Source organism: Cynocephalus volans, chromosome 5 (assembly GCF_027409185.1).
Source record: "Cynocephalus volans isolate mCynVol1 chromosome 5, mCynVol1.pri, whole genome shotgun sequence".
Lineage (NCBI taxonomy): Eukaryota > Metazoa > Chordata > Mammalia > Dermoptera > Cynocephalidae > Cynocephalus > Cynocephalus volans.
This window is the reverse complement of record NC_084464.1, coordinates 86,997,403-87,141,581: the sequence shown is the minus strand read 5'-3', so window position 1 is coordinate 87,141,581 and position 144,179 is coordinate 86,997,403. Positions and strand designations below refer to the sequence as shown.

Sequence of the window (144,179 nt, the reverse complement as noted above, 5' to 3'; positions counted from 1 at the left end):
CTCCTGAATCTCTAAAGATAGCATGATCATATTCACTTACTTCTCACTAATAAATATAGAATGAAAATTAAGCACTCTCCATCTGTAATGTACACTTGGAGCCAGTTTTCCAAACTCCTGCTTTCTTCATGTGTGGTATTATTACTGTCCAAGTCAAAAACCTCTACCCCTAGATTAGACTGAGTCAAATGAAATGGAATGTGAAGCCAGATTTCTCTATGACACTTATAAGCTGTGACTTTGGACAGTTATTTAATCTCTATGAGCTTTAGTTTTCTCCTTCATAAAATGGGAATAATTCAAACCTCAACAGGTTTGTTGAAGATTACATAAAATAGTGAATGCAGAGCGCTTACGAAGTTTATCTGCATTGTTATTATGAATATCTCCTCCTTAAATTTAGCTCCTCTCATTTCTGTATCTTGTGAATAATTTCCCTGTGCTTTCAACATTTTCTTTTATCTCTTTATCAAGCACCTATTATGGACCAGGCAAAGGGTAGCTTCTGGTAATCTAACAATGAATGAAATACAGATAGTTCAAGATGCTGTCAAAGTAGCAGAGAAGATTACAGTATCAGACTAGCAGAGAAATGGTATAGACACTCACAATGGGAAGCAACTGACTGTCCAGAGTGGGACTAGGGTAAAAGAAACCTTCTTAAAAGACAAAACACTTGAGTTGCATAAAATAGAGAGAGTGAGTTGCTTGTGGTATGCTCCTCAGTCCTCTTCTTCATGAAGAGGGTGCCAAAGTTATCCATGAACCTCTGGACTGCAGTTGAAATCCTGCTTTCTTCAGATGGCCCTATTTCTCTGAAAATACTCTACAACAGAATTGAGACACAGAAAGGATGTTTTTCCTCCTTGTGGAGAAATAAAGAGGGAAATTGTCATTGCTCCCACTTCTTCTTTATGCCTATATTCCTCCATCATTTATGCATTCAATAAACATTTATAGAATACTAATTAAGTACCAGACACAGTTCTAGACTGAGACAAATGGTCACCCTAACTCTGGGACACAAAGCAAGCTCTCCTAACGCAGCCTTAATAGGGGGTGTGAATATAATCATGTAAGAAATGATGCCCAGCATAAACTTAATGAAATACTGGATGGATGAGGACATTAGGAACATTCGTTAAGTGAAGGAATTTAGCGCATGGGAACTAGATTACATTGAATGATTCGGAAAATCCCAACAATGTGCCCACAGTTCATGTAAAACAATATTCCTAGGGCTGTATGAAGATTAAGTGATTTAAATATATTTGAGCACCTGTTACCTGCAAAGATAATTCTGACAAAGTCATTGCCTACAAGGAGATTCTATTTCAATAAAGGACAAAGCTGTATAGGCAAATCATTACAAAGTAACCTACAAAACAACCCCAAAGCAATTCAGATAGAGGGCAGTGGGATTCAGAGAAGGATGTTATTATTCTGGCCCAGGGTGGGAAGTGTCTTTGAGGGCCCAGGGATGACTTTGTGGGATAAGAGTGCGGGAGAACAAACAAGGGAGAATCACAGAGGTGGTGGGAGAGTAGGTGCTCAGGTGGAGAAGCAAGAGCTCTGCCACAGATGCAAAGGAAAAAATACACCTGGCATTCGGGCTGTGGCAGAACAGTTGAAGTTGTGGGATAGAGTGACTCATTCCACACTCTCCTCCAATCGTGGCTTTTTCTCCCTCAAAATTTCACTCCTGCAAAATATTTCCCAGGAACTCTGCATACATGTGCTCATTTGAAGGGAGCTGGACTGTGGTTGTACTTTTTTAGTAATTAGAGTTGACATATCAATCTTTTTATCCAACAGCCTTCTTTCTTCACAGTGCTAACAGGTGTGTAGTTGAGCAGGCTGTGAATGCTTTAGTAACCATCTCCAGCGTGTTTACTCACCACAGAGTTTATTTTTCAAGCTGAAGCTGAATGAGAATTGATAGCAAAATCTAAGGTCATGATTTCTTTTTCCAATTTCTGGTGCCTCCTAGTTTCTCACTCTGAACTCCCATATATTCACCCACACTGTTCATCCTTGTTTCTCTCCTGCCTCCCCTCCTCCATATCTTCTTGCTACTGTAAAATGCAGTGTTCACAGATCATTTCTTAGCAAAATTATGAGATGTGTTGAGTGATTTCACATTAATAACATTTTAGCTAACAACACTTTGAAGAGTCTACAGACCATTTACCAAAGAAACTAAATTATTTCAAACACTTGTGTCAAAATTAATGAACCAAGGCTTTTCTGATATAGTGGCCTAGCATTTTATGTGGGTATAAACACAACTCCCTGATCTCCAAAATTCAGCAATTCTTATTAAATTCTTCCTTCATTAGGGAGAGAGAAAATGTTTCACTATAGATTTTTCCATAACTTTTAGTAGTGGAATAGGGCATTTCTTTCCTAAAGTAATTCAAACTGATATGAAACTCTTTTCTAATATAAAAATGTCTTTAGAACACCTTAGAAATATTGCAAACGATAAATAGAATTTATTAAGGTTATGAATCAAAGAGAAATATTGTGTTCTTCTTGTCATTAAAAAATATGTAGAGGTTAATCTTTTTCTCATTCTTTTTGGCTTAGCAATGACTGTTGTTTTTTTCTCCTAAAAAGTTCTCTCTGGTTCCAAGTTATTCCTGGCTGCTGAGAGTCACAAATTCTGTCTGTTATAGCAGGGTGACATTTTCAGACAGGAACACAAGTTTGTGAGCTAAAATACAAAAGGAGAGGGGGAAAGTTTACTGAATGACTGTGTTCTGGAAGAAGAAATCTCATTTAAACCACTTCTCTTTCACCCTCTTTCCCCTCAAGTATTCCAACTCCTTTGTCTCTTCACGGCTCCCTGACCTTCCTTCCTGGACTAGTAGGACTGCCAGCTACAGGGACATGATCATCTACTCAGGCTCTCTGATGTTTTTAAATCCTCCCTTAATAACTTCTCATTTCCTGGGGGAAGAAAGCAGCACATGACACCTCAGTTCTGTAAAACATGGCCCACTGCTCGTGGGAAGGGGAGTCAAGAAGCAGTCCACCTGCCTTAGGAAGGAAGGTGACTTGTGTTGGTCCTACCCAATACCAGGAGCACAGATAACATATTCTCTAGACAGGACCTGATGTCCTTTATTCCCCAGGCCTGAATACACATAACCTTACTTCTACAAACTGCTTTGTATTCCTTGCCCACCCCCCTCATCCCCTCCATTCTTAGCTCCTGAAAAAATATCACAGACGCTGCAGTTATCATCCATCTTCTGACTTTTCATCATAGCTTTGCATATCCCTATCGAATATTCTCTTCCTTTCTCCCTTTTCTTGTTAACTTCACAATTTTGCTTTTCAGAGACCAACCAAAGATTTCTATGTGTGATTTAAAAGACATACTACAAGACAACTCCTCTTCTGATACAAGAGCTATAGAATTATTTGCATACATAATCTTGTCTTGTACCTCCTGCTAGTATAGGCCTTTTCATCTCCAATCTTCATGGTATAACAAAAGAATAAATTATGGTACTCCTGATAGAACATTAAACTGACAATCTTCTGAGGCACTGGTAGTTTTAATGGAAACCAAAGAAAATTCAAGATTACACATTTTCTTGTAAATGTACTTCTTTTTTCTGTCTTTCCTCTCACATATTATCAATTTTCTTAGCTTTTTATTATCCAATTTCCTATCTATCAAATAACAAACCTGAAACTGCATTTGAGCCAATCGCCTGTCAATGGAACTGTACTTACTGATAGAGGCTTAAGGTATTGGTAAATCGGTTACAAGGTGTTTAGACTGATTATTAAAGATTTAGTTAAATTAACAAACTGTAGCAATTTCAAAAAGACTAAATGGATTGCCTTACCTAATATTTTGCCTCCCTCCTGCCTGCTTCTTTGGGAAGACTGGAAAAGTGAAAATAAAGGTGTTTATATAGTGCCATCTAGTGACATACATTAAAAAGCTCTGTGTCATCTAGGTATTAAATGAGGACAGAAATGCTTGGAATCTCCAGGTTTAATTCTAGTTTTGTTTTACCTCCTATGGGGATGATCCAATCCTGGGGTCTCTTTTTGGTGTCATTGGGAGTTTTAAACTTTAATCTGCTTTGTGGAAAGCCAAGAAAGATGAAAACTCTTTCAATATCCAGAAGAATTACTGCCTTGATATTTGAACTTTGGACTTTTCCTTGCTATACCACTTCTGTCTGTCATGCTATGATAAAATACTGATTCTGCCAAAATTAGGAAAATGTTAATAATTTAAGAAAAGGGAAATGATCACGCAACAAACTGCTCCACTCTTCCAACTTTTATCACTTAAATCTATCATTCTTAAATTTTAAATATATGAATAGAACAAAACGAGTGTCTTCAACTACACTTTTTAAAAAGATATACATCCATGAGGGCAATAACCAAACTTTTAGAAGTTGGCCCACTGTCAGCAAAGTTCAAAATCAATAAACAACCCTCCCCCACTACACATATGGAAAGAAAACAAAAATTTTAAAAATTATAGCCATATCAGAAACTGCTGTGTACTTTAAATGATTCATATTTCCCAGAATCAGCTTGCCCTTTCCAAAGCTGTTCTCTAACTTGTAGTTGAGGCTGACTTGGCTTTGATTGTGATACACTTCTGGGATCAGGTCTGTTTCCTAACCCCTAGTTACCAGCCGCTCTGTTTTCCAAAGCACTTCTGCCTTTCCTAGTGGTGCTCTCCTCCTGTACAGACACTGATAGGCTGATCAGATCTGCTGCCTGCTTCCCAGCTGGTGACAGAAGTGGATTCTTATCATGTTTAACTCAGAGGCCTTGAGTGTCTCAGGACCTCTTCTGTAGTGCATTCTTTCATTTTATCATGATTTTGTACATAAACTAAGAGATTTAAAAAGCGGATGGAAATGAAAAACATGTGGGGCAAGTCTAAAATGTTTTGAATAATCAGAGGTAATTAAATGAGTGAATGTCAGACCACATATGATATATAAGATAATATATTTGCTGAGTTAAAGGGTCTAATTTCTAATTTCCTCCTTCAGTAAATTTAATCTTCCTCTCATGGTTCCCTGATACTTAGGAAAGGGTTTCTTTGGTCTTAATCTTATCATCATTAAGATACGAAAATGAACATAATTTATTAGGATGGCAGATTTAAAAATACTATACCTTACCATATTAATTAGAATGAGAGTAACTGAGTGAGGCACAACTGGTTAAAGCGGTTTCAGTTTATTTATTTATTTTTTTTTTATAAATTTTATTTTGTCGATATACATTGTGGCTGATTATTGCTCCCCATCACCAAAACCTCCCTCCCTACTCCCTCCCCCCCTCCCCCCCAACAATGTCCTTTCTGTTTGCTTGTCATATCAACTTCAAATAATTGTGGTTGTTATATCTTCTTCCCCCCCCCCGGTTTCTGTGCGTGTGTGTGTGTGTGTGTGTGTGTCTGTGTGTGTGTGTGTGTGTGTGTGAATTTATATATTAATTTTTAGCTCCCACCAATAAGTGAGAACATGTGGTATTTCTCTTTCTGTGCCTGACTTGTTTCACTTAATATAATTCTCTCAAGGTCCATCCATGTTGTTGCAAATGGCAGTATTTCATTCATTTTTATAGCTGAGTAGTATTCCATTGTGTAGATGTACCACATTTTCCGTATCCATTCATCCGATGATGGGCATTTGGGCTGGTTCCAACTCTTGGCTATTGTAAAGAGGGCTGCGATGAACATTGGGAAACAGGTATACCTTCGACTTGATGATTTCCATTCTTCTGGGTATATTCCCAACAGTGGGATAGCTGGGTCGTATGGTAGATCTATCTGCAATTGTTTGAGGAACCTCCATACCATTTTCCATAGAGGCTGCACCATTTTGCAGTCCCACCAACAATGTATGAGAGTTCCTTTTTCCCCGCAGCCTCGCCAGCATTTATCGTTCATAGTCTTTTGGATTTTAGCCATCCTAACTGGGGTTAGATGGTATCTCAATGTGGTTTTGATTTGCATTTCCCGGATGCTGAGTGATGTTGAGCATTTTTTCATATGTCTGTTGGCCATTTGTATATCTTCCTTAGAGAAATGCCTACTTAGCTCTTTTGCCCATTTTTTAATTGGGTTGCTTGTTTTCTTCTTGTACAGTTGTTTGAGTTCCTTATATATTCTGGATATTAATCCTTTGTCAGATGTATATTTTGCAAATATTTTCTCCCACTCTGTTGGTTGTCTTTTAACTCTTTTAATTGTTTCTTTTGCTGTGCAGAAGCTTTTTAGTTTGATATAATCCCATTTGTTTATTTTTCCTTTGGTTGCCCGTGCTTTTGGGGTCGTATTCATGAAGTCTGTGCCCAGTCCTATTTCCTGAAGTGTTTCTCCTATGTTTTCTTTAAGAAGTTTTATTGTTTCAGGGTGTATATTTAAATCCTTAATCCATTTTGAGTTGATTTTAGTATATGGCGAGAGGTATGGATCAAGTTTCATTCTCCTGCATATGGATATCCAGTTGTCCCAGCACCATTTGCTGAAGAGGCAGTCCCTTCGCCACTGAATAGGCTTGATGCCTTTGTCAAAGATCAGCTGACAGTAAGTGTGTGGGTTGATTTCTGGATTCTCTATTCTATTCCATTGGTCAGTGTGTCTGTTTTTATGCCAGTACCATACTGTTTTGGTTATTATAGCTTTGTAGTATAGCTTAAAGTCAGGTAGTGTTATGCCTCCAGCTTTATTTTTTTTGCTCAGCATTGCTTTGGCTATGCGTGGTCTTTTATTGTTCCATATAAATGTCTGGATAGTTTTTTCCATTTCTGAGAAAAATGTCTTTGGAATTTTGATGGGGATTGCATTGAATTTGTATATCACTTTGGGTAGTATGGACATTTTCACTATGTTGATTCTTCCAATCCAAGAGCATGGGATATCTTTCCATCTTCTTGTATCCTCTCTAATTTCTCTCAGCAGTGTTTTGTAGTTCTCATTATAGAGATTTTTCACCTCCTTGGTTAACTCAATTCCTAAGTATTTTATTTTTTTGGTGGCTATTGTAAATGGGCAGGCTTTCTTGATTTCTCTTTCTGCATGTTCACTATTGGAGAAAAGAAATGCTACTGATTTTTGAGTGTTGATTTTGTATCCTGCTACTGTGCTGAAATCATTTATCAATTCTAGCAGTTTTTTTGTAGAGGTTTTAGGCTGTTCGATATATAGGATCATGTCATCTGCAAACAGGGACAGTTTGACTTCATCTTTTCCAATCTGGATGCCCTTTATTTCCTTCTCTTCTCTGATTGCTCTGGCTAGTACTTCCAACACGATGTTGAATAGGAGTGGTGAGAGTGGGCATCCTTGTCTAGTTCCTGTTCTTAAAGGAAAAGCTTTCAGCTTTTCCCCATTCAGGATGATATTGGCAGTGGGTTTGGCATATATGGCTTTAATTATGTTGAGATACTTTCCCTCTATACCTAACTTATAGAGGGTCTTTGTCATGAATGAGTGCTGAACTTTATCAAATGCTTTTTCAGCATCTATAGAGATGATCATATGGTCCTTGTGTTTGAGTTTATTAATATGGTGTATCACATTTATTGATTTGCGTATGTTGAACCAACCTTGCATCCCTGGGATGAATCCCACTTGATCGTGATGAATAATTTTTCGTATGTGTTGCTGTATTCTGTTTGCTAGTAATTTAGTGAGGATTTTTGCATCTATATTCATCAGGGATATTGGCCTGTAGTTTTCTTTTTTGGTTATATCTTTACCTGGTTTTGGTATCAGGATGATGTTTGCTTCGTAGAATGAGTTTGGGAGATTTGCGTCCGTTTCAATCTTTTGGAATAGTTTGTAAAGAATCGGTGTCAATTCCTGTTTGAATATTTGGTAAAATTCTGCTGTGAATCCATCTGGTCCTGGGCTTTTCTTTGTTGGGAGCCTTCTGATAACAGCTTCAATCTCCTTTATTGTTATTGGTCTGTTCAAATTTTCTACGTCTTCACGGTTCACTTTTGGGAGCTTGTGTGTGTCCAGAAATTTATCCATTTCCGTATGCACCCAATGTTGGAGCAGCCAGATTTATAAAACAAACTCTATTAGACCTAAAGAAGGAAATAGACACTAATACCATAATAGCAGGGGACCTGAACACCCCACTGTCAATATTAGACAGATCATCTAGGCAAAGAATCAGTAGAGAAACACAAGATCTAAACAAGACTCTAGACCAATTGGAATTGGCAGATATCTACAGAACATTCCACCCAACAACCTCAGAATATTCATTCTTCTCATCAGCACATGGATCATTCTCCAGGATAGATCACATATTAGGTCACAAATCAAGTCTCAATAAATTCAAAAAAATTGGAATTATCCCATGTATCTTCTCAGACCACAATGGATTAAAACTAGAAATTAATAACAAACAAAACTCTGGAAACTATACAAACACATGGAAATTAAACAGCATTCTACTTAATGACATATGGGTCCAAGAAGAAATCAAGCAGGAAATCAAAAAATTTATTGAAACTAATGAAAACAATGATACATCATACCAAAACCTGTGGGATACTGCAAAAGCAGTATTGAGGGGAAAATTTATTGCATTAAACGCTCACTTCAGAAGAATAGAAAGATGGCAAGTGAACAACCTAACACTTCACCTTAAAGAACTAGAAAAACAAGAACAATCCAAACCTAAAGTTAGCAGACGGAAAGAAATCATTAAGATCCGAGCAGAACTGAATGAAATTGAAAACCAAAAAACAATTCAAAAGATCAACGAATCAAAAAGTTGGTTTTTTGAAAAGATAAATAAAATTGACAAACCATTAGCATGGCTAACAAAAAAAAGAAGAGAGAAGACTCAAATAACAAAAATTAGAAATGAAAAAGGCGATATTACAACTGATTCATCTGAAATACAAGGAATCATTCGAGACTACTACAAACAACTATATGCCAACAAATTTGAAAATCTGGAGGAAATGGATAAATTTCCGGTTTCAGTTTAAAAAGGACTCAATGCCTTTGTTCTTAATTTTAGCTCAACTACAACAGAATTTTCCTTTCAGAAACAGGTTTATAATCTCTTCATCTCTATGGTTTCAGTACCCTCCACCCATCCCCAATTGAAAGGCTCCTCTTTTATTGATGGCATTAGCAGCAATTTCATAATTGGTAGTTAGAATTGACATGCAGAGAAGTTTAAGTGGTTGTTCGGATCTTTGTTGATTAAAGATTTTTAGAATAAATACTAGTTTAGTACTTGGTGTTATTTGAAAGGGCCAATCTTCCACAGCGGGAATGTTTGTGGAAGAAAGCCAGGCAATGCTGGCTTTTTGTCTCACTTCCAACCTTCTCTAGTGGTACCAACTTTATTATGGGTTAGAAAATGAACAGGATTAAGTGGCCCATTTCTAATATGTAATCATTAAACTTTCATATAGTTCTATAAAGGCAATTTAATTATTTTATAATTATATAACCAGAACATGATATGACTTAGAGTCCTGAAGAATACACTATCTTGCAATTATAAGTAATGAAAAAAACTCAATCAATTATATGCAGAATAATACAATTAAAACAATACATAATTTGTGTTGACATCTCTGTTTTTCTCCTTTATGAGTAGATGTTAACTCAGTCCTCCTGGCAATATAGTAAAAAAATTTAAAAAACAACAAAATCACCTTTCTTCTATGTTATTCTGGTTTCTGTTTAGTTCTTGAGCTTCCTGTCAACCCTTAAGACACTATTTTGTGCTGCTCTTAAAAGTGGAATAATGAGACACAATAGTTCCATTATTAGACAAAAGAGCAGGCATACATGAGAGGACCCTCTGCTTGGAAACTGTCTCCTCATGTCTGGTCTCTGCTCTTGTCAATAGCATGCAGATAGATTCAGCATAGATGTTGGGGGTAGGTTTGTGCTCTTGCCTCTCTACTTTAAAACAACATAAAAACATCGTGATGTCCAAAAACTATACGTAAAATATCTAGATTTCTTATTAAAGTTTCACGGATTTTATGGACATAATTAAGAGACAAAAGGACATTCTATCTTATGAGACAAACTCAAACTCTGAGAACTCTCAGGTATCAATGATCTCTTATATAACAGTTCTTATCCTTATAGGGATTTTTATGCTTTAGGTATTAAATAGAAGGTGACTGATAGAGATGAAAATAAATATATATTTGTATCTTCATGGTCTAGAATCTAGATCTGTAGAGGCAATATAACTGCATATTTAATAAACAAACAAATAAAACCAGAGTGATTCCTGCTAGGGATAGAAATGAGAGGAAGGTGCATTGGCAGGAAATGGGAAGGACAGATATGGGATCCACCAGAAAAGAGATCTGAGCCTACTTAGACATCACGTCTCTTGGAGGAGAGAACTCAGCGTGGAAATGCTGCTGAAAACCTAAGCACTAGGGCTGTGGCACTAGGAGTCTACTTGAACTGTCTGGGCTGCACATAGGCAATGGGTGGGATTAGGCTGTCAGCAGACAGTCCTCTGAGGGAAGATGTATGTGAGGCTTGAGTAGGGGCTGGACCAGAATATTCTGTGACTTTAAAAAGTTTCAATGGCAGAACAGCAGAGAACTAGCACTAACAGCTGGATCATGTGACATCAAGGAACAATGCAGCAGCTGCAACTGTAGACTATAGACTAAAAAGTCAAAGATCTCTGCTCAGGATGTGGCAACCCTCAGCAATGAGAATTCTGGAATAGAGAGGAGGTCTTCAACTGACATATATAAGACTCATACCCTAGTGGGTTGTTTACAAATAAATAGGTAGGTAGATATATAATAGGTAGATATATATGCATTTATCTTTAAATATTCATATAAAGATACTTATAAATATGAAATACTTGTATAAAATATGAATATAAAATATTTATATGTTCTATATATAATATATATTTCAAGTAAAGGCTTCATTTTCATATAGAAACCAAGGACTAAAGAACAGTCTCAAGATTCAAAACTTCTGTCTCAATCCTCCTTTTTTTTTTTTTTTTTTTTTTTTTTTTTAGTTGAAACATAATTGAAACATATTTGTAGGGTTGACTGTCAGTATTTGTGTACAATACCTGATAACTGCAATGGACAAGTAGTTCCAAAAGTTCCTTCTATTTCAGGAAGGTGAGAAGACCATCAAGGTGGCCGGAGAATTCAGTATTCATCATTACAAAACATATTCTTTGTGTCCCTTAACCAATTTCTCCCTAACCCTCCTCCTCCTCTCCTCCCTCCTCCCCTCCCAATTACCACAGTTCCGTTCTCTCTTTCTGTAGGAAATATTCTGGGAGTATCAGAAGTTTTAGAAGAAAAATTCTTAATCTCATCTTTTGCTTCCACCTTAAAATTCCCATATATACTGTAAAAAGATGAAAACAGCTAAATATTTCTGTACTCTATAGCTCTGTGGTCACAAGCTTATGCTTGTGTTAGCAAGGAAAGCACAGGCTGTCAGCTCTCATCTCCCTCTTATGTAGATAGAAAAAGCAGGCTAGCACTCAGCGACCCCTCCTCAAGCAACCCCACTCCCTGCCCTCATACCCAGGTGTGATAAGACCCTTACCCAAAAGCTCCCTTAGAGACATGTTTATGTGGAAAGTTTTATGCTCTGCTGTGGCTGCAGCTTCTGCAAGCCAGCTGTGCTCACAGTTGCAGAACATCCTGTGTATCTAACAGGATGTCACTAGCTGCCAGCTTAAAGTTAGCATAAGTAATGCCATTTTATATAAGTTTTTAAAAGTAATAAGGGGGGAAGGGGGGAAAACGGATAGATAGTCTACTAACCAGCGCAATCTGCTTCTGTGCAACTGGCTTGCTCAAAGTTAGCAATAGTAGAGCCATCTTGGAGTTCTGTGTGCCCCAGGAGATCGCAGAAGGGGCATCCCACCCTGTTCCAGGAAGGGCGCGTACTCTCCCAGTTCCAAGAAAAAGGGAAACAGAACCAGCAGATGGTCAGGTGTTTATCAGTAAGCTAAGAGCAGAAGTGTGCTAACCAATCAGTTTAAAGGTCGCATAAGTTAACCAATGAAACCTGCTCACTGCTATGTCTCCTTGCTGCCAGAAAAACTGCCCCAGAAAATGTATAAAAGACAAGTCCAGGGCCGGCCCCGTGGTGCACTCTGGAGAGTGCCGCGCTGGGAGCGCAGCGGTGCTCCCGCCGCGGGTTCGGATCCTATATAGGAATGGCCGGTGCGCTCACTGGCTGAGCGCGGTGCGGATGACACCAAGCCAAGGGTTGCTATCCCCTTATCGGTCACAAAAAGACAAAAAAAAAAAAAAAAAAGACAAGTCCAAAAGTCTGTCGGGGTCTCACCTCAGCCTTGTGGGGGGACCCCAACGCGTTGGAATTAATAAATCTCTTGCCGATTGAATTGCTCCTGGTCTTGTGGTCTCTTCAAGGCGAGCCTTCCCGTAACATGTAAGATTAGCTCCTTGGAGCAGTCTTGCAATACTATTCAGCTTTAAGTGTGTATTAAAATGCACAAAGAAAGGAAAAAATAGAAAAGATATATTAGGAAATAGTTACTTGAAAATAAGATGTAGATGAGATGTGCTGGTGTTAGAGAATAATTTTAAAAATAGGATATAATCATGATTCTCATACAAATATAAAACTAACACATCAAAGATTTTATAGAGTTCATTAATTAATTAATGAGGGAAGCAGTAAGATGCTACAATTGATTCATAGGAAATCCAAAATATCATACATATTAATAGGAAATAAGAGAATGAATTTATAAAAAAAAAAAAAATACAAAACTTGCCGAGCCCGTGGCGCACTCGGGAGAGTGCGGCGACGCTCCCGCTGCGGGTTCGGATCCTATATAGGAATGGCTGGTGCACTCACTGGCTGAGTGCCGGTCACGAAAAAGACAAGAAAAAAAAAAAAAAATACAAAACTTGCTTATTACAGGAATGGAGGCAGGGAAATCAGTTGTACTTCCACCTGACAAAAGTAATTTACACGGCTGATGAACAAGAGTTATTTGCATTGCTATCAGTTATCTACAATTTGCAGAATTTAAAGACAATGAAAGCCCAATGACCCCATAGAATCAGCTAAACAACCTACTTTTCCATTGAAGTCATTATTTATTTTTTTTGACCCATTTCAAAGTCTTTTCCAATTTTTCTCTACGTTGGCATTCATGGAAATAATAGGTTGCTTTCAGATGCTTCACAAAATCCTCTTCACTCAATTCTATCACAAATAAATCCGTTTAGAAGTTTTTCTGATTCCCCTGAACTGATTGTGATCTCTTTCTTTGGTGGCTCCACATTCCATTCTCTCTCTTTTATGGCAGCATTTCACTTTACCAACAGTGGTAGTTATATGTCAATCTTATTTCCCATACTGGATTTTAAACTGCTTTTTAAAATACTTTGCAGTGGCTCTCAGGATGCCTATGTATGTGACGTGCTCAACAGATATATTTCATTGAATTTAATGTAATTCTTATATTCATTCACCTAGTCCTGATTAGCTTGCTTCTAGGTAAAAATAGCAGCTTCTTGCAAAGAAAGATGTGAAGAGCCAATCTTTATATGGAATTATCTTCTACCGAATTAATATAAATTGAAGAACCCCAGGCAATGCTTGCTTTAAATACAGTCTATTCCCAAATCTCTCTCTCTTGAAATACTATGAGTGCCTGAAAACATTTCCATCATTGGATTTACTAATGAATTTGTTGCTGGAGACGCAGGTTTTTGGATTTCCAGAGGGAGGAATCCAATCGAGAACCCAACAATAACTCCAACTTCATGGGGCAATGTCACATTCACACTCAACATTTATTGCAAAACTAAAGTACTTGCAAGAGAGTGTGCAGGCAACCTCACACGTGAGGAGAGCCTTGTAAATATTCAGGGTCATAGATTTTATATGTCATCTCAGGACAGGGATGGTGGGGGAATATTCAGCTTGGGCAGAGGTTGGGGTAATCCTGGCTGGGGGGGGCGGGCGGGAGGGCTGCTTCTGCTTCCTGTCATGTGCATTGCCAAGTTTGAAGGAAAGGCTCATGCTCAGTGGGCCCAATTTTTCCTTAAGTTTGCTTTTTTTGGCCTAGTATCACTTGTGCAAGGTCACCTAGCAGTCATAGCAGCTCTGTCCTTCTTGGTGGGCATGTGTGGTGGTTTTGGGGGTTTTGTTTCCTGTTCAGAAAACTGCAGAGTTCTGGGGTTCTTCAGTTTGATTGGTCAAGTGGTTTTCCTTTCTCCTCTCATTATGGACTCATTAACTACAAAACAAGGAGGTGGCTAATGTCTGTTTAGCCTGAATATTCATGGTAGCCTTCTTGGGGCTGGTCCCTGCTCTATCCTTCTTCAAACTTAGTGAATTAAGGAATCATCTCTAAAAGTTTGTTTCAGTGCCTCACTAGCCATTAGCTGCCGTTAATAGATCAGTAAGGAGTAGTTTACCATTTTGATAGGTCTCAAAAGAATGGTTAAAAAAAAAAGGGAAAAATTTTTTTTCTTCTTTTAAACAGGAAATGAGGAACTAGAACACTGGAGTTGGGGATGTGCTGGATCTACAACTATTAAAGATGAATAGAAGTCCTTCATAATCATACTTATGAGAAGACTTTACCAGTATATCCTCCAGTGAAATTAGAAGTTTAGAAAAATATTTCCATGAAAAATGTAAATTGTAAAAATTTTAAAACCTTTTTAAAAGGTTTTTATTTGTTGAAATACAGTTTAGGTCATGATCATCAGCTAGTATTTATGGGTTGGTATTATGTTAAGTCTCTTTACAATCTTGGGTATGTGAGCAGACTGAGGAAACATTGCCTTTAAAACTAGAAATGATTGCAGAAACAGTTGGCATCCTTGCATAAAAGACACTTGCTATCAATCACTTATGTGCTAACAGTCTAGAATTCCAAATTAAACTATTCGCAGTTTTGATTCAATTAGCTGTTTTAAATTTTATTTTCAATTAGCTTTTGATTCATTGCCTATGTCTTTAATGACAAAGTAATTCCAGGAAAAGTTGGGACCTGGAAAAGTTTTACCTAGCTCAGATTCCCCTGAAGGGAATATGTGAGTCACACTGTACTTATATTGGCTAATAAAACCACTGTGCATGTCTGCTCCCTGTGGATTTTAATTTGCAGCATCAATAAACTGCAAGTAATACAAGAAGGGTTCTCAGAGGAGGAAATGCTTGAGTCAAATCTTTAAGAAGAAATAAAAGTTAGCTAGATGATGAAGATTTCTAGACATTAGGAGAGGTCCAAAAGATATGCAAAGATTCATAAACATGCTTTGGATGAACTGCAAGCAAATTCATCAAGGCTCATGCATTGAACTGGAGTTAAGGAGGTGATGACTGATAAGACAGGAAGTGTGGTTGGGGAAGTGATCAAGAAGGGTGTCCAAGGCCAGGCTAATACATTTGGATTTTATTCTTAGGAATATGGGAGCATGGAGTGACACAATCAGATATGAGTTTCAGAAAGATCACTCTGGCAAAGAGTTATTGATTGGAACAGTCAATAAGACTGGGGACAGAGAAAACCATTTTGAGGATGTTGGATTAGTTCAGAAGAGAAATGAAGGTTACTTCAATGGATTTCAATGGATACTTCCCTGGATGCAATAAAGACTGACAATACCTCCACCCAAAGATCACCAGGAACCAACCTTTAGTTAAACAAGTTGGTTCTGTCACTCATTGTAAGTAGAGAGAGAGAACACTCATCATGAGGAACTGAGGGGTGTTTCGGTAAAAAGGTGTTAGATGGAATCTGTTTATAGGATTTTTGTTTTGGTTGAGTAATTCTGGGGAGGGGGAGTCAGAGGAAATGGTGTTTACTCACGATTGAAAAGTGAGCGCAATTCTATGGTTCGATATCTGAATAAATCTTATCTACTCTGAGGGCAGATTAAAGGTGGATTGGTAAAGTAGCATTTGCTAGTAGGCATTTCGGGATCATCAGGGCCTAGCCTGAGAATGAAGCCAAGCCTGAGGAAGGCAGAATGAAAAGCCAAAAAGAAACTTGGTCTTGCTCACATCATTTGAGCTGCAAGATCAAGCCTCATTTGAAGCCAGTTTTAACTTTGGACTTTTCGGTTTTTATTATTTAAGCCAGTGTGAGTTAATCTTTCTGTTGCTTGTAACTGTGTCTCTATAACCCATGTAAGCAGCTAAGAAGGCTGACTTTTAGGTTGATCCAGGATTACACTTGAAGTAGGCACGTACAACAAGGACAAGGGAATCAAGCATGTTGGCAAAAGATGGTTAAAATGATGGTGATGGACTCAATAAGCAAGAAAATACCTGGCCTATTTGCAGGTATTTTCCTTTTCTCTATCATCTGTACTTCCCATGCTATCATCTAATCTAATTAAATTCAAATAAAAATGTATTTATTTGTAAGCATGATACTGTGCTAAATTTTGTGAGAATATAAGTCTAATACTATTTCTAATACTGATATAAGTAGGGAGTTACACACACACACACACACACACACACACACACACACACACACAGACCGTTTACCCATTTACTTATTAAACACTTAAAAGCAAGACAAGGGAAATTATGAAGAAGAGCTCAAGTGAATTTTACAGATGGCAAGTGCAAAGGGATTCGAGAAGTGGAAGGCAATCTGTGCTATTTAGTTAATGTGGAGTGATTAGAGACAATTCCCCAGGGCTCTCCTTCCTCTCACTTAATGTGTTGGTATTAGAGCAGGCAGCAGGCTTACTCTGTTTCTGATGTGGGGAGATGAGGGATCTTTTTATTAGCTCCCTGACCTTCAGCAAGTCACTTAAACTCTTTGAGCTCCATCTTTTTCATTTATAATTTAAGTCCCTACTTCCTTCTCAGAGTTGTTATAGAGAATCAAAATCATAATGGGAAACAGAGGATGTTAAAGGAGCTTCCAATCTGGAAAGTGTGAAAGAAAAGCAGGGAATGATAATGGTGGTCCTTGGCAGACCCAGAGACAGAGCACCTTTCCTGGTTTTTTTTTTTTTTTTTTTTTTTTTTTTGTCAAAAATCTAAATATCTAATGGTGGAAATTTTAGAGGATAGGGAAGGAACAATGACAAAGCTATGAAGGAGAAACTCTTATGCAAGTCATAACGTGTGCACTTCTGATAATGCCCTCAACCGTCTCCATTTTGGAGCTGCCCCATTGACCAATTATGTAAAATTTTAGAAAGTGTTTATTCAGGTACATTTTACACAAAGATAAAACTGGGATCAAGAGAAAGATATATAATAAAACCAGCCATTTCTATTTAGGACCAAAATAAAATTCTATTCAAATGAAGTTGTCCATATGGTTCTGCTTTTGTGAACTTCGTAAATTAATTTCTTCATATTATAACCTGAGTATATTAGGCATAAAGTCTCAATACCAATGAGAATCCCCACCCACATACACATATAATACAAAACAATAATAAGGGTAATAGGGAAATATTGACTGTGAGGCCCTTAAAGATTCTGCCCTGGCTGTCTTCTTCCTCCTTTTACTTAGGCCAAAATAATTTCTATAAATTTTATTCTTTTTCTCTGAATGACACCTTTCATTCTTTTCTCTTGGTTTCTTCCCTGATCCTTTGCTTGTCTTCTTGTCCATGCCTGATCTTCTTAAAATATAGAGCAATTAATTCTAAGGCCCTCTTCAACACTCCCCTTTCAGGGCCCTTATGTAAGCTGTACTTAACAGCAGGAGGATTTTCCAGGCATAGTCTTCCTTCCGTCTAAGAACCAGCATGGGCTGCTATTAGAGGACTTCAGGGAGGGCAGTGCTGTGTATTATCACATCAGTGAGGTATAGAAGAAAAAAATCCATCTTCTGGTCACAGAAGCACAGATAAGAGTTTTGGTTTCCTAGTGTTTTCAGAATAATGGAAAACCTGAGAAAGCGAGGGCCATCAATAATCACAAGGCAGTATAGACTCCAGTTCTCTCTGCCTCTAGAGGTAACCAAGCTGCTATAATCAAGTTCATAACAAAGAAATTATTGAGGTGTATTGAATATCCATTTATTAATTTCTAGCTTGATACCAATCTCATTAGCAGCTTTAGTGTGTAGAGATATGTATTAGCTTTTCTTATCACTCCCCCAAATCCTTTAGGAAATAAAGACAATTGAAACTATCAGAATAAAAATCAGCCAGCATTCAAAGCTGCGAACAACAGAACTCCCAGCTGAATTCTGGAGAGTATGCACTAAAGTGGTAAGTGTGAGGAAATGGGACTTGGGGGGCCAACAGCTTCTCCTACACAGGCCTAAAAACAATTAACAGGTGACTAGTCAGTGTTCAAATTTCCCCTAGTGTTTCACAACTTTTTTTTTTTCTTACAGTTTATGTGTCTGAATCATGATCCAAATAAGGACTATACATTGTAATTTATTTGCATGTTTTCTAAGTCTCTTTTTTCCAACTTTTCATTTTGAAATTTTTAAACATACAACAAACTTGGAAGAATATTATTGTGAACAACAATAAATCTGCCAAGATTATATTATTAACATTTTAATATACTTGCTTTATCCATATCTACTCATTTATTCATCCCTTTATCCATCTTATATTTCTTGATGCATTTCATAGTAAATTAGAGGTATCTTTTTACCCCACTGCAGGGGCACGCCTGGGGTCCTCCCGCAGACCCAGAAAGAGAAGGAGCCGACAGGATTACCCCCAGTGTTGGAACCAAGGGATCTCGGGGGAAAGTGAGCCTGCTGCCCACCAACCCAGCCCCGTGAAAGAGACACTCAGACGCGGCAGGGGTTCTGTCAGGCCATTTCCACTTTATTGCCATTACACTGCAATTTATATAAGCAAGCAAGAAGGGGCTGTCCATGAACTAACCAATCAATTAAAGGATCATGTGGGCATGCATTTTGTACTAACATGTTGAGCATAGCGATCACGCTGGGTTCACAAGTGCGGAAATACTGGAGGACCAATAAAAACCTTTTGGAGCTGTCTTGGGTTACGCCTCACCTACTTCCCGTGGGCGCCATCTTCATCCTCCACCCATAGGCACCATGTGGCTCACAGATAATGTTTGCTCCTAAAAATGGGCCCAACATCTCTCTCTATTTTCTTTATAAAAAGAAGAACAACCCTGTAATGGGCAGTTGAAGGCGGCTAACCTCTCAACCTTGTTGGCTTTTTTGTGACTGTGCCTGTCTTAGGTTGTCCCCCTCTGGGGATCTTACCCATCATTGGCTAGCCAGCCACTTGTGGAGAGCCAGCGGAGCCCCTGAAAGATTACTGTGGATTTTTTGAAGGGCCATATTGACCCAAGGGTTTTGGGGTTTTTTTCTTGGGCCCTATTTTCTACCACTTGGGTGAGCATAGTTATGGATCCTAGATTTCGTTGAATGAGAGCCATGATTTTAGTAAAAATTAAAGGACCAAACATTAGCACTAAGAGGAGGATTAAGAGGGGCTCCGCTAAGGCAGCTGTTAAGGTGGTAAGCCAGGGAAAACTGTTAAACCAAGATTGAAACCAGCCCTCATTGACCTCTCTTTCTCTTTTACATCTTTCTAAGCCCTCTCTAAACTTTGTCATAGATTCTTTTATTATTCCAGAATGATCGGCCTAAAAGCAACATTCTTCCCTGAGAGCTGCACATAAACCTCCTGTTGTAAAAATAGGAGGTCTAATCTCCTTCTATTTTGTAATACAACTTCGGAAAGAGAAGTTAATGATTTCTGCAAATGGGTAATTGATGTTTCAAGCCTATCTAGATCTATGTCTATAGCCTCCCTTAAAGCTTGTATATGGGTGTAAGTATATCCTATTCCAGCAGCCCCTGCCCCAGAGCCCACAATCCCCAATAAAGTACTAATGGTAACAGCGGCCCCTAGTGCCCTTTTACTATGGTGAGGAAAGTTACTTGTCCAATATTGAAACATTTCTTCCCCTTATGCCATAATATTCGGGGAACAATATCTACTGATACACAAGTTTCATGAAATAAAGATTGATTAAACACACAAGCAGTAAGCCCTGATTTGGTGCATAACCATCGCCCAAGGCTGGGTTTGTTCCAGGTACTGTTGAGGATAATGGTATTGGAACAAAGGGAGGGGTTGTTTACACCAAAACATAATCCTTTTCCCAATATATGTTGTATTGTTAAACCAGGATGGGTTCTGTTGTAATTAATGGCGCACTGGGTGCTGTTAGTGGGGAGGATGGTTATGTTACTTAATGCCACAGCCTCAAAATACGGGGGATGAACATCATAACATAACCAACAATCTTTTGTCCAGGTTTGTTGCACTGGTAGGTGATTGGTTCCCCATGTGCCAGAGAGCCAGATGGTCCATAGGATGGCCAGGTGATGCATCATGCTGCTGTTGATGGTGTTAAGGACAAAGGCAATCAGGATTGGAGCCAAACTCTCCCATGAGGATTAAGAGGCAGGTTCACCCTGGCTGTCGCATAAGTCTCCTGAAAGAGAAGAATTTGCCTCAGGGTTGATGTTGTCCCTGGGTTGGGTTATTGGTTCAAGATTTTGAGGTACAAATTTAAGGTTTTTGGCCGGTATCCATACGGGGCAGGGTTCGTCAAAGGGGAATACACACCCAAATCCCCTTCCCATAGTTAGGAGTGGGTCAGGTCCTCTCCAGTGTCCGGAAATGGGGTCTTTCCATCTAACTTGTACCTTGGGCTTTATGTCTTGATTAGACCAGTACTTTTGAAAAGGTGTCATTAACTCATTTTTGGAAAAATTTAGAATGTTTAATGTAAATAGTGCTAATCCTAATTGTTGGTGGGGGCTGGTGGTACCCCCTTTTTGTTTTTGTAATTGATTTTTTAAAGTTTGGTGATAACACTCTATTATAGCTTGTCCCTGTGGATTGTATGGAATACCTGAATTCCTTTCAATCTGAATGCGCCAGATTGAAAGGAACTCCTGAAATGCACGGCTAACAGAACAGGGGCCATTATCAGTTTTAATTTGATTGGAGAGTCCAAGTGTTGCAAAACATTGTAAAAGGTGACTTTGGACATGTCTAGCCTTTTGCCCTGAATGAGCAGTAGCCCAGCAGGCATGAGAATAGGTATCAACAGTAACAAAAATATACACAAGCTTTCTAAAAGGAGAAAAATGAGTAACATCTATTTGCCATAATACGTTGGGTTTTAGTCCCCTAGGGTTAACTCCTGGGGATTGTAATGGGGGCACCTGTAAGTAAGGAAGGCAAAACTTACAAGTATGAACAATCTTTTTTAAATCTTTAATAGGGATTTGCGGGAACTGTTTATGTAGGCCCCTCCAATTTATATGAGTTAGGTCATGGAAATTAGATGCATCTTGTAAAGTTAAAACATGGGGGTTAGAAGAGGCTGTTTTGTCTGCTAAAAAGTTTCCTAGTGAAAGTAGACCAAGCAATTTTGATGGCCTCTAAGATGTTGTATATAGATGGGTTGGGCCCGTTTGAATAACAATGATTGGGTCTGTATCATAAGAGGGTTGTTATCTAAACGAATATGGGAATTAAGCAACCCCGGCAGCAAATTAGTGTCATATAAACTGTCAGAAAATAAATTTATGGGTTCTGAGACCTTATTAAGTGCTAAAACTATAGCTAAGAGTTCCTTAAACTGTGCAGATCCTTCACAGGGCTCATAGTACTTTTGAGGGACAATGTTAGATGATGGTTGTTTTCCATGTGGCAAAAAGACAATAACAGCAGCCCCATGTTTACTCCCATCAGTGAACACATTATAGGCATCAGGTATGGGTTTGTGTAGAAATAATTGAGGTGCTCTCCCATTTAAACGGCCAAAAGAAGTGACCCATTTATAAGGCCTGTAGTGACAATCAAGGATGCTGGGGAAACCCTCTAGTGCCAAGGCCATTCTAGGATTGTTTCTGTAGATCCATTCTAGGTCACTCAGTTGGTTTGGAACAATTATTTTGTTAGGTTCCCGTGCATAGCATCAGAGTGCTATGTCCCTTCCCTTTTGCATTAAGTCGGCCATTTGGTCTATATAGGTATAGACTCGAGGGGATCCCCCCAGAGATATATGAATCCATTGTAAGGGGTTTCCCTCTTGAACTAGGACCGCCATGAGGATGGTGGGATTAGGCAGAATCCATAATTGCAAGTCTTTTGAGGGAGATTATCTAGCAAGCTGAGCCTGGTTGGGAGAATTCTGAACCTCTTGTAAGAGCTGTTTATGTGCAACTGAAAGCGAGATTTTATCATGAGGCAGGCTCTCCCTTAATAGGTTAAAAAGAGGTAACAGCTGGCCCGTTGAAATGGGAATCCAGGGCCGTAGCCAATTAATTTCACCTAAAAGACGTTGTAAATCAACCAAAGAACAAGAATCTGGGATACAAAGTTGAGGTTTTAAAGGACTAACGCCTTGCAAGGTTAACTGGATACCTAAAATTTTAAAAGGCAGAACAACTTGGATTTGATCAGCTGCAACATGCAAGTTACCCTTTGTAAGGCACATTTGCAGGACTTAATATGCTTCGGCTAAGTGGGAAGTATTTAGGGCTCCTAAGATAATATCATCCATGTAAATGTACATTTCAACATGGGGGAGCCTTTTGACAGGTTGGAGTAATTCATAAACATAGTTTTGGCAAAAGGATGGACTATTGGCCATACCTTTAGGCAAAACCATCCATTCAAAATGTTTATCTGGCCCCTTAAAGTTAGTTGAGGGGACCGAAAAGGCAAATTTTTCATAATCCTGTGGGTTTAAAGGAATGGAAAAGAAGAAGCCCCTAATATCTATAACCATGAGGCATAAGTTACTAGGGATGGCCAGTACCCAAGGCAACCCCTTAGGGGGGTTCCCTGCAGCAACATTCTTTCATTAATTTTTCTAAGATCCTGAAACAGTCTCCATTTTCCTGAAGAATTTTTAATGACAAAAAGAGGGGTATTCCAAGGGCTAGTGGATGGGCGAATATGTTTTAATTTTAATGGTTCTGCGATAAGTTCCTCAAGTGCTTGCAACTTTTTACCTGGGAGAGGCCACTGCTCCACCCAAATTGGGGCTTCCAATTTCCAACGGATGGAAGGGACCCAGGGGGCAGTGGCCTTTAGGATTGGGGGTGCACCTTCCATCTTGTAAGTGGCTTTCCCTCCCGCATGTTTTGGAATTCGGGGTCCCCTCTATAATTTGGACAAGAAAGGAGGTTGAACTGCTGCTGGTACTCCTCCTCATCTAAAATGTCATCATAAAATTCTTTATAATTAGTGGTGATATAGGCGTCTGCTTGTCCCAGAATGTCTTGGCCTAGGAGGTTTGCATTAAGTCATGCGGCTATAAGAGGTTTGACTTCCCCTCTTGTGCCATCAGCATCTTTCCAGGGGAGCCAGCCGACAGTTTCTTTGGACTGAGTATTTCCTCCGACCCCCATTATTTGTGGTCCTGGGACCATCCTCCAGCTATTAGGAACTTCCTCCTCTCTAAGGACCGTGCGATCAGCTCTGGTGTCAATTAGGCATTGGAAATTTTTCCCCCCGATCATTATATCCATTTTGGGTCTTAACCCAGGCACAATAGGCACCATCCAGTTAGCCCTTGCAGGGTTTTGGGCTTTGTTAACTCCTGTTAGCTCTGTGGGGGGGGGTCAGTGTGAGTTGCATCCAGGTTTAGGTTGACTTAGAGGGTTTCTAACTTGTTGTGGTGGAAAATGGGGTCCCCCTTGGGATGACGGGGCTAGGGGCTGCCCCTTTTCTAATTTAAAGGATTGCCATCCTTATCAAATTTAGATTTACAATCTGCCTTCCAGTGGTAGCCCTTTTGGCATCTTGCGCATGGTGTGGTGGGAGGTTTTTGGCCTTTTGGTTTTGAATTATTTTGGGGACAGCTATTTTTAAAGTATCCCTGTTCCCCACAGCCAAAGCAATGGCCTGTTTTATTACCAGAGAGGCTGTTTCCAGGGGAGGTCATGGTATTAAAGGCCTTAGTCATTGCCTCGGTGAGGGCATCGGTTTGGGTTTGGAGGGCAGTAGCAATGGTGCAGGCCTGATGGCCTTGGGTCCCCACATCCCTAGAGGCGATAATCCACCTTTCTATGGACTGGTCCTTTCGACCTGCGCAGGCCAGTTTGTGATCTGATGTCATTCCCTCCCATACCAGCATTTTAAAAAACTGGTCTCTTAGGGGCCCTGGGGGGAATTTCCTTTTTATGCTTTTTTCTACCCTAGCCATGAAGGAAGGGAGGTCCTCATTGTTTCTCTGGGTGATGCCTGATACGGGGGTCTCTGTAGGGCTCTCCGCAAGTTTTTTCCAAGCCGCTAAGCAGATGGCCCTAACCTGGTCTTGATATGGAGCGGGGATAGCGGCTTGCTGAATTCCTGTGCTGTATTGGTCTGCCATTCCAGATAGCATCCCAAAGGTTATTGGGATAACTGGGTTAGCGGCCTGATGCCTCTCTGCCTGAGCATGGCATTCTTCTTTTAAAAAGGCGCAAAATTTAATATACTGGGGACCTGAGAGTACTGCTCTACACAGCATTTTCCAATCCTGGGTGGTGCAGGATGGTGTGCTAATCCCTGGAGGGTGGTTTCTGCCCATGGGGAATTTGGATCATCTTTGGCCACAGCCTTTTTTAGCTCTTTTAGGTCTGTAGCCTCCCAGGGGTACCAGGGTGCTGGCCTGTTCCCCACAAGGTTGACATTGACAGGAAAAGCCTGGGATTGGTAAGGAAAGGGTGGTGGAGTTTCCCAGAGATTCCCCATTGGTTCACACTGTTTATAGTTAACGTTAATGGGGAAAGCTTGAGGCTGGTGGTGAAAGGGCGGGGGAGCCTCCCAGGGATCATTTAGTTGAAATTTGTGTTGCCAACTGGCTGTTATTTGTTTATTGTTTGTGGCCCCCTCCTGTACATCTTTAGTGAGAAGAGGGAGGGGAGGGTAAAGGCCCTCCCCTGGGGGCTTACGCTGGGAAAAGTCCTGGTCCTCTTGTGACTCCCCACGTTCCTCTGGTGGGTCCCCGGGACTATTTGTTGGCTGAAAGGTATCCTGGGCATGACCTTGTGAAGAGATGGTTAGGCCGCCCTTAAAATGCTCCCTTTCAAGCTTTTCCAATTGCTCTTCTAAGTCTGGGGAGGTAGGGGTATGGCTATCACCTTTGTGGCCTTGCGAGAAGCAAAACTTAAGGGCTGAAATAGTAGGGTAAAGCCCTAGGGGTGGGTCCTCCCTGAAGCGAACCTCACACTGCTGGGCAAGGGTTTATACATGGTCCCACGTGTCCCAAGAAAACAGGTTGGCCAAGACAATCCAGGGAGCCAGGGCTAGAACGGTTTCCCAGGTCTTGGCAGCCATACTGTCAGAAATCTCAAGTCCTCTACTTTTTAACAAATATTTTAGCACCTTAAGGACTGGTTCATCCATTTTGCCAGTGGTATTTCCCATGGTGTTTAGACGTATAGAAACAGAAAGAGAAAGCATCTGAGGGTTATCAACAGAAAAAACCTGACAGGACTGGTGATGGCCAGTATTTTGGGAAAAGGGGATGGCTGGTTCCTCAGCTGGAAGAAGGCAAGGAGGACTTTCACTCGGTCAGGCTTCCACTACTGGAGCCGACTGATATGAGACCTTCAAGGTCTACCAGAGAGTAACCCTGGCCACGACCTGTCAATTGTCCCACTCCCGTCTGCTTGTTTGCTGAAAGTCATGGAATGGAGAGGGAAAGGATAATGGGAAATAAGAATAGGAGGAATAAGAAAAGAGTGAAAACGACTTACCCTATTCACCTGTTGGGAATAAGGAGACTCACCTTGAAAACCGTTACCCCGAGATGGTGTTTTTCCATAGAGAAACTCCGCACTGAGGCTTGTGGCTGCTCGTCGCCTCTCTCTCAAGGCCGCACGGTGGGTCGGTTCTTCTTATGTGGTGGGTCCCTGTTCAGGCGCCAGCTTCTGTGGGGGGCATGCCTGGGGTTTGCCCACAGACCCAGAAGGAGAAGGAGCCAACAGGATTAACCCCAGTGTTGGGACCGAGGGATCTGGGGGAAAGGGGAGCCTGCTGCCTGCCAACCCAGTCCCTGAAAGAGACATTCAGACGCAGCAGGGGTTCTGTCAGGCCAGTTCCACTTTATTGCCATTACACTGCAATTTATATAAGCAAGCAAGTAGGGGCTTTCCATGAACTAACCAATCAATTAAAGGATCACGCGGGCATGCATTTTGTACTAACATGTTGAGCATAGTGATCATGCAGGGTTCATGAGTGTGGAAATACTGGAGGACCAATAAAAACCTTTTGGAGCTATCTTGGGTTACGCCTCCCCTACTTCCCATGGGCGCGCATCTTCATCCTCCACCCATAGGCACCATGTGGCTCACAGATAATGTTTGCTCCTAAAAATGTTTGCCTAACACCCCACAACACATTTACCTCTAAACACTTCAGTATAAAAATCATTACCAAAGTTTATAATGTTTACCATTTCTTTTCCCTTGAGGTAAAATTTACATACAATGAAAGCAGAAATTTTTAGGGTACATTTATGGAGTTTAGACAAATGCATCCACCTAATAAAACCTGCACTCCTATCAAGACATGGACTTACCATCACTTCAAAAAGTTCCCTGACTTTTATGTTTAACTGTTCTACCTATTGCTGAGAAAGGGGTGTTAAAATCTCCTGCTATTATTATTGAATTGCCTATTTCTCCTTTTAGTTCTCTTGAGTTTTGCTTCACATGTTTTGAAGTTTTATTATCAAGCACGTACATATTTATGATTAGACATATACAGGGGATCTTCAAAAAGTTCGTGGAAAATTCTTACTGTGAAAAAATTATCCATGAATTCCAAATTTTTTGCACCAAAATAAATTCATACTAACTTGTTATAACATGTCTGAACAGGATCTAGTTTGAGGTAGTAAGAAGGACAAGACATCAGTTTGAAAAGAGCCCCATCAGAGTAACATGAATTCTACTAAAATTTATTTACATCAAATTTATGGTGAAGCTTGGATGGAAGAATGGTAAAATTATTTATGCTTCATGTAACATTTAAGGGGATAATGCCCCAAAGAAATCAGCACTTTACGAATAACTCATTTTAAGAAGGGATAAGACGGAGTGGGACAGATTGGGTAAACGGCATAAAGAAAAATCATAAGGCTTTTCAAGATGGCGGCGGCTGCGGCAGCTGGCGCGGAGTAACTGAGGTGGAAAAGGTGGCCACTGGGCCTCAGGCAGCCGGGAAACTTGTGGACCTTCCTCTCGCCATCTCTTAAGGGAGGACCACTGCTGCTGGCCGGTCGTGGGGGGTGACCGCCACTTTGCCCCCGGCAGGAGTGGCTGCCTCATTTACAGGCAACAGCTTTGAAGTGTGGAGCAGGAAAAGAACTGATTCTTAGCTGCAAAAGCGAGTCTCGAAATAGGGAACACGGCGCCAGGGCTGCTGTGGATGCAGCCAGGATCCCGGAGGCCGGGGCCGCACTGAAGGCGGCCAGCTGCCCTATTCAGGATTTGAGGTTTCAGGCCGGCATTAAAGAAGATTCCTGGGAGCGCCCAAGCCGCGCCGCGACTGAACAGCCCAAGGCGGCAGCGGCCGAGAACTGGGAAAGGCGGCAAACCAGAGACAGAGAGTGAGCACCCGACCTGTCACAGCACTGTGAGTGATCCCTGGCACAGCTCTGTTTGGGGGGTGGATGCCCACGCGGCTCCCACCTGCACCACCAGGCCACTCACCGCCCGGTGCTGCCTCCATTTTCCCAGGTGCGGGCAGCTCCGCCCTGCTCGGCCATCACTGAACCCTCCCACTTGCTTGGCCTGGCGCCGGGCTTTCCGGAGCCTGCGGACCGGCCTCCGCTCCCACTCCGTCCACAGTTCTCTGGTGGGGCTGGTGGCGGGGGGTGTCCCGGGCCAGTGTTGGGAGGGCAAGGAAGTACGGGCGGGCCGACTGTCACTCCACCATACCCTGGACTCCGGCCCCAGGTAAACTCCCTGTTACTGGGAGGCAGATACCATCTCTGTGGCCACCAGTTTGGAAAAAAGCCTAACGAATTTCTGGTTGGGAATAGTGTGGTAGGAGAGTTCCCAGGTCTGCTTGAACCTGCCGGACACCAGGGTGCAGGTGGGCGCTAGACTCGGTTTATACTGGGGGGATACAAAGGTGAACAAGACCCGAGAAAGATCTACATAGTGCTACAAAGGCACCCAGAGAGACCGGTCGTCTGTGCCCAGCAGAAACCTGGTAGACTTCCTGGGCGAGGCGGTGCCGAGCAGGGTCTTGAAGGCCCAGCTGATAGACGAGGGGTGCAGAAGACACGCCCCAGCCCAGCACAGTGCGCACAGAGTGGGGAGACGTGCGGCCAGGGAGGCAGAGACTCGACAGAAACCACATACGCGGTGGGGTCGCCACTGCACGATCTAACAGCCTGGGACAGAGCACACGGAACAGGGAGAAGTCCTGCACAGGAAGTGAAAGCTCAACAGAGATCACACACCCTGTGGTACGTGATCCACCAGCCCAGCAGAGTCCAAGCTGACCAGAAAGGGGGCTCCCCGGAGAAGCCCAAGACCCGAGGAAACCACACACACAAGGCACTAGAGGCCAACTGAGCAGTCATGGAGGGAGCCATACAAAATTGGCAACCACAGCAACATCCTAGTTAGTCATTAGTCTCAAACCGGTGAACTTTGAAACCCCCGGTCACAATGAATAAACACCATAAAAAAGATACCAGAAATACAAAAAATCAAGAAAGTACACCACCAAAAGTTAATAAATCTCAAACTCTAGATCCTATAGAACAAGAAGCCCTTGAAATGACTGACAAGGAATTTCGAGTGATAATTCTAAGGAAACTGAATGAGATACAAGAAAACTCAGCTAGACATCATGATGAAATGAGGAAAAGTATACAGGATCTGAAAGAGGAAATGTACAAGGAAATCAATGTCCTGAAAAAAAATGTAGCAGAACTTCCTGAACTGAAGAAGTTATTCAGCGAAATAAAAAACACAACGGAGAGTTTAACCAGCAGGCTTGTCGAAGTTGAAGAGAGAACCTCTGAACTTGAAGATGGGCTGTTTGAAATAACACAAGCAGACCAAAAGAAAGAAAAAAGAATCAAGGACATTGAAGAAAATCTGAGAGAGATATCAGACAACCATAAGCGATCAAATATCCGAGTCATGGGTATTCCAGAAGGGGAGGAAAATGGAGATTCCATTGAAAACATATTCAACAAAATAGTGGCAGAAAACTTCCCAGGTATAGGAAAAATCACAGATCTTCAGATCCAGGAAGCTCAACGATCTCCAAATGTATTCAACCCAAAAAGACCTTCTCCAAGACATGTCATAGTCAAATAGGCAAAACTCAGAGACAAAGAGAGAATCTTAAAAGCTGCAAGAGAGAAGCGTCAAATCACCTATAAGGGAGCCCCAATCAGGTTAACATCAGACTTTTCATCACAAACCCTAAAAGCTAGAAAGGAATGGGATGATATTTTCAAAATACTAAAAGACAAAGATTGCCAGCCAAGAATACTCTACCCTGCAAAGCTATCCTTCTGAAATGAGGGGCAAATAGTATATTTCTCAGACAAACAAAAACTGCGGGAGTTCACGACCACAGGACCACCCTTACAAGAAATCCTCAAGGGAGTACTGGGTTTGGTTCCTGAAAAATAACTACCACTGCCATAAAAACCCAAGAAAAATCTAAACCCGCTAGCATAATAAAAATGGCATTCATGAAGAGAAAACAAGCTAACAGAAACACTATCTACAACCTAAGGAACCAACAAACACAGAAAACAAACAGTAAATCAGAAAGCAAGGAACAACGCGGCAACGCTCCCCCCGCGGGTTCGGATCCTATATAAGAATGACCAGTGCACTCCCTGGCTGAGCGCCGGTCACGGAAAAAAAAAAAAAAAAAAAAAAAAAAAGAAAGCTAGGAACAAAAGACACCTAAGACAACCAAACAACCAATAAAATGCTAGGAATAAATCAACACCTTTCAATAACAACTCTTAACGTAAAAGGCTTAAATTCCCCAATTAAAAGACACAGACTGGCTGACTGGATCAAAAAGCAGGACCCAACTATATGCTGCCTACAAGAGACCCACCTCACCCATAAAGATTCACACAGACTAAGAGTGAAAGGATGGAAAAAGATTTACCATGCAAACAGAAAAGAAAAACGAGCTGGAGTAGCTATTCTTATATCTGACAAAATAGACTTTAAACTAAAAACCATAAAAAGAGACAATGAGGGACACTACTTAATGATAAAAGGACTGATCCATCAAGAAGACATGACAATCATAAATATGTATGCACCCAATGTTGGAGCAGCCAGATTTATAAAACAAACTCTATTAGACCTAAAGAAGGAAATAGACACTAATACCATAATAGCAGGGGACCTGAACACCCCACTGTCAATATTAGACAGATCATCTAGGCAAAGAATCAGTAGAGAAACACAAGACCTAAACAAGACTCTAGAACAATTGGAATTGGTAGATATCTACAGAACATTCCACCCAACAACCTCAGAATATTCATTCTTCTCAGCAGCACATGGATCATTCTCCAGGATAGATCACATATTAGGTCACAAATCAAGTCTCAATAAATTCAAAAAAATTGGAATTATCCCATGTATCTTCTCAGACCACAATGGATTAAAACTAGAAATTAATAACAAACGAAACTCTGGAAAATATACAAACACATGGAAATTAAACAGCATTCTACTTAATGACATATGGGTCCAAGAAGAAATCAAGCAGGAAATCAAAAAATTTATTGAAACTAATGAAAACAATGATACATCATACCAAAACCTGTGGGATACTGCAAAAGCAGTATTGAGGGGAAAATTTATTGCATTAAACGCTCACTTCAGAAGAATAGAAAAATGGCAAGTGAACAACCTAACACTTCACCTTAAAGAACTAGAAAAACAAGAACAATCCAAACCTAAGCAGACGGAAAGAAATCATTAAGATCAGAGCAGAACTGAATGAAATTGAAAACCAAAAAACAATTCAAAAGATCAACGAATCAAAAAGTTGGTTTTTTGAAAAGATAAATAAAATTGACAAACCATTAGCATGGCTAACAAAAAAAAGAAGAGAGAAGACTCAAATAACAAAAATTAGAAATGAAAAAGGCGATATTACAACTGATTCATCTGAAATACAAGGAATCATTCGAGACTACTATAAACAACTATACGCCAACAAATTTGAAAATCTGGAGGAAATGGATAAATTTCTGGACACACACAAGCTCCCAAAACTGAACCGTGAAGACGTAGAAAATTTGAACAGACCAATAACAATAAAGGAGATTGAAGCTGTTATCAGAAGGCTCCCAACAAAGAAAAGCCCAGCACCAGATGGATTCACAGCAGAATTTTACCAAACATTCAAAGAGGAATTGACACCGATTCTTTACAAACTATTCCAAAAGATTGAAACGGACGCAAATCTCCCAAACTCATTCTATGAGGCAAACATCATCCTGATACCAAAACCAGGTAAAGATATAACCAAAAAAGAAAACTACAGGCCAATATCCTTGATGAATATAGATGCAAAAAATCTCACTAAATTACTAGCAAACAGAATACAGCAACACATACGTAAAATTATTCATCACGATCAAGTGGGATTCATCCCAGGGATGCAAGGTTGGTTCAACATACGCAAATCAATAAATGTGATACACCATATTAATAAACTCAAACACAAGGACCATATGATCATCTCTATAGATGCTGAAAAAGCATTTGATAAAGTTCAGCACTCATTCATGACAAAGACCCTCTATAAGTTAGGTATAGAGGGAAAGTATTTCAACATAATTAAAGCCATATATGCCAAACCCACAGCCAATATCATCCTGAACGGGGAAAAGCTGAAAGCTTTTCCTTTAAGAACAGGAACTAGACAAGGATGCCCACTCTCACCACTCCTATTCAACATCGTGTTGGAAGTACTAGCCAGAGCAATCAGAGAAGAGAAGGAAATAAAGGGCATCCAGATTGGAAAAGATGAAGTCAAACTGTCCCTGTTTGCAGATGACATGATCCTATATATCGAACAGCCTAAAACCTCTACAAAAAAACTGCTGGAATTGATAAATGATTTCAGCACAGTAGCAGGATACAAAATCAACACACAAAAATCAGTAGCATTTCTTTTCTCCAATAGTGAACATGCAGAAAGAGAAATCAAGAAAGCCTGCCCATTTACAATAGCCACCAAAAAAATAAAATACTTAGGAATTGAGTTAACCAAAGGGGGTGAAAAATCTCTATAATGAGAACTACAAACCACTGCTGAGAGAAATTAGAGAGGATACAAGAAGATGGAAAGATATCCCATGCTCTTGGATTGGAAGAATCAACATAGTGAAAATGTCCATACTACCCAAAGTGATATACAAATTCAATGCAATCCCCATCAACATTCCAAAGACATTTTTCTCAGAAATGGAAAAAACTATCCAGACATTTATATGGAACAATAAAAGACCACGCATAGCCAAAGCAATGCTGAGCAAAAAAAATAAAGCTGGAGGCATAACACTACCTGACTTTAAGCTATACTACAAAGCTATAATAACCAAAACAGTATGGTACTGGCATAAAAACAGACACACTGACCAATGGAATGAATAGAGAATCCAGAAATCAACCCACACACTTACTCTCAGCTGATCTTTGACAAAGGCACCAAGCCTATTCACTGGTGAAGGGACTGTCTCTTCAGCAAATGGTGCTGGGATAACTGGATATCCATATGCAGGAGAATGAAACTAGATCCATACCTCTCGCCGTATACTAAAATCAACTCAAAATGGATTAAGGATTTAAATATACACCCTGAAACAATAAAACTTCTTAAAGAAAACATAGGAGAAACACTTCAGGAAATAGGACTGGGCACAGACTTCATGAATACGACCCCAAAAGCATGGGCAACCAAAGGAAAAATAAACAAATGGGATTATATCAAACTAAAAAGCTTCTGCACAGCAAAAGAAACAATTAAAAGAGTTAAAAGACAACCAACAGAGTGGGAGAAAATATTTGCAAAATATATATCTGACAAAGGATTAATATCCAGAATATATAAGGAACTCAAACAACTTTACAAGAAGAAAACAAGCAACCCGATTAAAAAATGGGCAAAAGAGCTAAGTAGGCATTTTTCTAAGGAAGATATACAAATGGCCAACAGACATATGAAAAAATGCTCAACATCACTCAGCATCCGGGAAATGCAAATCAAAACCACATTGAGATACCATCTAACCCCAGTTAGGATGGCTAAAATCCAAAAGACTATGAACGATAAAGGCTGGCGAGGCTGCGGAGAAAAAGGAACTCTCATACATTGTTGGTGGGACTGCAAAATGGTGCAGCCTCTATGGAAAATGGTATGGAGGTTCCTCAAACAATTGCAGATATATCTACCATACGAACCAGCTATCCCACTGTTGGGAATATACCCAGAGGAATGGAAATCATCAAGTCGAAGGTATCCCTGTTTCCCAATGTTTATCGCAGCACTCTTTACAATAGCCAAGAGTTGGAACCAGCCCAAATGCCCATCATCGGATGAGTGGATACGGAAAATGTGGTACATCTACACAATGGAATACTACTCAGCTATAAAAACGAATGAAATACTGCCATTTGCAACAACATGGATGGACCTTGAGAGAATTATATTAAGTGAAACAAGTCAGGCACAGAAAGAGAAATACCACATGTTCTCACTTATTGGTGGGAGCTAAAAATTAATATATAAATTCACACACACACACACACACACACACACACACACACACACACACAAACCGGGGTGGCGGGGAAGAAGATATAACAACCACAATTATTTGAAGTTGATAAGACAAGCAAACAGAAAGGACATTGTTGGGGGGGAGGGGGGAGGGAGAAGGGAGGGAGGTTTTGGTGATGGGGAGCAATAATCAGCCACAATGTATATCGACAAAATAAAATTAAAAAAAAAAAAAAAAAAAAAAGAAGGGATAAGACAATACTGAAGATGAAGCCTGCAGTGGCAGCCCATCCACATCAATTTGTGAGGAAAAAAATCTTGCTGAGCCTGAAAAGAATTAACAATTAACAGCAGAAATAATAGCCAACACCACAGACATCTTAATTGGTTCAGTTTACACAATTCTTATGAAAAATTATAGTTGAGCAAACCTTCTGCTTGATAGGTGCCAAAAGTGTTGCACCCAGATCAGCTGCAGACAAGAGCAGAGCTTTCCATAAAAATTTTAAACAAGTAGGATCAGATCCTGAAGGATTTCTTTGAAGAATTTTAACAGAAAATGAAACGTCGCTTTACCAGTATGAAGACAAAGATCCTGAAGACAAAGCACAATCAAGGCTGTGGCTACCAGGAGATGGAAGCAGTCCAGTCAAAGCAAAAATGGACCACTCAAGAGCAAAGATCATGTGTTGGGAAAATATAGAGAAAATGGTCAGGGCCCCTCAGATGTTCAGAATCTTGCCTAGCTCCGAGGTGGGTATGCGTGTGTGCACGAGTGTTCCTTGTTTTTGTAATTGTGCATGTGCACCCGGTGTTATGGACTTGAGTATAAAGGACTAATGGCTCTGATACGAGAAGCTTTTGAAGACACTCTGGGAAGCCACTAGGGCGGCTGCTCCTAGCTCTGAATAAAGCCTATTAATTCTTCACCCATGGCTCCCAGGACCTTCTCCTGTTACCTAGCTCGTAGGCCTGCGTGTGGAGGGTTTGTGACCCAGTCTAGACAATGGGCTCGAGGGGTCTGTAAGCCTTAGCCCTACATCATGGCAACAGTTTTTTGAGGTACTCATGGCATTTTGCATGTTGATTTTCTTGAGAGCCAAAGAGTGATAACAGCTGCATATTATGAGAGTGGTTTCAGAAAGTTAGCGAAAGCTTTAGCAGAAAAATGACCGGGAAGTCCTCATGAGAGAGTCCCTCACCACGACAATGTTCCTGTTCATTCCTCTCATCAAACAAGGGCAATTCTGTGAGAGTTTTGATGGGAAATCATTAGGCATCTACCTTTACAGTCCTGACAAGGCTCCTTCTGACTTCCTTTTGTTTCCTAATCTGAAATCTTTAAAGACACCCATTTTTCTTCAGTTAATAATGTAAAAAAGACTGCATTGATATGGCTAAATTCCCAGGACCTTCAGTTCTTTAGGGATGGACTAAATAGCTGTTATCATTGCTTACAAAAGGTGTCTTGAACTTGGAGCTTTTTATTCTTTCCCTCCTTTCCTTTCTCTGCCTCTCTCTCTCTCTCTCTCTCTCTCTCTCTCTCGCCAGATTTACTTATTTATCTAGGTAAAGAAGAAATATAAGCAATTCTAAGTAAGATGGTCCAAGAAAGCAATAGTACACATTCTTAGTCATAGTAAAGGGGAGAGTTTTGGGAATTTAGTATTCTGATTATAATAAAATGCTAAGCAACCTAAGTTCATAAATTTGATTTCTCACAAAGTTTTGCTTGTCTCATGTACGCTTTGAATTTGCCTTGAATTTCTCCAGTATTTGCCTTGAATTTCTAAGATTTGTTGGTGGGCTATGAATTCAAGCTTGTACTGTTCTAAAGTTATATTCAAACACTGCCACCTTGTGGGTCATTCCTTGTGTCTCCCCATCCCACCCTTCACATGCTCACAGGGAAACAGAACCATCCACAAGAACTCAGGTTGTGTCGATTAAGTGCTGTAAAGCTAGGGCTTACAGACCCCTCGAGTCTGTTGCACAGACTGGCTCACAAACCCTCCACACGCAGGTCTGGGAGCTAGTAGTAGGAAAAAAAAAAAAAAAAAAAAAGCCCTGGGAGCCGTGGGTATAGAAAAATGAATGGGTTTTTTCAGACCTAGGAGCAACTGTCCTAGTGCCTTCTCTGAGAGTTCTGAGAAGCGCTGTGGATCAGAGCTTTTAGTCTTTTTTACTTAAGTCCATAACCCTGGATACCTGGGTGCCCATACGCAATTACATTAAGTAGTAACAAGGAACAGCTGAGGATATTTACAGCAAATGCTCGGTGAGATTCTGAACATCTGAGGGGCCCTGACCATTTTCCTATTTTTTCCGAACAAGTGCTAACAGCTGTCCTAAGAGCTTTACATATATCATCTCATTTAAACTTTTAAGAACTTTATGAAGGAAGTTCTATTGACGCCATTTTAGAGATAAGAAAACTAGGCTTAGAGGGGTTATGTAACTTGCTTGAGGTCTCACAGCTAGTAAGAATTAAATTTTTTATCTGAGTATCTCGCCTCCAGAACTCTAGCTTTTACTGCCTCCACGTATATAAAGGTAATAAACATAAAAACAAAACAGTGTGTCACATAATATGAATAAGTTATAGAAAGAGTATAGAGGGAATAACTGTTAGGAAAGGCCATCAGGGAAGGCTTCACAGATTTGTGAGGAGGTGGCTCCTTACAAATATTTGAAGGATAATCACTCTACAAAGAATGCAGCTGGGATGATGTCTCCTGGGATCCAAGAATACAGAAACACCCTATACTGTTTAGATATCCTTGACTCCTCACCTAACACCAGCCAGTATGAGTCCATCAGGCCTCTGGAATTTTTGTGCTTGAGGCAGAGGGTTCAATGCAACCTTCCCTAATGGCAAAGCCTAGGTGTGTGCCAGAAGACTGTAGCCAGCCTGTGTTCTTGTGTGGAGGATGATGTGGAGTAGAAGAGAATAAGGCCAAACAATAAGGTTCCAGTCATCTCTAGGCAGGCTATACTGCTGAACTTCCTGTAATAACAAACATTCTTGTAGAACTTAATTAGGTTTAGGGTTATACCCAAGTTTCTATACAAGTTCTAATATTCTCCTGCCACCAGCTGAAGTAAGGGCAGCACTGTCATTCCTTACCCCAATACAACTTGAAAGACAGCAAAATTCACATAATGATGAGTTAGCATTTTTGATAATGAATTACTAATTTATTTTGGAAAAAATGGCACTTAGGGAATTTATTATAGATGCTGTGTGGCTTAAATACATTTCTACAGTACTCCATTCCTGATGCCTATACTATTCTTCTACTACTCTCCCCCTCTAAATCACTGCAACCTTCTTAAGCCATCTCTAGTTTTATTTCTTCAATTCTCCTTTAGAAATTCTAGTAAATTATTTTTCCAAATTTTGATTTTTTAATCACTCAAGTAACATTTAATTATTGCAATAAAAATTATGAAATTCAAAATGATAGAAATTAATAATTACCCATAATCCTATTACACAGAAATAATCATTATTATTGGTATATTTTTATCTATTCTTTTAGGTGTAAATACAAAATTTTTTTAAAAACCAAACAAAATGTCTAATTTTGAGTTCCTCTAACTGCATCTAAAATGCATTTTTAAAATTTAACCATATTTCATTTGTACTATTTCCTAATTATTTCTATATTGTGTCTTGCAAATAACCAGTACTTTTGAAGGCACCCAATTTTCTAGGGGAAAAGGGGAGTAATTCCATATTCCTTGACCTGTTAATATGTGTTCTTTCCTGCTTTATCTAGTTACTTCCTAATTATTCTCCAGATCTTAGTTCAAGTATCATTTCTTTGAAAAATCAGATTAAATCTATCATAGTGTTCTTTTTAATATGTGTAAAAGTTGCAATTTATTTTTATGATTGGAATTATCTGGGCCTATCTGTATTTTTGTTCACTACTAGATCCCAAGTGCTTACCACAAGTGCAATGAGACCTAGTAATTTCTAAATGAAGCCTGCTTGAACAATTCAGCTGCTAAGGAAAGACATACTATATTTATAAAAAGTAGAACTATTATGAAGTGTTTCTGTGTGCTAGCTACTGTACCAAGTGCTATATATCTCTATCTAATCATTATATTTTCCCAACCCCAAAATGCATAACTGCACCGTATTGCAGATAAGGAAACTGAGGCTTCAGAAAAGCTAATTAACTTGCCCAGATAGAAGAGACATATAAATGATGTGAACTCAGGTCAGTGCATTCATTCCTATTATTAGCTTTATTTGCCATGATTGATTTGTTTTTTCATACATATTAGTCATTATATGTAGCTTATTTTCAAATTCATTCAGTTTTTACATTACAAACCAGTTTTTGTTATATGTTAAAGTAAGAAGTAGGGGACTTAGAATACGGAGCAAAGAAATAGAACATTGTATTGGGGAAGGCAGCAGGAGAGCTGGGTCCTAGTTAGTTTCCCTTTCTTCCTCACTAACCAGCTATGTGGCTGCGGGCTAGTAATTTACCCTCCCACAAAGAAGGCTACAAAAAAAAAAAAAAGAGTAAAGCTGAATGGGACCTAACAAAACATCTAGTCCAACTTCTTCGTTTTATAGATGAGAGAGACTAAGTGGCTCGTACAATTCACAACGTGGCAGAGCTGTCCGGCCAACTTCTGACTCCTCCTGTTGTTCTGAGTCACACTACCCACCCCTGAACAAACATTTACTGAATGCCTGCTGTATCAGATATTCAGCAGCAGTGTGTTTCCCATTCGGTATTGATTATTAGCTACTTTCTTTCCGCCCTAATATTTTTCACTCAAACACTTTAAAAATGGCCCTTAGATTCAGAGTCAAAGGAAAAGTCTAGTGCAAGCCCAGCAGGCGCCAAGCGGCGTGACTCGGTCAGCAGCTGGTCCCAAGGTGGCTATCTAAGAAAGCAGTGACGCCTTCAGACTGAGGGACTGACTCCAAATAATCCGGATGTAAAAGTGAGCCAGAGAGGGGCGAGGCTGCGTCTCCGAGAGACGACGCCTTTGGCTTTCCAGTGACCCCACTGCTAGGGCAACGGGAAGAAATTTTCTGTGCAGGACGCCTATTAATTTGGCTTCGGCTGAGTGCTGATCGGGTGCCCAAAGTATCCGACCAGGTCTCCGTGTCTCTCCACGCTGGAGTCATCCTCCCTTCTGAGTCTCGAGCTGTCGGGAGAGAGACGTTTCTACCTGGGAGACGGCTGGCCCCGAAAGGGCCGCTTCTATCACCGCTGTAGACTTAGAGTCCCGCTGCAGCCTTTCCCCGCCCCTGGCCAGCGCCAGCGGTCCCAAGGCCGGCAGGGTCAAGTTCCTTCGGGGCGCCAGGGATAGGCCACAGCTGAGGTGCTGTCACGAGAGGCCTTCTGGGCAGGCACCAGCCAATCATTATGAGGCATACAAAAGCCCCAGCCAATCAACGCCCGTCTTATTCCTGGGTTCCACCCGCTCGGCCCTTTCTCCCTAACCCCCTTCTCTGTGCCTGTAGTCGGCTGTAGCTGCAGCCGCCCCCGGAGCTGACTCAGGTCTGGGGACAGGGCCCCCGCTGGCGCCGTTCGGTTTCTCCTGTTGTCTTCACTGACGATGAGTCACTGCGCGGCTCTGTGCCCATCTCGCGGAGACCACCGGCTCAGTTTCATCTAGCGACTGGTGAGGGAGGGCTCGGCGCAGCCCGACCGTGCGGAGCGGGCTGAGGCGGACGCGGTCCCTTCAGCCCTGGGGCGATGGGAGTATTAGCCTTCCCCACGGTGCTAGTGACTACGCACGGCGGTGGCGCGGGTGGACCACCGGGAGGAGGACTCCGCGGTGCCGAGGCTGCCGGGCTTCGCGCGAGGTGGCGCGGGGTCGGCCTGGTGGCCTGGGTCCCTGCAGCCACCTCTTTACCGCCCCCCTCAGCTAATGAATGGCCTGTGCAGGTGACGTGCTACGTTGCAGTCCTGCGGAACACACCCTCCAAAGATGTTGCATTCCTAGTTCTGATAGTTGACTGGCGTCACTTCCCTTTGAGTCCTGGATTTGAAGCCATTCTTAGAGGTGCCCCTTCTTTTATCCCCTTCTTGGAGTCACAAAGTTTGAGTCCACCCTAGGGATGCTGATTCTGTCGGGGAAGCAGGTCGTGATCTCTGAAGTTCTATGGGAACTGACTACTATGTAAAAAGGGGCCTGTTCTTTGGCTTGTGGACACAGGAAGGATAGAGACCTTTTGTTCTTGTATCAGGCAGAGCTGTCAGGTTCAAAAATGGCTGTGTTCCACTATTTTTTAAAAAATTAACTTGCGTTAAGGACTTTCAGTATGCTAAATGTGTATGTAAGCAACTTACTACATTTTTAACCCTCATAATGCTTCTGGACCATAAAATTCAATAGACCATAAATGAATGTACCTATTAAATAAAGAAGCTCAGTATTACTTGGTTAATTATTATAAATAACTTATGGTTATTTAAAATTATTATAAATTATGGTTAAAAATTAATAATTGTTATAAGTAAATACAAAAATAATTTGTATTTCCGTCATAAATAGACAATAATTCTTTGCCACTTCTTCAGTATTGGACTGAAGTTTCTATATCTTGTATCTAGAGAATATTTAAAACATTAGAATATAATGTTGATAAAATTAAATTATTACTTTCCTAAAGTAGTAAGTGCTTGTGTTTTAAAGGTGTATGAAATGTTTTTAGGGCTTACAGGAATAACTCTTAAAATTCTTAGATTGTGAGTCACTATAATTTGTAGCATATAAGTTATTTTAATTTAATATAGGTACAAGTTCATAAGGAAGAAAGTTTGGTTTTAAAGAGCACTTTAAGAACTAGACCTACTTATTGAATACATATATTTTGTGAGAAATATGAAGAAGTATGGCATTCTCTCCTGTTCCCTCCCTATGTAGCTTAAAATCTTTATGTGTGGGCAGGATGTACAATTACAAGGCAGGTTGTTATTGTCCTTATTTCATACATGAAGAAATTGAGGATTAGGGAGCTTAAGTCACCTGCCCAAGGTTTTAGATAACAGGAACCCAATTCTTATGACTACAAATAAGAGTAATTTTTCTACTACTCCATACTACTACTTGTTGAAGATTTCCTAACTGCATTTTGAGAAACCAGTTTGATAGAATAGAATAGGTAGAGTCTAGAGTGTTCTTTTCTATCGGTGTGATTTTGGCTAGGCTACTTAAACTTTCACATCAATTTCCTCATCATGAAATGAAGGTAATCAAATGTACAGGGTCAATATTGAGGCTGAAATGAGGATTAAATTAGTTAATTTACATAAAGCACTATGTGTTCATATGAACTTCTAAAGATGATAGGTGTTATGTTTGTAAGCCACGGGGAAGTGGCAGCCTTGTGAAGATTTGAGTGAAGAGCATTCCAAAGAGAAAGGACTCTAATACAGTTATGTCATTTTCTGACCTATTTACGGATATGTCCCTTTTCTCCTTTTATCTTAATTTTTGTTGAGTGCTTACATATGAAAAGTTTCATTTAATTTTCAGAACAACTCAGAAGATAAATAGTTGTTATCCTCTTTTTACATATGAGAGAATTGAAGCTTAGAGAAATTAAATGACATGCCCAGGGCCACTTAGCTAATTAGTGGTATGTTTGGATTACTAGCATAGGTGTTCTAAATTCAGAGTCTGAACTTTATACAAAGGTATTTCAAAAAGTTCATGGAAAAATAGAATTAAAAGATATGAAATCTTTCCATGAACTTTTTGAAGTACCCTCATATGCTGCGTGATCTCCATGCCTAACCAGAATCCTCTTTCTGAGGTCACAAAGCTATTCTTAACATGTGAGACATAGGTATTGGTTCATTTTGGTCTTTGGTATGTTAGAAAATGGCATGATCAGGTTTGTGTTTTAGGAAGCTATCTGAGCTGTTAACCAAGAATTAGTAGAAAGATTGTGAGCCATTGTTCAGGGCTCAGCTGCTACTGGCTAAAACTTTTATGGTGAACCAGTTTTCAGGGTTGAATAATTGCCTATAGCTAACTATACTCCTCCAATTCATCTTTCCATTAACACTTCATGTTCATAGGGCCAGCCCTTGGCTCACTTGGGAGAGTGTGGTGCTGATAACACCAAGGCCACAGGTTCAGATCCCTGTATAGGGATGGCCATTTAGCTCACTTGGGAGAGCGTGCTGCTGACAACACCAAGTCAAGGGTTAAGATCCCCTTACCAGTCATCTTTAAAAAAAAAAAACCAAAACAAACAAACAAAACACTTCATGTTCATCATGTATAAAACAGAAATTTTCATCTATAACTTTTGTTTGTTCCTTTGTTTGTTTTGTTTTCTGATTTCTGAAATATTTACCCCTTATTCTTCTTCCTAGCTGCCCTGTCATCCAAGGGAGAAATGTGAGAGTAACCAATATCTTGTCAATTCAAGATCCTAAATATGTCTTTGTATTGCCCACTTTCTTTATCCCCAAGGAAAGGCATATAAGGCTGCCCCAGATCTGGTCCATCCTTGTGTATATATTAGGCCTCACTTCTTTCTGTCTTCTGAATTATTTGGAATATTCAGAAAGGATCAAGATGATTCCAGTGCTTTTATATTTACTATTCCTTCTGCTTCAAATGCTTTTCCACCCTGAATTTATTAGGCAAACATGTACTCATAAGTCTTAGTTTTTACATCTGTGTGGGAAATCTTTCCCATACATCTCTTCTCCACTCCCCATTCCCATATATCACTTGTTTTATCTTGACCATAAGTTTATAATCATGATATGTTTTATTACTTGCTTAAATAAAATCAGTTCCCTCTACCAAACTGTGACCCTTTAATAGTAGGGACAATGTAATAAATAATAAATTTTGTTCAATTAATACAGTTGTTAAACTAGCTGTGCATTCACCTAAGTATTATCCATGAACCTGTATTTTATCGTTTTATCTAAAATATTTAGGTTCTACTTTGTATTCCCAGTGCCTTGTGACCCACTGTGGATGCACTGGAGAAAGCAGTGTAGTGAGGAAAAAAAGCATGAACTTTATTATTGAATAGATCTGTGTTTGAATTCTAACTCCCTCTTTTACTGGTGGTATGGTTTGGGTGGTTTACTTAACCTGTCCTGTAATATATCTAGTATGTATTAGGTGCTTAGTAAATATTTATTTCCTTTTCTTTCTTCCCCTTCAATAAGCATTTTTTGAATACACAAGTAAGATTTATATTAGGCATTGGAAATATGGGCATGGAATTTAGGAGAGGTGTGGGTAAGAGACAGATTTGGGGATTATAAGCATGTAGGGGAGAGTTAAAAACATGAAACGGGTTAAAGTTATCCAGGGAGAATATGGAGTAGAGATAAGAAGAGGACTGAGGATAGAACATTGAGAGAAATCCAGCATTTGAAGGTCAGGGGCAGGGATAGTGCCCTAGGAAGAAGTGGTGGGAGAGACATCCCATGCTAAAATGCTTCAGTGACTTCCTAACCTTTCAAGATCCCTTTCTAAACTTCTTCATAGAATAAGGTGTTAAAGATATAAAAGCAGGGAAGGCAAGTAACATAAGAACTGAAAATATCCAAAAGTATTTGGCAATTTAGAGGTCACTGGTAACTTTAGTGAATATCGTTTTGTTGGAGAAGTACATTAAAGCCCAAATGTGAATTTTGGGGTTAAAATTTTATTATCTTTTTGTTACTGGAGAAATAATAGTAACAAAAGCTAGTATTTATTGAGTGTATATTTAGTGCCAGGCACCATGCTTGGCAGTTTGAGTTATCGTTACAGTAACCCTGTGAGGTTGGTGGCATTATCTCTATTTTCAGATGAAGAAATGAGGACTTGGAGAGATTACGTAATTTTTAGAGTTACATAATGTAACAGCCAGCATTGCTATATTTGAATTCAAATATGTAAAACTCTAAGAAACCCAAGCCCTTAATTCCATATTTATATTCATAGTATTCTATATGTGCTTCTCTCTCTATATGATAGTATGTTATGCTTTTTATATTTAATATTCTTTATTCCCCCATAAATGTTTAAATTACATGGAGTAGTAAATCAGGCAATCTTGTTTTGTATCTTAATTCTTTCATGTAGGGTTTGAGTGATTTGTCAATAAGTAGTTCCTTTCAGGTATTATACATACACTAGAAATACAAAGGTGATAAGATTTTATAGTCTCAAAAGAATGACATTAACTACATGTGACTATTTTGCCATATGTTGTGTTTTTGAGGTTTAACATTTTAAACTGCTTGCAGTTTTGGTACCCTTTTCTTTGTGTCAGCTAACTACCAAACACTTTTTTGTTTGTTTGTCTTTTTGGTTTTGGTTTAAATCAACATTTTAAGGGTGGGTGATTTTTATAAGAGCTATCTCAAATTACAAAATTTGTAGATTAGTAGAAACTGACCTGGAGCTAGACGGGATTAAGGAATCATCTAGTTCAAAGCTCTCATTTCCAGATGGGGAAATCAGATTATAGGTGATCCTTAACATCCCTATAAATCCATCCTAAATTGAAAATATGGTTAAATTGAAAGTGCATTTTCCATTTAACCATATTTTCAACTTACAATGGATTTATCTAGACATAGCCTATTCGGGGAGTGTACTGAATATGTACTGCTTTTGCAGCATGGTAAAGTTGAAAATTTAAGTTGGGGAGCATGTGTATCTAAGAACAGAAAACTAGTTAGATCTCAAATGCTGAGTCAGCGTGGTATCAAGTGGGAGTGGAAAAATACAAATGTGTAGTTTCATATGTATGCCTGATGCACAGAAGTTTCCCCTATGCATACAGTAAACTCAAGTATGGCTTTCTAAATAGTCTTCTTATAAGTGTGTATCTCTGCTCTCAAAGACTATATATTAAGGAAGATTTATAGAGACTATATATTAAGGAACATTTTTCTCCTTTTTTGTCTTTAAAATTTTTTTTGTAGTTTTTAACCTGTATTGAATTTATTAGTGTTTTATTTTATGGTTTTTTAATTTCAGATCATACTTAGAAAGGCCTTTTGTACTTTGTGATTATAAAAGGATCGTCTATATTTTCATCTAGTGCTTTCATGGCTTCCTTTTTTTGTTTGCTTTTGAGTAAACCTAGAAATTTATATTGTTATAATGTATAAAGTAAGTTATTTTTTTTCCAGATAGCTAACCAGTTGTTTTAATCCCCTCTGCTTTATCTCCTCCTGCATTGAAGGACCTTCCAGGGAGAGAGAACAATGTTATTAGCACAGTGCCCGGCACTTCCTAAAAGCTGAATAACTGATGAAAGTGTTGGTTGTTATTGTGGTAGAGGTGATGATGATGATGTAGTTTTAGGGTGGTAAAGGTTTGCGATGGGATTCTTATATGGTAGATTTAAATGTGTTTAGAGCTTGTGGGGTTATAGCTAGCAGAGTGTAACAATACAGCAGAGAAGGAATGAAGGTTCTGAGAGGAAACAGGTCAATTGCAGAGTACAGACACAGAGGTTAACCTTAAACATGAGAGTAGGAAAATGAGGTAAGAATGACTGATGTAAATATAGATACCATAGATATGGAAGTAATTGTATTATAAAGTACTTGAGGAGAGAGAGATTTTATATTTTTACTTTCTTCCTTTCTTTTTCTTTTATAGGTCACCCTTGCAATTATGGATATTTGAAAGGATCAGACCGTGTGGAGGGGGAGTTCCCCTCCTCACTCCCCCTTGGTGCTTGACTCCAGGAATAATTTATAAACTGTGAAACTGTGACTTTTTTTTTTTTTAAAAGAAGAACTTGTATTTGATATGAACTTCATAGAGCTATTTAAGTGCCAAAAACAATTGTACTAAGATATATAGTTTTATACTATTGCCATGAGGATTTAAATTATAATCCTAAAAAGGTCATTCATTCTCAGTAATTCTTCCTGAATAGCACCTTTGTGTCCTAGCTTTTTCATTTTTTAAAATTGGTATTAACCGACTATTCTGCAGAAGTGAGCAGTATAAAAACAATTAGGATGAATTCTTCTGTTCCTGACTGCACATCCAAGTGTCGATCCCTGAAGCATGCTTTGGATGTCCTTTCTGTGGTAACAAAGGGAAGTGAAAACCAGATTAAGGCCTTTCTCTCCAGCCATTGTTACAATGCTGCAACTATCAAAGATGCCTTTGGCAGGAATGTCCTCCACCTTGTTTCCTCCTGTGGAAAGAAAGGAGTATTAGATTGGCTTATTGAGAAAGGTGTGGATCTCTTGGTGAAAGACAAGGAGTCAGGATGGACAGCATTGCACAGAAGCATTTTTTATGGACATATTGATTGTGTTTGGTCTCTATTGAAGGTAAGTGTCATTTATTTAAAACTGTTATTTAGTCAGGCATATGTTTTTCTTAATTTTTTTCATATACCCCTCTTATGTTCCAAAAAAGATTTGCATTTGTTCTTATCACTTGTTTGATATTTCTTATTATTATAACTCACCTTTGGAATTAAAATTTTATATATCCTTTTTATTTACACTTTTTATAATGTAAAATTTTAAACATATATCAAAGTACAATATATAATGAACTATTGGACAATTTTGTGTTATACATCCCAAATTATTTTGAAGTAAATCTGAGACATTTTATCATTTAATCAGTACTATGTGTTGTTCAAAGAAAAACTTTAGACAAAATAAATTTAACAGCTTATTTTAGCAAAGAACAATACATGAATCAGGCAGCACTCAGACCCAGAAGCGGTTCAGAGAGCTCCACTGCAGCAGCATGGACAGTGAGCTTTAATAGGCTGATGCGGAAGTAAGACAAAATATATTTGATTGATTAGAGTGGAAAGACCCTAGTTAGAGGTTAGTTGGCAGTTTTTGGTTGGTAAAGTTCTGCTTTCATTTTACTGTTTACATTGGGCTTCTGTTTGCTGACGTGGGAATTTAAAGTGTTAGAGCTGCCCCAGTCTAATGGCATCCCAATTAAAATTTTTTAACAGTATCTTTTAGCATTTTTTAAAAAATATGGTTAACCCTTTTTTTTTTTTTTAAAGATGACCGGTAAGGGGATCTTAACCCTTGACTTGGTGATGTCAGCACCACGCTCTCCCAAGTGAGCTAACTGGCCATCCCTATATAGGGATCCGAACCCATGGCCTTAGTGTTACCAGCACCATATTCTCCCAAGTGAGCCATGGGCCGGACCCTAAAAATATGATTTACTCTTAAATAATTATATTCTTAACCACTTTAAAAGGGCACTAGTTGTTGGACATCTCTTAGGGATTGTCTTTTTGAGTAGTGTGTTCATTTCTTATTTAACTAGGATAAAGTGTTTACAGTTCTAAAGAAATTGATAAGTAAAATCAGCTTACTTTATATGAAATTTCTTATCCAGTAGATTAGGTTTGTTGCACTGAATAGCCAAATAATGAAATGTTTTGAGATACACTCCAATGTCATTTCGCTAATGAATACAAATGAAAAACTCACTATCAGAAGTCATGAGTTTTAAATTTAACATTTTTTCTTTTGTATACGTATTTTGTCATGTTTGTAGAGGACCCAGAAAAGAGCAAAACAGCTCCTGTCCTTAAGGAACTTAGGGTCAAATTAGCAACCTTATCTTCATTGTCTTCATTGTCTTTTTGACTTAAAAAAATTACTTAAATAGTGGCTTTTACACAGTAACATTTACCGATCAAAATAATTTTCAATATATATTGATAGTGAAATATCATTCTTTAGAGCCAAACTCTGTAGGTGTGCTACTTACTGAGTCATCTTACACAAGTTACTGAATCTTGAACCTCATTTTTATCTATAAAAAAAGGATAATAATAGTACCTTAATAATTTTTTCCCCACGGAGTGTCAGTGAAGAAAAGGCTTTTCTTAAGTTTATTAGTAGTACAGTTAATTCTTCTTATAGGCAAAACTTTGGGTATGTGTTTAATTCCTTTATTATAATCTCTTTTATAGAGAAAGCTAGGTTAGTAAGAGTTAAAGCATCTATCATCTCCACTGTTACCCTTTCCCACCTGTAAAACTTCGGCTTTTTTTCCAGTTTCTGCTGGAAAATTGGATGACTGCCAATTCTGTCATGTTTGAGAGGGTCCTTGGGTTTTCTGGTATCCTAGGGGTTGCCATTCAGATGTTATGATTTGGGGTTTCGGTTTGAAATAGTTATGGTCTGGCCTGAATTTTGGTCCTTCCCTTCCTTTCAGGTTTCATTTCCCTTTAGGGAGCCTCAATCCTCCTCACCACCTTGACTAAGAGAAGGCAGGAAATTGTGCCTTGGCTACCTTGCCCGTGGCTTGACTGTCTTTTATTATCATCAGGGGCCACTGATCAGTGATAGATATTTAACAGTGAGTGAATTCCACGGACAAAACTTTCCCACAAAAACTTCCATTGACCAGTATTCTCATGGTGTAAGCTATCTGCATTTATTTAGTACATCCTCCTTTTGTTTTTAATTGAACATAATTGATTGTACATATCTGTGGGCTACTGCATTGTGTATCAGTACCTGTGTAGTACATGATGCTCAAATCAGGATAATTAGTATAATCAACATTATACAATGTGTAATCATTTTTTGTAGCCCTTTACCAATTTCTAGCTAAGTCCCTGTCCCCCTTTCCCACTGCTAGTAGCCTCATTTCTATTCTGTCTTTTTGAAAGTTCAGTGAATTATTGTGATTGTTGTATCTTTTTTTCATTCTTTTTTAAAATTTATTTTTTTTAGCTCCCACTTATGTGTGAGGACATGTGGTATTTCTCTTTCTGTGCCTGGAGTATTTCACTTAACATAATTTTCTCTCAGTTTATCCATGTTGCTGTGAATGGCAGTATTTCATTCCTTTTAATGGCAGAGTAGTATTCCATTGTGTATATATACCACATTTTCCTTATCCAGTCATCCATCAGTGGACATTTAGGTTGGTTCCAACTCTTGGCTATTGTAAATAGAGCTGTGAAAAACATGGGAGTGCAGGTATACCTTCGACGTAGTGATTACCCTTCCTTTGGGTGTCTACCCAGCAATGGAATTGCTGGATCATATGGCAGTTCTAATTGTAGTTGTTTGAGGAACCTCCATACTGTTTTCCATAATGGCTGCACTAATTTACAGTCCTACCAACAGTGCAGGAGGATTCTCCTTTCTCTGCATCTTTGCCAGCATTTGTTATTCTGTCTTTTTGATAATAGCCAGTCTAATTGGGGTAAGGTAATATCTCAAAGTGGTTTTGATTTGCATTTCCCTGATGCTGAATGATGTTGAGCATTTTTTCAGGTGTCTGTTGGCCATTTTTATATGTTCCTTTGAGAAATGTGTATTCAGCTCCTTTGTCCATTTTTTTGATGGGTTACTTGGTTTTTTACTGTTCATTGTTTGAGTTCCTTGTATATTCTGGATATTAATCCCTTGTCAGGTGTGTAGTTTGCAAATATTTTCTCCCATTCTGTAGGTTGTCTTGGCCTTCCAACACTTCTTTAAATGAAAGGGGTGCAGTGATAGGGGTCTTCATGTCAGTTCCATTTCTGATGCTATGGATTGATAGAAAGAAACCATATACACACATTTTAAGTGAATTTGCATTTGATAAAACTTTATAGCTATTGAGCATTTTTAAATTAAGTGCCAAAATAATTCGTGCCATAAATATACACTCATACTATTAGTTCTTGTTTACCAAATATGTGAAACTTTAGCAGAAACTTGTTGCCTGCAAAAAGCTGGAGTAGAGACAGCATATCTTATGCAGATTTTCTTTGACTTCTTGATTCTATGACAGGATGCATGGTTTGGGTTCTGTTTAATCTGTATGTCAATACCATTGTTTTTTTTACATACTGATGGTTTATTTACTGTTCTGGAAGAGCTTACTTTAATTTTTCCCGTTTGTAAATGGAAGACCTAACAGAATCATAAGTTCATATGGATTAGATTATACGCTATCTATGAAGTATTTGGAACAAATATTTTTTGAGTGCCTGATATACTAAGCAGTAATCTAGGTGCTAGGGATATTGCAGTGAAAAAGACAGCCCCTTTTTTGTTTGAGTTTTTCTTCTAGTAGGGGGACATAGACCAAAACCAAATAGTGAAATGAACAAATAGGAAGATACTTAATAAATATTGGTGTATTAGAGTTCTTTTTGCATGCAACAGGAGCTAATTATAGTAACATAAGCAAAGGATATTAGAGGAATATCAGATAGCTCACAGAATAGAGAACCAGGTCATGAACCAGAACAACCCAATTAACTGTCAAATGATAAACAAGACAAAATTCCTCAAACTAAAATAGAACAGCTATAAACTAAATAGAATAATATATTTGAAATTTTGTCCCCCCCCCCCCCCCGGGATAATTAGATGGCAGAATAAGTTGTCTGTTAAAATGTTTCCTAGTTTTTGATGTTAAAACCATGTCGTTTGAGTATCAGAGAATGCTGATTTTTTCTGTTTTCACTAGCAGGAGGGAATCTAGCCAGTTTATCAAAAAGAGCTATCAAAGCATTAAAGAATAGGGTTGAAAGGAGAGTTGAATACATTCCTATTATACCCCACTGGAAATTATGTAGTCTCAAGATGTTTCTCTTGATCCTGACTTTCTTGGCAGTAAATGGGTAGCAGTAGCCAGAGAGCTGCATTAAACTCATTCAACTGAGCTCATAACCAGTTTGAAAGATCCATGCATCAGATACTCTGCTGAACCACTTCATGTTGTCTTGGCCTTGTCTTTTTCCAACCACAGCTGAAGTGATCAATTGTGCATAGGCTTGCAGCAGCTTTGTGTAGTTGTAATCTACGGCTTGTTTTGGGCATGTACCAAGGGTACTTATGAAAGTTCTTGGAAAAATAGAATTAAAAGATAATATGAATCTTTCCATGAACTTTTTGAAATACCCTTGTATGTGCATCTTACTTTATGTCCCAGAGCTTGGCATTCATGCATGACCTACCAAAAGTACTAGAGAGGTACTAGGGAGTTCTGCTGAAGGGCAACTCTTGGCTAATGAAGCACAGGAGCCAGTGGTAAATACTTCCGCCTTTTATCCCTTGATCGGACAGTTAGTGATTCTGTGATATATTGTATAAGGTTTCCAGAATCTCCCGGCAAGATAATGCACAAGTCTCCTTAGTGATCTACGTGATGTACATCCTTGTATTGGTTTTCCCACCTTCTTTGTTTCACTCTCCTGGTTCCTCAGTACTGCTTTCTAGGATCTCTTCCCAAGGAAATTACTTGCATATAAGTCTTTGTCTTATGCTCTGCATTTTGGGGAAGACAAACAAAAGCAATTTTATTTCCTGACAGACATCTCCAACAGTGTTACCAGTGTTTTGTAGTGGAATAGCTGTGTGTAAAGTCTATCTGTTCTTTGTAGAGCAATGGCATGAAATGCTCAGGCTTAAAAAGCCTGGTGTGTACTTAGATACTATTTGGTAAGCTAATGAATTTACCTACCATTTTGGGGATGTATAAAGAGTTGATAATGTAAATAAGTGGGGTAGACTACACACTGGTCCTATTACCTTTAGAGTTTAAGATGAACATACCAGAAAGTTTCAGAGTCCATTCTAAAGGCTCAAAAAAGTCCCTAGTCCTTTATGCAGTTGGGGCTGCTTAGGATGATGCAAATGTATGTATGTAGTCTTAATAGAGTTCAGCTAGTATAGAAAAAATTCAGGGCAAATTATAAGACTAGCAAAATAAACTCTCCAGGGATCTAAGTTTCTAGGTTCTCATTTATTAAATTCATAGTTTAGAACACTCTGTGCTACAACCTACCCTACTTACTCATATTAAAGGTCAAGCCCAGGTCCTTTCATATGAATTTATTATATCTGTTTTGAAAGTAGTGGGTAATGTACAATTTTAAATTTATTAAAATCTTAGATGATCACTTCTGATTTTTGTTTTACTTGTTAGCTCACTAACTTGACTTTTTTGTTAATTAACAGCCCTCGTGAAATCAGGTATTGTAACCATCTGGAACATAATGAAGTTAGAATTGGTTTTGTTTATTAGGAAACCATTATTATTAGGTAAGAGGAGATTTGTCTTTCTTATGTAACCCAAACAGAGTATTCCATTATGTCACTATTAGTTTAAAAACTTTATGGTTCATTTCAGCCTATAATTACCCAGGTGAAAATTATGTGTATTGACAGGCAGTGATGACTCATACCACTTAAAATAGATAAGTCTCAGTTAACCTGTCAGCGAACATTAAAAGTTATTCTTGAAGGGCGGGCCTGAGGCTCACTCGGGAGAGTGTGGTGCTGATAATACCAATGCCACGGGTTTAGATCCCTATATAGGGATGGCTGGTTAGCTCACTGGGTGAGTGTGGTGCTGACAACACCAAGTCAAAGGTTAAGATAAGATACCCTTACCGGTCACCGGTCATCATTTAAAAAAAAGAAAAAGTTATTCTTGAAAAGGAATACATTGTACATTTAAAAAACTAGTGAAGGGCCGAGCCCGTGGCGCACTTGGTAGAGTGCTGCGCTGGGAGCGCGGCGACGCTCCCGCCGCAGGTTCGGATCCTATATAGGACTGACCGGTGCACTCACTGGCTGAGTGCCGGTCACGAAAAAACGACAAAAAAAATAAAATAAAATAAAATAAAAATAAAAAACTAGTGAAATAACAGTGATCTGAATTTAACATTATTCTCTTTCTCCTTCCCACCCCCAACCCCATTAGGCTTAAAAAGACAGAAAAGTGTGCTGGTATGGGTGGAGTGTGCTAAATGCCTTAAGTAAGCAAGACAGAAAATATTCTACTTTATATTTGAACTTTAATTGTGAATATAAAAAATTACAGATTACTTTAAATTCCTTCTTAAAGCACAGATACACACACACTCTGTTTTTTTAGATGCAGTTTAATTATATGTGTACAAGAGACCATAATTAAACAATGCTATAGAAATTTAAGTAGAATGACAAGAAAATATATATCACAAATAGAAATAAAAGAATATGATTATCTTAATAATAAATATAATAGAATTGAAGGCAAAAAGAGACAGAACAGATGATCACATTGTAAAGAGTAAATCCTAAAATAAGTATTGTGCTGCTATCGCCTTGAAATCTTTATAGCCGTTACCTGTAAAGACATGGAGTATGTCTCTTTAAATATAAAGTATGTGTGTGCACACATGTGCACACGCACATAGACATGGACCCAGCTAGGACCTTCTAGGCAATCAGACCTGCCTTATGATAGAAAACTTTCACATTTTGTCATTTTGATTTAAAATATTACTTATTTTATTTCTTCACATCTTTTGGTTCTTCCTCATTCTACCAAGAATTAGATAATATGATTTCTCTTAGTTGTCTTCTGAGTGTGAGAGAAAAATTTGAGTATGAGAGATAATTGTTACTAAATGTTTATTTTTCTTTTTTCAATGTATTTATGGGCTTGATCATCTGATTTTCTTGATTACATAAGAGTAGGAAATTACTGATTATAGGTAAATGGGAAAAATATACACACATATGTATGCATTTTTTCCTCCTTTAGCATGGTGTAAATCTGTATATTCAAGATAAAGAAGGCCTGTCAGCTTTAGATCTTGTAATGAAGGACAGACCATCTCATGTAGTGTTCAAAAATACTGGTAAGAAAATTTTATAAATTCTATTAAGGTACAGCTTAGAAAATTTTAATACAATTTTATTCTTATTACAATAGCAAGGAAGATTTGTGTGTGGATATCTGCTAAGAACTTTTACTTCGGTATTATACTTAGAATACTTTGTTTTATTTTGCATTTTTCAGTTTTAACCCATATTTGTGTCTATAAGTGTAAAAATACAGCCTAGAATGGGAAGGCAGTTAGAATTGTAATGACTGTAAAGTAATTAATGTACATCTAGAAAGTAACATCAACATTTGAGGTAGAGGGAAAAAGGAATAGAAATGAATCTCTATCTACACATTCTGATTTCACTCATCCCTTCAGTTTGTACTTTGAGCTTTGGAAGTTGGAATTGGCAGAAAAGAAGAGATTTAAATGGGGTACTGCATAGTTTGCATTTAACTAGTGAGCAAGCTAAGTAAGGACACGTTCTTCATTTTTATTTCTGCCTTGGACACTACATTGGAGGTAACAGTTATAATTCCATTCTAGGATTTTATTAGCCATCCAAAATAAAAATGGAGATTTATACCATAAACTTAGCTGTGATTAAGTTTTATCCCAGTTTAATAGGATATTACCCTAATCGCTAATATTATTTTATGTCTATCAAGAGCAAACTATTGAAGGTTAATGTTTCTGCAGAAACAGTAATATCACATTTGCTTCATTTAGAACCTTTATATATATGAATTAATAGCATCTTACATTTAAAATAACTATATATATTATTTTCATGGAAACTAAGTAGATATGGCAGGGGGTATTTTACTCATTTGGCAGTTAAACTTAAGCTGCTAAAGAAACAAGGAACAAATGTTTGACTGCTTACATTGAGGCAGGCCTGTACTATTATTTGGATTATATGATTTCTATTTCTAGAATTATATAATATCATATTAATAGATAGATTAATAGATTCATGATTTTAAAAAGTGTTGGCATCTTTCTAAATATGGTAGTTAAGTTAGTTCCTGTAAAGAGTCATGTTTTAGGTAAACTGACTAGTAGAGTATATCTATAGTTGAAGTAAACTGATATTTATTTTAAAATATTAAAGAGTATACAAACTGATTTTCATTTTAGATCCTACAGATGTCTACACTTGGGGCAATAATACAAATTTTACCTTGGGCCATGGAAGCCAGAATAGCAAACATCATCCAGAGTTGGTGGATCTCTTCTCCAGGAGCGGGGTTTATATCAAGCAGGTATTTTTTGTTTGTTTGTTTTTGGCAGCTGGCCAGTACAGGGATTGAACCCTGGACCTTGATGTTATCAACCCCCTGCTCTAAACAACTGAGCTAACCAGCCAGCCTCAAGCAGGTATTTTGAAGTAAAATCTGCATACTTTTAGAGATTAAAAAGAACTTTCGTATTGGATAGCTCAGCTTTTCATTTGGATTATGTTAACTTTGTTGAAGGTACAATATCATATTTTAAGGAAGAAATTAAGAGAACTTTACTAATTCTGTTTTAGATTTTGTTAGTCTGAATCATATTCAAACTGTGTAAAAATACCGTAAAAATGTGAGATATTTATATATGCAATGTTAGAAATTAGAAAATGCTATACAGATATTAATTTAACTTTAAAAAGGTAGAGCTTCTGTTAATTTTCTAGCTTTTGTTTCTGTTTAATAAAAATTAGAATTCTTTAAGTTGTTTCTCAACTGAATTTGTTTTTGAAGCTCAATGTTATTTTTGGCAGGTGAACCTGACTTCTTAAATGTAAGCAACTGTAAAATTTTAATTGATATAATTGTAAAGGTTTGGTCTTTAGTCTTATATCCTTATGCTGGATGATACCTTCTACTTCTGTTGACATACTCTCTTTTTCTTTCACACTGAGTATATATGGGCATGTGTATGTATAATTTATGTCTAATCTCAGCCTTTCTCTGGAGCTTCATTTCAATTTTACTCTGGATGTTCTTTCAAGATATTTAAATTTAACATGTCTGAAGTATTATTTTTGCCACTCCTAAACTTTCCCTACTTAATTTTTAATGTTATAAATCTCAGTTTCTAAATCCTGAAGATTATACTTCAGAACATGTTTATTGAGTTCATCTCTGTCTAATGAACTTAGCTGCCATATCTTTTTCAAGCTCTTTTCTTAGATAATGACTGCAGTGTCCTAATTTGACTCATTGGCTTCATTTATTTCCAGCCCCTGTTAATATTATTCTCTGGAAATATTGTCTTTAAAAAAACAGAGCAATTATGTCTTTACCTGCTAATTTACCTTTGGATAAAATCCAAATTCTATGACTTGGAAATGTAAGGCCTTTTTCAATTTTCCTAAACTACCATTTCAATTCATGTTTCCCACAACTTTCTATTTGTGTTCTTTATGAATTTTGAAGTTAATGAAGGTACTTTGGACCAAAAATGTGAGTTTGGAGCTATTTATTACTATACTACTGGCTCTTCACAATTTTCACCTCATGTTCATATACTACATACATACAAATACTTAGCTTGTCTTTTGAGATTAAATTTTTAGACAGTTGTTTAGAGCTACTTTGACATATATCCCTGGTTTGTCTAGGACAGTTCTGGTTTATGATTATTTTCCTTGTGTAATTGTTCATGTCATCCTCCTTCATACTCAGAAATATTTGGATAAATTATATGACCACTATATTTAGGGCTCTGAAAAACACTGTGTTTTAAACTGAAAGTCCCAGCCTAATGCATCACAACTGGCCATTAAAAACAAAACAAAATAGAACAGTTAAACTCCAGAGAATATTAAATTTTGAGAGTCCAGGAGCAGGAGCCCATATAAAAATGAAAAGTGACTAGAGAAGTAGGGAGTAGAGTGGAGTCATGAAAGCTAGGATTCTGGTAGGCTATCTCCATATACCTGGAAGGAACTTTGAACACCTGGAAGCCTGGTGTCCAAGTCATTAGTGAATGTGAGGGAGTTGAGCAAGATGGTGAGCAATTAGAGCAGGGGTTGCAAATGTATGTGCTGCTTCCAGCCAGTCCAGAGACTTTGGCAGACATTGCTAATGAGAATTTTTTCTTTTTTTTTTTTTTTTGAGCTTGAGCAGGTCCTCAGAATCCTTCTTAATATGGTAATCCACCCATTAGCAGATGCTAATGATTGATCAGAGTTGGGGCATAAGAAAGATACCTGTTTTTCCTTTCCTCAGTTAGTATGTGATATAGCCAGATTTCATGAGCTGTTAAGGAGCAGGGATTTTTACACAAGAGTAGGTATGATGGTGACATTATGAAACTAATGGGTGATTGTACTGTCTGATCCTAAGATATATGTGGTATAGAAGAAGTGAGCATATGCCACTTGACAAGGTTATGGGTAAAACAGGGCACTCAAAGAGAAGGCTGCATTTCAGTTAAGGCAAGGAAGTGAGAGTATTTTGTGAGATTAAGGATCTAAGAGATTTTATTTACCACAGAAGGAGGGTGAAGAGAGCACTATGATAGGTTTGAGAGGAAAGAAAATAGTGTAAATTTTAGTCGGGGAAGAGGAAGCAAATAATAGGAATATTTAGTGAGCACCAATTATATAGAGAACCCTATTAGTCACTGAAAAAGAGCTAATTATGTAGTGTAGTACCAAATGAATTAACTACCGTGTGACAGAGACAATTAATATTAGCATTATATATTCCAGAGAATTAAAGTGAAAAGACATGCTCACTCATCTTGTTTAAAAATTCAGAGGTTTATTTAGGTAGCCGACAGGTATAGGGATCTGAACCCCTGACCTTGGTGTTATCAGCACCATGCTCTAACCAACCGAGCTAAACGGCCATAAAAAATGCATAGGTTTTAAAGTTGGAGGATTAAACTCTCTGATATCACTGGTTGTTTAATAGAAGTAGTCAGGAATTGTAGAATGGCTTTTTAATATTGAATATAAAATTGAACAAAATGTATTATTTCTGATTTCATAAAATGATTTTTCCTTATAACATGTAACTTTAAAATACAAATTTAAGTTTTATTTTCGGACTTTTCAGGTATTTGTGGTACAGCTAAATGAGATAATGACCTTCACATTCCTTTTTTTGATGGGCATTCTGTGTTTACAGAACTCTCTGAGTTGTCTAAAGATACATGTAAATATTTAGAGCTTGTAGTTCATCTTATAATTCCTTATTTTCCAAAGGACCTTGACTTTCTGGAAAATGATTCTAGGATTTCTTTATTTTTTACCTATCTTTTTATATCCTAAGTTAGAAATATTTACAGATGACATAAAAAATATAAATGCAAGTAATTTTTAAAAATAAGGAAAAAGGATTTTTAAATAATATTAAGGTAAATTGAGTATAATAAATATTAGATGCATTAAAAATAGCAAAATGTGGCCTGGGGCTAGGTATGTAAGTACATGCGTATTTAAAACTGCTATCAGTTTCCTGTTATTGCCTTCTACTGATGCAATTTAACCATTTCAGTATCCTTGTCATCCGGAGTATGTGAATATGTAAATGTGTGTGTCAGGGGACAGGGAGGTATTGGGAACAAGGCATATGAGAAAAGAAGTGGGAAAGAAGGAAGAACTTTCAAATAAATATAAAATTATTTAAAGCCATATAATAGTATTAAATATAGATAAGACCAGAGATACAGGAAGACCATACTGCCACCCTCCTTGCCCCTCCTTGTTTATAAATGACATTATTATTTTTAAGAAATATCTTAAGGCGTTTCTATTATTTTTATTAATAACTGTATTATTTGGAAATCTTCATGCTTCATATTGCACTCAGCTCAATTTTCGTTATTTGGTGTTTCATGAAATTGGAAAAAAACTGGCTACTACTTTTTGTAATTGAAGACTTAAAACTTACATTTTCCTTTATTTAATGTTTTCTGTAGTAACACATGTTTAATTCTATCTTTGTTCTTTTCCCATATATCAGTGTTTTTAGACATAATTTTAAAAATAAGGCATGTAGGGCCGAGCCCGTGGCGCACTCGGGAGAGTGCGGCGCTGAGAGCGCGGCAACGCTCCCGCCGCGGGTTCGGATCCTATATGGGAATGGCCGGTGCACTCACTGGCTGAGTGCTGGTCACGAAAAAGATAAAAATAAGGCATGTATATTCTTCATTTTTATTATAGAAAATTTTAAACATGTGCAAAGTAGAGAGAATAAATGAATCTCCTGTACTCATCATCCAGTTTAAACAATTAGCAATATTCTATTTGTTTTTTATAAAATAAGAGCTATTTTATTCAGAAAAGTTTAATAATGTTTTCTTATTCCTCTTAGGTGGTGCTTTGTAAATTTCACTCAGTGTTTCTGTCTCAGAAAGGGCAGGTTTATACCTGTGGTCATGGTCCTGGAGGGCGACTAGGCCATGGAGATGAACAGACATGCTTGGTAATTGAAATGTCATTACATAGTTTAGGTAACTTCAGTAAAACTCTGATAAACTGGAAATTTGAGTTAACTAATTTTTTTCCAACTATAAAGAGAAAATAATGTATCAATTTATAATCAGTTTAAAAAATCAAGTACTTTTCTGGTATATCATGTTCAAATGAAGGATTTACATACAAAAGTAACAAAGAGAAATAATGTTTTGTTTATAGCACATATTGAGTTCAGAGAGTATATAGATAAACTTTAAGGTATTTCCAGAGTTGAAATAAGAAAAGGCAGATTAATTGTAAAACCCCGTTTCTGAAGTAGTCCAGGTTTTTATTTAACTTCCTATTAGAATATCTGTGGCCTAAAAATTGAGGCACTATTTTCATTGTATAATTACAACATTGATTTTTATGCTACTGAAACTTAGTTCTAATTGGAAGAAACCTAGTTCATTACATACCAGAAAATTGACTCACTAGATTATTTTTAAGATTTTTTTGAGGGGATTATTGGTATATTTATCATCTATTCAAGGGTGCTTTAAAAAGGAGGGAAAGCTATAATGATAATGACTTCCATTTTTGAGTATTTATTGTGTTGCAGGCATTTTTTATGCTTTCGTGCATTATCATTACCTTAACTTAAGCCTCTCACCAGCCCTGTGAGGTATAGGCATTATTATCTTCATTCTATGCAAATACTTACAATACAGTCATTTGTTGATTGCCTACTTTGTTTTCAGATGAGGAAAATGAGGTACAGAGAGGTTAAGAAATTTGATTGAGGTGAAATGGCTAGTAAGTGGCAGAAGTAAGATTTGAATCCAGGACAGATAACTCCAAAGGAATATGATACAGTATTTTTGGTTATTCACTGAAGGGAAGCACTGATTTCTATTTTTTTTTTTTTTTTCAATTTACCAATGAATACTTTGAAGAGCTCCCTTTATTGACACCGAACAGATTTGCATTTCGTATATGATAAGGGCTCAAAAATCATTTGTTAAATTGAATTATTTTATTGAAATGTTTTACCAGGTTTATGTATTTTAAATTCATCTGCTCTTTGCTGAAATGTAGAGTTTATGCTATTTTGGCTGTAGTATCATCAGATTCTATTATATTTCTATACAAATGGTTAATATACTGAAGTTAATTTTATTTTGTAGGTCCCCAGACTTGTGGAAGGACTAAGTGGTCATAATTGTTCCCAGGTGGCAGCTGCTAAGGATCATACTGTTGTATTAACTGAAGATGGATGTGTTTACACGTTTGGTCTAAATATTTTTCATCAGTTAGGAATAATTCCTGCACCTTCCAGTTGTAATGTACCCAGACAGGTAAACTAAACTACTCTTTTTTAAATACTAAGGTGACTATTTACTATAAAACCTACATGGACAAAAAAATACAAGGTTGATGGAGTAACTTATTTTACTCATGTTATTTAACTTCATCTTCAGTGGTATATATTTTCTTCATTTTTCACAGAAGCTAAGCATAGTACAAATTAGCATTTGTTTGGAATAAGAAAGAAAGCATTAGAAAATTAGGCATTTGGGAAATAAGCCACTAACCTGCCCTAGATTCAACTTTTAAGTATTCATAAGCAGAGAGAGATCTAGATTTTTGAGGTCTAAAATTTAAACAATTTTTAGGCCCTTCTTAAGAAAAAATTAGAAACTTGTCAATACAAAATGGATGCAGTTGAGGCACCCAGAAACCCGAGTTTTATTTGCTTTCATTACCTCTGCCTCTACACAGATGTCACGCCTAGTAAGTTGATGTGCAGGCACATGGGTCCAGAAGCCACCATCCTTTGTTTTATTTTCCCACTTGCATCTGCACAGCCCCCACCAGAAGTTGCCCTTTTCCCAACTTCAGGGACTTAAGTACAAAGAACTGGGACTGGTGCTCTAAATTAATGTGTTGTTAGAATCATCACACATAACAAATGTGTTTTCAGCTCATAACATTTTGCATTTTAGATGTTAAATTTCTCTACTGGTTTAATCTTCTGGATTTAAAATTATTATTGGATATGCATTTTTTTATTAAGTATATAAATCTGACAGATCTCTATTCTCGATGACTAATGAATCAATAGGAATTACCCCAAAGTAATTAGGGGTAGTGTCCAATCCGGTACTTTTTAGAATTTCCATTTTCTCCAAACAACCTTGGAATTTTTGGATATTTAACTGTTTTATAGACTTGTTTGGGAATGGCAAGTATGAGGGTGCCTCTAAAAGTTCATGGAAAAATAGAATTGAAAGATAATATGAATATTTTCCATGAACTTTTTGAAGTACCCTTGTAGATTTTTCTCCCATTTTTATTCTCATTACGTGGCTATTCTTGGAGCTCTGGGTTGGTATAGACATGTCTGGCATTCTCAACTGGGAGCAGTTTTGACCCCCAGGGGTCATTTAGCAATATCTGAAGGCATTTTTAGTCGTCAAACCTGGAGGGGAGTGGTGATACTACTGACAGCTAGTGGATAGAGTCTGGGGATGCTGCTTAACATCCTACAGTGCACAAGACACTTCCTCACACCAAACAGTTATCTGGCTGAAAATGTGGTGTCATTGTTGGGAGACACTGGGTATGTCAAATTTAAAAATATTGTGTTTTCTAGTATGAATGAGAATGCCTGTTTTGCATATTGCTTGTTAGAACAAAATAAATAGACAAAAATTTAATGGTTTGGTTTTTATGTCATGTCAATTTTTTATATGTTAAAACTGCTGAGTGAAAGTGGCTACATCAGAATGTCTTGTGTTCTGAGAAGGGTTCAGGTCTTAGTATTAAGTCCTGAGATCTGTTAGCAACAGCTGCTGTTTGCATTTGAGATGGCACTGGCAGCAAATGTCATATATTTGCTGGTCTACTGGATCTTTGAAAAATTGTATATATCATAGATATATAGTAAACTGCAGTCTTATTTGTCTTTTTAAATAGATGCAGGCAAAATATCTGAAAGGAAGGACAATCATTGGAGTAGCAGCAGGCAGGTTTCATACAGTGCTATGGACTAGAGAAGCTGTTTATACTATGGGACTAAATGGTGGACAACTGGGTAAGAAATCTTTGGTGACAGTATCTGGGAAATAAATTAGTCTCTTAAAACAGATATTTTGTGATTTGCTTATGTGTGTAATTTTTCAGGTTATTTACTAGATCCCAATGGAGAAAAGTGTGTAACTATTCCTCGTCAAGTTTCTGCCATTCATCATAAGGACATCACTCTGTCTTTGGTTGCTGCAAGTGATGGGGCCACAGTCTGTGTTACCACGAGGGGAGATATTTACTTACTTGCAGATTATCAGTGCAAGAAGGTGGCTTCTAAGTATGTGTATTTCTGTGACTAAAAACATAACTTTAATAATAGTTCAACTCTTCCAGCTAATATCTGAGTATAAGCTTTATGTTATGCTCTGTTAATGTCAAATGGAAAAAAACTGAATGGGGGGAAATGTCAGGAATTTCTGTCTTTGATGATCTTGTCTTTCGTCAAGGATTCAGTGAATATTGTAAAATTTCTTTGTAGGATATAAAACTGTTTCTGAATTATGTTTAACATATGGTTAAATATGACCTATATATATGTATTTTTTCTTTTTATGGTTCAGGTGCATAGAACTAGATTAATCATAATTCATGGTTCATTCATGAATCATCATTGGTTCATGTGTAGCCTTTTATATTACACGGTTATGTACTTTCAAAAATAATTGTATACTATGTACCCTCTATCCAGGCTCGTTATTTATGTTTAATTGATTTTTTTATCTTTGTATTTGTGTAGCCTCTTGTTATCTGAAAGCATGTTATAGTAGCATGCAGTAAACTAGCTATTGGTTCACTAACCCAAAATAAAGCAGAGAATCATAAAGTTTTAAGTATGGATGGGTCTCCCAGTTGGTATTCCCTGTCTTTTGTGTATAAATCATACTCATAATGTGTCACCTGTGATTTCATTTTAAATGATTTAAGGAGCAAGTGCTTAAAAACAATTATAAAGTAATGTAAGTGCAAAATCCTATATTTTTATTACATTTTAAAATATTTTGTAGTTGATTAATCTATCAGATTTGATAGAAGTTTTTTGCTACTCATATCGTCATTCCAAAGAATTCTTTTGTTGAAAACATTTTATCTTTTCAGACTAAGATTTCATCTGTTTTTAAAGTATTTCATTATATAATTATATTAATAAATATAAGTACAGAAATAGGTCTTTGCACAAATACAACTGATTCTTGAAAAGTATAGCTGAACTAATGGAAGCAGTCATATGCAGGAATTCTAGAGGATAGCTGTTAGCTTTTAAAGCTAATAGAGATTTAAAGTTCAAATCTAAATGCCACAATGTACTTTTGTTAATGTAAAAGCAATAGTAATGTCATAAACAGATACCATTCATTAAGTTACTCATGAGCAGAAAATGCAGACAACAATTTGTCATAACTTATCTTCTCTGTATAACAATTGGAATTACTTTTAACTTCAGTTGTAGGTCATATTTTAATTATGGAAACATGAAAGTGTGAACGTAGATGTTTCTTAGAATCAACTAAATAGATTTTTTTCTGAACACGAGGTGATTTGTTGGATGTTCGGTTATATTTTTAGTTAACATTTATAAAACTTGCCCTTATAACGTCAAGTTGAATAACTATAAGTTATGTCCAAGGTTTCACTAAGAAAATTCTTTTATTATAGATTAAGTTAGAGCATAGTAATTTTGAAAAGATTTTTTTTCTTTAATGCAGCAAACTACCTGAAAGGAAGGACAATCATTGGAATAGCATCAGGCAGGTTTCACACAGTGCTGCACACGTCAGATGTGCAGATATAATGAAATGTGAGCCTAATGGATGAGTTATTAAAATAGCAGTAGTGATGACTTTCCTAGTAAGCTGTATCTACTTAGGATTGGCTATGTTTGAAGTTAAGCTTTTTTATTAAGTTTTGAGGTTTAAAATTTTTCTTTTCTGTTAAAATGTGAATATACTCAGAAGCTTATAGCTTTACTAATTATTTAAACTGCAGAGTGAATGTGTACAAGCATGGCTTTTGGTTTTTAATGTGTGTGTCTGTGAGTAGAAGTGTTTGAGAGAGAAGGACCTGCCATAGAAAGAAACAGCCACCTTAATGTAGAAGCTTATAGAAAGGAAGGACTAGGGATACCAAAGACCAAATCTTTTCACTTCAACTTTTGTAATAATCACTTATAGATTATTGTTTAAATAGTAATTTCTTTAGTGCTGGCCCATGGCTTACTTGATAGAGTGAAATGCTGATAACACCAAGGCTGTGGGTTTGGATCCCTATATAGGGATGGCCGGTTACTCACTTCGGAGATTGCGGGGCTGACAAACCAAGTGAAGGGTTAAGATCCCCTTACTGGTCTTAAAAAATAAATAAACAAATAAATAGTAATTTCTTTAATGTTTAGCTTGTGTATTCTCAAGAACATATTAATCTAGGATTTTTTTTTTTTTCACCCAGACAACTGAACTTGAAAAAAATTCTTGTATCTGGGGGTCTCATGGAATACAAAGTTGATCCTGAACATTTGGAAGAAAATGAGGGTCAAAAAATTTGCATTCTTGCAATGGATGGAGCTGGAAGGGTAAGTATATATTTATGTGAAAGTGTGGTAATGTTATTTTCAATTGATAGCTATAGAGGATCTGATAATGTGAAAATGTATTGCTATTTTAGTGATGATTCCTATTAACTTTGTTTCCCTACTGATTTTTGACATTCAATACTAATTAGTATGGAGCTGGTATTTCAGAGAAGTATGACAACATTTAATCTAATGTTGTGCAGTGTTGCTTTGTTAAACTGTAATTTAAAAGTTAATTTATTGTATTGTGCATGAAATGAAAATAAGTAAGGGATTTTACTGGGTTATTTGGTGTGTACACACACACACACACACACACACACACACACACTCTCTCTCTCTCAGGGGTACTTCAAAAAGTTTGTGGAAAAATAGAATTGAAAAATAATACTTTGAAGCACCCTTGTGTGTGTGTGTGTGTGTGTGTGTATGCAGTTTAAAAAAAAATAATTTGTTTCTCCATCGATTTTCATTTATTATCCTCAGCACATATAAAATTCTTATCTATATGCAGTTTTTAACTATCCACAATGTATATAAAAGATAGTGTATTTTTAGATCATTGGTATATAAAAAATCTCTTATCTCAAAAGGAGAGTTCTAGTTTCAGTTCCCTGTGCAAACATATCAGTACATTTCTCTAATAAGATTGTTAATTTAAGGTACAGATTAAAATTATAAATATCTAAGTATATACTTAAATTATCAGTGTGTTATATATAAATATAGCTATTTAAATTTAAATAATATATTTAAATTTAAAAAATTATGTTTAAAAATATGCATTAGTAATACTGAAAAATTTATACACTGTGACTTTATGTACTGTGAACAGATAACTTTCTGGGTTTTGCTTATAAAATAAAAAAAATAATGTGTTCTGAGGTTGATAAAGCTCTGTAAAACTTGACATTTTAGAAATTGAAAATTAATTATAAATCTTCACTTACTGCTTCATTATAGGCATAAGTTTCTGCAGTTGATAATTTTAATAGAGGAAAGTAGGTTTAAGAATTAGAGTTGTAATTTGTACTAACAGAAGGAAACAGAGGCATGGGAATACATAAAAGAGATGAGTATAAAAACTTATGTTTGACTTTGGGAGTACTTGTACTTATATTAATATGGATTTAGTTTATACTTCTGTATATTTACTTCCTGCAAAATACAGTCACTATGAAAACCAAGTTCTGAAGGAATCGATCAATCTCAATCATTATAGTCTTTTTTTGTGTGTAAATGATTTTTGAATGAGCTTGGCAGATACATTTTGTACTTTAGTTTTCTTAAGTTGATTATGAGGGAATTGGAATTTTAAAAATCAGTTTTAATTTTCCAAATGAAATCCTACTTGGAATACCAATATATGAAACAGATAAAAAGAGCTGCTCTGTGTATACAATGAATTGGGAAGCCTAACACCCCATCTGTCATCATTCTCTCCCTTTCTTGGCAATAGTTCCTGAACCACTTCTCAGGAACACTAAGGTTTGCAAAACCATTTGAAACCATTAAACACCATGACAATTTTTTTATTTGTGCAATTTTGTTTTAGTTATATAATTGAGTTATGCATACATCTACTTTTTTTCCTGAGAGTAAAGTTTGGATTTTTATAGGGTAATTTTCATTCTTCTTATAAATTGATGGAACTACAGCAAGGCTGACATGTCAGTTTTAGCTTTAAGAGTTTGGTTTTCTTCAGCATCATAGCAGATTTATTTGCCCCAAGCGAGTAATGCCAAAAATGACCTCTCCTGAAGAAGAGTGTGTTTGAAATAATTTTTATTGCTTCTTGTTTGCATAATGTACTTTTCTGAGAGATGTAGTTATTTAAAGTAATTTTGACTTTTGTTTTTTATTTTTTGACTTTTATAGTATCTGTCTTTTTCTGTGGACGGATGAACATTGAAACATACTAATTAGAGCTTTTGTTTTGACAATATTGTCTTTTGATTTCAGGTTTTGTTTCTTCAGATTCTACATTGCTTTATATCCCAGTGTGATTTGGTTTTATTTTAGGTGTTTTGCTGGAGATCAGTCAGTAGTTCTTTGAAGCAGTGTCGATGGGCCTATCCACGCCAGGTCTACATTTCTGATATTGCTTTAAATAGAAATGAAATTCTATTTGTCACACAGGATGGGGAAGGATTTAGAGGGAAATGGTTTGAAGAAAAAAGAAAGAGTTCTGAAAAGAAAGGTCAGTTCATATGTGTGGATGGCACATAAAAGTACCTTTCAATTAATCTTTAATTTGACAAGTATTGTTAGGTTTTCCCCTTATGTGTTTATGTATTTATCTTTGTGACTAGCGTTTTTAAAAAGTGCCTGTCTTCTATTAGATTAAGTTCAGTGATGGCAAGGGCCATGGTTATTCCACTGTGTCCTTAGCATTTGGCATATCTCCTGACATACTTCCTGGCACATTGTAGTCCCTCATTAAGTCATCTGTTGTATGAATAAATCAGTTATTGTATGTTAATGTTTATAATTACTCAGAAAAATATAAACATATTCTTCAAAATCATAAAGCCATAAAGGAATTTTTAGATAATTTATTGATTTGTTGTATTTCTTTTATTTCTTTATAGATTATTTTAGTCTATAAACATGTAAGGTATATTTACTATGTGCCAGATAAAGAGTGAGGTTTAAATTATACAAAAATATATAAAATGAACCCCTGTTCTGAGGCACTCAAGCTTGTAGAAGTAATATATATGTATCTAAATGCAGTTCACTGAGACAAATGCTACTATGCACGTATAAGTTTCTTGAAAACATAGAAATTGGAAGAACTGAGTTTCAGGGGATAATTAGTAAGACCCCTAAGACTGAAATACCCACAGAGTGAATTTGAGAGAGTAACCAGAAAACAGATTTGACTTGTTAGTATTGGAAGTCCTTAGAATTGGGTCTTAGTCATGCCTAGTGATCTGGAACTGAATTTATGATCTCATGCTCTCATATCTGTTTCTTGTTTTCTGTCTTAGTAAATGGTTATCTTTGACACCTCATATTCCTTCACCCAGTACATGCAATCAGTCACCAACTTTTATAATTTCTGCCTCAAATGTTTCTGAAATCTTTCCAGTTTTCTCCAGATTGATTGCTACATCCCCAACCTATATCATCTTTTATTCTTTTTCTGGGCTTAAAGTATCTTTCTAAATGGCCTCTTTATATCTATTCTTTATTTACTTAAAACATTCTTCAGACTACAGCCAGAATAATTTCTTCACATGCAAATTTTCTGTCTATGTGCAAGCATTATATACTTTGCTTTCATAGCCTTGGTTTGACTTGTAATGATATAATAAGTTGTTTAATATCTGTCTTCTCTACTAGATTTTGTATTCCATGAGGGTGGAGACATGTCTCTCTTGTTCACTACTGTATCACTAGGGATAGACTGATGATCACTGTATCACATTAGCACAGTATGTTCACTCAGATATTTGCTGAATAAATGCAAGAAAGAGGGAGGAGGAAGGGAGGGAGCAAATAAATAGATTATGAAGATACTAAATTTATATATTTTTAAGGCAAGGTGAGGAACTATAAAAGCTAGTATGACACTAGATTTGCTTTTTACAAAGATAGCTTTGATTGCAGTATAGAGGATGTTTGTTGAAAGACATGAAATCATGGATAATTGATAATTGACCCATCAAAAATTTCTTGTGTGATACAACCAATATATTTGGTGCAAAATGTTGTGTTAGAGAGAGAGAAGATGTAGTTCTTCAAAAGGACTTAATGTATTTGAAAAATATTTTCATTTTCTCCCAATTGTTTTCCTGCCTCATTTACTCCTAAATCCTTTTAATAGTTTCAATAAAGCCTTGATTAATGGTAGTTTTATTTTTTTCTTTTTAGCAGAAATTTTATCAAGTCTTCATAATTCTTCATCAGATGTGTCTTGTGTCTCTGATATAAATAACATGTATGAAAGAATTCGACTTGAGAAGCTTACGTTTGCCCATAGAGCTGTTAGCATCAGCACAGATCCAAGTGGGTGCAACTTTGCAATCCTGCAGTCAGATCCTAAAACAAGGTATACTTTTATATATTAAATTTCATTTTTAGAAGGAACAGTCACTGTTCTTTTGTGTTCAGTAGCTTCTGGTGCAAAGTTAACTGAATAGCTGTTGCCGAGGACTGTAGAGAAGTTAGACCTGTAATCGTGTTACCAGGATAACCCGAAGGTAGAATTTGTTATACTGGGAATGATAAGTGTTCCCATTAGTCTATAAACTGATATTTATTGAAAATGTTGAAGATGCATATACATGCACTAACAAAATTTATCTGTAAGTACTTTAAGATGTACTCTAGTTTCTCAGATTCTGAGAAATGTATTGTAAATATTTTTCAAGCAGTTTGCAAAAGTTTCTGACCCTTGAATAAGTTGAGAATTGACAAAAGAAGAGGTGGTGTAGAGCCATTTGTAGGGCTGTCTGAATCCCAGTGCAAATCTCCTAAGCTACCTTAATAGAGAAATATCAGGTTAAAATAAACATCAAGAGTACTGTTGAAGAAGGAAGAAGTCTCAGAAGTAGGGTGACTCATCCATCCTGGTTTGTCCAGGTGTGCCCCAGTTTTATTACTGAAAATCTTATCTCCTGGAGAACCATTCAGTCCAAGGCAAACCAGGAAGGTTGGTCCCCCTACCTAGAAGGGTAAAATATAGATTGGGAAGGTATGATTTTGTTCCTACAGTACTGAAAGAACCAGGATTAAGAACGGATTGTATGTCTGTGTGTGTGTTTTTCTTTACTTGAGTTTCTGACCTACTCTGGGATTTAGGACCTGTAACCTGAAGTATTTTCTCTGTATATTTGTTTTTCTTCACTTGTACAATAAAAGATGTAAAAGAAGAAAAGGTTGAGAACTGTATTCTTTTTTTGAATGTTTTTAGTTATACTTTTAATTATCTAAAAAATTTATGTGGAACAGCCATTTGAATTTATATTTTTCTGGCACTTTCTTGTGGAAATAGAGAACATCGCTTTCCAAGGAAAACTTAATTCTTGTCATTTTAGTTTGAGAGAAAAAGAACATAAATATAAAAAGGAATAGAAAAAAATTCAAGGGTGAAAAGTATCTAAGACTGTGCAATATTCTTATATTTTAGGAAATGACAAATTTAAAATTTTCTGAGTTTAATAAATAATAAAACATTGCATATTAAAAGGAGAATTGTCTAGGGATGATTTTTTTTTCATTTTCTTGAAAGTAGAAATTATTTTTGTTTTGTTTCTAGCCTTTATGAAATTCCAGCTGTGTCCTCATCATCCTTTTTTGAAGAGTTTGGCAAACTGTTGAGGGAAACAGATGAAATGGACAGTATCCATGATGTGACATTTCAAGTTGGCAATAGAATCTTCCCTGCGCATAAATATATTTTGGCAGTGCGGTCTGACTTTTTTCAGAAATTGTTTCTTTCAGATGGTACTACTTTAGAATTTACAGATGTTTACCGGAAAGATGAAGATTCTGCAGGATGCCATCTCTTTGTGGTAGAAAAGGTTCATCCTGACTTGTTTGAATACCTTTTACAATTTATATACACAGATACTTGTGACTTTTTAACTCATGGTTTCAAACCAAGAATACACTTAAACAAAAAATCAGAAGACTGTCAGGGCAGTCTGAATTCTCATTTGAATAAAATGAATTGCCATGAAGATGGTGGTCAGAAGTCAACATTTGAGGTTTCCAAAACTAATCAAATCCATACAATTAGTGAAAGGCAGAAGAGCAAACACAAATCAAAAAAAGGAAAAGGTGTTGGGGAAGACGATCCTGTAAGAATGTTGCAAAATGTTGCAAAGAAATTTGGCTTCAGTAATTTGAGTAGTAGGTAAGAAACCTCCTTAATATCTGTTCTTGTAACTCATTGCATCCTCCTTTTAAAAATTCTTCCTTTTTTTCTTTCCTTTGCTTTGCTTTCCTCCCTCTCCTTCTCCCCCCACTTTCTCCTCCCTCTCCCTTGTCCCCTCCCCCCTTCCTTTTTTGGGGGGATGTGCATGGATGTGTTTTTCCTGCATTTTCTGTCAGGGCTATCTCTGTGGGACTCCCTGGATTAGAACATTAAAGGATAGGAAGGCTGTTAGTGGGTTTGAACTCTGTGGTGTGAGTGTTTAATGGATCTGGAGTGGCAAGCAGGATGGTGTGCTAGAAAGACTTTGGAGTTAGACCTATATATGCCTCTTAGCTCTACTATTACTGACTGCAGCAAATTTCTTATTTTTTTGTCACATAGCATGTGTCAAGTGTCCAACAGTATCTGTCACATTATAAATCAGATTCTTTGGATTTCTCTCTCTCTCTCTCTTTTTAAGATATTCATATTGCTTGTGACAGTATAATCTTAGTTGTGGGTGGGAGTAGGGGAGGAGTGTATATCATGTTTTCTATTTAAAAACAGTGAAAGACTTTGTGCCATGGCTTTGATTTGTTTTTTGCCAATAATAATATTTAATATTTTTTGGATTCTAATTCATATTGAAGAAAAGGTTTAATATTTCTTTATCTCTGAGTGGGGCTTGTTAAGATACTAAAGTATAATTATGTTCAGATGTAAGCTAATTTGTTGGGTTTTCATTGTATGTTTATTTTGGTAGGGGAATATATTCACCAATTGTTAATTTTTATCTATTCTTGATAGGTTAGATGGTGTCAGATTTGAAAATGAAAAAATTAATGTTATTGCCAAGAAAACTGGTAATAAACTGAAGCTAAATCAGAAAAAATGGTAAGTTAGGAAAGGAAGATAAACTTTCTATCTTTAATTCCACACCTAAGTGTGGAAATAGAGCTCTTCTTACTCACATATGAAGCAAAATGTGTAGACAGATACCCTCTTACCTTTTCTAGTCTTCTTCATTTATGGAAATGGGGTGAGTAAATGGTTCAATGGCTACTGAGGTGAATGGATAAAATACCAACTGCCCAATAAAACATTGGGAGTTCATTCTTTCTGATTACTTTCTGATGAAGAGAAGAACTTCTAATTTTTTTTCTTGCCTGAATTTTGTATCTTGTTATAAGTAAAAAATATTAACCCAAAACCAAATTAATCATGCATCTTCATCATTGTGATAATTATTGGCTTTACTATATATTTTTTTCAATAGTATGCTATTCTGAATATGTTATTGAAAGTTTTGTTTTTAGGTATTCATACTTTTCTTATAGGTGAAAGGTTTTGGAGCAAAAGAAACTGTGAAGGTTTCTAGACTGTGCCTGACACAGAATAGGTTGTATAAGTAAGTGAATTAAAGAGCTTTAAATAGGATCTCACTTACTATTATATACAGTTTGCCTGGAACAAAAAAGAAAAACTAGAAAAAATAGGAAAAAATCTTTTTTGAATATTTACCTGTATTCAGTTTCCTTTTTAAATATTGTTTTTATTAAAGCACTTTATTGTCTTCCCTAGAGTGGAGAGAGATGAAATACTTTGTATGTGTACCCACAAATTGTTTATTCTTTAATACCTGTAACTAAGAGAAAATCTAAAGTTAAGCCAAATCCTATACCAAGTGTTTTTGTTTGCTAAATGTGCAAAACAATTGCTCTTGCTTCAATTAAGCATTTTTCTTTCAGTTCATTTCTGTGTGATGTGACCATGAAATCAGTGGATGGAAAGGAATTTCCTTGTCATAAATGTGTTCTTTGTGCTAGACTTGGTAGGTACACTTTTTGTTAGCTGCTGATCTGTTTGTTTTAGTTTTGTTTCACTGTTCTTATTACGTTGAAATTTTTTTTTCTTTCAGAATATTTTCATAGTATGCTGAGTAGTTCATGGATTGAGGTAAGATTTAAGTAGAAAACACCTAGACTGGTAACTATACTTCTTTAGATTTTTGGGAAATTACATACTAAGGAAGTTCAAAATTGGAACTTAATGTTTTAGCTCAATTTTTCATTTGTATTGAACTTTGTTTATACTTAATCTTGCTGGAAAATATCTAGTTGAGAAAACAATAACATTTAGAATTTAAAATTGTGCTAAAAGGCAACATGAATCAAAATTTCTTCATATGATTTAGAAGTGTATTGGAAATGCCAGTGTGATTTTTGTTTGTTGAATTTTTCTTTGTTCCTTTTTTGTAATGAGACTTAAATATTTTTCATTTTAGCTTTGTATTTTGTAAATCTTATGTTCTTTTACATTTGATGTGATGTTCTGCTCAGAGTTTTTTGTACCAGTAACCCCAATTAGAATGTAATAGTATTTTATTGTTTAAAATTAATTATTTTACTTTATTTTATCTTATTTATTTAGGCTTCCAGTTGTGCAGCTCTGGAAATGCCCATACATTCTGACATACTGCAGGTTGTTTTAGACTACCTCTATACTGATGAAGCTGTGGTGATAAAAGGTATTAATAAAAGTTAGGCATTTTAGATATTTAGGTTATAATGGAATAATAGTAAAATCAACATGAATGTTGATTTCTTCTCTACTTGAAATAAGCTATCAATAAGAGCTTAATTTAGAGTAAGCAATAGGGATGATTACTAACAGTCAAGGAGCAGATAAAAAAAAGTTTTCATTACTCATGTGAAAATGAACTCAAAGAATTTTATGTAATAGTTGTGATTAGATTTAACAGTTCCATTTCCAGCTACTTTTGTGATTGAGATGAATGAATTGACAACAGAATGTAGTTTTGACAAATACTATGCTTTAAGTTCTTTCTTGTCTATTTTTCCCCTTTATGATATCATATCTGAAATGAAAGAAATAGACTAAGAATTAAACCAAAATTTAGTGAATTTATGTTCTATACCAGGCATAATATCATGTTTTAGTTATCAAATATCTTTAGTCATTGGAGTAGTACTGGTTGATCTGTGGTATGCATCTAACCATTAGTTTTTTATCCTCAGCTGTATATTGGGGATGAAAAAAAGTGAAAAGATTTTATTCCATTTTCATGAAACTTAACAATCTAGTGGAGAAGACAAACATATCAGAAAACAAGTATAACTTGATAGAGTAATCCTCTAACAAGTAGATGCATTTTTGAGAAACTAGCATCTGAGTCTGAGTCTGTGTGGGTAAATCTGGGTAGTCTTTGTAAAGGAGTTAGTTTTTAATTAACCGAAGATAAGATTTCCAAAAATTTGTGTACTTGGGAGTAAGCTGAGACTTTAGTATTTTTTCTCTACTTGTCTCATTTTTTTAAAATTGATATTATATTCACACCATAAAATTTACACTTTTAAACCATACAATTAAGTAGTTTTTAGTATATTTACAAATTTGTACAATTATTACCACTATATAATTCCGGGACATTTTCATCACCCCAAAAAGAAACCCTTTACCCATTAGCAGACACTTTCCATTCTCTCTCATCTCCAGCACCTGGCAACCACTAATCTACTTTCTGTTTCTCTGAATTTGCCTATTCTGGACATTTCATATAAATAGACTCAAACAATTTGTGGTCTTTTGTGTCTAACTTCTGTTCCGTAGCATAATGTTTTTAAGTTTCATCTGTGTATAGCATATACAAGCACTTCATTAGTTTTTATTGTCAAATAATATCCACTGTGTGGATATACCACATTTTATTTATCCATTCATCAGTTGATGGACGTTTGAGTTGGCCTCACTTTTGGCTATTATGAATATGTTACTATAAACAGTCATGCACAAGTTTTTGTGTGGGACCATATTTTTATTTTTCTTGGACATATACCTAGGAGTAGAAATGCTGGGTCATATGGTAACTCTACGTTTAATTTTTTAAGAATTAAAAATTAAGCTGTTTGCAAGGTGACTATAGCATTTATCTTTACCACCGGCAATGTATGAGGGTTCCAGTTTCTTCTTATTCTTGCCAACACTTGTTAATGCCTGCCTTTTTTATTATGGCCATCCTAGTGGGTGTGAAGCTGTGTAACACTGTGGTTTTGATTTGTTTCCCTAATGACTAATGATTTTGTGCTTCTTTTTATGTGCTTTTTAGCTATTTGTGTATCCTCTTTGGAAAAATATCCAGAGTCTTTTTATATGTGTATATCCAGTTATTCCAGCACCATTTGTTTATTTGAATTATTTGTCTTTCTATTATGTCATAAGAGTTCTTTATATAGTCTGGATACTAGTGCCTTGTCAGATATATGATTTGCAAATATTTTCTCACATTCTCTGGGTTCATGTTTTCATTTTCTTGATAATATCCTTTAAAACACAAAGTTTTTAATTTTGGTGAAGTCCAAATTACCTATTTTTACGTGTTGCTCATGCTTTTGGTGTCATATTTGAGAATCTATTGTCAAATCTGAGATCATGCTGATTACCCCCCGCTTTGTTCTAAGAGTTTTATACTTCTGTCTCTCACATTTAAATCTTTGATCTATTTTGAGTTAATTTTTTCCCCAGCTTTATGAGGTATAATTGACAAATCAAAATTGTATATAATCAAATTGTGCAATGTGATGTTTTGATAAATGTATACTTTGTGAAATGATTACCACATTCAAGCTAATTAATATATTCATCACCTCACATAGTTACCTTCTTTATTTTGTGGTGAGAATACTTAAGATCTACTCTCTTAGTAAATTTCAAATATATAATACATTATTATTAGCTGTAGTCACCATGGAGGTTTCCAGAACTTATTCATCTTGTGAATGAAAGTTTGTACTTTTTACATCTCCCCTTTTCCCCCTTGCCCCTGGTAATCACCCTTCTAATTGAGTTACTTTTTGTATGTGTTGTGAGGTAAGGGTTCAACTTTATTTTTGTGTGTGTGTATATCCAGTTATTCCAGAACAATCTGTTGAAAGACTTTTATTTCTCCATTGAATTGTTTTGACACTTTGTCAAAAATTAATTGGCCATAAATGTAAGGTTTTATTTCTAGATTCTTAATTATATCCCAGGATTTGTATGTCTCTCTTTATATCAATACTGCACTGTCTTGATTACCATTGAGATTAGTAAGTTTTGATTCTGGGAAATGTGAGTCCTTCTAACTGTGTTCTTTTTCAAGATGGTTTTGGCTATTTTGAGTCCCTTGCATTTTAATATGAATTTTAAGATTAGATTTTCAATTTTTTCAAAAAAAGGCAGCTGGGTTTTTAATAGGGATAGCCTTGAATCTGTAGATCAATTTGGAGATTATTGCCTCTTTATTTTAAGTTTTATAACCTGTGAACACAGGATATTTTTTCTATTTATTTGTCTTTAATTTATGGTGATTTTCATAGTTTTCAGTGTAAAAGCCTGCATTTTCTTTGTTAAATTTATTCCGAAGAATTTTTTGATGCTATTTTGAATGGAAGCGTTCTCTTAATTTCATTTTTGGATTGTTCTTTGCTAGTCTTTAAAATTACAGGTGATTTTTGTATATTGATCTTATATCCTGCAACTTTGCTGAATTTGTTCACTAGTTCTAGTAGTTTTTAGTGGATTCCTTAGGATTTTCTGTATATAAGATCATATCATCTGCAAATATGAGTGATTTTACTTCTTCCTTTCCAATCTGGATGCCGTATATTCTCTTTCTTTCTCTTGCTTAATAACCCTGGCTAGAATAATCTAGTACTATGTTGAATAGAAATGGTGAGAGTAGTGACCATCTTTCACCATTAATTGTGATGTTAGCTGTGGGTTTTTTGTAGTTGCTGTTTTTCAGGTTGAGGAAGATCCTTTCTATTCCTTTATGAAGTGTTTTTGTTATAAAAAGGGGTGGGATTTTGTCAAATGCTTTTCTGTGTTTCTTGAGATGAGCATGTGTTTTTTGCCTTTATTCTATTTTTGTGTATTACATTGATTGATTTTCATCTGTTGAATCATCCTTTAATTCCAGGGATCTTCTGCTTGGTTATGTTGTAAAATTTCTTTTTATATGTTGCTGGATTCAGATTGTTAGCATTTCGGTGGGGAATTTTTGCATCTATAGAGATATTGGTCTTAGTTTTCCTGTGATGTCTTTGTCTGGTTTTAGTGTCAGGATATAATATTGGCTTCATTGAATGAGTTGAGAAGTATTCCTCATCTACTTTTTGGAGAGTTTGTGAAGAGTTGGTGTTAATTCTTCTAAATGTCCAGTCAAATTCACCAAGGAAGCTATCTGGTTCTGGCCTTTTCTTTGTGGGAAGTTTTTTTGATTACTAATTTAGTCTCTTATTGTAGGTAGGTCTGTTAAAATTTCTAATTCACTTTGAGTCAATTTTAGTAGTTTGTATTTTTCTAGCTATTTGTTCACTTCATCTGGGCTATCTAATTAGTTGGCATAAAAATCTGTTCATAGTCATAGTATTCTGTTATAATTCTTTTTATTTCTGGAAGGTCTGATATAAAGTCACCTCTTTCATTCCTGATTTTAGTTATTTGGGTTTTCCCTCCTTTTTTCCTTGGTTATTCGAGCTAAAGCTTTGTTGATTTAGTTGGGTTTTTTTCAAAGAACGAAGTTTGGGTTTCATTCGTTATCTTTATTATTTTATTATTTTTTGTTTTATTTATTCCCAGCCTAATCTTTATTATTTCTTAACTTCTGAATGCTTTGGGTTGGTTTGCTCTTTTTTTTCCCTAGCTTAAAGTGGAAGCTTATGTTTTTGATTTGAGATCTCTCTTTTTCTTCCTATTTCTCGATTATGCCTTTTTTTGTTAAATAGGTATTTTCTAATGTGCTCTTTTAATTCCCTTCTTGTTTCTTTTACTGTATTTATTTCTTTAGTTATTTTCTTAGTGATTGTTCTGGGGATTGTAATTAATATCTTAATTTAAAACAGTCCTGTTTGGACTAATACCAACATAATTTCAATATTCAAAAATGTTCCTTTATAGCTCTCTTTCCTTCCTACTCTATTGTCATACAAATTATATGTTTATATATCATATGCCCATCAGCACACATTTTTTATTGCTTTATGCAGTTGGTAAAAAAACAAGTTACAAAGAAAAAAACTCATTTATACTGTCTTTTTACTTATCTATGTAGTTACCTTTACTGGTGTTCTTTATTTTTTTATGTGGATTTGAGTTACTGTCAAGTACCCTTTCATTTCAGCCTGACGTACTGCCTTGAGTATCTCTTGTAGGGTAGGTTTACTAATGACAAATTCTCTTAATTTTCTGAGTCTGGTAATGTCTTAATTTCTCCATTCTTGTAGGATAATTTTGCTGGGTATGGAATTCTTGGTTTACTGTCTTTTTTTCCCCACCATTATGAATATGCTATCTCACTGCCTTCTGACCTCCACGATTTCTGACGAAAAACCAGCTTTCATTGAAGATCCCTCACATGTGATGAGTCGTTTCTCTGTTGCCGCTTTTGAGATTCTGTCTTTGTTTTTATCTTACAACAGTTTGATTATGATGTTTCTAGATGTGGATGTCTTTGAATTTATCCCACTTGGAGTTTGTTGTGCTTTTGGATGTGTAGATTCATGTTTTCATCAAATTTGGGAAGTTTTTAATAATTATTTCTTCAAATATTCTTCCTGCTCCTTTTTCTCTTTTCTCCTTTAGGGACTCCCCTATGTATCTTGGTATGCTTGATGGTGTTCCACATGTCTCTTACACAGTATTCATTTTTCTTCATTCTTTTTTTATTTCTGTTTCTCAGATTGGGTAATCTCATTTGACCTTTAATTTCTATCCCTTCATTGATAATCTAGATTTTATGAGACATTATCCTCAAAGTTTCTTATAAATAGTTTCCTTTAGTATTTTGAACATATTTTAAATAGTTGATTTAAACTCTGTCCAGTAAGTCCAGCATCTTGGCTTCCTCAGGGATAGTTTCTGTTGGTTGCTTTTTTTTCTGTGTGTGAGTCATACTTGCATCTTTTGTTGCATCTCTGCATATTTAATATTTTTTTTGTTGAAAACTGGACATTTAAATAATGTGGCAACTCTGGAAATCAAATTCTCCCATATCCACAGAGTGTTCTTGCTGTTGCTGTTTGCTTAATGACTTTCTGAACTAATTCTGTAAAATGTGTATTCTTTGTTGGCTGATAGACAGAAATTTTCATAAATGACTGGAACCAGTAAATCTTCTAACCGTTGCCTGTGGGTTTTCTGTGTGTGTTGGGGACATGCTGACAATGGTCAGGAAGGCATTTTAGAACACTGCCTTGGCTTTTATTTCCTCGTTCTGTAGAGCCTCAACATAAGCTATATATGAGAGTTTAGGGCCTTCTCAAGTCTTTCCTGGGCATGTGCATAGCCCTCTGCATATGTATGGCTAGATTTACAGGAATATGTTGGAACTAGATATCTATGTTAGTCTGCTCAGGCTGCCCTAACAAAATACCACAGACTGAGTGGCTCTAACAACTGAAACTTATTTTCTCACAGTTCTGGAGGCTAGATGTTCCAGGTTCTGTTCTGGCAGGGTCAGTTTCTGTTGAGTGCTCTTCAGGCTTATACACAGTGCCTTCTTGCTATGGCCTCACATGACCTTTCCTCAGTGCATGTGTGTAGAGAGAGAGCAAGCAAGCTCTCTAGTGTTTCTTCTAAGGACACTAATCTAATTACATTACAGTCCATTCTTATGACCTCGTTAAACCTTAATTACTTCCTTAGAGACCCCATCTCCAAATGCAGCCACACTGGAGATTAGAGCTTCACCATATGAGTTTTGAGGAGAATATAAACATTCAGTCTATATCAACATTTTATTCCCCAGCTTTTCTTTTTGTTTTTTGATCTGCTGCTTGTTTGTTCCAACTGTTATCATCATCTCAGACAGCATCAATGGTAAACAATTGCTGCTGATTATTTTCAATAAATGCGCCTGGGAAAGGCTGTTCTCCTTGGGCATGCTTTGAGTCAGATCAAGTAGAGACAAACCCTTCTAGTAGAGTTTCCAGGGAACTGTCAGACAGGTCAAGTAATGACAGTTCTTTGATAATGTTGCTCCACAACTGTTCTGTCTCCTGTGGTGGCTGCTAGGCTACTCATTTTCACTATGATTGTGGAGCTTTAGGTTTTCAATACTGCTATGGAGGAGGGGAGAGGAGGATCTAAATAGGAAAAGCTTACAGTGTCCATCCCAAATCTCACTGTTCTTAGCAAGATTCAGCCATCCCAAATCTCACTGTTCTTAGCAAGATTCAGCCACTTTTCTTAAATAAACACTCTTCAGATTATTTCAAGCTTTGGCTGATTTCTAGAATTCTGAAAAAAATTATTTTGACAATATTTGGCAGTCGTTACATTGTTTTTGTGGAGGTGAGCATTTTCAGAAGTTCTTAGTCTGTCCTTCCCAGTGACTTCATTCTTCCCTCATTTTTTAAAACCATTTTAATTTTTTTCTTTTCTTCTTAATCCTTTTTTCTCTCTCTTCTTTTCCTTTTTTTTTTTTTTTTTCTATTTATGTTATTTTGGTAGTGGCTCAGGGGCGTTGTTTAAAGTTAATAATAGTACTTAGGATAAGAAATTATCTAAAATTAAGGAACTCCTACGTATAGTTAATTTTTTTATATGACAGATTTTGTTTTAAATAAGAAAGACTAAGAGCATTATTCCTCTCCCCCCATGTATATATATTTTAAGTGAGATGCTGAGATTTGACTTTCCCTTCTATTCATTTCAGAAATGTTTCTCTAACAGCATGGGAAATTGTAAGCAAGTCAGGCATTCTAGTAGCCTTCTAGACTGAAATGATCAACTCAAATTGGCCATTTTATGGTCCTAGTATGAGCCAAGGCATTTTGGTGTGTTTTTATCAGCCTTCTACCAAAAAAAGGTAGAAATATTTTGATATATTTACTATTTATCATAGTTGCCATTCTATTTAGAAAATAATCATAATTCTATTTTTTCTAGTCTCTTAATTACTTCAGATTTTTTTCTAGGTAAAGTGTTTACAAAGTAATGAAGAGTGATGCTTGTTTTCTTTTTTTTAGAATCTCAAAATGTGGATTTTATTTGTAGTGTTCTTGTGGTAGCCGATCAACTTCTCATAACTCGATTGAAAGAGATTTGTGAAGTAGCACTAACTGAAAAATGTGAGTAATTTTGAATTAGAATATTAGTATATTTTCAGGTTGATTCAGGATTACTGTATTTTATTGACTTTATGATGCCATTTTATGGTAAAATAAGACATTTTTTTTTTGTACAATGAAAAATGTCAAAGCATTTAAATTGTTATGTGCCATCATTTGTAAGCAAAGTCTTATCTCTGAAATAAGTGAAAATATGTACATCTTAGAATTGAAATATTATTAGTTTTTACTGAAATGTCAAAAAACTTTGAATAAAGATGTTGTCAAATTTATTTGTGAATTTCAAGAGTAAGAATTTGAAAATGGTCTTGGCCATAACTGTTTTTAACTACCCATTTCATACTATTCACTGGAATTTTTATGTAACTTTCTCATTGATATGTATCTGAACAAAGAACATCTCTTTTCTCTCAAAGTGTTATTTCTTTCTCTGTTCGTTATTTCAGTTAATTGCCTGATGGTCCTCCTGAACACTTAACTTTAAAATCAAAAGTTATTTTTTATTGGTTACATTGTTTCTTGCACCCAAATTCTTTTAGCTGCCAAAACTGATTTATCCTAACTGTGTTGCATTTTACCCACCTTTTGATTCTCATTGTCACTATGCTAGTTGAGGTCACAGTTATCTATCCCTTCTGTGTTGTGTCACAGTAGTCTAAATGCTTTTTCTCTCTTCTCTTTCTCTTTCTTTAATCTTTCTATAGGAAGTAATTATGTCTCTCTCCATTTAGATATTTTTAATATATCTAAATATACTCTAGAATATGGGTTAAATTTCCTTAGCCTGACATGAAAGTCTTTTGGCTTTCTAATCTTATATTTGTTCTGTTTCATTGTTACTTCAGGAAGTGTGAAGGGATTTGCCGTCAAATTTGTCTGATTTTTACTTGCTAGGAGTTTGTCTTAGCTCTCATGTCTTATTTCCTCACTTTTCTTGAACACTGTGGACTATCTTCTCCTTGGTTATCAAAAAGAGAACAACAGCGCCCTGATCTCCTTTTAAGCAAGAAAAGAAAAATATATTAAAATAAAGGACACAGCATATAATATGTGTAAAATATACATATAGGTGATATTTTTACTTGTTCGACTGACTTTTCTGGCCTCCCTTAGATATTCTTTCTTGGCCCCTGCTGCACAGTTGTTTTTACTTATGAATTCTTTGATATTTCCAGAACTTAGCAAAGGAAGGGTTCTTCCAAAATTTGGTGTTTAATTATTGGGCAGATTCTTGTTCCCAACTCATCAACTCTAAAGAAATCTTTATACAATCCAATTTTTTTCATTTTTGTGAGATGTAAGACTGTGTTCATTATTGGTTGAAACTTCAGGTTAGTCAGGAATGGGGTAGAGGCAATTATTGACTGCATTTGCAACTTTTGACAGTAACACAGGAGAAAAAAAAAAATGGAAGATGATGTAGAAAATAGCTTTATTCTTCTGTTGGCTGGCACTCAGAGTAACTAAGAAAAAGAGTGGAGAAGTCAGGAAGCTAACGTGACATGCAACATAGGTAGAATATTTTGGTAGGGTCACTAGTGAAAAAGGACACTTCGTATATAAAGTTACTAAGATTGTAATTAAATCCAGAATCTTTTGCACAATATATCAGATTCTGCACTGGCATGAATAATATTGCGATAAGATTTAGATGTACTTATTTTCCAAATATACATCTATATTTATGTATAAATATACCATCATAAATTCTGATAGATAACTTAACTCAACATTAATATATTTTATACAATTATTTCATCAGTTCTCTTAGTCTTAAGAATATCTTTTTTTAGTTTTATAGAAGAGAGAATAACTACTCCATACTATATAAATGGAAAGGAAAATTGTTTATCAATGAAAGTTAAAAATTTTTTTCGGAAAATGTTAGGTGGAAAATTGTCAATTCTTAGCAAACAGCTTTTAGATGACACTAATGCCCTTTCTGTATTTTGTTTTGCTTAAAATTTCTGTGTATGTGAGCTTATGTTTTCTCATAACCAGTCTTTTGAAATTACTTTGGTGTATTGGGATGGAAATGAATTCCATATTTGGTTCAGTGTAAGTTATTTTTGGTGAGAAAATACTTTGTTTTTCTTGTTCTAAATATTGTTACAACTTTAGAAATAAGTATATTTTATTGGCTGTAGTAACATGCCTTTCATCTAATTTTGTAAATCTTCCTTTGTAGTTACCCTTAAGAATGCTGCCATGCTACTAGAATTTGCAGCAATGTATAATGCTGAACAGTTGAAACTGTCTTGTTTACAGTTTATAGGACTGAATATGGCAGCTTTACTTGAAGCAAGGTAGGACGGGTACATACATTAAATAATTTGCAAAAGGAGTTATTTATATGTAAGAGTGGATATGTTAGTAGTTTAAAGGTGAATAATGATGTTTAATTGGATGAAAAAAATTTGATAAATGCTAATAACTTAGGAGTCACAGACATTTTATAATTAGAGGGATCTTGGAAAATTTTCAAATGTTTTTAGCAGTGACTTTTTTAGTGAAATAAATATATACATTATTTGTAAATATAAGGTCAAAATATTACATTTACTGACTATAAAGTGAATGGTGAGAAAAATGAAGCTGTTTTGGTGAATACAGTAATTTGAGATTAGAGTTCTTGGTGTTACTTTGTAGTTTAAGACTGTATTATCCAGTTTATTTCTGTATTTTGTTTCAATAGTAATAATTACAACTCCTACTTAGTGCTTACTACGTGGTAGGCAGTATCTAAAAGTGTTATGCAGAAAATTCAGTAAGTTTTCATAAAAATCTTGTGAAGTGTATTCTGTTAATATATTCATGTTACAGATGGGAATACACAGGAAACTTTTTTCTTTTTTGTCTTGCAAAGAATTGAGAAAATCTTTATCATACAATTATTATAAATGGTAACAGTTTTTAATAACTTTCAAAGTCAGGATGATCTTTGTTAAACTAATTCCAAAATGTGACTGAAATAAGGTGTTCTGCTATGTTTTGGAGGTGAATAACTTCCTGACTCTAAATAATTGCCAGTTAGGGTTCAATTTAGAGAAAATTCTTCTGCAGTTTCAGTCTTTGTTATTTTGTGAAAAATGCTTTGAAATGCAAATTAATGTTATGCGATATGAGATAGTGTCATTTTAAAATGCCTCTGATATCTTAGTATGAGAAACTGGTTAGATTTTCAGACTGAATTGAATTTCATTGCTGATATTACGTTAGTAGTTCTATTTATAGCAATTTTATTACCCTGCATTGCCAAATAATCTTGTTCCATTTGTCGTAGAAGTATAAACAAAAAACTAAAACAAGCACCAACTCTTACCTAAGATATGAAGTAGAACATGATGTGTGACATTACTTTCATTAAACTATTGTGTTGTGACAAGTGTGCCAACTGAGTCATTTAATTAAGGAGAGCATCTACTGTGGTGATGTCTTATTTGTATAATTTTATGTGAGTAAATACTCACAACTTGAATTAAAACGAAGATTTGTACAAACTTAACTATTGTTAATTAGGTATGTGTTTGCTAGAAGTGTAAATAAATAAGCTCAGAGATGTCAGGAAAAGGAGGGCTGCACCAAAATTGACTTCGTATCACAAGATAATGCATCAGTTATCCCTAAAGTGTCGAACGCTGGTATGATATAGGTTTGAATATGCAAGTTGTTTTGTATTAGTTGTAGAAATAGTTTAGAATATACTTTAGAAAGTAAACTTTGGTTTAAATGTTCACTGGTACCTTAAAGTACCTCTTTGGAACCTGAGAGATCTCTGAAATCTGACTTGAATACAACTGATCTAATCTAAACCTTATTTTAGACTTGAGGATGCTAAGGCCTGGAGAAGTAAAGTGAGTTGCTCAAGGTTATGGAGGTAAATGGTAGCAGTGATAATTCTAGATAGAATCCAAGTATCCCAATACTTAGGCCATTGTTATGTCAACATAGCATTCCTTCTATAGTTAAAGATGATAATTTGTGGAAAGGTTGGAAAATGAGTACTTGCTGTTTCATTGTTAGGGTAAAGATTCTTTGTACACTTATTCATGAGTTGATTGAGTTTTATTCAAGATATTTGTCTAATATGTTTGCTGTTTATTCAAAATACATAATGTATAAATACACCTGTGGGGACACTTCAAAAAGTGCATGAAAAGGGGCCGGCCCCGTGGCTCACTTGGGAGAGTGCGGCGCTGGTAGTGCCAAGGCTGTGGGTTTGGATCCTATATAGGGATGGCCAGTGCACTCACTGGCTGAGCGTGGTGCAGACCACACCATGCGGAGAGTTGCGATCCCCTTACCGGTCAAAAAAAAAAAAAAAAAAACTTGAAAAGATTCTTACTATCTTTTAATTCTATTTTTCCACAAACGTTTTGAAGAACCCTTATATTTCCAAGAAGAATTTGTAGCAGCTAGTATATATAATGCTTAGAAAATTACTTTGGGGTTTTTTTTGCAATATGAAATGTGTGTACATATTTTAAAATCTTGACAGGTCTTAAGATAGAATTTTGTGTCCTATTTTAGGTCTCTTGATGTTTTAAGTGATGCCGTTTTGAAGGATCTTTCTGTATTTTACCGAAAAATGGTAAGGTTTATGTTTTTTTGAAGATTTCAGCAGCTGTAATGTTACCATCTAAACAGTATATTATATCAGACTTCTCAATGGAATAATTTCCTAATGAATTCTAATGCATTAGGATCTTTTAAAAGTGAGGACATAGGATTTCTTCACAGATCTCACAAATAAATATGATAATCAAAATTGAAGATACTTAATGATAAAATTAATATCTGTTTTAATTCTTTATAAACGAGAGTTCCTGAAAGCTTCAGAGAAAGCGTCAGGACAGTGCAAAAACATGGATTCACATGATCCCCAAGAAATGGATTAATCTGTAGTTAATAATAAAGTGGAGTTTATTCCAAGTTTTTTTGGACAGTTTTATGGAATAGACTTTTTAGTAAACTAATCAGATTTTTCTCTTCTTGTAAATTTAGGAAGTTTTAGGCATTCCAGACTTTTTCTAGTTAATTATACCACATATTAAAACAAATGGAATAATTTGCCTATTTTTAAAGAGCATCTTTACAAACTTTGTATTTAAAAAGTGACATCTTTAATTCTCCAGATTCCAGCAATGGACAGAAGAGTCATTACACCATATCAAGATGGACCAGATATTAGCTATTTGGAGACGGAAGATGGAGATAACTTTTTGAAAGAAGAAACAAATATGGAACAAAATTATTCGTAAGCTCTGTTTTTGTTTTGTTTTTCTTTTCTTCCTTTCCTTCCTTCCTTGTTTCCTCCTCCATCTACCCCAGTCTTGGACACTTGACACTTTTGTACTGATATCAGAAGAAAAAATTGAGCAATTCTGACATGAGAAGTATGAATTTATGTTCATTTTTAGCCTTGACATAATACAGGTAAATACATAATTAATATTTACAGTCTAACACATTTAAAGTATAAATATAAAAACAGTGTAGCCTTCAGGTTAAACATGTTGGGTTAAATAGTGTATTTATCTTAGTACCTCCCTAAACTTTGCCGTGATTGCAGTTAAAAAAAAAAAAAAAAAAAAGGCATATTGCACTGCAGCAGAGAGAACAGGAAAGGAGCAAACAACAGTCAGGAGATGTTTTGGAAGTTGGAAAGTGGTTGCCAAGTGGTAATGACTTAGAGCAGAAAAAGCTAAAACAGAATTCTGGAAATGCTTAAGAATTAGTGGTACCACATTTGTGAAGACTAGGGTGAATTAAGGAGCATTAGATCACTGATCCCTTTTTGAACCCCATCCAACCAAGTGATTGCCCTGCCTCCATCTTGGCAGAAGACTAGAGATTTGCCCTCTGGAGAGACTGAACAAGATAGGTTGCAGAAAGGAGTGCACCAGCCATAGATGAGGTACTATTTTCAAAGGATTCCTCTCTAGAATACCTGACTATTTCAATAGATACAACCTGTAGTGAATGACATTTGGGGTCCTCTAACAAAATATCCCAAGATCTATATAATCCCCCTGTAGTGAGTTGACCATTAGGCAAGCCCTGCGTAGAATTTTTAATCAGCAGTTTAGGCTTACTTATCAACTGTTTGCAGAATTCCTTTCCTTTTGCCTGGTAAATGACCTGCTAAAGTGAAATCTTTGGGTGTTCAGTTCATTTACTACATATAACCAGCTGTGTACTTCATTGAAAAACTGTTCTTGAATTTCAGAGATGTCCTTTTTTAAAATCCCTTTTGTAGTGTTAGATAGTATTTGCAATATTTGAAATTTATGGATATCTGACTTAGGTGTATGACATGCTATTATGTTTAAAATTATAATAAAATTAACATTGATATAAATGACTCATGTTGTCTTCTACAAAACAATAGTATTCACAGCTGACTTATGTAACTGGATAAAATACATTTATGAGGTCTATAATTTTTAGGTAAGACAGTTGTGGCCCTCAGAGATTTTATTTTCTTTTTCCTGCTTAATAGTACTTAATTCAGGGCATTAAGCATTCTTAGAAATGCTTTAAAAAATTACCACCAAATATTTGTAGTTCAAGATTATAGTTTGTAACGGTTTGTGTATATTTGTACAGTATTTTACTTTTCAAAGTATTTTCCTCTATACCATTTTGTTTCTAACTTTGACAGAAATGTTAGGGTTAGAACAAGTAATAGTATCACACTGAGATCCAGTGAAATTAAGTAATTTGCTCAGGGCCACAGAGATAAATGTGAATAGAGGGTATATACTTTACATAGTTTTTGTTTGACAAAAATGCTGTGATTAAAATGCATAGTTCTTCTGCTGTTTCATCTCTAACTCAATTCATTTTAAAAATGATTTTTTATGTTTGCTTTTTCCTAGGGAAACTATGTTCAAGAAAGTAAAAACAAAAGCTAAAAGGAAGCCACGTAAGCGTTCAGATAGTTCTGGAGGTTATAACCTTTCAGATATTATTCAGAGTCCACCATCTACAGGTTAGTGGAAAATGTGTTAGCATATATTTCCAGTTCTAATCTTTGATGTCTCTGTACATTATCTAATTCATTTAACATGCATTATGTAATAATATATGCCATCTGCTGGGGCTACTGAAATAGAAAATAGTTCTTATGGAGGCTGCAGAAAATGGTAGTTTATTGTGATAAGTACTCCCATTGAAATTTGCTTTGAGAGCACAAAAGAGGTACTTCAACTGGTCTGAGAAGATTGGGGAACATCTCTTAAAGGAAAGTGATGCCGAGCTGGATCTTGAAGAATTAAGTGAAGTTAGTCAAAAAAAAAAGGAGGCAGATGAACATAGTAAGCAAAAGGGGGCAATATGTTCCCAAGCCCGAGGCAAAAGAAAGAACTGATTTCCTGTGCATATACAGTAGTACCCCCTTATTTGCAGTTTTGCCTTCTGCAGTTTCAGTTACCTGTGGTCAACCACAGTTCAAAATATTAAATGGAAAATTTCATAAATAAATGATTTATAAGTTTTAAATTACATGCCATTCTGAGTAGGTTGATGAAATCTTGCACTTCCAGCTCTGTCCTGTCTGGGATGTTAGTCATCCCTTTCCTCCAGCATGTCCACCCTGTATATGCTACCTGCCCATGTGTCCTATAGCAGCCATCTTGCTTATCAGATCAAAAAAAACGTAGTATATACAGGTGCTTATCAACTTACAGAGCTAAATGCCAATAAACCTATCATAAGTCAAAAATATTGTAGGTTGAAAATGCATTTAATACTCTGATAAACCCACCATAAAGTTGAAAAATTGTAAGCCAAACCACTGTCCAATGGCATAGTGTGTTAGAGGTTGGCAAACATGAGAGATACTATTGTTATGTCAATTTAATTCATATATGTCAGTGCCCCAAGCAAGATGCCATTAATGTCTAGAAGCAGATAATAATCTAGTAGTAGATTATAACACATTTTATTTATATCTAGGCTTTTGTGTGTGCCTGTTTGAAAGTAAAGGTTATGTAGTTTTTCTAAAATTATTTTCCTGTTTTTACTTTGAAAATCTTTAACTTACTGAAAAGATGAAAGAAAAATTCCATGAATACTTGTCTATTCTTTATTCAGATTTATTCCTTTTACCACATTTGCTTTTTCTTGCATGATCTCTTGCTTGCTGCCTCCCCTCACCCTCCAAGCATTCTACACACACACATATATGTGTGCGTGTATGTGTGTATTAGAGAGACCTTTTTTTTTTTTTTTTTACTGATCCCCTTGGAATAAGTTGTGAATATCCTAAGAATAAGAATATTCTCCTAAAAGTAAGGATATTCTTCTGTACAACCACAATACCATGAATGAATGAATCTCCTAAGAATAAGAATATTCTTCTGTACAACCACAATACCATTGTCATACCTAAGACAATTAACATTGTCTTAGCCTGTTTTGTTTTAACCTTAAAAAAAAAAAATCTAGTATCACACTGACTTTGCTTATTAATACCTCTTTAGTCTCTTTTAACTAGAACAGTACCCTCCACACCTTTTTTTTTGTATTGTTTTTTCCAAAGTTCAGGCTAGTTGTGTTATAGACTATCCCACATTCTAGATTCATCTGATCTAGATTAAACCTTATCAATTTTTGACAGTTACTTTAGATAAAGCATGAAGTGTGACTAAAATAATAAGACTACATACAGCAATAGCTTTCAGAAATGATGGGTGTATTTTATCTATAATGGTAAGACATAACCTGGTGCGATTTCTATTAACAGTAATTTCATATTCAATCAACTCCATATAAGTGACTTATGTGGTTGATGGTTGATATAAGTGACTTAAACCTAAAATTGATTATGAAGCACTGAAGGTAGGAATCAGGAGACCTGTTAAATGGAGAAGACATATCTTAGGACCTTTCCAAATTTAAATTCTGTGATCATGTGTTCTCAGTGTTGTATGAGTTACTTTTATTTCTTAAAAGGAATCAAGGGTGGATTGATGGATAAATAAGTGGGTAAACAGTCATGAAACTAGTGATTTTTTAGTCACCTAAATGATTTACTGAAAAAGCAGATATTTGGTTTGTTTTAAATAGTTATTGTTAGCACATGTGTTAGAATCTCAGCATTTCAGAACTGAAGTAATTTGTCCCATACATTAAACCTGAGGAAACGAGCTCAGAAAACATTAGTGATCTGAGGTAGTGACAAAAAAATAGAATTTACTTTCTTGATTCCAGTTCCGTGTTCTTCTTGGTATACTGTTTTTTCTGTGGTCAAAGTAGATAATGGTTAAAAGATTAAATTTAACTGGGGGCCAAAAAGACCTATTATGGAAGAAAAGTTGAGTATGAGACAAATTTCATCAAAGACAGTTGAGTGAAGGCTTAACATTTGTGTGGATTCTTAAAGTTAAGACAAATGACATTTTGTGAAACTGTTTTTGACCAAAACTAATTGTAGGCCGCTTTAATCATCCTCTTTATTTTCTAGCCTTATTTCTGATTGAATTTTGTGAGTGTTCCAGTATTAAAAGTGCTCTCTGAGATGAAAATTTGCCAGTCTTAAAAATATACAAAAGATTATGGGAGAAAAATTTTTGAATATTAATTCCAAACTATTTTAACAGTGATAACAGCAAAAGAAGCATATAGCTTGTCAAGATCATCTACTTTATTTATTTATTGAAACATAATTGATTATACATATTTTGGGGGTACAATGTTGACTATCATAATTTGTGTACAATATGTAATGGTCAAATCAATATTATTAGCATATTCATTATTACAAATTGTAATTATTCTTTGTGTCCCTTACCCAATTTCTCCCTAACCCCTCTCTGCCTCTCCTTTTCCCATCTTTAGTAACCATGGATTTGTTCTCTCCTTCTGAAAGTTCAATGTATTATTATAGTCTTTTTTCTTTCTCTCTTTCCTCCTTCCTTTCATTCCTCCCTCCCTCCCTTGAAACTTATCAGAAGTTTACTTTGTACTTTGTGTTTGAAATGATTCTTCTATGCTAGTGAACTTGGATACCAGGTATAGCATGGAGTCAGGCATTTAGGTTGCCTAACAGAAGAAATGGTATATAAATTTGCTAACAACCCTCTTGCTTCAAGTGATACGTTAATTAAAATAGCTCTGAATCGCCAGAGATTTTTTTGCAGAAGAACATACTCTGAAACAGGCTACAATTGGCTTCTGCAGGATCGTTTGCTACTGGGCCAGTATGCTGGCTATATAAGAGACAATAAGCCCACAGTGGTTCCTCCCACACAGAATGGAGCAGATCTGCTCCTTTGTGTGGGTACAGAGACTTTTGTGCAGGAAGACAAGTTAGAAACAGAAAGGGTTGTGGGGAGGAGGTCTGGGGTTTATTAACTTTGTCTTCTTTATCTTTTATGGAGGGAAAAAAGTTCTCAATCACTTCTTAAAGCAGATCCCAAAGAACTGTATTCCTCAGGTTCATTGTGCAATTGGCATGTAATTGTAATGAATAAAACTAATTTAGAATCTCCTTCATTTCAATTTTTCAGTTTAAACTATTTTCTTTTTTCAGTTAGCTTGAATTATTAAGATTTTGTTGCAGCAAATACAATTTAAATAGTATTAAATCTGGATAAATCGAAGCATTTAGCTATTTGGTTCATAGAATATAATGCATATATGTTTAACGTGTATGTGTTTAAATATATTTTTTTCATGTTTTAGGATTATTAAAGTCTGGTAAGACCAATTCTGTGGAATCTCTTCCAGAACTATTGACATCAGACTCTGAAGGAAGCTATGCGGGAGTGGGTAGTCCTAGAGATTTACAGTCCCCTGATTTCACAGCAGGATTTCATTCAGATAAGACCGAGGTTGGTTTTTTAAGCACTGCTTCCTTATCTTCAATTTTTAGGTCAGTAGACAGTTTATCTTTAGTTTTTCATTATTTTTGCTCTAAGTTTAAAACACTCTGCTGGTTGGTTTATAAGAAGGTATAACTAATCACACAATTTATGTAGTGTTTTCTCAAATTTTCATAACGTTTCTAGTTTTAGAGATTTAGTGGCATTTTTGAGCACTGTGATGTTATTTCTAATCTTTTTTCTGCAACAAAAATATAATGTTGATGTAAGATATTGTAATACTGTATATATATTGAAAATCATATTTATAGTTAAGTTAATGAAATATTTTTTGTGAAATGTCACTTAATATTGGTCAAAAATTGTCTAGGAAAACGATTTTGAAAATAAGCCTAATTTCAAATTCTGCATAGTCTCTTTCTTCCACAGAGTTAACTGGAGCAAAACAAGCTGGAATGATTGAGTTCATCTCCTAGTACAGACATTAAAGCTGCAGGATTCCTAGTCTGGTCAACCCTGAGGGTGTAGGGGGGGGAGTGTATATTTTAGGCACCTCTTAACATTTTATTCCATAGTTGTTAGTCTATAGGGGGAAGGTAAATATCTAACTTATTAGAAATAGAGCCATTTTTCTCTAACCCCTACACATCCACAAAACATATTGGAACTTCTAGGAATTTGTGAGACAATAGAAATTTACCCTTTCTTCTTAGAGTCTTCTAGGCCCCAAGGATTTATTTATTTTTTTAAATATATGGTAGAAATATGGGGGCAATTCATATTCTCACAAAGGTTGGTCTGGAAGACAATCGAGATTTAAAGGAAGGTTGAGGCATATTGAGAATTTTTTGCAATACTAGAAGAATCTATCTTGGCAGTGGAAATAACATTTTAGTAACTTCCTTGACCTGTTATAATAGCAATAGTTTTAAGAGTTCCTTTTGAAGTGTCAATATTATTTGACTTTAATTTTATTTAGAGTACTTTAATTATAATCAGAATGAATTGTATGACATTCATACCAAACTTTTATTTTCTTTCATGCTATGAACATTAATTTTAAACTTACTGCTTCATATCTTATTTGTTCAACTTTTATTTATTAACATTTTTGTTTGCTATTTGTGTAAGTAGGGATTTAATATACAAACTTATTTCTCTAAAAATTATTCTCAAAGCTCACAATGATCAGGGTCAAAGAATTGGTTTGAAAATTGGTTAAATAACTAAACTGTAGAAAGAGCATGAATTAAAAGTGCTAGATGACTTATTGTTGTTAAGATTTTATACTTCAATATACTGTAACAAATATTTATTAAGTGCTAACTGTGTGTTACTCTCATTTACTTTTAAAAATTTTTCTTCCCACAGGGGAAAGTTAAACCATATGTCAATGGTACACCTCCTTCATATTCTAGGGAAGAGTTAAAACGATGGGAAAAGTCACCAATACTTAAAATATCTGCTCCACAGCTCATTCCCAATAACAGAATTGAAAATACCAGCTCTTCTAGTTGGGTTGCTGGCTCTTTCAGGTAAGACTTTCATTTTGTCCTGTACCTGTTAATCTGAGAAATATTATCCATTTTTAGTCAAATTGAAAATTTTAATGAAGCACATTTTAAAAAATTAACATAAATTTCTAATACCTAGAAAATTACCTAAATGTGTATAAATTGCTAATTAGCTATAATGGGCTTTTTCCCCTCAGGCTAAATTTAGCTGCCTTTGTATTATCATCATTGAACAGTAGCAAATACTGTATTTGTGTAGTATTTGCTGATATGTACACATGAGCGTACTTCAAAAAGTTCATGGAAAAATAGCACTAAAAAATAATATAACTCTTCCCATGAACATTTTGAAGTACCCTCATGTGTATGGACTTAATATCAGCAATTTTTCTTAGATAATATATATTATCTCAGGAAGACCATTTTGTCATTCGTAGGCTTGCTTTTATCTTTTGTATTACATTAGGGGTTTTTAAAATCTTACAAACTGTAGTATTATTCACTGTTAATTTTCAGAGGATATTCATTTAATGTTTTTATACTGGCCTTTTGCCTATATTTTATATATATTTTTCTTTTATATAGAAAAGTCAAATGAAGGAGTAAATGTAATTCAAGGTGCCATGTTCTTTCAGAATGCTTATTGAGCTTGTGTTTCATCTTTACATGCCTCTTACGGTTGATAATAGACTAAAACTGTTAATCGACTTGTTGATTATTTTATTATCTGGACCATTTGTGTAATTCTTTTGAAATATGCTGCATTTTGTACAGTTGGAACAAAGATTATGATCCAGTTTATGTTGCTTCATGGTCTAAGGGTAGTTCAGAAATTATTCTGAAATTTTCTACCTTTCTAAGTAAACAAATTGGAGCATATGTCATTTGCAGGAACACCTAGAAACATCTTCTAATTGCTTATGTTAGAATATTTTGTTAAATATGTTTAAAAAATAGCTTGGCATGAAGTTAACAATATAGGTTAGCTGTCTGTTTCAGTACACTGCTGAAAGCACTGACAAAGTGCTTAGTAGTATGCGGTAAGCATTCTCAATATTAACATATACACAAACATTTCTGAATACATTATGAAGTATTGCCTAGTGGAAATAATAAGTAGAATTTTTTTTTAATGAAAGAAAATAAAGGAAACAGGTTAGTCTTTAATATGTAATAATATGATGTATTTTTACCTATATCGTAGATTTCATTTAGATCAGAAGCTGTTATTGTAAAGATTGTATAATTTTTTTTTTAGTATGATACAGCTTCCTCTGGTGGGTCTCCAGTATTGTTGAGCATTCCCAGGTTTTTCTATTAGGTATCTAATATTGTTAATATTAGACAGAAGAATTTTGTTTGATTTTTTAAAAAAAGGAAAGAATATAATTTTCATGCTTCATTCCTCCTAATGGGTAAGAATTTAATTAGAACTTTGAGATCTGCCAGAGTTAGATAACTTAAGAATCTATTGATTGGCCTTTTCTTCAATTTAGGAATATATCACTTAACCTTATGACATTGGATGCATTTTACTTGTTATTTTTGTACGTGTATATAAAAGTAGCCTTCATTCAAAATATCCTTTTTGCGGTTGGCCATAGCTGATGAAGTAAATCTAAATTGTACTTTCATTCTCAATCTTACATATAATTTACAGTTTCAGTGAACTTTGGGAATTGGGCTTTGTAGGTAAATGAATGCCTTATGGAGTAAATTTTTTATGTCTTTTAGTCCTGCCAGCCCTCCTGTTGTGGATCTGAGAACCATCATGGAAATAGAAGAAAGTAGGCAAAAATGTGGAGCTACGCCAAAGCCAAATTTAGGGTTGGTTTAAAAAATTATAAAAAAGAGAAGCCTATGTTGTATTGTGTTTCTGCCCTAAAGAATTAGAAAGACCTACTGGGTCTTTCCTATTATTTTTCTGCATTTGATGTTATGGTTAATATAAGCCCTTTTCTAGGTAATTTACCTTCCCTCACTAATATTATTTCTTAAATGTATGTGAAAGATTACATTGACTTGATAGACCAGCTCTTCTGGAATACAGTATTACATGCCAAAAATTTGCATTTAAAATGATCATTGTGGGCTATTTCTAAAGAAAAACCAAAGATTTAAGGCTTTTTATGCAAGTTCCCCTTGAAAAAGTGTAATGTTTATATGTAGCTATTACTTGATCATTGATGGTATAAACTGATATTGTCACTGTTGAAACTTGTAGCATCTTGATCCAGTAATAGTAAAATTACACAAAATAAAGAGAACATTATCATTACCTGTAAACTTCATTAAGCAGAAATTAATTGTAATTGATTTAACTTAATTTCTAGCAAAATGATTTCTCATGGAGTTAAACTTTCTCAGAAACAACGGAAGATGATTGCATTGACTACCAAAGAAAACAATTCAGGAATTAATAGCATGGAAACAGATTTAACTGCTCCTTCAAAAGCCCTCAAACCAATGAATGCATGGTATGCTCTTATTTTTATTAAAATTAACAGAGATCTGTGCATTAACATTTAATGCATTCTTGCACATGTTTCCCAGTTAACACATGTGCATATATTAATGTGTGAAAATGTTTGTAGAGTACAGAGATCTTCAACATTAAAATGTTGAATAGGATACTATAACAAAGGCACCGTCAGCAAACAAGAAAAAGCTCTTGGCAATTAAAGATTTTAATAGTTGACAGTATAAAATTCTTAAGAATGTTCATATTATTATTATATATAATAGCTGGAAATAACCTAAATGACTATCAGTAGTAAGTGGATAAATCACAGTTTATTTTTATAGCAGAATACTACACAGTGATGAAAAAGAATGAATTATGACTAAATACAACAATGTGAATGAATCTCACGAATGTAATATGGAGCAAAAGAAGCCGATCAACAAGAAAAAAATCAAACTACATTGATTCCACTTATAGAAAGCCAAAAATAGCCATTGATTTACATTCATGTTTTTATTCATTCTTCTCTGTTTTAGTTAATTTTTATAATGTTTTGTTTATCTTATTGATTTATTGATTTTGTTTTTAAGTTCTGATTAGAAGTTCTGTGTGCCTGTGAGGAACAGGTTGACTGATAGGTATGACTATAAGATGACCTAGCAGTATCCTTAGGGCAGTCCCCCCATATATTTATTATCTTCATATCTTTTTTCGTTGGTCTTCTTAGTTTATCAGTTTCTGTAAAGGGCAGCCTTTTAATTTGTTGCTGGTGAGGTATGTATTTGGTTATAGGACTGGAACTGATTCTCACCATTTGGTATAGATTTTTACACGCTTCACCATTTAGTGTATAGACTTTGTACTCAACAGTTCACTTCTGCTCTCTCTGTTCTCTCTATTACTAGTGACTTTGAGTCAAATTTTCCTTCTGCTAAGGTAAAGGAGGTATAGTCATGTGACCACATGGAGATAGGACATTTGGCATTCTCAACCACTCCACAAGTAAACTTTGAAACAATTTTCACATTTTCATCCTCATGCCTACCTCAGGATTTGATACACATAAGATGTCTTCAATGTATGAGCCTTTCCAGGGTTCTGAGCTTCTTACCCTACCACCACCTGCCTGATGACTATCAGGTTTCCTTTATTTCTACTCTGCTACATCAGTTATCACTCCAGCTCTTTGCCATCCTCCGGAAATATGTTGCTATATTCAGTCTGCCATCGTCTTAATATCTTATTCCTTTTGCTCTTGTGGGTTTATACCTTTGTGATTACTTTCCTACTCACTTTATATGGGATTTCAGGGGAAAATATTTAAGTATTTATCTGAAACTTCAGACTTTGATTTTCAAATTCAGGAAAAAATTTTCCCCAGTAATTATTAGCAACATGTACTCAGAGTCCCATACTGAAGGCACTGTCTAAGTTTTAAAAGGAATCTATTATGGCATATTAAGGAGAATTCTAGGGGGAAAAATGCCGTAAAGTTTGGCCACTAATGTAATCAGGATATTTGTTATACATTTATTTTATGAAAATGTGATTGGTAAACTTAAATACAAACAAATGAATAATGAATTTTATGTATCTTAGGATACAGGAAAATTTATTTAATGTCTTATTATAGATACTTTTATTCTGAATTATTATCAAGGTGAGAGGTATCTGAGTTGTCATAAAATTAATGATTTATGCCCTTTTTATGGCTTAAGATTATATTGTTTAAGGATCTTTTCAAGTTCATTTCTGTGAAATTCTTTTAAAAATATGCATTGCTTTTAGTTGTACTCATTAAACAATGAGCTGAGGTAACTTTGTAAAATATGTGTGTAAAATATATATGTAAATATGCATATACATAAGTAATTATACAGACATTTTAAAATAAATATATGAGGGTACTTCAAAAATTCATGGAAAGATTTGTATTATCTTTCAAATCTATTTTTTCACCAACTTTTTGAAATACCCTCATATAAGTAAAGTATATACGTATAATTTATTGTTAGATTATGGGAATGTTATCCTAAATTAATGCCATAGATCAGAAAACATTTGTTAGAATTTGAAGAACACATTTACATAAAACAGTTAATTTTTGGTATTTAGGAACTTTGATACATGTTTAGTATAGATTGATATAACCATTATCAGGTTGTTCATTTTCTTTATTGAATATTTACAAGGCTACAAGGTATTTTCAGTGGAGCACTAGACATGAAACTAATTATTGAGAGAACATAATGTAATATGCTGCTTTGTGTGATTTTAAGATTATGAGGTAACCACATTGTTCAGTATATCATTTGATTTTTAATTAGATACACATAGAGTGTGCATGCATGTAATATGTGCTTGAAGTAAAAGTGGAATAGATTGTTTTCCTGAGAACATCCATTGTACATGTTATTTTGAAAAAAGTTGGAAGAATTTAAACTTTGCTTTGAAAAAGTAGAAAGTTAATCTGAAATTAGCATTTTAATCTGATTTACAGATGGTATTTACAGAATGTATTTATGACTGTATTGGTTTATTTGTAAGTTTTTTAAAAATACTTCTCATCTGAAGAATCATCTAATGAGATTTTATTTCTTTAGAAGTTTTTTTTTACTATGTTTATTTTAATATTAAGGTTAATGTGCAATTCTTAAGCAAGTCGCAAATCAGCCCTCTAAGTCTCTTGTGGTTGTGGTAGGGTTTTCACTGGTTAGTTCACACATTCATTTACCTGGTCTATACAACTCCCAGTGCTACATGTAGTTGTACTCCTGCTGCCTGCAAGTAGGTGTGGCAATGCACAGTATTATAGATAACCGACTTTTGTAATAGAATGAAGTTTTAACCAGTTGAATTTTAAATCTAATGTGAAAATACCAAGTATTTGTGGGATTTGCCCCCTTTTAAATATCAAATGTTTTACTTGGAGAAATAATGTAATATTTTTCACCAGTCATCTTGCATAAAAAAATGCACAGTCTTTGCAGCCTGTTTTGATGTATGAATGTAAATTCTTCCAAATTTTATTTAAAGCTAACCTACATAGTATAAACTAATTTCAGTTTTTTAACTTTTTAGAGCTAGAAATTTTATTCATTAGAACAAAATTTCAGGGCTACTTTAGCTGAGGAACAAAATCCTGGTTCATTTTTGCGAGGATACAAATGTCTACAAATTATTCTCCATAAAGTTTCTGTGGCTGCTAAGATGGAAAATAGTGAAGCCTATGAGTTAGCAAAGTAAAATTATAGGAAATCAGACACTGTTTCAAATTATGGCATAATCAGTGGAAAGAACAATGGAACTTATTTAAAGCAATATGCATAAGACATTTTATAGGTAATTAGTGTGCATGTTAATGAATGTATGAATTTATATTTTTCTAAGCACTGTTACCTATACTTATTCTTAAGGAGATGTTATCCAAGTAACTTTTTTAAAAAAGATGATTTTATGTTCTGTGTACAGGTATGTATGTGTTTGGGGGAAATAACTGGGTGATAAAGTCGAAGTTGGGATAGTTCCTTTTGAAGAAATATTTTTAACATGAATATCTTAGGTCATGTTTCTGATACAAGTCTGTACAGAAAATTTGTTATCATTTATGGTTTTTCTTAGGGCAAATGACTTTTAAATGTGGGCACAGAAGTATAGTGATTAAGCCTGGGTTTTGGAGTAAGCTTTGTCTGAGTTTAAATTGTGGATGTGTTAGTTGGTAGCAGTGTGACCTTAGATCAGCTGTTTAATTGTTCTCTGTCTTAGTATCTTTGTCCATAAAATGGGGTAATAACAGTGCCTCCTTCACAGGGGTATTGTGAAGATTAAACTGAGTTAACACATGGAACACACATTTAGCATAGTACTTCAGCACTGTGTTATGAAATAAATAAATGTTAGCCATTATTATTTACTTAAACCAATTGTAACTTAATTTGTAATATAGTCACATGATTAACTCCTTTCTACATGTATTAAGTTTTTAGTGAATTTCTTTTATTTAGAAAGATCTAATGTAAGGTAGTTTGTATTGATTTAACCCTTACTGAGTAAATGGAAGTTCGGTAAAAAATTTCTAGCTGATTTTTTTATGTAGGTTCTTTTCCTCTGCTGTACCTACCTATTCTTTAATTCATTCTGAGTATTTTTGTTGTTGTCCTCTGAGACATAGTTATAATAGCTATTTTAATGTCATTGCTAATTTCAGCATCTGGGTTATCTTGGGTATTAGTCTCCATTGATTCCTTTTTCTTATGGTATGGTTTTGATTAATTTACAGTTGACAGCAAGACTCTAGCATCATATTAAACATTGTAAAATTTTTGGTATGCATTCTATTGTCTCCTTGTATATTCCAGCAATGCCCGTTTATAAAATGGATGTTTTAACATGATCTTTGCTTTTTTTTTGCAGGGCTTCTTCTCTACATTCGGTTTCATCCAAGTCATTCCGGGATTTCTTACCAGAAGAGAAAAAATCTGTTATTGGCCATAGTGCGGGAGATCATGTCAAAAAAGTTTGTTTTAAAGGAATTGAAAATTCTCAGTCTCCCAAAATTGTAAGGTAATAAAATTAACTTAAAACCAATACATTTTCTTCCTTAAAATATTCTGTGGTGGTTTTATGTTCTGAAATAATCTTCAAAAATTTTATGATATTCTTTTACCTTCAAAATTAAATTAGCATGTCTGTTCCCTCCTTTTTTTTTAAAAAGCAGTTATTGAGGTATATTTGGCTTATAATAAACTGCCTACATTTAAATTTTATGACAACAATTTGAAATTTTGACATATGTGCACACCACTGAAACCATCACTACCTGATAGTGAACGTAATCGTCCTTGTCAGAAGTTTTCTCATGCCCTTTTATAATCCCTTTCTCACACCCTCTATATTCTGCTCCCCAAACAACTACTAATCTGCGTCTGTTGATACAGACTCGCTTGTATATTTTAGAGTTTAATATTAATGGAACCATAAAATATATACCCTTTTAAAAAATCTGTCTTCTTTTACTCAGCATAATTATTTTGAGATTCATCCATGTTGTTGTATGTGTTAATAGTTGATTCTGTTTTATTGCTGAATAGTATTTCATTGGATGGATATATCACAATCTATCTATCTGTGTATGTGGGTGTTTCCAGTTTTTTCTCTAGCTGTTTTTGATACTAGTTTTTAAAGAGCAATGTATTTTATAAAGATGTTTTATATTTTAAATGCCTATATGAGACATGAAGATCCATCCATAATTTAAAAGTAATATTTTAATAAAAATAGCTTCCCCAACATGGTATATAAATTCTCTTAATTGTTGTTCAAAAAGGAACATTCATGGAGCATTAGATAAGCCAATGTTGAAAGAAAAAAAAAATGTTTAGTTGGATGACTAAATGGAGTTTTTTCCTCCTATTTCTGCTAATAAGATACTTCCCAAAGATATTAATCCCTAGAGTGTTTTATACAAAAAAAAAGTAATTAAAATGTCACATTATTTTTACATAATGATAAACCCTTGATTTCATTGGTTATCAAACCTTTTTTTCCTCCTAAACCCATTTTTAAAATGAAATTTATGTTCAGTTTCAGTGTATCAGATAATATAAACTTCTCTGAAGCCAGAAAAGGGGACTAGGAACCATACTAATTTAATTTCAGCATGCCTACCCTATGTGCAGCTCCTGAGGAACTGTCATAGTCTTTTAACATTTGTTTGGAAACTACTGGTTTAGATGAAATGTTGAGACATACAGTGTTGTTATTGTTGATATTGTGACTGGCTTCCTTATAATAGATATGTACTTTTTGGAGCAAAGTTTTTGAGTCATTTTCTTTCAATACAGAAAATCATAAATCATAAAGGAACTAAAGAAGTCATCTGGTGTGTCTCCCTAACTTTTAAAACACTTTTAGCAGTGGAATACTATTTTGAAATAAAAAATCTGAAATGGAACTCTAACATATAAAATAAATTAAGCCTTTTTACATATAAATTTATAAGTTAAAATTTTAATATTTATAGTAGACTCGTAAGTATAAAACTGGGTGTGATGTAAGGCATTTGTAGTCTTAAATTTGGCAAGTAAATATTGATTATCTGCTTTGTATCAGATACTATGAAACATACTAGAATTACAATGGTGAACAAAATTAAAATAGCCCCTGCTCATATAGAACTGTTATAGTTCAAAAGAGAAGAAAAACCTTAAATAAATAATAAATAAAATTACATAAAGCATTATGAGGAAGTATATTAAACTCAACATTCAGTTTAATTCTATATTTTGTTTTAATGATCTAATATTAAGAAGTCCTGATTCTTGACGTTCTCTGAGAACACTCTTTATTGAAACAGAGATGATAGACAAAAGCTTTATTTTTTGAGTTTATATTAAAAAGAATTAACTTTGCAATGGAAGTTAGTGTGTTGGTGATCTTCAATGTATTAAAAGTATTTGAATGTGTAATTTTTATTAGTTTCACAAAATGTATTTCAGAAAAAAAATGAAATACCAACAAATGTTTGTTGAACATTTTAAGGTAAACTGGAAACTACTCAACCTAAGCAATTTAAAACTATTCAGTATCTTGTAAGTTCCTTTTTTAAAGATGTTGAGAGTAGGGCATTTATTCCATTTCTAAGTGACTGGTAACCTCTTCATGTTATTAAACTCTCATAGTAAAAATGATGTTTATGTCTAACTTCATTTGAGTGCTATTGTATACGTCCAGACACTCTAACATACATATATCTTATATATATATTCAATAAAAATATACATAATATACATAATTGTAACACATCAAAATAAATGTTTTAAAATAGTCATTATACATGCATCTCTCATTAGTAGGTTTTTCTAACCCAAACAAATTTTTTTAATGAAAAAAAGTCTTACATTTTTAAAAATAAAAATTTAAAAAAAAATTGTATATTATCCTCTGTAGTAACCCCAGATCTCATTTTCCCACATGTATTATAATATTTTTAAAAACTGTAGTATCATTCTTTGTGATATAAGAAAAATATAAGAATACCATCGTTTTTGTAGGTTAAGTGATGTCCTGTAGACCTTTTTTTTTAAAAAAAAAAAAGATGACCGGTAAGGGGATCTTAACACCTGACTTGGTGTTGTCAGCACCACACTCTCCCAAGTGAGCCACAGGGGCGGCCCCCAGACCAGGTTTTTAGATAGACCTGTAACTTGTTTATTTTCGTACTGTGAGATAAACAAATCTGCCTTTATTGGTATTTATCTTATTCTCCTTTCTTATTTTGCAATGGAAAAGTTATCCCTTCTATCTAAGGCCAATATCTATACCTGTGCTTTTATCCTACCCCTCTCCCCTTCAGAAGCCTTAAACTATTATCTCTTTTCTTTCTTATGTAGGCTCAACCTTTTCCTTTTAACTAGATTCTACCCATCTGGTTTCTCTCTCATGTGGTCTGGATGGTATAATCAATCCCTTGCTCAACTCCCATACTTTCTTCGCATTTGCCCTATCATTACCAATCCACCACCCTCTTCACAGCCAGATTTCTCAAAGCACTGTCAGCCCCCACTCACTTCTTAATTCATTCTGGCTTCCAGCCCCATTTCTAAACTGAAACAGTGATCTTCATATTGCCAACACCATGGACTTTTTATATGATTCATCATATTGAAGTTCAATCACAGGTCATCTTCTCATTTCACTTTATTTTCTTTCTACACTATCTTTTTTATGAGCATATGTTCAGTTAGCAGATGTATACAGAAGACTCAAAATGTATATCTTCTGCCCACATTTGTCATCTGAGCTCCAGACTTAGTTATCCACCTGTCTTCTTGACCTTGCGATTCTATTTAGATGTTCAGAAACAGCTCAAACTTTAAGTCCTAAGTCAAACTCAGTGTTTTCCTCATACCCCTTTCATAAAACCAAAATCAAACAAAAATATAGACAAAATATAAAACAGCCCATTTTTTCTGATTTTTCTTCCTTAGTAAATAGCATTTGCAAGTCTCTGACACCTCCATTCTCCTCACTAATATTCAGTGCATCATCAGGACATACTAGTTTTATCTCTTAAATACTTCTCAAATCCATGTACTATATCTCCAATGCCATCATCCTCATTCAGACTCCAGTGATCTTTCACTGGAGGCTACCAGAGTAGCCCTCCTGACTGCTCTTGCCATAGCCTTTCTTACTTTCCTTCAGTATATTGAACTAACATGTTCTTTTTAAAAACAGAGCTTACTGCTTTTCCAGTAAAAGCTAGAATTCTTAATATGGCCTGTAAGGCCTGCATAGTCTGGCTCCTGCCAACCTCTTTATGTTTACTTTGTAACACAGTTTCTGTATTCTAGCTATCTTGATCTCTTAGTTCTCAAATGCACTTTGCTTCTTTCTGCTTGTTTACTCTGACTAATTGACTCTGACTCTTCTTTCAATCTCTATTCAGTCATATTCTTTGGAGAAGTCTGACTTCCCTTACTGGTTTAATTTCCTGTTATTTTGTTCTTATACCACTTTTCCTTCATCATACTTTTCACAGTTATAATTATTATTTTTGTGATTCTTTGTTTAATTTTTGTATCTGTATACTTAACTACATGTTCAATGAGAGCAAGGAAGATATTTCTCTTTGCTCATCATTGTGTCACTAGTGCCTGAAATGGTTTCTGGCATGTAGTAGGTGTTCAGTGAACATTTGGTGAATGACTGAATGAATAAATGAGTTAAATTATAGCTCTGTTTTAAGTCACGTTTGTTTCTAATGTAGTGAGTTACATTGCATGCCTTAGATGTATAAATCTGAAGGTATGAAAATTAAGTTCATTTTTGTAGTATTTTACATTTTGAACGTTGACAATATACATTAAAATTTTGTTTTTCTTGGGATAAATAATTTTGTCATGAAACTCCTAAAATATTAAAGATCCGTGGTTTCAATACCTGATCACTAGAGTGTGCTGTAACATCAAGTCTCTTAATTGGGATAAGTGTGTGCTGTTATACTACTTTGAAAGTTTGATTTAAAGGAGTGTATGACAGTATTATGTATCCATAGCTTGGATATTTGGTATGGGAGTTGATGTTTTAAGTAGCTGTGGCTATCATTGAAAGTGATTCTGAGAAAGAAAACATTATCGCTTGAGTTTTAGTTTTTATTTCATAGAAAATATGTAATCATAAGTGAGCTTTTTAAAAAAGGAAATATGAAATATTACAAAGTAAAATATTTATTAATTTGCCAAATTATGGGACATACAAGGATACTTCAAAAAGTTCATGGAGAGGGCCGGCCCCGTGGCTCACTCGGGAGATTGTGGTGCTGGTAGCACCAAGGCTGTGGGCTCGAATCCTATATAGGGATGGCTGGTGCCCTCACTGGCTGAGTGTGGTGCAGGCAACACTGTACCAAGGGTTGTGATCCCCTTACTGGTAAAAAAAAAAAAAAAAAAAAAAAAAAAAAAAAAAGTTCATAGAGAGATTTGTATTGTCTTTAAAGTCTATTTTTCCACAAACATTCTGAATTATCCTTGTATTTGTACAAGATACTACTGGCCTAGGTTTGGTATATATTAACATATAATACACAGGCCCAGCCTTTAATGTGTTTGAAATCTAGTTGTTAAATCTAAATATGTATACATGGAAGTTAAACAACAGAACAAAAATGAAATTACAGTACAGTTTAACTGTGTTAGTCTGTTTTGGGTTGCTATAACAGAAACCTGAGATTGGGTAATTTATAAAGAATGGAGGTTTATTTGGTTTATGATTCTGGGACAGCTGCATCTGGCACGGGCCTCAGGCTGTTTCTACTCATGGTGGAAATTGGCAGGCAGCCGGCGGGTACAAGCAGATCACATGGCAGGAGGAAGCAAGAGAGAGAGAGGAGGTGCCAGGGTCTTTTAAACAACCAGCTCTCGAGTGAACTAGTAGAGCGAGAACTCATTCATTAATCCCTCCTCCCCCAGGGAGAGCATTAATCCATTCATGAAGGATCCGCCCCCATGACTCAATCAGTTTCCAACACTGCCACATTGAGGATCAAATTTTCACATGAGTTTTGGAGGGGACAGCACATTCAAACTCCATCCATAACATTATTAAAGAGGTCACAAAGCAATATATGGTTAAGTGCAAATGAGTGGTTCGGAGAAGGAAAAAGTCACCATGGGCTATAGTTGTCAGGAAGACTTCATTGAAGAAGAAGGGCTTGAGCCGTTTTAGTTCATAAACATGTTTTGTATTCCAAATATTTCATCATTATGTTTATGGCCATGTGAACAATATTAGGAAAAATAGATCTTATTGATCATTTTCATTGTCACCACCTTTTGAACATAGGGTTGGATTTTTAAAAGACGAAATAGAAGAGAGGAGAAGGAACAGTGTAAACAGAGGAAGTAGTGGGAGTTAAAGCAAGAAGATAGGAATGCTTATGGTCCTTTGGGGAGTTAGGATGGCAGGAGTGGGTGCTCATCTCAGGAAATTCCACAAATTATGCATGCTTATTTTAATTGTAGAAAATGTGATTCACACGCCCCCCCCCCCCCCCCCAGGGCAGGAATGGCAATGTCGCTGGGGATGTATTATAAAATGTAGAAAAGAGGGATTTATGCGATTTTTGTTTGTTTATTGTTACTTATGTATTCTTTTTTCATTTCATGTGTTTTCTTTTATTTTCCTTTCACTTAAATACCCCCTTATGTAATTCTGGACATGAATATGAGCTTGTTTCTAATTAGTAAGAAAAACTACTCATGAGACAAAAATTATTCTATGATTATATCAGCTCTAATTTTATATAAAAGTCTTTGTAATTAAGCTAGTACAAATTTTCTTTTTTAAAAAGAGGCCAACTGTATGAGCAAAAAGTAATTTAGTTGTTCCATTAAAGTCTAAATTTGACAATACTGCTGTTCTTCAGTTTGAACAAAAAGCTTTTAAAGAAGGTTTTAGCTAACTTATTTATGTTTTTTTTTTTTCCCCCCAGAAGGCTAAATTTTATTTAGATTGTCTCTTGGGATGTCTTTTTCTGTGTATTAATAATGCTTTTTATTATTTGAAAGCTTAGAATTTTTTTGATATTTGTTTAATCCTCGTTCTATTTTATTTAATAAAGTTGCTTCATTCTAAGGTGAAATTTTGACAAACTTCCAGTTGTTTGAGTAAATTTATGATTAATGAGATTATCCATTGAAAAATCATTAGTGAAAAGAATTCTGGGATTGTAGTCTTATGAACAGATTTGAGTTTCAGTCTGACAACGGTAGTCCTTTCTGAACTTTTCTGAACCTCAGTTTTATCATGTTTGCACTAAGAATAGTAATACTTATCACACAAGTTCACTGTAAGGCTAATATCAGATAGCATATATGAAAGTACTTTATAAATTATAAAACATTAAATAGATAAATTGTTGTATTTAATCTCTGGTTGCTTCACTTTGATTTAACAAGGCCTGTATAAGATTCTTAATTCTAATACTCAGTTTTATTAGCCAGTGACATACCATTTTTGAAGACAGAGCTCATACCTACTGCTTTTTGCTTAGCAGTTAAATAATAATTGGTTCTGCAATATTTTTGAGTTTCTTTAAAAGTGTCAAAACATTTTAGTTGGTCCCTAGAACACCAGGATGATTTCTGCGTACCATTAAAATCATTATCTATGTTCTCCGTTTTGCTTTAATGCCCTAGAAGACCTCTGATCTCTAGTCTTGGACTGACTTTAAGACCTTGGACTGACTTAACCAAGGGGATTTGCATTTAATTATCTGTTCCCTCAGAATGTAGATTTTTTTTCATTTATTTTACAGTCTAGTCTACATTCACATCATCTCATAGCAGGTTTATCCCAGCTGCTTTCTAGTTCAAATCTTTGACTTCATTTTTCTCCTGGCCTGAAGTTATCTTCTACTTCATCCTGGGGATTTCTCTTATTTTGGGTATCATGGGACAGGGGAAGATTCAGCAGATTTCAACTCATAGAACTTCATTAAAACTAAAAATCTTATAACTAGACCTATTCTCATTTCATGTTGCATTTCAGTACCTATACCTGTAATAAAGTTATCAGTATTTCAAATGAATAAAGAACTTAAGAAAAACAAAATAAACTAAAAAAACAAAACCTTTGACTTTCTGTTTCAATCATGTATTCTCTAATTACTTTTTCATAAACAACTATGTTCCAGGTGTTATGTTGGACATTGAGATACAAAGACGAATGGCACAGTCCTGTATCCTGAGAGACTAGTCTAGCAGTTAAGACAGACATATAAACCATAATATCACAGTGTGTGAAGCTTTGTAATAGTGATTGAAGTTCTGTAAGAGGAGAGAGAAGGTAATATTTGAGCAAGTCCTTAAAGAAAGAAGATATTTGAAGTAGAATGTATTTCAGACTAAAGGGAATAGAAACAATGGGAGCTGTGTGATCATGGAGAAAACTCTGTACTCTGAGTGAAAAAGACCTGGATTTGAATTATCTCTCTGCTACTTATCTAATTTGTGAATCAGGAAAATTATATAATATTCTTTGAGTCTTAGTTTTCTAATCAGTGTAATGGAAATAATATGTGCTTTCTTCACAAAGTATTGCGAGGATTTAATGAGATAATGTACATGATATACTTAGGCTCTCAGTGAATTTGGTTGACACACATCAGGTCTAAGCATTTTAGCTTTCAGTGTGTGCATTGTATACTCTGGCCCTACTATTTCTTTTTAACTTTATTTCACTTTTAAATCTCTTCCTTACCCTCAATCCAGTTATTATTTTTTGAAGAAAATAGTCTGCCTTTATGTAAGCCACCAAAATCTTTTACAGTTCATATATTTGCACAACCATAATCCTATCTCAGTGCAGTTCTCAGTGTCATTTCCTCAGTGAAGCTATCAGAGTATATCCTCCGTATTATGCTAATTTCTTAGAATTCTTAGTACTTTGTACATGTTAGATATAGATATCAATTACAGTACTCTCATACATTGTGTTTTTATTGCTTAAGTATATTTTTAAATCTTCCCTACCAGAATTTTTTGAGGGGAGAGGATTGAATTTTAATCAGCTTTATTTTCAGCACCTCCTGTAATCTTGACACATGCCCAGTAAGTGCATATAATTGAATTAGGAAGTCATTATTTCAGGCCCTGTTTGTTTACTCTGTTTGACTTTGTATTGGTAAACCTATCTAGGCCTCAGTTTGCTCATTGCTGAAAGAGGGCACTGGATTCATCTAGATAAACTCTAGGGACCTTTCTGGCTCTAAAATTTCACAATTAGGCCGGTCTGTATAGTACCGTTTTTAGTTTTTCTCCTTCCTCTCCCCCTCATTGTATACCCCTTTATTATTGTCTTCTCAAGTTCTTTCTTCTCCACGAGGTCCTCTCGAATGACTAAAACATTTTGACTTTTATAGTCCTTATAGTCAGTAGAACTCAGTTTGTCTGATGCTATCTTAAATTCTTTTCCATTGTTTTATATGTCATATTATATGTTGTTTCCTCATCTAGCTTGTGAGTTCTTAGAAGGTATAGATCATATCTTGTATTTCTGTCCTATCTATTATTCCTAGCTTATAAAAGTGTATTCTTCACTCACAGAATTTAGCTGTGAATTATCTGGTTTCTTTATATTTTGAAACAGTGCTGATTTATCACTTTTATATATAAAATATTATTAATGTGAAACATTCTGCACAAAGTTCTGTGTACTTCCTGATATATGTTTGATTGCTGTATGAATATTATTGGGAAAAATAGACCATTTCTTGCAACATCTTCCTCTATGGAGTTTTATATATATGATTTATATATAGCTATAGATTATTTTATTTACTTAAAAATTTAAAGGTAAACCAGATTGCACACATTAATTTGTCTGAGTCAGGAGCTTATAGTTTCTCTTCTGTATCTATTAGTAAGCAGTTTTATTGATATTACTAGATGATTTATTTTCCAATTTGGCATTTGTTTTGCAGATGCTGTACTCATGGTACTCCAGGACCAGAAGGCAACCATATTTCAGATTTACCACTTCTAGACAGTCCCAAGTAAGGTTAAATAATTAGTTTTAGGGCCTCCAGAGCTAAGTTGCTACTTAGCATTGAAAGAGAATTTTAAGAAAATCGAAATACTGTGGTGTTGAGTAGAATGTATTATCAGAATACTCCGTCAGATAGTTTGAATTATCTTTCTGTTTAGTTATTTGCTTCTACTCCATCATCACTCTCTGGCATTTTCCAGAACTTTCTCTATAACACTGATCCAAATGAAATATTAGTTCTTTTTTCTGTTTCTCACCTCATCATTTTGTAATCACTGTAAATGCTCTCAGGTCCTCTTAAATTGTAGGTCACTGGAAAAAAAAAAATGTAGCATTGGTAAAGAGTATTTCAGAGGAAAATTTGTTTGCAAAAATTTGGGAAGATGAATGAAACTCATTATTTTATTATTATGGTTATTATTTCAGTCCCTGGCTATCTTCTTCAGTGACTGCTCCCTCCATGGTAGCCCCAGTCACTTTTGCATCTATTGTAGAAGAAGAGCTACAACAGGAAGCAGCTCTTATCAGAAGTCGAGAAAAACCCTTGGCTCTGATTCAGGTGAATAACACACCTATTAGAGTTTACTTTAGGGAAGAACTACACTACATTTTATCCTTAGGTTTTAAGAAAATTATCTTTGTTTGCTTTGGACAGGTACATATATTTACCAAATTAAAATGTAAATGCCATGTAAAACTAACCTTTGCCATTCATCAATTTAAGTATTAATTGAAAGTATTCAGGATAATTAATTTAGAACTAATAAATTGTGATAAAACATATTTTTAGCTTTGTTATACTTTCAACTGTTTTAATTTTTTAAAATGACCAGTAGGGAATTTAACAAAATCTAGCATGTAATTTGGCTTATCAATAAGAGTTCTTAAGTTGTAAGCAACAGACACCAACTTTGGCTAACTTAATAAAAAGAGAATTTATTTGAGGGATATTAATATTTTACAGACTTACCTGAAAGACCAGAGAGCCAGGCTTAGAAACAGACAGGATCCTTGGTAGTTCTGGAGAGCTCAGAAGCAAGATTTAGAGTATTTCAGTTACAGAAAGTATCTCATGGAATAAAGCTATTGGAATCAATGTATTCCAGCAGTCATTTCAGTTTCTTTTTCTATCTTTTCAAGGGAGGGTGGGTATCTCATTATTCTAGCTCAGGCCTCAAGCTTTCTCCTTACCAAGGGGATAGCAGGATACCTGATTTAGTTCCACTATATTATATCCAGGGAAGTGGTAGTTCCTCAAAAAGAAATTGGAAAACTAATGTATCCTACTTAATTTATAATTAAAAGGATAAAGCAAGTCTTTTTTCTTCTCCTTTCTTTCAGATTGAGGAGCATGCAATACAAGATTTATTGGTTTTCTATGAGGCATTTGGCAACCCTGATGAGTTTGTCATTGTTGAAAGGACACCGCAGGGACCACTGGCAGTACCTATGTGGAATAAGCATGGATGCTAGTTCGCTGTGGAGTTATGATGCATTTTTCATAATTGTGATTGCTGTAATAGTATGAGAAAAGCTGTGGAAAAGAGTTCTTACAGATTTGTTAACAGATCATTCTAGATAGTATAAGAAAGGATTTTCACTGCAGTTTAAGCATATAATGTTTGTATGATTAAAAAGAAATTCCTCAGAATTGTGATTTTAGGAACTTTTTATGTAAAAATGTGTGAGAGGAAAAACTTAGGTTAAGGTTAAATAGGATTATTTCTTCTGAATAATCTTAAAAAGGAAAAATTTTAAGAGTATAAAATTTAAGAGCAGTGCATTAAAAATAACTTTTTTGTTTGAGGATTTGGGATAAATAATTTAGATGATTTTGCCAGATAATTTGTTGCTTTTTAAATATGGTGTGATGAACTTGAAATAGCATCAGTCATTACTTCTGACCCATTAATAGCTAGAACTTTGTGTTTGCTACAGTAGTTGTGTCTCCTCCCTTCTTGTTGCTTTTTTCATCAGGCTGTGAATGTTCTAGTTCTGTGTAAAGCCTGACATGCTCAAATGCCAACTTTCAGTTTGGACAGCACATTCTCTATTTTATATTAAGCAATGGAATACAGTGGAAAGGAAATAAAAACACTGGACAGTTGTTTAGTCCAAGATGATAGTTTCTATATAAGATTTGGAGTCATTGTGGGCTTTTTTGGGGGGGGGGGGCAGAGGGGAAGGGAGAACCTTATAAAAGCCTAATTATGAAAGAATCAATTTCTTCTCAAAATGTTAAAATTTTCTAAGATAAATGCTTAATTGTACATACAAAAATTGAATAGTTTGGAAGCAGGGTGATTTATATTGTATAATCAATTCCCTGAGCCTAGGTTATACATATAGACATAAAAATTGTTTTCTTTACAGTACGCTGTTTGTTTTTTTTTTTTTTGAGTATCTAAATTTTTAAAAAAATTATTGTTAAATCTGAGATTCTCTACCTATACAAATTGGGAAGGCTAATGTTCTAGTTTCTGGAAGATACACTAGGGGAACATACAGGCAATTTACTGCTTTAATTCAGTTGATGAAAGAAATGACAAACTAATTCTCAATGTTTCAGATTTAGCTCTACCCAAAAGCAGCAGATGTGTAAGAAAATGTGCAATAAAAAAAAATCTTTATCCATTTCACTACTAATGTGTGTTTGATATCTTGTACTATATTGACATCTATTATAGGAAGGATTACTAATTATTCCTCCTGTTATGCTACACTAATAGCCAGTATATGTTAAGTTGATGCTATATTCATTCCTAGACTGCTTAAAAAAGGGCAGTTTTCCAAATATAAACCTGTGAGAAGTTTTACATTATGTATGTATGAGTAAATTGAGAAGAAATGAATTTTATAATGTTTTATTGATGAAGCCTCTGCCTTCTGAAATAATTGATTTATTTCATTTGAACCTTTGGTTCTTTTGTGCATATTGGCACTTTTAATATTTAAAGATGCTATAAAGTGATGGTTTTCTTGCTGTACTCCACGCTGTCTGGGAAGCACCCTCAGGGGTCTTTGTTGGAGGGGGTTTGAAGGAGGGGCAAGGGCTTGACTGAGTCTCTGAGGCTTTAGGTCTTTACAAACCCCAACTAGGTCTGTTTATATACAGTGATATGTTACATAAAATTTCATGTTGAAAAAAGGAGTTCTTTTGCTAATAAGTGAGAGATAAACACTCCTATAAACTATATTTCTTTATAAATTATTCCATGAAGATAGCATCCTGATATGTTACCACTAAAAAGCCCAGGAAAGTGATGGGTTTTTTTTCCCTAATAACATTATTCTGCCTGTAGTAATTTATTCATCTCTAATCCCATAACTCAAGAAAGACCAAATAGAATTGAAAAAAATCTAGAAATGGCCAGTTTAAATGATAAGTGGGTTGAAGAGGTTTTTAAGATTGACCAAAATAACCATAGAACTCTTAAGCCTGGAGAGATGATAGTTGGGTGGAGTATTGGGGTGAGGGGATGTCAGAGGCAGAATATGCTTGAAATTTGCAAAATTAAGAAGACTACCAGTCTGGTAAAGTCAAATTTGTTGACAAAATACTAGGATTCAGGACTCCTTTTCAAGTTCTAAGGAGATGGTTTTTAAAATAAATTTAAGAAAATCCTGCTTTATAAAGGAACAACAATAAATGCAGTCAGTTGAGAAAGGTATTGCTAGTTAATATCTGGGTTGGTTGTCTGTAACTTTTGGGAGGCTAGGGTATATGTACTTATTCACGATAAGTGGTCAATAGCTGTTTCATAAAATTTTGTTCTATCAATTAATTTTATGCATATTCTTTTCATTTTATAAATTGGAGAAAGTGAACTCCAGAGTAAGTGGCTAATGAGAATGAAGTCTTCTGTCTTTTTAGTATGGTTGCCCTACAACTACAACAGACTGCCTCTTTGAAATTACCAATGTCTATAGCAATTTAGCCAAGACTTGAAAAATATAAAATACCATGTAGTAAAAACGAATGTAACCCAGAAACTTCCAGAATTGGCAGTATAAAAGATGTTCTCAGAAGAAACTAGTTACTACCTTTAACCAAGGAACTGGGGACAAGTGATCTAAGATATTTATGGTAATACATATATATATACATCTTCTTGCTTGAGATGAAGCTCAGTTATGTAATATACCAAAACAACCTGGTGATTCCTATACACACAACCATCAGACTATATCTCAGTCCTTAATGTATTTTATTTTCTTAGATGTCTCTATTTGGTTACCTGGCCAGCATTTCATTTGCACCAAAACTGAACACTTGCCACCCTCAAACACTCACCTTTTTTTTATATCTTAATCAGTCATTCTCCCAAATCATTCAGGCTGAACTTTTGGATTCTTTGCCTTTCCGCTCCATTCTTCCCCCACGTTTATTGGTTGTCCAACTTTCATCAATTTTGTCTCTTTCATAACTTTTATTTAATCTTTTTCATTTCATTCTTATTACTGCTACCGCTATGTTTTATGTCTTTACTTATTTATTTCTTGAAAAAGTGGCTGAATTGGAGAAAAGCAACCAGAGAATTAGGCAGACTAAAGGAGTTTTGGCAGAAAGTCACCTCAGCAGGGGAATCTGAGCCAGTGGATTCTGTGTTAGTCAGTATGACTTATTAACAAATTCTACAGTGTGGGCTTCAGAGGCAGATAAAATGCACAGATTATCAAAAGATCTCTGTAATTGGAACAGACTTGAGCTCACAGAAGGTATGATAAAGAGCTAGTGAATGCACACAGTGGAAATCAAGCAAAGGTCAAAGCACAAAGAGAAAATAGGCACTTTCCTTTTCCCAAGAAATCCCAAGTTTTAACTTCTTTTCCTTTACCATTTCATCTTTTGCACATTTCCAATTAAGAAATGACTACAAAGTACTAAATGTATTTTAATAGAACCAAAATACTGCTTTACTAAGAAATGTCTATAATTAGATGGAATCAAACCACATATAGTGACTGAAGTTATTCTATTTCTTTGGGGGAGGGAGGTTTACTGAATGGATATTGTCCTTGTTTTTTCTTTGAACAAGAAAGAAGAGCATTTAAAAAAAATCTCAGTATAATCCCCCAACAAAGTTATGCTAATACATTTAAGTATTTGGGCTTAAAATTTTTCCTGACTAAGTAGCTCTCTTATTGTATTAGTTCATTTCTGTTGCTTATAACTGAATACCTGAAACTGGGCAATTGAAAAAGGAATGTAATTTATTTCTTACAGTTTTAGAGGCTGGGAAGTCTAAAGTCTAGGGAACACATCTCGTGTGGGCTTTTTTCTTAGTAGGAACTCTCTACAGGCTCCTGCAGTGACTAGGTATCACGTGGCAAATGGCTAAACTCCTCACTTGCTGTCCTTTTAAAGCCATCAGAACTATACCCATTATCACCCATTAAATCATCAACCTGTTACTCTGTGAATGGATAATCCATTCACTAGGGCAAGTCCTCACAATCTTATCACCTCTCACAGCCCCACCTTTTGATTACCATAACTGGATTTCCTACTCTCTTAACACTGTTACAATGGGGGTCATTTACAACACATGAACGTTTGGGGGACATTCAACCCATAGCACTCGTTTACTTTCCAAGATAGTAAAAGGGTGAATTACTTTTATTTTCAGTCACGTTCTGCACCCCAGGATACTGGGAATAAACCTATAGGTTGTTAGTGCTTCTGGTAATTAGAATGGTCCTGTGAAAAAATGCTGATTGTCTGATTCAGAGTCCCTTCCTTTCCACTTCCTTAAGGAGAATGTTTTGTCTAGAACTAACTCCATGGTCCTGCTGTTGCCCAACTCCATACTTTTTATACCCACACAGCTGTGACTTAAACCCCTATTCCCATTTGAATTTTAGAAATGTCAGGTACTGGGCATATACTCTTTGCACTGGACAAATGTCAGTAAAAAGCATGTCTGCAGAAGGGAATGTATCCAAACACTTACTGTGCGTGTTTTCCTTACTTTGTTCTATGGAGAGGAGAGAGAGGGAATGAGAGGATTTATAAGCAGGGCCAGGAAGAGAATGGGAATGTTCTTGTTCTGTTACAACTACCAGAGCCATTAAATGGTTAAGACAATTTGTTCTGTACCGCACAAACAACCTGAAGGAATACTGTAATTCTCAGGCTGTTTCTTATCCCTACTTGGAAACCCCACCCAACATACAGAAAACATAACTGTGTTATTTCTGTTACTGGAAAGCTCTGCTTCACACAAAAAATAAACATTTATTGGAATAGCCTGGAATCATGTAGAGCAGTGTAAATGATTTCTTAATCTCTAAATTTATTTCTAGATATAAAAATCAATTTTACATTCATTTTTTTGCATAGATGAAAGACCTGTTTTCTTTAGCTACTGAATAAATAGTGCTTTAAAATCTTGGATTATTTCAGGATACTGTTTAAATGCATGTGCTTAGTTAAACCGAACACTTGGAATAACAAAACCTAAAGCAATTGTATATTCACAATTTTAATAGTTTTGGTAAGAAATGCACTTGCTCAACTGTTTGCTATGACTTTTAAGTTTGGCATTTATTTCATACAGGTATTTTCATTAAAACGTAATCTATGGTACCAAACATCACAATGGCTATATTTTAACAATAACAGTAGTTGCTGTAAAGACCGGGATTTTAATTTGCAGAAAATTTACATACTCATTTAACAGGAAGATGAGTCTGAATTTAGTTTTACATATTGAATAAGTGTATCACATAAAAGCATGAAATGATGCTTCAGCAGGAATTTAGGCTTTGGACACATGGACTAGAAATTAGGATAAAGGTGTTTAACCCTAGTTGTTCAATTGTACTGCAGTGTGCTCACTGGTATACTATGGCCTTGCCTGCCTAGTGTTGCGATCTTCCTATAAGAATTCTTGCTAATATTTTTTTCTTATCTCAGTGGATTGCCATCAAAGTTAGTTTTTTAAAAAAGTACAAAGCTTTTTGAGTTTCTCTAACTTAAGTGGGAATTACTTTCCATTTTCTATCCTAAAATAGGCTATTCTTAGGAAAGGAGGACCTAGACCTGGCCAGCCGTAGGAAATAGCTAATAGTCCTCACACGTTGTCGATGGACGTTGTACTTTGATTCCTCTATAGAAATCACAGCCCACCCTTGAAACCCCGGCACTAGGAACCTCAGGAGACAGCCAGTATTATAAACTGCTGTCAGAAGAACGAGAACTGTTTCTTATGTCACTAGAGAGAGATCTGTAGATGTTTTTTAATAGAACAGGAAATATGTAAGAGTTTTGTCTAGCTTTATATTTGACGCTGAGGTCTTAGTTTCATGACTCTTCCATCTTTCAGTACCTTCTAAAAAATTTTAGTAACTGAGTCTCGCTAGGCTCTGCTAATCACTGCATGTTTTTAACCAAAGAGAAAATATGGATTCTATTTGTAAACTGAAAGTCAGTGGAGAGTCAAAGTGTGTTCTGAGCATTGAGTAGATTTTAGCAACCAGGAAGGGAGTGGACTGGCCTGCAGGGAGTGGATTGGTCTTCAGTAACATGCTTTCTTTAGGGTAACTTTTACTTAGGCTAAATCCACCCAGAAGATATTTATAATCAGCAGTACAGTTTGTAGGATAGAGCCAGTGTAGGACATTTGGGATTAATAATATAGCAGTGGGTTTTTTTGCTGTTGTTTGTCAGTATAGATGTGGTTACATTCTGTGAATGACTTTGCAATTATCTTATAGTGAGTTTTCAGGCCTTTCATTGCAAGGTAATATGGTATGTAATATGAAACAGTAATTTGCATTCACCAGTGTATACTGAAATATACTAAGCTGTCAATAAGTGCTTAACTTTTCAGAAAGCAGTGGGTATCCTTTTGATGGCAAGTCCCAAATTAAAAAATGTGTGAGAGGATTAGGTGTTTCAGCAATACTTAATATGGATGAAAAACACAGTGGAACCCCAGGAAGACTAACGCTCTTAGTTTTGGTAGTGATGACTACAGTTGGTTTTTCTTGTGTTAATTATGGCCAGAAGCATTGATGATGTCACTTAAGAAGGGGATATTCTGACAACTGAAGTGATCTATGATGTAGGACTTTAGCACTTACCACAAAGAACCAGTTTCTTCTCCAGTGGCTTTATTCTGCCTCCTGGAAAGGTCAAAAGGAAGCTTTCAGCCACATTAACTCTATGAGTGCTATAATCCCACAGTACGTGGTGACCACAACAGTTTTGGCAAAGGTCTTGGTAGAAAACCCTGGAAACTCAAGAGGCCAGATAGTTTGGACTCCATAAGGAAGTATTTAGTGGGTCTGCTGCTTTGGGCATAACTTTTCTAGTGGCAAGAATTTTTCCCAGTTTTCAATGAACCATCATTGAGAAGATCTCTTGGCATCCTGCCTGTCTGTTCACCTTAAGAGAGGGGCATGGAAGACTGCACTCAGACAGTTGCTTTTTCTGAGTAACATTGTGGGGAGGGAGGACGTCACTCAGACAAAACAAGGCTTGCTAACCCTTTCTTGCACTTATGGACATTTATGAGCACTGTTACAAAGTGGGCAGAACCCTAGGTGTCTCCTGGCATCTTTGAAAGAGCATCCAATTCTTTCGCTAATTCTAGGTGAAGTGATGAACACGGTAAGCAGTAGCATTCTTACCATGCAAAACCAAGACAATGGGAAAAATTAAAGATGTGCTGTTCTTGTGACTGTGGATTATAGACGATGTGAGCAAGACACTTATTTACCAGTAGCAAAGAGCATTTGTGTTTGAACTTCAAACTGGTACTCTAATTGGGTTTTGCTTAAACTTAGTTTTTAATTTCTTGAAATAGTCTTGGAATCTATAGATGAAATAAGGATAGTAATATCACAGTATTGATTTTGCTTTTAAATTGCATCAAAAAATTTGAAAGCTTTTAAAACTTACTTTAATATTCAAGCATAAAACACAATAAACTCAATCAGACTATGTATACTTTCCCATTGGATCTTGAATTTTGTGTGTGTGTGTGTGTTTTGAATGTTTATTGTTAGGTTTTTAGCTATGTAAGGAACATCAAATTATTTCTACTCCAGCATGGTAAGCAGCAGGGTAAGCCTGTGGTTCCCTTGGATCCAGTAATGCTGTGATTCTGTGGGAACATTTATGATATCACATTTTCTGTCTCTCTCCTAAAGGGCGACTGAGGGAACTGATCCCTCTGGGGCTTATGCATGAGTCAGTCCTCAGTCAGTGCTGCTGCTAGTGAGCTGTTGGCAGGCACTAGCACCCCCTCCTTCCCCTTCCTCTGTCCTGGGAAGCACATCTTTATCATTTCCATGCATTCCTTCTGTTCTGATTTTTTTTTTTTCTTGAAAGAGAGAGGAATATGTGTGTGTGTGTAGGGAGAGGGAGGTAGAAGAACAGGTTATTTATAGGTTTCAAATCCCCTCTGATTTTGCAAGGAGATCACATGATATTTCCAAGACAGAGACATCCTATGAGAAACAGATTTCATTAGAGTCTGAAATGACAGGACTGGTTTAAATTTAGCATTGGGGAGAGAATGCTGCCTCTAGGTAACGTAAAACTAAAATGATTCCAAATGTTTTATCTGATGCCAGCTGTGCAGCCTTCTGGATAAATCATTTCACATCAAACACTTCAGAGTGTTTAGTGCAGATGTATCCTCTGCCACAAAGATCCTTAACCTAAAACAAGCAGCCACTGCACTACTAGCACTCCAAAAGGAGCTGCTCCCTCACCCCTACCCATTACAGCATTTCCAGCACCATCCCTTATCCCATCGGCTCAGTGACAGGACTCAGTGTGATGCAGACCAATAACCTCTGAGACTGAGTTTCCTTGGATACATTACCATTCGCCCCTATTTATTTTCCTTTGGACCTGGTGAATCATCATCTAATGTGCCATCTTACATCATGTGTGACTCATTTCAGGCTATTTTCTTCCCAGTCTGTCAGTAGCTAATTTCTAAAGAGGGCCTTTCCTCATATGTTAAATGGCATGGATCACAACATTGCACTTTGTAAGAATCCCATACTCCCTTCACCAGAGATTAGTGTAGTTAAACAATAAAAAACTGCCTTCGTGTGGGTGAAACTACCCAGACCTCTCAGACACTTATTTTAAGGCCATAATTTGCATACTGCTTTATGGTGATGACAATTTTGGACTTTGTAATTTTGTTCCCTTTGCTTTTCTCAGGAGACATGTGTTTATCAAAGGCAGAATGTGAAATCAACATCTGCTTTAAAGAAGTTTTCAAACAAATGTGGCTAGTGGTTGTTCCCATTTCCTAATGGCCTATCTCCCCCTCCCTTCCATTTTCCTTTTCCTGATGTACATTTTAAAATGAAAAATATTTTTATTTCTCCTTTCATGCCCTTTCTAATTTATGACAAAATAGTTTTTTCCTGAAGAAGCATTACTGATTAAATAAGAAAAGTAAGTTTGTCCAGCATACCTATAATTGATAAACTTCATATTCTCTGGAGACTCAAGGATCTTTTGGTGTCTTTCTTAGATATTAAAGAAGCTAATAATAATCACTGCTTCTACTGAAGGGCAGGAAAAGATGGAGAAACGTCTAATATCTATTTCAGGTGGGCAGGGTAAGCTTGGCTACTTTCACAACTTGGCTGGGATTCCTGATGCCCAGGCTGGCTGTGGCCCTGGGACAAAGATTGAATATTCTCAGCAGAACAAAGGAAATCTTTTCTCAATTGTTTTATTTAATCACATTTGTTTTTCAAGGCAGATTTTACATTTATACAAGAGTAAGACTCAGCTTTTCCTGGATTAGGAAACAGATTGTAAAATATTTTGCTGGGTCAGAATACAAAATATCTCATCCTGAGATGAGCTCAGGATCTTGCTCAGGGCCCAAATGCCTCGAAAGTTTAGGTTCTGAAGAAAATGTGACAGGAAACAATTGCATCTCCATTCTAGACAGTTGCCTAATGAACACAAGAGGTCCTGTGTAATCTATGCAACAGTCTTGATGAATGGAGAGTGTTGCTTTTCACAGAGTGTTGCTGACCAAGCTATGGTTGGCTTAGAGATGTGCAGCCACTCCCACAGCTGCAGCTCTGGAAACGTAAGGCATGGCATGCTTTTTCTGTGTGTTTTAAATTAGCTTAGTCAAGCTATAAATATTTTTGGTAATTTCTGAAAAATGAAATGTTTCTGTCTAAGCCATAAAACTATGTTGTGCAATACAAATTAACTTCTTATGGAGGTGAGGTCTGGAAAACAGAATGGAAGAGTATTTACCCTGGCTGGTCCAATAGAATTAATTATAATTGGTCAAATTGGCTCTGAGGATTTCTCAGTTACCTCAGGCATGAAATCCATATTCCTGCCCATGGACTCTAGTAAACTCCATTGAAACCCTGGCACACCAGCCTCATGTAACCGTCCCCATTTCTTGATGCACATCACCTTATTAGCTGCTTCTAATGTGATTGGTTTGACTCAACTCAAGGCACTTCGCCCAACTAAAATAATTTCTTTCTTCCTTTCTGCCATGCCCTAAGTCTCCTTTTCCCTGGTCAACAAAAATGGAGAGCTTCTTATCCCAATAACATTTTCCAGTCGCTTATGCTCACCTCCTCTCTTTTCATTCTGTAAGTGACATTGATTATATATATGGGACCCTTAGTATTCACTGGAGATACGTTTTGATGATCCTTGGAACAGGAGAATGCTCCAAGGACCATACTATATTAGAATGATGATGATACTTGAGAGGGTGGAAATGAGATGGCATATGCATAGCTTTTCTTCTCTTTCTTCCTTTTTTCTTCTCCTCTTTCTACTGTCTCATAGCATGAAAGAGACAAGGAATGATCAAGGAAATACTGGCAAAGCTGGAGTTCTTAAACTGGACAAACCTGGGCTGTAAATATTGGGCTGAATTGAGTGATGCTGAGATTTTTCAGACTTTGGAAGTATTTTTGATGTCTGAATTGGAGCTCTGGTTAACCAGACTTCTGCTAAGGCCTTGGCAACATTACCTATTGTCACCCTCCATTTCCCTGGTCAAGGAAACAAAATATCAGCAAGTCGGGTACTACTTAATAATTATTGTAGTGTGCAGACAAAAATTCTGGTACTAGGTTATGTAGGAAAGATTCAAAAAAGAAAGACTTAGAAGAAACATATAAAATTCTACCATACTCCAGATCATCAAATCTTTATCTGTTGGAGTGGGAAAGGGGGAGGAAGAAGAGGATGAAGGAGGACCTGGTAAAGGGCTACAAAAAAGGATTATGTTGTATAATGTTGAATATACTAAATATCCCGATTTGAACATCACATATTGCACACGGGTATTGATATCCAATGCTGTACCTCACAGATATGTACAACCAGCTATGTTTCAATTTAAAAAATTTAAAAATGACAATAAAAAAGAAAAGAAAAATAATCTTTATCTGTTGGGTTATGTCTTGGGCTATGATGGGTACCACCCAGCAGCAGTAACACAACCATACTCTTTTGGTCCTAATAATTGAAGAAGGCACAGAGTCGTGGGAAATGGATTGAAGAAATGAGTTGGATATGAAAACGATGTAATAACAGGGTGTTAAAATGTGGAGAGCTTGAACTGATTGAGGGAAACTGGCTGGCAGGAAGGGGAGGGACTGGTCTGTGATGACATTCAGGCTTTCCCTTTGGGAGGCAGAGCAAATGGTGGTGTTATTACACTGAGATCAGGAATATGTCAGCTTAAGTGCAGCCCTAGAACCTATGTAGTCTGCATTCACTAAGACTTTGCAAAGTTTATCACTAAAGACATTGCAAAGTTATCATGTACAAATCAGAACTTTTAATTTCTATTCCTCCCTCCCAAACCTATTTCTTGATCATTTTTCTCTGTTTCAGTCAATGGCATCTACCATCAACTAAGTTACTCAAAGAGAAAACCTCAGAGTAATTCTGGATTCCCTCTCTCTTTTTTTTTATTTGCTATTCCTCCAACCACAGGTTATGTCAATCTACTTCCAAAAGATATCCCAAAGACATCCTTTTCTCTGTATCTCCACTGATTCACTCCTCTAACGAAAATAGAAGGTTAAACCAATGAGTGTTTTAATGGCTTAATCTTAATTCTGTCTTATCCTTTGAAATCAAAAATAGGAAACTACTATCAGAGTGTGGGGCTATGAGGACTTGGTGCTCCAGGTACATCCCAATGTCTAGTACCCTCTTCTTTTCCAATCCCACACCCTTGTATGGTGACTGGTAAACAGTATTATGTATGTAAGACCTCTCCTTGATGGGGGAGAAAGAAGATACAAGAGGGTTTTGTGTAGCTTTGGGCAGGGCACAATTTTTCTCATCTGTTGCGATAGGGTTATGGGATTATGTCTGTATGTTTATGCGCTTCTAGAGGAGCGCTCTCATTCTGTCTCCTTCCCTCTCTCCTTTCCCATCTCCCCTTAGCCCAAATTCTTCCCTGGAGTCCCACTTCTACCCTCAGCAAGGGAACCTCAGAGCACAAATCCTATGACACCTCCATTTGCCATAGTAGGATATCCATCTGGCGATAGTTCTATCAGAAAGAAGACAAGATTGAATAACTCATTTTCAATCTTGGGTAACTCAAACTAAAGACAAGATGAAGAGTCAGAGCTATTTTTTTTCCTTGTTCCTTTCTGTAGATTGGACTGTAGTAAAATTTCGTTAAGATTTAATTTATTCCAATGTGTCTGTCATTTTTAAAACTCTCTCAATAAGAACTTAAAACACATTTCATCTATGTAATTTTAATTTCAACTCTAATAGACATAGAGACTATTTTCCCAAATGACCCTACCTCAGGTGAAGTAAGTCAAAATGGAAACTAATCATACCATTAATTTTTTACCAAGGAGATTAGCAATAAAGAATTTTTAAATAACATGACTGTTAAGTTATTCCATTTCTGAGGAATACAAGATATTTCAAAGGATTCCTAAAGATATTTTAAATAGAAAAGTTAAAAATATGAAGTGTAAAAAAAAAATAAATTGATGGACATTCACAAAGTTAACCTAAAAATGCCCAGGATTCAACTTGTTTTTTGTTATTTCCATTGATACATGCATACTTCCATTTTTTTCTGAGTTCAAAATAATTTGAACACACTTTTTTTCTAGTTAGGGCTGAATTTAATAACTAAATGATTTTTGATGTGTATTTTTTGAGAAAATTATATATAAAGTCTATTTATCACTGTAGAGGTAATTATCTTTTTATGTCACCATTAACAAAAAGATTCTAATTATAGTTAGAGAAATTAGCACAAAATTCTTTTTAGGACACAAGGAAATAGAGAAAAGTCTACATGATAGAAACACAAACTCACCCAAACCCAGTAATTTGTGAATTTTTTCAGTGAGATCATTTACTATAGATAGCAATAGAAACTGGTAAATTTAAGCTCTAGACCTATATCCAGTGACCACCTGGACCAATCTTACCCTTGCATCTCAAGCAAAACATAACCAAAGAGAATTAATTATATTTCTTTCCAAACGTGCTCTCTGCTTGACATCTTTGATACCTCGTTACAAAAGACAAGGCATAATAATAGAGAATCTGCAGTTCCTTCAGCATCAATGTCCGAAAACCTAGAATATGGAAATTTTGTACTGGAAATTTGTAGGGGTATATTCTGAGAAACACATTCTAATTGCATTCTAATGTAATCTTCCTAAGTTCAACCTAGATGGAGGCGAGGAAATGAATTAATCAGCTTCTAGAAGTCTTTGTCATATCTAATTTTATACTCAAAATGTATGTTTTTATGTGCTGTCCATTGTACAATTTATGTTTTTATGTTTTTATGTGCTGTCCATTGTATAATTTTATACCAATCTTATCATATTATTGTCAAAATGGCTGGCTAGCTATGAGATGAGAGTTATTTGATATTTATGAGATGGACGTTCTTGATCTAGGACTAAATTTAGTAGTGCTTTGCTAAATGAGTATTGTCTTTAGAACAGCAATTATTATTCTAGAGAGTCAATATTAATACATTTGTTCATTTTATTATTGATTAAGCACTTATTTAATACCTACTATGTGACAGGCAGTATTCTGGGCATGAGGGGTACAGAGATGAGACTGTTCCTGTCCTCAAGAAGTTTAAAAACCAAGAATTATAATACAGTGAGAAATTTATATTGTGAAGATATATGAAAAGTGCAGACAGAATATAGAGGAAGCCCATTTTTTTTCCTGAGATATTCAGAAAAGACTTCACAGTGGCAAAGATGCTTGCTGAGACTTTAAAGATGAAGAATTTTCTTGTTACATAAGTGACGAAAGTACATTTGAAAGAGAGTAAACAGAATATGCAAAGAAATGGAAGCATGAGAAAGCCTGATGTGTTCTGCACAAATTACTTAATATGGTGAGAGAGTAAAATTAGTGTGACAAGAGATGGAAGGAAAGACAGAAGATGAGGAAGGACAGGTTGTTAAGAGTCCAGATACTGAAGGTCTATGTGTAAATCAGAGAGGATTCAATTTCACCCTTGAGCAAGTAGAGACACTGAAGAATTTGGAGTCTTCACATATAATAGAAAAACCTCTCCACAAAATTTGGAGTAGATAGACTAAAGGTGCACAGGAGGATCAAGAGACAGAAAATTTGGGGCTACTGCCATGACTCAGGGAAGAGATGATGATTCTTGATTATGGACCTAGGAAGTGAGTAAGAATTTGGAGATATTTAGGAGGGAGACTCACAATACTGAGCTTTCATTGGAAAGAGAGTAGAGACAATGGAAGAATGTAATATGACTCAACAATCTCAACTGGATATGTCAGTCATGGGCACTAGCAATGCAGGGGCAATAGCTTTGGAGGAAAGATAATGAATTATAGTTTGGAGATGCTTGGAAGACAATACATAGAAGACAATTGGATAGGTCTGGAAATAAAAGGAAAAAAAATGCTTTGGCTGGAGATAGATAATTGAAGGTTCTTTGCATCTCATGGAGAGCAGACTGTTAAACATTTAGCAGCACACACTGAATGTGATACAGTCCCGGCCATGGATCCTGCACAGTCTGCATGGTTGCTCCTAGGGAAGGTTTTCTCTTTGATAAAAGAGATACATGGAGAGATCCCACCTCTCTACCTTTGGACTATGTTGAATGGGAAAGTGATGCCTGGGGATGAAGGCCAACATGGTGAGGACTGCAGAGTAGAGAGACAAAAAACGTTGGGGCCTTGAGGACGTCAGCTACTGCATCAACCCTTAAACTTCAGGCTTCTCGTTATGTGAGAGTTTATATGTCCTTGCTATTTAAAACACATTCATTTTAGTATTCTTGTACTTAGAGCAGAAATCATCCAAACTAAAAGGCTTCTTTCTGTGATATATTGATTTTGTGGAAAGAATTAAAAATGGTTGGAGAAGCACCTTATTTTGTGGTTAAATGGGCAGTAGACTGAAGATTCTGTGATTGAAGAAGCTAGATGATGAGACAGAAGATGACACTGAAGACTGATGACAATGGTGAAGGCAATAGGAGGGGATCTGACTACAGACATGTGATATGACTGTCAAACATTATTTTGGGCATAGTTAAGGCCAATGATCATATCAGACAATGGCACTGATTTGTATGGTTGTATAATTTTATCCATGTTGTCTAGGCTGGATAGGAAGGTAGTATGGGTGGGGGGAACTAATATACTTGTGGATTAGGGAAGGGTCAAGGGCCTGGCAAACATAATGAATGATTAAAGCAAAGGAGTGAGGAGACTACAGGCATAAGAAGTTATGAGCAAAGAATGGGCTATTGGTGTCTAAGAACTTAACACTGAAAATAGATCCAAGCTGACCATGTGTAGGATGTGAAAAAGTGTCTGTGTGCCTGAAATGTAGAGAATAATGGAAAAATGATATGAGATAATAACAGAGAGATGGACATAAGCCAGATGTTATAGGGCCTCCACATAAGAAGTTGAGTTTTTTCATCTAAATGAACTAAGAAGCCAGTGAAGGGACTTAAGGAGGGCAATGACACAATCTGATATTTTAAAAAGACCACTCTGGAGGTTGTGAAGGGAATGAATTATAGGAGGGCTAGAAAGGAATCAGGTGGACAGGTGATTGGTGATTGCACTAGTTTAGGCAAGAGATAATGATGGCTTGGACCTAGCAGGTGGTGATGGAGGCAGACAGAGAAATGAGTGGCTGTAGCATATCATTTAGAGGTGGAAACAATTGACTCATTGATGGGATTAGTTGTAGGGTAAGGAAAAGCAAAAAGTCAAAGGTAATCTCTAAGTTCTGGTCTTTAGAAAAGTGATAGATAATGATACCATTTACTGATAAGGGAATATTGGAGGAGAAACCAAATGTAGTGGGGGCAGATGGGAGGAAGAGAGAGAGTTCCAGTTTGATCACATCACATGGAGATGTCAGTAGACAGTTGGGTATTTAAGTCTGGAGCTCAGAGGAGAGAATAGGAATAAAGCATAATTTTGGAAATGTATATGGATATAGCAGTTACCTCCCTGCCAATCCTTCTTTTCCACCACCTTCGTGTAGCACCTATATTATTTGGAATGAATTGACTCCTCACCTTGAGTCTGGTATGAATATTGATTGTTTATCTCAATCAGGATAATCCTTCCTCTCTTACATCATAGTTATTGATTCAGGTAACCTAGATTTAAGCATTCTGCACATGGCATTACCCTATCCAAAGGAATTGGATTCGGAGTAGGTCTTGTAAAAGATTCAGGCAAATGGGACATATAGAATCTCATTTGGGGGACATTGTAAGAAAGAATGCTTTCTCCCCTTCTAAGAGCACTGAGAAAGCTACCATAAATTGATTTTCTCTCTCATTTTAGATGGCATGATTTGTGGATGTAAAGTCTGGAGTTGCTGCAGCCACTTTGTCAACATGAGAGATTTTTCTTTCTTTTTTGTTTATTGATTATGAATATTCATGGCATACAAAGCTGGTCATCACCAATCATGCCCAAGATGTGATGGCCAGATTAATACTGGCAGCATACCCATTACCACAAATTGCAATTGTACCCCATGTGAGGGACTCTTCTTGAGGATGAAACTAATAACATGAAATGCAGGACAGAGAATTTGAAAGAAACTGATCCCCTGATGACATCATCGAGCCTCAAAGACTACCTTGATTCTGAACTTTTTCATTTATGTGAGCCCATAAATACCCTTTATTATTTAAGACAGAATTTGATTGCTGGTTATTTGCAGTATGAGAGTCCTAATTGATGACTCCTGAGTCATTAGCACATAAATAATATCTAAAGTCATGGCACTGGATGAGATAACCCAAGGAGAAAATATAGAAAAGGAATATTGAATCCTGAGGCATTCTAACCTTAGAGATTGGGCCAAGGAAGAGGAAAACAGAGAGAAGAAACTCACAGACAGAAAGAATGAGAAAATTATAGACTCACTGATTCCCAAAAAGGAAAGTGCTTCAAAAAGGCAACAAAAGGAAAAATAAACAGATGGGATTATAATAAACTTCAAAGCTTCTGCACAGCAAAAGAACCAATTAACAGAGTAAAAAGACAACCAATGGAGTGGGAGAAAATATTTGTAAACTATATGTCTGATGAAGGATTAATACCCAGAATATACAAGGAACTCAAACTTAACAGTAAAAAAACAAATAAACCAATTAAACAGTGCACAAAGAACTGAATCGGCATTTCTCAAAAGAAGATATACAAATGGCCAACAGACACGTGAAAAAATGCTCAACATCACTCTGCATCAGGGAAATGCAAATCAAAACCACATTAAGATATCATCTCACCCCAGTTAGGATGGCTATCTTCAAAAAGGCAGAGAAAAAACAAATGCCGGTGAGGATGCAGAGAAAGGGGAACCCTCCTGCACTGTTGGTGGGACTGTAACTGTTGCAGCCATTATGGAAAACAGTATGGAGTTTCCTTAAACAACTTCAGATAGAAATGTGTACAATCCAGAAATTGTACTGCTGGGTATATATCCAAAGGAATGGAAATCACCATGGTGAAGAGATACCTGCACCCTCGTGTTTATTGCAGCTCTATTTACAATAGCCAAGGGTTGGAACCAACCTAAATGTCCATCATTAGATGGCTGCATGAGGAAAATGTGGCATATATACACAATAGAATATTACTCTGCCATAAAGAAGAATGAAATATTGCCATTCACAGCGACCTTGATGAACTTCACAAAAATCATATTAAGTGAAAGAAGCCAGGCACAGAAGGCGAAATACCATGTGTCCTCACTCATAAGTGGGAGCTAAAATAATAAACATATGAATAAAAGAAAGAAAGATATAACATTCACAATAATACATTGAACTTTCAAAGGAGAACTGAGGTTACTAAAAGTGGGAAAAGATGGGGGAGGGAGGAATTGGTAAAAGGCCATGGATAGCAATGACAGTGTATATTATTGAACATAATAATTGTTCTGATTTGAGCATCACATATTGCTCACGAGTATTGATATTCAACTCTGTACGCCACAGATACGTACATTCCAATTATGTTACAATAAAAAAGTTAAATTAAAAAAATTTAAAACAAAAAAGAAGGAAGGAGTGGTACCTCTCTGAGAATTGCTGGGAGTTTGGGTAACACGAGGGCAAATGATGACCCTTGGAAATGCAATATACAGCTTGTTAGTGATCCTGGCAAGAGCAGTCAGTGGAGCAAAGGATAAAAGATTGATAGGAGTGGGCTGAAGGTGAAAGGGGCTTAAGCAGTGAAGACTACGGATGGAAGTTTCGAGAAGTTTTTCTGTGAAAAGGAGTAGAGCAATGAGTCAGGTATACAGGGTGTTGTGAGATCTAGGGAAATTCGCTTTCATTGCTATTGTGTTTGTTTTTTGAGAATGGACAAAATGAACATATTGATGTGCTGACAGAATGATCCAGAGGAGAAGAAGAAACAGAGGATACAGGAAGGAAGAAACTACTGAAAAAGTGGTGTCCTTTAAAGGTAAAACGGATGGTTCCAGAAGATAAGAGGAGATATTTCATAGGGACAGGGACACTTCCCTTGTCAAAGGAGAGAACAAAGAACATGGGTATGGATAAAAGTAGATTTGTGGGTTTGTGACAAAAAGATGAAGTCTGCTTTATTTTCTTTGTCATATATGAAGGAGCATCATGTCCAAGATGTAGGAAAAGAGTGTGATTAAAACATTACACCTTTAAATCATTATTCCTCTGCAGGACAGAAATTTTCTTGGAAAATGGCCTTTTATATTCTTTTGTATATGAAATTACTTCATATATTTTATATGAAGTAGTTGCACAACTCTTCATAGTAAATTTCTTGTCTATCAAATTCTAAAATGTTGCTTTATAATATTTTTGAAGTTTTGCATGTATGGAGTTGAAGGAGTGATGGAGGGTGGCTATTTCTTTTGCTATCAGTTTAAGATTTGAGCAACTAAATCCAGATTCTCTTAAAGCTGGGTTTTATTAAGAGAGAAATTTAAAAATTTCCACCTGAAATATTTATAAGCCAATAACATATACATCATTTTCTTTCCAACATGAAGTGCCTATTTGCTATAGCCAAGTCAGCTCACATTTATGGTCTTCATTGACCTGGTCCTAGCCTTTTCTTCTTTCCTTAAATTTCCTGCAGTTAGATGGAAAGCTTTGCTAAAAGTCAGAAAAATAATTTATAACACTTATCCAAAGCTATAACTGAAATGTATATTTATAATAGCCTACATGAAAATAAAATATCATATTCCTTCCTCTGGATAGCTTTATGATAAGCGTCAAGGTGAGAAACTAACTGCGCAATGTTTCAAGATGATTAGCTACGAACTCTGGTAGTAAGTTAGTGATAGATTTTAGCTAACAAAATAATTTAAGTTAACTAGACTACTATGAAGACCATGTGGAAGAGGAAAGAATGTGGTTATTGTTTTGCAAATACTCTGCTGGGTTTGTGCTCATTTTAGGCAGTGCAAAATAACTTGTTTTGCATAAAGCCGCTTAAGGAACTTGAAATGCAATTTATTTTGTATACGGCCTCTCTAGCTGCACATTTCTGAAGGGCCAGCACATCCTTCCTACCTACCTACAGAATTGACTTCAGATCCTGATGACACATGGCTGAGAACAAGGACTAGTTTCGTTCAGATAAAGTCAAATCTAGATCAGTTCCACTGTCCATCAACCAAAGTGAAAATATAAGACATCAGTTACATTGTTTAAAACACATGGCCTAGAGAGAATAAAACCATATGTTCATAAAACACGGAAACTATGCCAGTTCCTGGCTTTTTGAAAGGACATGAGTTAAAACTACCTTAAAGATGTTTTGTTTGAGCAGAAGATTTCAGTCATGGTCTCTCTAGCTATCAATATTTAGCTATTTGGATTTAAAATTATGTATATAAACTTACATATACAAACTTATATATGTAATTATAAATCCAAATGTATATGAGTTTTAACTTATATAACTGCATATGTTATATGGATGTGTAAGACATATACATATATATACACACACACACACATATATAGTAACTTTTAATGAAGGAACTTTCAATGGTAGGGGCAGTGGTAGGTGAGATAGAGTCCTAACAGCTGTGATCAAATTTTTAAAGCTGATTTTGAGAGTGGTTTTCTTATTGCATCGAATGGGTCAGCAGTATTAGGTCGTGACTGTGAAGGTATTTCTTAAAGAAGTGGAACTCACAGGGAATAATCGCATTTGTGGTAATGGGCATGCTGATAGTATTGATCTGGCCATCACATTCTGGATGCGGGTAGTAATGGCCAATTTTGTACCCCATGAATATGCATAATCAATAAAAGATAAATTTTAAAAAAGTGGAACTCACTGAATGATTCTTACTCCTGAAATATTTGATATGGATTTGTTGGGATGGGGTTGTTTTGGGGATTATCAGTAAAAATTTGATGTGCTTTCAGACTGCTGCCAGGAAAGTGAAGTTTAGGGTCAGTAATTAGCTAATCAGTAACTAGCATACCTATTATCTTTTAATTGTTTCTTAATTGGGGGATGTTATCTCTGTCCCCTGCTCAGTATGCAGAAGTAAAGGAGGTTAGGGTAAGAAGTGGGAAAAGAAAATAAAGTCGCAATCACTAACCTTGGATTTGTGCCTTTTCTCTTGATTCCTCTTCTTTTTCCCAGTAAAAGAATGCCATTCTATGTCAGTGGGATTTTGAAGCCTTTCACCAGCTTTGTTATTGGTTAAGAGATAGCCCAGGGTCAAAGTTGTTTGCACAATATTGTTTGCTTTTCATCAAGTCATCCAGACCTATCTGCAGTGACACGTTGGCAGGGCCCAGTGGGGAAGTGTACTAGCCCTGTCAGAAGATAAGCCAAGTGATCCATGACGTCTGTTAGCTCATTGTGCACAGAGCTCAATCCCAATAATAGCATGAAGAAGAAAACCAAAGAAACCTTGCTACCTTCCAAGAGAAGCAGGCAGGTTTCTATTTTCTCTTGGATATGGTCAACAATCAGAATTTTGGGGCAGAAAATAGTGGCAGATTTAATGTTTTTCTTCTTTAAAAAATATTTAGGCATATTAAGCTAAAGAAATGAAATTTTGGACAATTATACCATCTCAATTGTTTTCTGTTTTTCTCAAATTGAAAGAGAAGTATATACTACAAGTGTAACAGAGTTGGAATAAAATCCAAGATTTGTGCGTGGTTTAGTTTTGCACTGCTCTGTGGTTCTGATTTCTTCCTCTGCCATTGGGACACAGGGTGCCCCAAGCCCAGAGAGAGTTTCATTTTCTATGTCCCTAAAGTGGGGTTTCTCAAAGTGTCTTCCCAGAACCAGTTCTGCTGGGTTTTCCCTGTGGAAAGGTTATGTGTCTTCATCTATTTCCATCAGGCGTGGCCATGTGACTTGCTTCAGCCAATGAAATGGCGCACAATGCTAGGTGCCACTTCCAGCAAAAGCCTTGAGACTGTCAGAGGGTTCTACCATTTTCCTTTTTCTCCCCCATAAGACTGGCAGTGGCCAGACAGGAACTGCTTTTTTAGCTTTGATCCAAGAGTGAGGAAGTTGCTGAATAGAGCCACAGCCAACTAGCAGCTGCCATGTAAAGTGAACAAGAAATAATGCTTTATTGTTATAAACCACTAAGTTGTTTTGTGACTTTGTTAATACAGCTTTACCCAACTCATCCTTACTGGTATAATCCTAGAAAAAAAGGGGTTCTTTGTGGCAAATAAATTTTGGAAAGGCTGCATATGATATTCCACTCAGAGAATAATAACGTACACTGGCATTTTAAAAGATGTTAAAAAAAAAAAATCCTCCAGGAAAGAAAACGGTTTACCACTATGAATCTAGCATTTTCCCAATTATCTTGTTTAAAGAATTATTGCTTATTTAATAATAACTTCACTGAACACTCTTTTTAGAGTTGCCCTTATGCATTTTTTTCTTTTACTTGAGAGATTGATTCAAGAAGCTTGTAGCTTTTGTGAACTTTTGTAAACTATTAATTACTAGCCTCATTCCTTTGTTGGTTCATTCATTCACTCATTCATTATTCAATAATGAAGAAATATACAATGTACTGCAGTTTGGTGTTGGAGATATAAGGTCTCCGACCACTATCTTGTTGGACGTGCAAGAAATATCACTGTCATTAATTTCTGTAACTAAATTTAATGTCTCGCTGCATTTTTTAAGCTTTGACAGCATTAAGTTTTGGGAGTATGATCACTGCTCAGATGTCCACACTGGTTACTGCTCAGATGTCCATTGCCCAGTTCCATGTGAGGGCTTCAGGACTAGAGGCTTTGACATTGTCATGCTAGTTTCATGTCAAATTTGGGCCATGTGGGAATCATTTCATGACTCCCTATGACCCTGTGTTCTTGGGCACATCACCAAGCCATTCCCTCCATGGCCATGATGGTGCTGCCAAGAAGCAGGGCTCAGTTCCTTGCTCTGAGACTGTAGTAGGTAGAATTCTATGATGGCCTCCAAGATTCCTGGTCACAGGGGCACACATATCTTTTCCCCAGTTATTCAACAAACAGTAATTTAGGCACTGCTGGAAAGGGATTTTGCAGATGTAATTGAAGTCCTAAATCAGTAGACCTTAAAGTAGGGAGATTATTCAGGTGGACCTGACCTAATTACATAAGCCCTTTAAAAGCAGAGATTTTTTCCCCTATTGGTTACAGAAGAGTAAGTCAAAGACTTGAAGCTTGAGAAGAATTCAACACATCGTTGCTGGCTTGAAGACGGAATGGGCCTTATGGCAAGAAATGTGATTGGCTTCCTGGAGCTGAGAGCATCTCTGATTAACAGTAAGGAGATGTGGGCCTCAGCCCTACAACCTCAGGAAACTGGGTTTTGCAAACCCTAAAGAGCTCAGAAGCAGATTTCTCCCCAATGTCTCCAGACAAGAACTCAGCTTGGCTGACACCTTGATTGCAGCTTTGTGATGCTCTGCACAGATAACCCAGCTACACTCAGCTGGACCTACGGAACTAGGATTATACAACTCTGAATTATAGAACTATAGAACATGCTGGCTCTATAGTACTATGAGCTGATAAATGGTGTTTTCAGCTGCTGAGTTTGTGATACTTTGTTATGCAGCAATAGAAAACTAATATGGGCACCAAAGGCATTACTCTCTCTTTCTCCTCTTCTCCTCCTGCCTGGGATTTCTCTTTCCAGTTTGGAGAAGTCAGAAAGGGAGAGGGAAGCCTATGCATCCTTTGTTTCTCCTCCTCCTTTCACCTCTTTTAAAGCCCCCACACGTTTTCTTAAAGGTTTATACTTTTAGAAAGCAAAATCCAGACAGACTTGCAGCCTATTTCTGATACAAGCTCTCTCTTCCTCTATCCTCCCAAACATACTCCAAGCTGCCACCTGCTACCCCTACAAAAATAAGGCCAGAGCCTACTATCACTTTGAAGGTGGGGAAAGGAAAGGGAAAAATACAAAGAGGGGAAAATACCCCACAAATTAGTATCTTCACATATTGTTCCATCCTGACAACTTCACCCCACTTCCTGTGGATTTAGAGGTGGCAGAGAACAGTTTTTCAGCAAGGATGTCAGAGCAGCATCTGACTGAGGGACAGCCTAGCCTTGTGCACAACTGCGCAGGTCCACCCCTCCCTGCATTTGTTAAATAGTGCAAGTTGAACGCTAGCTCTGCCAGCTGGGAAACAGAACAGAAAGTGTGCCTGAGGCTCTGGCCAGTGGGTGTGGCACCGTCAAGGGGCATTGCTCCAAGGTGGTAGCATGTAGCAATGAAGGAATGATGTTAATGGGTGGGAGCGGGGAGAGAAAGAGGGGAGGGAGGAATCAGTAAAGGGCCATGAAAATCGACTACATTGTATATTGATAAAATAAAAAAATTTTTTAAAAAAGATAAAAAAGGACAAATTTCTAGAGATCCCAGTCAAAGGGAGAAATCACCTGGTGAAATCTTGTGCTATCAGGATCTCAACACTGTGCACCCAGTTCTGACTGGTAATTCCATACACATTTTCAAACACACATGTCTCTGGAGTCCAAACAGGAGGTAATCTTAGGCCCTGGAAAACGGGCTGTGAGAGATGGAGCTTCTGAAAATCACAAGCATTTCTTTCCCCGGGGCATTTTCTAGAGATGAGGGACAAACAGAATTAGTAGATTCCATTTATTTAGTGTCCATTTTTTTTTGCCAGGCACTGTGCTATACATTTTTTAAAAATTAATTTATTTATTTAATTGTACATTTTTATGGGGTACAGTTTATTGTTTCAATACATGCATATATTGTATAATGATCCAATCAGAATACTTAGCATATTTATCACCTGAACATGTATCATTTCTTTGTGATTATAAAACTCAAGATCTTTTTTTTTCTGGCTATCTTGAAATGCATAATCCAATATTATTAGCTATAGTCACCCTGGAGCACCAGAACTTATGCTTCCTGTCTAATTGTAACTTTGGAACTTTGTACCCATTTACCAACCTCTCCCCCTCCCACGACCCTCTACCCTTCACTGCCTCAGGTAACCACTGTTCTCCTCTCTATTTCTCTCTTTTTTTTTCTTTTTAATCTATTTTTTCTTAATTGATCCATGATAATTACATATATTAATGGAGTACAATGTGATATTTGGGTGCATTTATACAGTGTACAATGATCATGCCAGGGTATCTAGCATATCCATCACCTCAACTATTTGTCACCTCTTTGTGTTGGTGTCGGGCTGGATCACAGACCCCTCTACCCTGTCCTGTGTGGGTCCTGAGCCAGGTAGTCAGAAAAAGATTCTGGTGGCTGATAACAGGTTAGACATGCTTAATTCCAGATGCAAGCTCCATGGCCAGAGGTTCAGAGCCTTTGACTTCCATAGCAAAGGTACTCAACAATAGCAGCGAGCAAGGGGTACATGGGTGCATGTGCACACTAACTCTACTCTTACATAACTTGTTTACAATGGATGTGCTGAATCATAACCAGCCAGATATGAGGCAAGGGGGCCTGACTTCCTCACACTACACCCCTTCAGTGTCTCTTGCTGTACAATCTATGCATTTGGAATCTTCCATGATGTTCCCTTAGCGAGGATAACTGACCCTTGCATCCATATAACCTTCATACTTATTGTACATTCAATACACCTTGAGGCTTGTCCCCATAGCTCTATCCTTTCAACTGTTAGCCATGAAAACCTGACCCATACACATGTCTGGTTAGTAGTCATCATTGGGGTGATTTTCCACAGGAATCCTGCAGCCACACTGGTAAAAAACTCAGTGCATGTTCAGCAAGCCAACCCATTGGACACACAAATGTATGCATGTGTCCAGTCAACTCTGGGCCTGCAGCCACAATACTATGGGCAAAAAGACAAAAAAGTTATTGGCACCAATACAGGGAGTTCTCGTCCCTCTGGCAGAATATGTGCCAGCTTACCATCCTGGAATGGTTGTAGGAACAGGTACTGCAGATCTATGCAACAGAGTCTCCACTGGAGAGGGCCCACCCTTGCAGGGTGTCTCATTTAAGATCCTGACTATTGGCCATAAGTACTGTGTCCACCCCTTCAGGGATGGTTGTTGGGTGAATAGCCTTGGTCCCTTTTTTAGAAGACCATTGTACCATTTAATCATTCCCACTGTCTGGGGATGATATAGTACATGTAATTTCCACTGAATGGACAACTGACAAGCTCACTTATGTACTTCATGTCCAGTAAAGTGGGTTCCATTATCACTCTCTATGACCAGGGATTGACTGTACATGGCTGTGAGGCTATTCAATGCTTTAATAGTGTTTACCTGGTCTGGTACCTTACAAGGCCATACAAACAGGAGACCAGTAGCCATATCAATGGCTGTAAAGATATACCTGAAATTCTGTAAACTGAGCAGTGGTCCCACAAAATCTACTTGCCATCAAGTCAGGGGCACCCTTCCTCGAGTTATCTGCCCATTGGTATGCAGCACCCACGGGGGTGTGTGGACTATCTTGAGCACAAACTGGACAAATGTGACACGCCTTTACTACATCTTTCCATTTTATAGGTAGGGCCCACCTTTGTGCAACCATCCACATGGCTTTGCTGCCAACATGCTGCATCCATTGATATAACCATTGGGCTACATCAGTCACTGAAGCTCTCTCCAGCCATCTTACCTTAACCAGTGCATTAGCTTCATCCTTGCCCAGACTGGCTAAGGGGGGATGTCCTGTGACATGGAAAAGTGTTACTTCCTTTTCCTGCCCTAATTCCCATAACTCCAATATAGTGGTACCTATCTCTGCATGTCCTCCCAGCAGGCAATACTGTTTCACATTGACTACACATCTTGGCTTGGGTAATACCTGTGGGTTATGTTTAGCATGTCCCTGTAACACAGGCTTCACTGTCTGTATCCACAACAGGAATTCTCCAACCATCGTTTGCAGGTGTAGCCCATAGAGTACATCTATACTCAAGATGTATTCAGCTACAGGAGATACATACACAGTATATACATAAGACGGCAATCATCATATGCTCAGCAGCAAAGACACAGCTTTGACTGTAATAAAATGTCCTCCATAGGCATCAACATTCACTGTGGCCCCTGGAAACTTACCTGGGTTGCCATGTATCAGGCTACATTCTGCACCAGTATCTATCAACACCAATACACACTGCATATTGATCCCTGACCAATGTATTGCTAGTTCAATGTGAGGCCTCCAGTCCTCGTCTGCCCCCAAAAGATGAGCACCTCAGTCTGGTCCCTAGCCAAAAGAGAACAGTCCATCCGCCTCCACAGAAGGAGCCATAGAGTCCTTCAAATTTACTAGGCGTACCTTGCCACCTGTTTCCAGATGTTTAGTGAAAAGCTGTTCAGGGCACAATTGTTGCCACAAGGCAAACAGGACCACATTTAGTTGGTGGTCAGTTTTTTCCATATAAACTCCACTGTAAGCAAGTTAAACCACATCTGCTTATGGCTAGTCTTGCTAAGTACTTTCTGTGTAAAATCCCAAGCATTTCTTAGGAATTTAGTCTTCACCACCTTTTGGTCCCCCTTTGCTTGTCTCCTCCCCTCTGCTTTACTCAGACTGGCCATTGTGGTTGTCACTTCATGTATGGGGCAACCAACATATGGGGCCAGTATGGCCATCAGTGACCCAAAGTGTCGAGTATACTAACATCTATAAAGCAAATGTATTTCACAGGGCCTAACTTTTTATTTTTTATTTATTTATTTTTTTGAACTGATTGCCTTAATCTGTCTTTATTAATTTTTTTTTGTCTTTTTCATTTATTTATTTTTTTATTTTGTCGATATACATTGTAGCTGATTATTGCTCCCCATCACCAAAACCTCCCTCCCTTCTCCCTCCCCCCCTCCCCCCCAACAATGTCCTTTCTGTTTGCTTGTCGTATGAACTTCAAATAATTGTGGTTGTTATATCTTCTTCCCCCCCCCCCGGTTTGTGTGTGTGTGTGTGTGTGTGTGTGTGTGTGTGTGTGTGTGAATTTATATATTAATTTTTAGCTCCCACCAATAAGTGAGAACATGTGGTATTTCTCTTTCTGTGCCTGACTTGTTTCACTTAATATAATTCTCTCAAGGTCCATCCATGTTGTTGCAAATGGCAGTATTTCATTCGTTTTTATAGCTGAGTAGTATTCCATTGTGTAGATGTACCACATTTTCCGTATCCACTCATCTGATGATGGGCATTTGGGCTGGTTCCAACTCTTGGCTATTGTAAAGAGTGCTGCGATAAACATTGGGGAACAGGTATACCTTCGACTTGATGATTTCCATTCCTCTGGGTATATTCCCAACAGTGGGATAGCTGGGTCGTATGGTAGATCTATCTGCAATTGTTTGAGGAACCTCCATACCATTTTCCATACAGGCTGCACCATTTTGCAGTCCCACCAACAATGTATGAGAGTTCCTTTTTCTCCGCAACCTCGCCAGCATTTATCGTTCAGAGTCTTTTGGATTTTAGCCATCCTAACTGGGGTTAGATGGTATCTCAATGTGGTTTTGATTTGCATTTCCTGGATGCTGAGTGATGTTGAGCATTTTTTCGTATGTCTGTTGGCCATTTGTATATCTTCCGTAGAGAAATGCCTACTTAGCTCTTTTGCCCATTTTTTAATTGGGTTGCTTGTTTTCTTCTTGTAAAGTTGTTTGAGTTTCTTATATATTCTGGATATTAATCCTTTGTCAGATGTATATTTTGCAAATATTTTCTCCCACTCTGTTGGTTGTCTTTTAACTCTTTTAATTGTTTCTTTTGCTGTGCAGAAGCTTTTTAGTTTGATATAATCCCATTTGTTTATTTTTCCTTTGGCTGCCCGTGCTTTTGGGGTCGTATTCATGAAGTCTGTGCCCAGTCCTATTTCCTGAAGTGTTTCTCCTATGTTTTCTTTAAGAAGTTTTATTGTTTCAGGGTGTATATTTAAATCCTTAATCCATTTTGAGTTGATTTTAGTATACGGTGAGAGGTATGGATCTAGTTTCATTCTCCTGCATATGGATATCCAGTTATCCCAGCACCATTTGCTGAAGAGGCAGTCCCTTCGCCAGTGAATAGGCTTGGGCCTTTGTCAAAGATCAGATGTCAGTAAGTGTGTGGGTTGATTTCTGGATTCTCTATTCTATTCCATTGGTCAGTGTGTCTGTTTTTATGCCAGTACCATACTGTTTTGCTTATTATAGATTTGTAGTATAGCTTAAAGTCAGGTAGTGTTATGCCTCCAGCTTTATTTTTTTTGCTCAGCATTGCTTTGGCTATGCGTGGTCTTTTATTGTTCCATATAAATGTCTGAATAGTTTTTTCCATTTCTGAGAAAAATGTCTTTGGAATTTTGATGGGGATTGCATTGAATTTGTATATCACTTTGGGTAGTATGGACATTTTCACTATGTTGATTCTTCCAATCCAAGAGCATGGGATATCTTTCTATCTTCTCGTATCCTCTCTAATTTCTCTCAGCAGTGGTTTGTAGTTCTCATTATAGAGATTTTTCACCTCCTTGGTTAACTCAATTCCTAAGTATTTTATTTTTTTGGTGGCTATTGTAAATGGGCAGGCTTTCTTGATTTCTCGTTCTGCATGTTCACTATTGGAGAAAAGAAATGCTACTGATTTTTGTGTGTTGATTTTGTATCCTGCTACTGTGCTGAAATCATTTATCAATTCCAGCAGTTTTTTTGTAGAGGTTTTAGGCTGTTCGATATATAGGATCATGTCATCTGCAAATAGGGACAGTTTGACTTCATCTTTTCCAATCTGGATGCACTTTATTTCCTTCTCTTCTCTGATTGCTCTGGCTAGTACTTCCAACACTATGTTGAATAGGAGTGGTGAGAGTGGGCATCCTTGTCTAGTTCCTGTTCTTAGAGGAAAAGCTTTCAGCTTTTCCCCATTCAGGATGATATTGGCTGTGGGTTTGGCATATATGGCTTTAATTATGTTGAGATACTTTCCCTCTGTACCTAACTTATAGAGGGTCTTTGTCATGAATGAGTGCTGAACTTTATCAAATGCTTTTTCAGCATCTATAGATATGATCATATGGTCCTTGTGTTTGAGTTTATTAATATGGGCCTAACTTTTTAGAATTACACATGGAAATGTTAAGCTTGTGAAAGACAGGAAACTTTCCCTGGGCTAAAGTCTCTGTTGTAGATAAAGAATTGTAACACAGCAAAATTGCTGGCTCTAAGGGCAGATGTCCTTGGTGCAGCCAAACCTAATGATTGTTGCCATGACAGTTATCTTACTGTTCTTTCGTAACCACCTATGTTCCTTTTCTGGAGGAATGCTGCTCTCTTGAGGGTTCCTGGAAATTAACCCCTTCAAGGCTTCTCATTGCTCCGAAGAAATGGGCTTTGAATAATCCTTTGGGTCTCCATCACCCTGGGGGAGAGGTGACAAGTGGTGCCCCACATGAGGAGTTTTAACTCCATGGATCAAAGATTGACCTGCCAAGCCTTGGAGAGGAGAAGGACGTACAGTGTTTGCATTTACTCATCCCGGTAAGGGAATCCCAGGTGGCTTTTGATTAGCATTGCATGCCTGTGGCAATGTCTAGCTAGGTCTTCACCCGGAGGTTTTGCTTTCTTTCTCTTTCAATTTTCTATCTGTTCTTATGACTATGGGTAGCTTGCTGTCTAAAAAGGAAGTTCAACATAGGTCACGACTTCAATGTCTTCATAAGGCAGTAGGTTATAAAGTAACTAAACATCAAGTAACTGAATTATTATTGATTATTAGGCAATATTGCCCTTGGTATCCTAAAGAAGGGAGTCTTAAAATTGAGGATTGGGAACTAATTGGTTGTTGGTTAAAAAATGCACCCAGTCCTGTTAAGGCTTCCCATGTAATGGTTTGGAATTCATGTCGAGTTGCTTTAAAATCTATTCAGTACCCTAACAGAAAGTAGAAACATGTTTATGTCACTAAAGAGGATGAAAAACAATTCTCGCCTCCTCCTCCTCCCCCACCTCCGCCTCTAGAGGCAAACAATTCATTTATTCCTTTGATGGAGCATTGTCTTAAAGAAGGACATAACATGGGAATAGATACTCATCATGTCTTTCCTCTTGTAAGAACTGGGACTCAGATGAGACATGAAAACCTCCCATTTTCTATGAAAGATTTAAAAAGAGCATAACAGAAAATGGCTTACATAGTACTTTTACTAAGGGATACTTAGAATCAATTGCTACTGGGTATAATATGACCCCTTGGGACTGGAAAATACTTGGAAAAAACTGTTTTAACTACTGCTCAATATACTGTATGGTTACAAGAATATTGGGAAGCCTTACATGCTATTTCACTTGAAAATTCATGAAATGATGTTCAAATTATTAGGGACATGTTATTTGCGCAAAGGAGACTTTACAACACCTCAGACACAGGCTTTACTTCCTCAACAAGTGCTTGAGCAAACAACCCATGCAGCTGTAATGGCTTGGAACAAAATTCCTGAAACAAATACTCCCGCTAAATCTTTTGCTACTGTTAGACAGGGTCCCACTGAGCCTTATATAGGTTTTATTAATTGTCTTCAAGATGCCATAACTAGACAAATTGACAATGCTCAGGCAGCCCAGGTACTTTCACTATAATTGGCTTTTGACGATGCTAATGAAGATTGCCAAAAGATCCTTCTTCCAATGAAAAATAAAAATTCCGCTCTTGCTGATATGATTAGAACCTGCCAAAATGTGGGAACTGAAACCTATACAGCCCAAGTTCTTGCTACAGCTCTCCAATCTAAAAATATTTTAAATGTGGAAAGGAAAGGTCATTTTCAAAAGGATTGCAAGCAAAAAGAAATAGAACAAACTAAACCAAGACAAAAATGTCCTAAATGTAAAAAAGGATTTCATTGGTCAAGTCAATGCAGATCTAAATTTGATATAGAAGGCAATCCTATTTCGGGAAACCAACAGGGGGCACCCACTCCCATGTCCCAATAAACAACGGGGGTCAAATTCTCAGTGCTCAGGCACAAGTCTGGACTCCTGCCCAGGACTATTTTCCTCCCCCAGACTTCAAATAAATGATCAGACAATTGTCGATTTGACTTTAACAAAAGATGTTATCTTAGATGAAACAGGGCAAGAACAGTTAGGGACAACAAATTTCTCCAGTCCATTACCTTTCAACGCCCCTGCTATTACACTGGGCAATCCAAAATGTTCTATAAATGGTATCCAAATTATTTCAGAACTAATTCCACCTAATAACCTGGGACCAATTCATGTTATGATAACTAGTTCAGGGTATCATGTAATTCCTAAAGGACTCAAATAGCTCAACTTGTTCTCTTGTCCTCTTTGTTTCCTGAAACAAAATCTAAGCTTCAACCTCTTGCTTCTCCTGATGCATTTTGGATACAAAGATTAGATAATGCTCAGCCACTGTTGACATTATCTGTTAAACAAAAGTTAATTACAGGATTGGTAGATTCGGTGCTGACATTACTATAATTACTAAAAAGGATTGAAACCCATTATGAAAAATAACTTCTTCACCAGTTGAATTTACTGGATTAGGTGGGTCCAAAATCCCTTATCAGAGTAAAAATCCTTTGTTTTGTACTGGCCCTGAGGGACAACTGCCTCCATTATGCCTTATGTTCTAGATCTCCCTCGAACCTGTGGGGCCAATACCTCCTTACTCAATGGGATGTTTATATTGGGACATCTCCTTCAAATTTATCATGATGGCCATTTCCTCACTCCCACCACTCAAACTACAATGGACCCCTGGTCCTCCGGTTTGGGTGGAGCAGTGGCCTGTTCAAGGGGAGAAATTAAATCAAGCTACTTTACTTGTCAAACAACAGTTACAAATGGTACATTTAGAGCCATCACATAGTTCCTGGAATATTCCTATATTTTGTATTCCTAAAAAATCAGGAAAAAGGAGATTATTACATGATTTAAGAAAAATCAATGCCTGAATTCTTTCCATGGGAGCTCTTCCACCTGGGCTCCCTAATCCAGCCCTCAATCCTAACAATTGTCATTTAATTATCACAGATCTAAAAGATTGCTTTTTTTACCATGCCTTTACACCCAGAAGACAAAGAAAAATTTGCTTTCTCCCTTCCTAGCATTAATGCAGGAGCTCCTGCCCAACAATATCAGTGGAAAGTTCTCCCTCAAGGAATGATTAATAGCCCTATTATTTGTCAAGACTTCGTGGATTGAGCTATTCGACCCACTTGTGAAAAATTTCCAACTGCTCTTATTTATCATTATATGAATGATATTCTTGGTGCTCATGACAATCCAGAACTGTTATCACAAATTTATTTACATTTAATAAAATAAGTTAATAATGCTGGTTTACAAATAGCTCCAGATAAAATTCAAAAACAGGAGCCTTGGAAATACCTTGGTTTTTTGATCATTCAGTGGAACATATGACCACAAAATATATCTTTCCATATTCAGGATCCCTTTACTCTAAATGATTTACAAAAATTACTTGGCCATATTAATTGACTCCACCCTTCCATGGGTATTCCTACTTATCAATTACAACACTTGTTTAATACCTTAAAGAGAGACTCTGATTGGTCTTCCCCTCATTATTTATCTAAAGAAGCAAAATTAGAATTAAAACAGATTGAATCCTTTTTACATTCCAGACAATTAACACACATTGTTAAATCCCAAGTCATTCATTTCATTATTTTCAATACCCCACATAGTCCCACAGGTTTGCTTTGTCAGTTTCTTCCTCAGATAGGAGTCATTGAATGGATTTTCTTACCCCATCAACAAAAAAAGAAATTATATACTAAATTAGAACAACGTATTCATTTACTCACTAAGGGAAGACACCGTTGCCAAGTACTTACTGGGTATG

General features: G+C 36.1%; 1 protein-coding gene across 3 annotated transcripts; it reads left to right on the top strand.

The window, feature by feature from the left end:
* The first annotated feature begins 39,283 nt into the window (after positions 1-39,283).
* IBTK (inhibitor of Bruton tyrosine kinase) lies at positions 39,284-111,922 on the top strand. Of its 3 annotated transcripts, none has more exons than XM_063096643.1 (29): positions 39,284-39,459; positions 45,424-46,112; positions 53,317-53,413; positions 54,521-54,645; positions 58,693-58,803; positions 59,963-60,133; positions 61,755-61,872; positions 61,962-62,142; positions 64,308-64,431; positions 66,454-66,631; positions 68,314-68,488; positions 69,698-70,297; positions 71,105-71,191; positions 72,046-72,128; positions 72,216-72,253; positions 72,728-72,824; positions 80,326-80,427; positions 82,616-82,733; positions 84,958-85,018; positions 85,563-85,684; positions 87,309-87,421; positions 91,117-91,265; positions 92,628-92,791; positions 94,505-94,597; positions 95,104-95,247; positions 99,648-99,797; positions 109,219-109,290; positions 109,710-109,842; positions 110,625-111,922. In XM_063096643.1, exons 2-29 carry the CDS (start codon positions 45,792-45,794, stop codon positions 110,754-110,756), a joined length of 4,059 nt encoding a protein of 1,352 aa, XP_062952713.1. In that variant the 5' UTR covers positions 39,284-39,459; positions 45,424-45,791; the 3' UTR covers positions 110,757-111,922. The 3 variants fall into 3 exon arrangements, with proteins under 3 accessions (XP_062952713.1, XP_062952711.1, XP_062952714.1); XM_063096641.1 differs by having other exon boundaries at positions 68,311-68,488; XM_063096644.1 differs by lacking the exon at positions 95,104-95,247 and having other exon boundaries at positions 68,311-68,488.
* Positions 111,923-144,179: the final 32,257 nt, after the last annotated feature.

What these genes read in the sequence shown, in the direction of transcription:
- IBTK (XM_063096641.1), top strand. Translation starts at nt 45,792, where the DNA reads ATGAATTCTTCTGTTCCTGACTGCACATCCAAGTGTCGATCCCTGAAG. An exon ending in TGGGTTGCTGGCTCTTTCAG is followed by an intron (nt 92,792 to 94,504) that starts GTAAGACTTTCA and finishes TATGTCTTTTAG; the next exon opens with TCCTGCCAGCCCTCCTGTTG. An exon ending in CTCAAACCAATGAATGCATG is followed by an intron (nt 95,248 to 99,647) that starts GTATGCTCTTAT and finishes TTTTTTTTGCAG; the next exon opens with GGCTTCTTCTCTACATTCGG.